The 119,941-nt window shown below is 42.6% G+C and overlaps 1 protein-coding gene across 5 annotated transcripts; it reads left to right on the top strand.

The window, feature by feature from the left end:
- The first annotated feature begins 11,562 nt into the window (after positions 1-11,562).
- Positions 11,563-90,818, top strand: PAX3 (paired box 3). Of its 5 annotated transcripts, none has more exons than XM_054074443.1 (9): positions 11,563-11,703; positions 12,885-13,120; positions 14,328-14,454; positions 15,075-15,209; positions 63,986-64,185; positions 75,175-75,340; positions 76,453-76,667; positions 88,612-88,858; positions 89,383-90,818. In XM_054074443.1, the coding sequence occupies exons 1-9, from the start codon at positions 11,619-11,621 to the stop codon at positions 89,415-89,417; spliced, it is 1,446 nt and encodes a 481-aa protein (XP_053930418.1). In that variant the 5' UTR covers positions 11,563-11,618; the 3' UTR covers positions 89,418-90,818. The 5 variants fall into 5 exon arrangements, with proteins under 5 accessions (XP_053930418.1, XP_009558653.2, XP_009558655.2 ...); XM_009560358.2 differs by having other exon boundaries at positions 63,980-64,185; XM_009560360.2 differs by having other exon boundaries at positions 14,325-14,454.
- The last annotated feature ends 29,123 nt before the right edge of the window (positions 90,819-119,941 follow it).

Below are 119,941 nucleotides of genomic sequence, written 5' to 3'. Positions count from 1 at the left end.
TCTATAACTACTGTAGAATCGCAGTATGATGTTTGTGTTTTGGGTTCCTTTGAGTGTACAGATTGCTTGTCCAAAGCCAAACTTTGCTCAAGTTTCAGTAAAAAAAGCTAAGTAAAAAAAAAAAAAACCAAACAGAGAAAATCCGTGTGGCTGGTGGTGTTTTATTATTGCAACTATTTCAGTGAGACCACTTGTGTTTTCTGGTGGTTTAAAAGCGCACAGGACTGTGCAGCTGAAGTGGGGTCCATTAGTTACATTATCCATGCGTCTTACAGAAAAAAAAGTGCACTCTGGGGCACTCTGTGGGAAAGCAGAGAAGATATACACCACATAACCATGGAGAAAAACATGGGAAATACAAGCTGCTGCCTTTTTATTGTTTTGGGGTTTTTTCCTCCCTTGCACTTGTCTCTTTTTCTCCTCTGTGTTACACAGTCTGGGGCACAAGCAGCTACAGCCAAGAAATGGAAGCATCAGAAAAGTAAGCAAAGGCCTGAAGCTTTCTCAGGAATTTTTTAACCTCTGCGAGATGATTGGCTACATGAACTCTGAAAGATTTGTAGTTTCCAGTCATGCCAAAAGATTTTAAATCTTAAGTGGTAATCCTCTGTTCCTCTATGTGGGCAGAGCACGCTGGACTCCAGACTGGAAGATCAGATGGAATGTTAAATCCATGGTTTGGAACAGGCTGCCAAGTGCTACTCCAAGAAGGGGAGAAGGCGTCAGGTAGGGCAGAGCCCAGCTTGCTCTCGCAGAACCCAGATGGGCAGTCACGTATTGCAAACTCTTCTTTTCCACCTTACCTGGCACAGGTGACAGCCACCTCTGCCAGAGGAAAGTTCCCACTGGAGCGAACAGCAGCCCCCTGATAAAGCTCCTGCCGTTTAGGATGTACAGGAGTGCTTTAGATCAATCGCTACAACGTTACAACTTTTCTTCTTTAGTGTTGCGCATCTTAATAACATGTGCTCAACCATTCAGTTTTGTGAAGCATGGTGATGTTTATCACAGGTATCACCTACCTTCATGCCACAGGGTAGAAAACTTTGTTTCTGCTCTCCCCTTTGGAACTAACTCTGGTAAACAATGTGGCTTCAGGGAAGAAACTATGTTCATTTTTGCATCACTAGCCCACGAGCAGTAAATAATCATGCAGTATTAGTTTACATGATGGCAGGTATTTATCTATTGAAAAGCAAGTTTAACAGGAAAACACTTGAGTTAATAAATGTATAGAAGGGATAAAAAAATTCTATTTTCTGCTTGGGTTGGTCAAAAGGCCTGCATACTTTTGTATTTTGTGTACTTATACAAAATTATTTGTATTTATGTATTCTTATACCTGGCAAAAAAACAATGTAGCAGTTACTGTCATGGTCACAATCATTAGGAATGTATCACAAAGCCAAGTAATGAAGAGGTAACAGCAGTGGGGACAGAGTCCTACATCCCTCCAAGTTAGGTCAATGACCTGAATTTCTGGCAGTTCAGGTCCAATCTATTTCTGTCTGGGCGGAGACAGGGTTTTGGAAGAACATTTTGAAAATCTGGCTTGATAATAGTATTGAAGGCTGAGAACCCAAAACATTGTCTTATCCCAAAAAGTGAGTTTCTGTCTACATTTATACTGTAGAGAAAAGAAAAGAATAAACTTCCATTGTTTTTTCCTTGCACTGTAAGAACACATTATTAAAATGTGGTGGGTTACAGATGCATATGGAAATACTGTTGCTTCTTACCTTAATGCTCTTCAGTTGTAGCTCAAGTTGTCATTTACAGGGACTCAGTTTCACTGTGGAGGCTTATGTCCCGAAGTACCTTGTTGTGTGTAATGCTTTGTATAAAATGTCTTTTGCAAATGATGGAGGAGTGATTTGCTTTCGTGCAGGCTGTTACCACGGACTGAAGAATACAGGTGCAATTATAAGGTTAATGTGGATTTTCAGTGGAAATCCTACTACGCTGAGCAGTTTCACTGGTGTGGGTGAAGGGTTTCAACTGGCCAAGACTACTGGTTGTGCAAACAAACAAAATACTGCTGAATGGGAATTTGAGGTGCCTGTGAACTATAAGTTTCTCTGGAAAATGGTGTGCAATGGTGTCTTCAGGTCTGATGCTGAAAACCTTTACTTTGGGAAAGAGTTGTGAATCTGCAGAACTGCTGTGGCAGCCCCCTTGCTGGTGTTTGTGACTGGCACAGCCCAGGCTCTCTGCTGTACTGGAGCGTTCTGTGTGCGAGTGAGAGTTTACCAGCTGCCGAAGAAGCCAGTATTGAAATACGAATGTGTACATCATTCGGAGGAATGGTTGTTAATCGTCTCTGACCTGCAGGCTTGGGCATAAACTGTGCATTTCATATTAATCCAGTGTAAGATATGTTTATGGATGTGATATTGAGTGCCTAATATTCATTGGAAATAGAAGTGTAGGAGAATTGCTTGACATGAACTTGAGAATTGTTTGACTCGGAGCTCTTGGTGTGTAATCCAGTCCTCCTGAGCTCAATGGTCCTTTTCCTGTTAGGGATATTTCATGGATACGGTGTCCCTGTCTGTTCTGCTGGTCTAGAGAATCTGCTTTATCTCAATGGATGTCAGTTCATTTTGTTAGCATATTACACTGCCAAAGGAAACTTCAATTTGTGTTTGTTTTAATTCTGCTTGTGTAAACCACATCAGAAGCAGCTCCCTTGGTGCAAGATCTTCACACAGGTATTGAAAACGTTCCCTTTGTGCTACAAATGGGCAGTGGTCTTCCACAGCTGCAATTTCAAATGTGTTTCAAGTGTAAAGGGTATTTAAATTTGGTGGCTCGATTCTATTAAAGCTAGAAAACCCTGCAACTTATCTCACTTCTATGTTTTATCTGAGTGCACATAGAAGCAGATACTGGGAAGAAATGCCACAACAGCCTTAACAAGATGCAGTTTATGTCACGGAGGGATACATATATTCATATAAGACATATTCAACTACGCAGACCATTACCACAGACTGAAGAATACAGGTGCGATTATAAGGCTAATGTGGATTATCAGTGGAAAGCCTACTTCAGTGAGCAGTTTCACTGGCCAAGACTGCTAGTTGTAAAAACTACATTGATCTTTGGTCAGGGCAGCGTAGAATACTTTTGCTTGTGCTCTGGGGAAGGAACAGTACCAGCCCTCCCTTTGACAGTAGCTCCTCTTACTGAGAGCACTGAGGTCTAAAAGCTCTGATTCAGAGACAATCTCAGGGATCCTTTACATGTGTCCTGCAAATAGTGAGGGTTTGTGTCAAGGTGATTGTAATGTCTTACAGATAGCTTCAATTTAGAATTATCTCAGCTATTTTAAGGGTATTTTTACAATAAACAGACATTGCGAGATTAATTTGTCTCATTGGATTATGAAATTTGGGAGGAATAGCTTTAAAGATTTTTACTTTTTCTTCTTATTGTTTATCTTCCAAACCTACTCCTGAGTTGACAAAGAATCTAAATCTTAACACTTTAGCTCGTTACAGGTCCCCATCCTATCCCTAGGTTGTTTAACCTTTTGGCAAAATCTAACAAATCCATTTTAGTTGTTATTTTATTTTGATTAATAGTTAATAACAATAACAGCATTTGGGTATGAGAGGAGTTTAATGTCTGAAATTTGAGACTTACTTATGATTAAGGTATAAATCAAAATTTGCTTTCCTTTAAAATTGGAAGAATGAGACTTTATGGCTCAGCAAATGTGGTGAGGGACAATAGTTCCAGTTTGATTTCCACATTTTAAACAAGGACTTGTTAGTTGGATGGTTAACATTAGGGGGATGAAAAATAGTCTTCTATGAAAGAAAAAAAAATCTGTAACTACTGCAAGCTTCAAAGTAAATTAAATGGAAATTTGAAAAATAAAATAGAACCCACAGTTCTACGCACGTAGGAAACATTTCTCTCTGAGAGCAATTTAGATCTCCCTGCATTATTTAGGTATCAAAATCCCATAGGACAGAAGTAACAGTCAGGTGGTTCTGGAAGTTCTAGTTTCTTTCTGACGGAGGGGGGAAAGTCTCTGGTTGGTTGTGATCACTGAAAGTATTTTTCCGGATATTAACCGGGTCCCGTTTCCCCTGAAGCCCCTCCCCAATTCCTTTTTGCCCTGCAGGCAGTTGGTTTGCCCTTTCCCAAGGCAGCCCCTGCCCCGGGACAGGAGCTGGGCTCCCTCGTGGAGCCCCCCCAGCCCACCACTGCCCGTGGGGAGGAACCCCAACCTCCCAGTCCTGCGGGGTCATTGTTCCCTTTCGGGTTTGCTTAACCCAGCGCGGGGAATGAGGGCCTGGCACCTAGGGGGACCCTGGGGCGGTGGCGGAGAGTGACACCGAAAATGCCGGAGAAGAAACTCTCTCAGAGTCATTTTGGAGTTTGAGAGAGCGAGCACCCTGTATCAGGGCTGGGCAACACCGGGTGCGATCGCCATCAGTGGTGTGCAACCAGGCGAGAGCTGGGCACAAGATATTTCCCACTTGCATGCACATGCGTAATTTTTCCCAGAAATCTTATACACATTCTATTACTTTCCAAGGACTAATTTTAATGTTGTTATGACCTTCACAATTTGGATCTGGCTCCAGCTCTGCCTGACCTTGCACTTGAGATAGGGAAAGACTGCAGACAGAGGAGCTCGTAGAACACACTCGTGTTCAGCACAGATCACACCGAACACAAGACGTTATCGTTTCCAAAGGAATGAAGAGTGTAACAGTGTGTGGAAAAACACTGTCTGAAAAAAAACATGCCATAAACAAACGCTCTATAAAAAAACCCCATGCTATAAAGTAAACATGTCATAAAGAAACACGCTGTCAGAGGGAACGTCCTGTCTGACTTTCAAAAAATACAGTTACCTGGGTGAAAACTTAACTTTGCTTTAGCTTAAATCGAAGTATTCCACATCTTGTAACAGTAGCTACTTTTTCAAGAGGGAAGCGACAGGAGAGCGGCGGCACCGGCCCGGGATGGAGCCGGAGCATCCCGCCCCGGCCGCGGCCCCGCCGGGAGCGGCCACCGACCCACCCCCCGGCCTGCCTTCACCTCGGATTGCTTCCTTCCCCTCCCGCGTTTGTTTTCTTGCTTGATTTCTTTTGCTTTCTTGCTGTTCTCCCTTCCTTCTTGCTCTTTCTTTCTTCTTCTTCCTTTTCCTTCCTTCCTTCCTTCCTTCCTTCCTTCCTTCCTTCCTTCCTTCCTTCCTTCCTTCCTTCCTTCCTTCCTTCCTCTTTCTCTTTCCTTCTCTTTTTTCTTTCTTTCTTTCTTTCTTTCTTTCTTTCTTTCTTTCTTTCTTTCTTTCTTTCTTTCCTTCTTTCCTTCTTTCCTTCTTTCCTTCTTTCCTTCTTTCCTTCTCTCTCTTTCTCTCTCTTTCTTTCTCTCCTTTCCTTCTCTTTTCTTCCTTCCTTCTTTCTCTCTTTCTCCCTTCCTTTCACTCTTCCTCTTGCTCTTCCTTTCTCTCGTTATTTTGCTCTTTCTTTCTCTCTTCTTCTCCTCTCATTCTTTCTTTCTTTTGATTTCTCTCTTCCCAGATTTTAATCCAGTTCATCCCTAAAAGAAGAAGTGGTGAAATCATGTCGCTGCGGGCGAAATACCGAGAGAAATTAATTCAATGTCTGCTTGTAAGGCCGCGCTTTCCCCTTAATATCGTTAATTCCTGACTCCATCATAACGGATGGAGGGTGAGAGGGAGAAATGACGCCTGGAGACGGAGGGCTGGGTGCGCTCCGGTGCTGGCAGACCCGGGGGGGGGGGGGGAGGGGGGCACGCAGGGCCACGAGTGTCCCTCGTTCCCCTCCCGCTGCCCTGAAAACCCCCAGTTCCGAAGGAAAACGTGTTGGATCAGCCCGGGCCGTAAAGTCCTCGCTGTCTCTTTACTGCAAGAAAACTCCCGGTGGAAATCTATTGTGATACTGCTGGAATTAATCATCCCTAATGTTTTTACAAGTAATTAACGAGGATTAGACCCTTCGTTTTGAGATGTGGAGGTGGAGAAGGGAGATGCGGCTTTCCCCTCCCACGAGTGAGCCTTACAGGTGGGCTCTCCTTTCGGGAGCGCACCGGGCAGGGAATAACCTCCCCTCTCCCAGCCGAGTCCCAAATTCGATTGCAAGCTTTGAAATCCTATCGAAATGAGCATCACACGCTTTTCCCTCCCAAGAGCAGCTCGGCTCGTTGGAAGAAGCCTCCGGGATCCCTGCGGTGGGACTGGGGGGTGGGAACGGTGGGGCTGGGGGGTGGGAGCGGTGGGGTTGGGGGTTCGACATCGGGGCCAGGGATGCCCGGAGCCCCGCGGCCGCTGCCCTCAGCCCCGGCGGCTCAGCTGCATCTCTGTCCTCATCCCAGCAGGAGAGCGCTGGTGCGGAGCGGCAGCTGCAGGATCGCTTACTGGAGGATCTGGTAGCAATCAGAAAGGTGAGGAGTTAGTGAAATACGTGTTGTATTTATTGCCGTTTTACAGGGAGAGAGAGAGGGCGGCCGGTGCCGCAAAGGGAGCCGCTTGCCGGGTTAAGTGTTCCAGCCGTGTCCCACGGGCAGCCTCGCCGGGAGTTGGATTTCGCGCTTCCCGGGGACCACCCCCCATCCCTAGCCGAGGGAGCGAACTGCCCAGGGAGCCCCTCGGATCTACCCACCTAGAGAAGCCCTTTGCCTCTGGATTTGCCCGTCCTCTGTGCTCACGGCAAACAAAACTCGGTGCGCTGGGCAGCGGCAGAGCCGCCTCCTTCCCCCTGGAGCCGGAGCGCGGGACTCCGGAGCGGTCCCTGGGCTCACCTCGGGGGTCCCCGGGGTGGTTAGGGGGATCTGGGGTGTCCTGTCCCCTGTCCCTGCCCTTCCAAAGAGTTTCCTCCTATACCGAGACCCCTCCCCCCCTTCCCGGGCTGCCAAACGCTCTGCGGCTGCGAATTAACGAAAATGTAAGAACTCCAAAGGGGGAAGAAAATAAAGTCGGTGCCGAGACGTGCGGATGGGACATAAAAGAGATGGAAAAAGGTTCAAAGCTATCCACGATGACTTTTCAACCTTTATTTATTTGCCTATTAATGCAATATCCATCATGGAGATATGCATCTTTATCCTTTCAACTGATATGCTGGGAATCAATTGGATATGCAGATTACATTTCATAAGTTTCCAAATGTTAATCTCCCTGGCCCTTTGCTGGCAATTTCTTTTTTATGCGCCAAATAGTATTATATTTCTGCCATAAAAGAAAAAGAAAAAGGAAAAGAAAAAAGCGCACCCTTAAACCAATTAATCTTAAGGCTACTTGTAGTGATATAATTGCTAAGGCTCGGGCCCAGGGGCCTGGACACTGCTGGGACCATAAACGGGGAGGGAACGAGGTACCAAAAAATACAGCAGTAGGGCCCGGGGAGGCTTTCCCTGGGAGGGCTGCCCTGGCGGACCTTGTTTCCGAAAGGGCTGTGCAGGGCTGTCGCTGTCACCGGGCGCTTCCCGGGATGCCGCAGGGTGCCCTCACCTCCTGCCTCCCTGCCCCTCTCCGTCCCCTCCCCCACATCGCGGCCCCCGCTGAAAGCAGAGGATATTTTAACTGTTCCCATTACTCTAACCCCTAAATCGCGGCAGCGCTATTGAACTTTTCTCCGCGGGGCGTTTTCCGAGCCCCGCCGCAGGCAGGTCGCTCCGACAAAGGCGATATCGGTTTGATTTCGCCACCCCCCCCGCTCAGCTCACAGTTCCCTCACCCTCTACCCCCCTTAACGGGGCTCCTGAAGAACTCACGGATGGGCCACGGGCGGCGGGGACCCCCCAGCGCCGCTCCGCACCCCGCCGGGATCCCCCAAAGGCAGGAACCCCCTCGCCCTGCGGAGGAGGGGGGCGGTGTAAAGAGAGAGGCGGCAGCGGGGGGAGCAGTCCAGAGACTCCAGACCCAGGGGATTCTCGGGAGGGGGTTGCGGAGAGGGCAGCGTGAAGCATGAACCAGAATCTCAGGCACCCCTACACAATTTGCTTTCTTTTAATCCTTTCCTTTCCTTTCCTTTCCTTTCCTTTCCTTTCCTTTCCTTTCCTTTCCTTTCCTTTCCTTTCCTTTCCTTTCCTTTCCTTTCCTTTCCTTTCCTTTCCTTTCCTTTCCTTTCCTTTCCTTTCCTTTCCTTTCCTTTCCTTTCCTTTCCTTTCCTTTCCTTTCCTTTCCTTTCCTTTCCTTTCCTTTCCTTTCCTTTCCTTTCCTTTCCTTTCCTTTCCTTTCCTTTCCTTTCCTTTCCTTTCCTTTCCTTTCCTTTCCTTTCCCTCTCTCAGACACACATTTCTATTTACAGATCTCTACTCTCTTTTCCCCTTCACCTCCCCCGGAAATAGTTCGGAGGAGAATTCCCTTCAAAACCCTTATGAGAAATTAATGTAGGAGCGCAAACCCGGCAAAAGTATAATTGATTTATTTCTAATAGAGAAGAAACCAGTAATGTTCAGAAATGATTGCCTGTGTTCTTAATAGCTCTAATTTTGGCTGTCCATTTGATGTGCTGCAGGTTTAATACAGAGCACTTACTAATCCAATTAAAAGTGCACCTGGCCTGGAAGAGCTCTGTAATTAGCAGAAGCGTTTTTAGCTATTTCCACTGGCAAACCGTGAAATCATCTCTGCTGGCCTGGAGGACTGTAACACGGGGGGGGGGAGCAGGGGGGGCGCGGAGGGGAGAGAGGGAGGAGCGGGGCCACGCACTCGTGCCAAAGCTTTTTCCCTGGAATTCTGAGCGGTCCCCGGGCGGGAGGATGCGGCCGCTCCCCTCCGATGAGCTGGGGGTTCGGTAGAGCGGGGGGAGACGAGGTGAGTGTCACATCGCTTCGCTTTCACACCCGGACTCCCGTCCAGGGGGAGCGGAGCGGCGGATTTTGGAATCGAGTGGAAGGGGGAGTGTGTGTGGATCCGGGAGCTCCCCGAGGAGCGAAGCGGCTCCTGGCGCCGGGCGGGATGGGATCAGGCTGGGCTGGGGATGGGATAGGGATTGGCTGTGGCTGGGGTTGGGTTGAGACCGAAATGGGATGAGGATGGAATGGGGATGAAATCGGGATGGGATAGGGATGAAATTGGGATGGGATGGGGATGGGCTGTGGCTGGGATAGGGATGAGGCTGAGATAGGGATGGGACGGGGCTGGGATAGGGCTGCAAACACGCACGGGCACCCCGCACACAGACGTGCGTGGCTGGAAAGGCACTCTCTGTCCCTGCGAGGGGCTGCGCGCCTCCTCCCCGCCCTGAGGGGTCCAGGCAGCCCCCGTTCTGTCCTCTCGTGGACGTGGGTGACGGCCCGAGGCCGGGAAGGCTTTGCCCTCCTTCCCTCTGGGATGTCGTCCCCCGGGTGTGCGCCCCTGTTCCTCGCTACGCGCTTCCCCTGCGCCAATTAACTCTGAAATAACCTCGTCCGCTTTAAAAATAACTCTTCTCTGCCTTCCTTCCTCGGGTGAAACACGCGTGGCGAGCGGCGCGGAGGAAAAGCGCCTCTGGAGGGTCCCGGGGCTGCGGTGGCACCGGGGTCACCGCGCACCGGGACGCTTTGTCCAGCGCAGCCGCTGCGTGAAACACGCGGATTCGAATCGCCGAGAGGAAAATCCCTCGCTAACCCTTTCCCTGAGTTTCTGAGCTCTCAGGCGTCGGTGGTTTGGTTTTTAGGCGTTTTAAAAGTGGTAGGAAACGGCTTGGTCCGTGGGGATGGGGAGAACGGGGCCCTTTGCGGGCTCCTCCCGGTGCGTTTTTCCGAACGCCGCCTTGCTGCTTTCCCTCGGCGGGAGGATTCTCCGATTAACCGGATTTCTGCCTAAAAAACCGCGAACCCCCGCCCTCCCCGGGGCCGGTACCGAAACGATGGCCAAGCCTGTAAAGGAGAAGCAGACTAGGAGCCCAGAAAACATTGTTTCCCTCGTTTCAAAGGAGAAAACCTGAACGATTCTCATCCTTTTGATTGATTAAGGTCTTGAATAACTTGAAGCTCGGGAGTGACAGTTACTGAATAGACTATTGCAAATAAAGAGCACTGTGGAAAGCTGGGCTGGCACTTCAGAGTGTAAAGGAGGCGAGTTTGCTGGCACTTACCAAGTTATAAATAAAAGGCCATGCACAATAGTACCTTCTTTAAGGACAGACAGTCTTTACAACACTCCTGGCGTCATATCCTGCTGTGGTCACTTCGGCTCCTAAGCAGACTTTACCTCTTTTATTTTTCCAGCAGTTTAGTTTGAATACTACAATAAATTCCTGGGAACAAACGCTTGTTGGTAAGACTTTACCGTGCGCCCGTCCGCACCCGAGGACCCACACTCGGGCACACGCGTGGGATGCGGGGACAGCCTCGTTCCGTCGGTGTTTTTTAAAGCAGAAATCCCCGCGGAGACCTCAGTGCCGGCTCTCGCTTCCAAACCCGTTAGCACCGTTTGGTCTAGAGATGTTTCTTCTGGCCGGCGAGAGTTTTCGGTGCAAAATAAATAAATAGAAAGGAGAAGCAACTTTTTGGATTTTTTTTTTTCTTTAAAAGAAGGAGAAAAAAAGAAAAAAAAAAAAGAAAGGAAAGTTGTTTGCTCCCTCCGGCACTCAGGGGAGCAGAGCCCCGTGCGGGCAGCGAGGCGCGGGCTGCGGCCCCGTGGAGCCCCGCAGAGACACCGGCTCCTTATAGAAGGGGGGGCCGAGGCGGTCGTCGGGACACCGGGAATCTCCCCGCTGGCGGCCCGAGGGCTGGGACCGGTACCGCATATGCCATGCCGGGCCGTGGCATCCCGAGCCATCCCGTGGCATCCTGTGCTGTGGCATCCAGTGCCATGCCGTGCCGTGGCATTCCGGTCCATCCCGGTCCATCTCGTGGCATTCCGTACCATGCCGTGGCATCCCGTGCCATGGCATCCCACACCACTCCGGGCCGTGGCATCCTGGGCCATCTCGTGGCATCCCGAGCCATCCCGGGCCATGCCGGGTGGTGGCATCCCGGGCCATCCCGTGGCTATCCCGTGCCGTGGCAACCCTGGCCATCCCGGTCCATCCCGTGGCCATCCCGTGCCGTGGTATCCCGGGCCATCCCGTGGCATCCCAGGCCATCCCGGGCCATCCCGTGCCATCCCATGCAGTGGCAACCCTGGCCATCCCGGTCCATCCCGTGGCCATCCCGTGCCGTGGTATCCCGGGCCATGCCGGGCTGTGGCATCCCGGGCCATCCCGTCCCATCCCGTGCCGTGGCAACCCTGGCCATCCCGGGCCATCCCGTGCCGTCCGGCCCGGTGCGGGGGAGCCTCCCCGCTCGCCCAATCAGCGCTGGCGGCGCGGCCGGGCCGGGCGGCGGTGGCCAATCGCGGAGCCTCGCCGGGGCCGGAGCCGATAAATGCTCCCGGCCCCGCGGCTGCCGCTCCCCGCAGCCCCGGGGACAGCGCTGCCACCGCCCCCCCCCCCCCCCAACAAGCATCCCCCCACCGCCCCACGGGGCCCCGGCCCCTGCCCGCCCGGTCACTGACAAAGGGGCAGCGGCGGGGCTGCCTCCTCCCCGCCCCCCGGCAGCATCGCCCACCCCCTCCCGGGCCGCTCCTGATTCGGTGGGACCGGCTGACAGCGCGGGTCTCTCCTAGATCAGCCTTCACCTGGATATAACGCTGCCGGGCTGCTGCGATGACAACTCTGGCTGGCGCTGTCCCCAGGATGATGCGACCCGGGGCCGGGCAGAACTACCCCCGCAGCGGGTTCCCGCTGGAAGGTAAGGGCTGCTCCCGCTCGGGAAAGTGAGGATCGCTCCGTGCCAGGAGCCCGGGACAAAGCAGCCTCCCCGAGAGCCCGCGCGGGGACGGTTCCCTCGGGCATCCTCTTGGCCTCCGGGCATCCCGCACGGCTCTCGATCCACGGGCATCCCTCAAGGCTCTCTCTCCGGTCATCCCGCACGGCTCTTAGTCCCCAGCATCTCGCACGGCTCTCGGTCCCCCCCGGCATCCCGCTTGGCCCCCAGGCATCCCGCACGGCTCTATCTCGGTCCCCGGCATCCCGCACGGCTCTATCTCTCCCCGGCATCCCGCACGGCTCTATCTCGGTCCCCGGCATCCCGCGCGGCTCTATCTCTCCCCGGGCATCCCGCACGGCTCTATCTCTCCCCGGCATCCCGCGCGGCTCTATCTCTCCCCGGGCATCCCGCGCGGCTCTATCTCTCCCCGGGCATCCCGCACGGCTCTATCTCGGTCCCCCGCATCCCGCACCGCTCTCTCTCTCCCCGGGCTGTCCGAGCCGCGGGGCCGGAGCAGGGCCCTGTCCCGCGACGGGCACAGGCGGGGGTGGGTGCGGTGTCCTTCCCTGCGGCCGGCGAGAGCGCGGGGACCCGACCGGGATGTGGGCAGCGCAGCGGGCTCTGACTCCGCTCTTTGGCAGAGATTTGGGGAACCCGAAGTTGGGAAAAAGTGGAGGAAAGTTTAAAAAATAATAATAATAAACCAAAAGAAATCGAACGGGACTTTAGAAACGAGGGCTTGTCCGGGGCTGCTGCGAGCGGGGGCTCTGCCTTCCCGCAGCGGCCGAGGCAGCTCCCCGCGCCCGTTCCTCCCTTTCCCGCTGGAGCCGAACGACTCCACAACGCGGCTGCGGGGTGGGGGCAACAGGTGAAGCCGCCCCGCCGCCCTCCCGAGCCTGCGGGGCGGCTGCGCGGGGCTCGGGGCTCCAGGGCTCCTCGGAGCTCCGAGGGCTCCGGGATCTGCGGGCTCCGAGGGCTCCGGGCAGTGCGGGGCGGGCGGGGGCGGGCAGCGGCCGTTTGCCTTACAGAAAGGCAACGAGAAAACAAAATAAAAAGAAAGAAAACCAATAACAACAACAACAACAAAAAAAAAGACCCAGCGGGATCCGAAGGAGACGTTAACGCCGTTTCCCCCTCCTGCCTCCCCTCCCCTCCTTTTCTAGTCTCTACCCCTCTCGGCCAGGGCAGAGTCAATCAGCTCGGAGGAGTGTTTATCAATGGCAGGCCTTTACCCAACCATATCCGACACAAGATAGTGGAGATGGCCCACCATGGCATAAGGCCCTGTGTCATCTCTCGCCAGCTGCGAGTGTCCCACGGCTGCGTCTCCAAAATTCTCTGCAGGTACCAGGAGACGGGCTCCATCCGGCCGGGGGCCATCGGCGGCAGCAAGCCCAAGGTGAGCCCCTCAGCATCCTCCCGCAAACAGGGACCGGACCGGGGAGGGGGCGAGGGGAGCGCTGAGGGCACCGTGCGGGGCTGGGGGTGGGCGCAGACACGCACCCGTACCCGCACCGCTCGCCTCTCCTGTCCAGGCTTTAACAAATTCTCTTGTAGTTCGTGGGAATTGATATATTTTTTTAAATTATTACTATTTTCAAGTATTTAAAAAAACAGCTTTTCAAACGAATTTTGGGAGGAGGGGGCGGCTTTGTAAATGCAGCGTTGCCCAAAGTCCCGCGTACCCCATCCTCGGCGCAGCGGGATCGGGCCCTTGCTTCTCAGACCGCAAAGTGCATAAAAAACTCTCTTTATTTCTCTCTGTCTGCCTCTCACTGCACCTTCGCCCGCTCTACTTATTTTTCTGTCCACTCCAAAGCCGCACGTTTGTAGCTACACAGCTAAAAAGTTTGTGCCGCAATAACGCAGACAAACACAGATCCTTGTCTCAAGGTCAGCCTCCTCCTACAGTATCTTTTCTTTTCCACAAAATGAAGTAAAAGCTGGAATTTCTGTTGAAAGTCGCCTGCTATAATTTTTTTCCCCTTCTTGCTTCTAAAGCAGCGATGCCCAAACTTTCTGTTTTGGTGTTAAGGCTAAAGACATTTTTTTCATAAGTGTGTTACCCAAATGAGAAGCCGTTCCCAGCCGGGAGCTTTGTTTTGTTTGAATTCAGCTTGATTTTAAAATCAGGAGGCCATCGAAAAAACCTTCTCGGCACTCGGAACTCTCTGAGTTTTCATTACATGACTTTTTATTTGGTGCTGTGAACTTTATTCAACCAAAACTTCCCTGAGATGCAGCTTTGCTCACCACAGCCCTCTTCTACCCGCGGCCCTGGGATCTTTTCTCTGCCTCCGGGCTGCTGCTTAATTCGGGATTTTCCCTGTGGAGGGCTCGATCCCTACTTCCCACACCACCCCAGAGAATTTCCTGGGAAGTTTCGTTTAACTGGGCAGATGCTTGCTTTACGTGGGCCCGTTGGTACCTATTTTGTCCCCTCGGATTTTAAGCCCGAGGTGTTCTATAAGGGGGTTTGGAAGCAAGGCTGGCTCTCGCTGGCGGCGATGCAATCGGAGCAGCTGCACCGGGGGTCCCGGTGGCGGCACCCCAGGCTCTCCCGGTGCCGCAGACTGTGCCCGCTCGCCTTGTCTTTACTAAAGCAGGTGACGACGCCGGATGTTGAGAAGAAAATTGAGGAATACAAGAGGGAAAACGCGGGCATGTTCAGCTGGGAAATCCGGGACAAGCTGCTGAAGGATGGGGTGTGTGACCGCAACACTGTGCCGTCAGGTACGAGGCGCCTGGTGGGCACTGGGGGCTCAGACACATCCCGGGGGGCAGGATGATACCGGGGTGAGCTGGTTGGAGCAGAGCCCCGAGCCAAGATGCTGCCCAAAAAGTGGCTGGAGATAGCCATGTCCCGGGAGGATTCCTGTGCTCCGCTGGGGTGTTTTCAATTAAATCCCAACGGCGTCCCGCTCTCCTCCTCCTCCCCTCCGTTTCCCGCTGGGCTTCTGCCGTGGGAGGGCTTGTGCTTGCCGGAGACCCAGAGCGGGGAACTGGGAGACAGGGAGCAGCTCCCGGTGCCCACGGGGTTGTTTGCGGAGAGGAGGTCAGGGAGCCAGGGTTTGTGTGGGTGCCCATGGGCTTTTCTCCTCTCCCACCGCTCAGACTTGGGAAAAAAAAAACACGTAGGGGCAACTGTGCTGTTGTTGGAGAGGGGTATGGGACTGTGTCCTGTGCAAACCTCTGTGGGGAGGGAGGTGGGTGGTGGACCCGCGGAAGCCGTGGCCGGTGGGGTGTGCGGGGCAGCGGCACCGATGCAGGGCTCGGCTCGGCAGCGTGGCTCGGCTGGGGCAGGGGGGCTGCTGGGGACCAGTCCGGTCACAGCTCTGTGCTCCCCCCTGCAGTGAGCTCCATCAGCCGCATCCTTCGGAGCAAGTTTGGGAAAGGCGAGGAAGAGGAGGCTGAGCTGGAAAGGAAGGAGGTGGAGGAAGGTGACAAGAAGGCCAAGCACAGCATTGACGGCATCCTCAGCGAAAGAGGTAAAGTCCCATTTCCCCCTGCTCTCTGTGGAGCCCCGGGACCAGCCCAGGGTACCGCTGGGTATCGCTCTGCCCGGTTCCCTCCCCTTCTCCTGGAGGTCGTCCTGGGGCCAGTGCACTGGGAGCTGTAGGGAGAGAAGCGGCTGCCATGTCCCATCCTGTCCCGTTCCCCCGTGCCACCCTGCAGCTTGGTATGGAAGTGGGGGCAGCCATGGGGGTCGCCACCGATTTGGCTTCCAGGAGCAGGGCTGGGGCCGAGGAGCAGGGAGGGCAGGAGCTGGCTGAGGAGCCCCTGGCGGGGGCTGCGTTCTCAGCCCAAGGTGAGCAAAAAGCACCGAAGGGGAGGCTGTAGCCAAAGGCAGGGCAGGGAGCAGCATCTTTCATTTCTTCTCCTCTTGAAACTGCTGGGAAAAGCTTTTGGTGGTTGTGAGGAGGCTGCCATCCGCACAAGGCGGAGGCGAAGGGCTGCTCTGGGGCTGCCATCGCCGCGGTTGTGCCCAGTTCTCCGGCTGGACCGGAGCAGAGGGCCTGGCGGGGCGTCCTGTGCATGGACGTGGCTGCCCAGCACATGAGTACCAAATGAGCTGGTCAAACATTTGTACAACTTTTCCAGCTTTTACAAAGAAGGCCTTCTATACACAATCTACACTTGGAGATGAACTTGGAAAACAAAGAGGGGGGAGTCCATTGAAACTCACACTTTGGCTTTGCACAGACAAAGCTTCAGCTAGCAGCAGCTTGATGTGAACAAAAGAAGGCAACCTTTTTATAATTCAAGGAGAAAAGAAGAGAAAACAGCCCCACAAAAGGCCGAGAAAAGACATTATGGGCTTGCAATGAGGGATGAATTATTCAATGAGCCCCTAATAGCTGATGGTCCACGCAGTTTTATGGACTCTCCACCATGGAAAAAGTAGCTGGTTTTACCTAGAAAATGTTTCTAGCATTTCTAGCAATCTAGAGATCCTGAGTGCCATTTAAGTAGGACAACAGAAACTCATTCTTTAAAAGTAGGGTATCTGCTTTTTGTGTAGGAACAAATTTGAAAACAGTTCCAAAAGTTATTTTTCAGTGTGGTTATAGAAGTTTTGAGGGAATCCTCATCTTCTGTGTGTCTGTGTGGATGCGTGTAACACAAACTCAGAAGATGCTAATGAAGTAAGAGGTTTGGAGGCAAGAAGGCACAGTTTGACTGCCCAGTCTAGGTGTCCCGGTATGATGGGTCCAGAGTTCCCCCTTTACTTGCTGCAACAGAGAATTGTTCCAAGAGGAGTGTGTGCCAAGGGAAAATAAACCTAAACTCAGTACTCTGGTTGTTAAAACATCTAGCTTTTCTGCCCTCCTGAATTTCTCAACAGAGATTAAAAACAGAAGATAGAAAGCCTTGATAAGATCCTAATAACCCTGCTTTACGGAATACATTAATTAACAGAGACAGCAAGAGAAAAAATATTATCAGTATAACCCATCCCTCTCCTTCTCTTTGCAACAGTCTTCCTGTTCTTTGACTCTCAGCTCTTTAGAGCGGGGCTGCTGATTTACCGTATATCAGTGTCTGGGTGTGTGGTTGCCGCACTCCAGCCCAGCGGAGCCCCGTGAATCTTCCAGAAGCCTCGGGGTTGGCAGTACCTCGCTGCGAATGGGGGCTCACTTGTGCCCCCCAACACGGTCGTAGGAGGAGGCTGTGCTCTGCCCTCAGTGGCAAAATTGCCCTTGACTACGGGGGGTAGCGCAGCCCTCTCTTGTCCCTGTGCACACAGGTTTTTGCTGGATGAACGTGGCCAGGCTGTGCAAACGGCAGTTTAATAATCACATCCATCCTGTGACTGTGCCTGGGAAAGTTTGGCAGTTGGAGGGAGGGTGTGCTTTTCTCCGCAGCGACTCCTGCTCCCCGTCTCTGACTAGCATAGCTGTTGCTTTCTTATTCCTGAAGTGGCTGGGATGCTGCAGAGTGAGAGCTGCTGCGCAAGCAAGGATGTGTTACCACACACACGCTTTACGTATAGTGGGATACTATAGGGACAGCACACGGGTGAGCTCATGATGAGGAAAAACCAACCATAAACTAAATCTGCCACGGCTTTCTGTACCCAGCCAGTAAGAAAAGTTCTGCATCAACTACTGATGCTGGCACAGGAGCTTCAGTTTTACCGTGTCTATAAAAATCGTCAGGTCAGATCCTGCTCTTTTACTGAAATAGCTGGCAGTGCTCCTGAAGATTTTGGTGCTGCAAGATCATATTTGCCAGCACCCAGCAGCCCACCAGAGGCTGCCCGCTCACAGGGTGTTGCGGATGTCCTCTCTGATGCTTGAGTTTCTTGCAGCATGTCCAAAGGTTATCCCGGTGGTGTGCAGCAAAACCCTCATTCAGTAGCTCAACACCGGGTGCTCTCCATATTACAGAGTGAAAAAAACGCCCTATTTTGGAGTCTTATAGTTTAAGTAATTTTTATAGCTGTGGTATCAGGGACTTGAGGTATCAGCAGGTGCTGGGCGGTGCGGGGGAAGGCTGTGGCACAGGTCAGAAAGCAAATCCTGGGGCTGAGTGTGGAGCAGGGAATCTTTCCTGCTCGGGAGCATGCATCTAGTGCTGGGCATTTGCTGATATTTCCTGAAATCCCCCCCTCAATGTGAGCTTTTGAGTGGCTGCGGGTGAGGTTTGGTTTTTCTTTTTTTTTTTTCTGAGGGAAAGGATAGTAATTGTTGTAATTTTAATAGCAGCTAATTCAATATTTGGGACTTGGGCAGCACTTATAGCAGAGCAGTATTAGAGGAGAGAAACATGATATTTTTGAGAAATGTGCAATGGAAACTGTATATCATGTGGCCTGGGATTTCTCCCATCACATCTATAAGTGTAGGTAAACATTCATATACCCTGCTGTGTTTCTGTTTCAGCCTCTGTTTACTGACACTGAAATCTTATTCTCTTGCCGGCATTTGCAGCTGCCACACGTACAGCCCGCTTTGCTGCATTTCGGCATTTCTGTCAGTGCCACCCTCTCCCCTGTTTTGGATATATATTTAAAGAAAACCTGGATTGTCTCAGCGCGTATCAGGCAGCAGTTTATAATTCTATAATAGCGCATCTGTCTTTCTGCGCGTGTGATGTATTTTTCTCAAAGGCATAAGCCATAACTAAAGAAGACGAAAGAGAAACTTTTGTGCCTCTATATGGCACATCGGGGCATATTTTTAGCATAGCTGCTACAGAAGAGGGAGTCGCTTGTACCTTTAGCGGGAGCTCTGCGCGGCACGGTTTGCTGACTAATCGGATAACCCCCGGCTTCATAAGATAGCTGTTGTTTTCTGGCAGGAACGGGTGGCTTTCGGCGCTCCGGCGATGGGGCGTAGGGCTGGTCCCCAGGCCTGCTGTGAGGCGGGTTGGGGTTGGGGCTGGGGCTGGGATCCCCCCAGCTGGCCTCAAAGGGAGCCTCTGTTCCCGGCTGGCGGAATTGGCCCCCGGGCTCTGTCCTGGCGGATCCTCCCCCAGTCATGCGCACCCGTCCAAAAAGGGCTCTACTCATCCCAAGCCTCTACCCTTGGCTCTACTGAGAGCAATTCAGGCTACAGCAGACTAAATTGCCTCCTTTATTTCCTTCTTACTTTCATCTCGGAGCAAACCCTTCCCCCCTCTCCCTCCCCTTCCTCTTTTCTTTTTTGCTGTGCGCCTGAGGCTCACATTAATACAATTTCGGCACCACCCCTATTTTTGTGTGTGTATGTGGGGAGTTTGAAGGAAGGGGGGGGGAAAAAAAAAGGACCTTAGCACAAAAGCCCTGCTCAGCAGCTAGAAAGTTCAAGCTGCTGCTGCTGCTTTCCCGACCGTGTGATGCTTTTCCTGTTTGCGAGTTTTGGGAAACATTTTTGCTTTGTACTGTAATGGAAGTAGAGGACAGATGGTGACTGTAAATGGGACACGCGACTATCAGCCCCTAGCTTAAATATTTAGATGCAATGTTACAATTACTGACTTGATGCACAGGCTTTGAAGTGGTGGCACATGATCTAAAGGGGAGCTCTGGCTAGATGGGCTTGCAGATGTTTTGATTAGGGCTGGCCAGTATCACGCAGACAGTTATTTTAAGGTTTTCAAACTAATAAAGGCAGTTTATTAAGGGACAGGATTAACATGCAGGCACCAGATATCAGTTTGAGTCATTCCATTCATTTCTGCATCCTAGGCTTGGTGGCCGGAGCATGGGACGAGGCAGATGCTGAATTAGATTTTTGATTGTGATTTTTCTGATGCAGGGCTTGTTGGAATTTTGCTCCAGCATCCTGTCCTGGGATGCAGTCTCATGAAATACCACTGTGTCTTAGCGGGTGCGGCACATTGTGTTCCCGTGCTCAATGTTCCCAGTAAATATTCACTTACTGAATGAAACGTGAGGAGTGTGGCTGCAGGCAATTATCATCTGGAGTCTGGAATTTCATGCAATACTGTACATTTTTCGTCACTAGCAGGTCTTAAAAATTAGCTCATGTAATTTGAATGGAATTTAGTTTCTGAGGCTCTCGGAGCTGACAAGAAAATAGTGCCTAATGAAGAAAAACTTCCAAGTGGCTACAGGACTTGGCTCAAGGCACACAGAAGTAATAGCATTTTCTGTCTGTATTTTTCCCTTCCTTTCCTCATTTCTCAATAGTGTGCGAGTCCAGTCCTGGATGGAAAAGCCTGCAAATTGAAACAGGTGATGAATCCTCTTTTATCTGAACTGTAGCTCCAAGCTTTGTTTCTTCTTCCTGACCTGTTGTTGTTGTGGGGCTCTGGGACAAACTCTTGCTTCCAAATCATTATTCTGAGTTAAAAATAATAACTGATGACCTCAGTGATCGATAACTCACCAACAGGTGAGAGCACGGTGTCCCAGCCTGCTGAGTATTTTCAGGACGGTGCTAAATGTGAGTGACTTCAGAGCACAGTTTGCTGCTCTGAAAGTCTTACCGGACTTTGAGGAGAGTGCTAATTGTCAGCCTAACTGCAAGCTAATTGCCTTACGCAAGCACTAGTAATACTTCCAGCTGTGGGAAGAAAGGGTCTCTCTCAGTCTAGCAGTGGCTCTCTGAAGCAATATATAGATACATCTCATCCCTTTCTCGAAATCATGATTTCATTAATGGGTTTGCATGTTTTACCATCCTGGGAAGACTTTTCTTACCCTAAAAAGAGTGGGCACCTATTCCAATGGAACCGCCTTGGCCACCCTTTGCTGCGCGTGCATCTAGAGCAAAGGCAAATTGTTATTTTAGCAAATATAAAGACTGCTTCTCACACAGCATCTGATTTAATTTGTGTCCGAGTTTGCATCTGATTTGGTTGCTCTGAATTTCTTAATAATTGATTAGACTCACACAGTGTCATTCTGGAAAGGCTGAGGCGAGAAACATGGTCAGCCGATATCGGAACGACTAGGACTTACTCCCAAAATGTGATTTTTATCTTTGGCTTTCTGGGTTCTCCTATGATTGCAAAATCCTTGACGTCAGTAGGAATTTACCACGGTGGGGACCAGGCTCTTCTTGAAACCAGCTCCATAACGCTCTGAGCAACCGCAGCTCTGGGGGAAATCCTCAGGTTTAGGATTACGGGATCTGATATCAGACCTCCAGTTCTGCAAACACTATCAGATGCAGGGAACGGCGAGGAGTCCCGCTCAAAGGGCCTATTCATCTGGGCAAAGTTCCTCACGTGGGTCGGGGCGGGCAGGAATGGGCCCCAGATTTGTTCTATTCTGTTAATAGAAAATACCCACTAAGAAAGAGTGTGACTCTAATCCCGAGTGAAAGTCTCTGGCCAAACTCTCACTGAGGGCAAGGATCTCTCTATCTGTGTTTACACAGAGGTAGTGATGCTATCAGCAAACACACAGAGATTTTTTTATTAGATAAAAAAAAAAATTAGAAATTAATGCTGAAACTAAAAGTTTATAGTAGTGAAATACTTAAACCAGATTATTTTCCAGGTCTGATTTTGAAGAGTAATTCTCTGTTGTATCAGTCAAAGGTGACTCTTTTATCCAACGCTTACTCAGGGAAGGTTTAGTTTGCTATTAGGTTTACTTATTGATAAGGGTTGGAACAGGGTTTAGAAGAGGGAAGCCAATAAAGTTGATAGTGATAAATTATCACGAGTCCCCAGGGCTGTGTAATAAAACTGCATTGGGAAATGAAGCAGAACTACAAAGTACTCTCTGGTTAATTTAAGAAGAAATTGAGTGAAACGCAAAGCAATAAATCAGACCAAGCCAGTCAATGTGACTTTCTCTGTGTAAATGTCACTTCAAATCGTACCTAACAAACACTTGTGGCTGGAGAAAGAATAAAATATATAAATAAAAATGCAGGATACTTCCAAATGTTCCCCAAACGCTGAGCTCTCTGGCTAATAAAAATGATGTACAGTAACATAATTCACCGCCAGCCCTTGTTTAGCCTAGTGTGAGTGCTGCATTTTACTTTACTTGCCCTGGAGTACTCCTGCCCCATGCTGTTAAACTAATTCAGTTTAAATCACTCTGCCGGAAAAAAAAAAAGAAAAAAGTGAAGCGTCCTGAAATTAAAACTCACTGAGGACACATTAGAGTTAAAGTGTGTCATGCGCCGAGATTATTTAGTTAGTGCAGTTTGATGTAATTGTCGACAGGTTATTTATTCATCCTAGTAAATAAAGATTCACGAACTATTAAGAATGTGCATATATAACTAGCAAGACAGTAAAAGGCAATTAAGCAGTCAGTTTAATGTCTTATCTTGCTGGTTGCCCTACAGTTGTTTTACAACTAGGAATTAAAATTTGAAAAGGAAGTTTTCAGTGTCCCTGGCCAAATATTGATTGAGTAGTTGTTTGCTGATGCCATTGTGGCACATAAAAAGGCCAGTAGTTCTGCCCCTTGTTGTTCATCTTCCATTGTCGCTGCTTCTTAACCTCGGAGATCAAAGGGGGATCATTTCTGTTTATCTGTCTTGGAAAATCCGTCTTTGCCCCTAAACCCGTATGGATTAATGGCCAAATTGTCATTAATGGGATGTGAAATTTGAATGGAATCTCTATTTTGCGTGGTCTGTTGGATGTCCACACTGTACGTTCTTACGGTTTCTGGGTGGGATTTTTGTTTAGAATTATTTGCTTTGGTTCTGCTTGAATTGTTTTATTTTTAGTATGCAATGCACCGAAATTTTGCCATTACAAAAGGTTAAATATGTGGTATTTCACTGAATTTTAATGAAACTAATTTTATTGCAGGTAATCTTGATGAGTGCAGTTTAAAGGAAAAAAAAAATTTTTTTTATTATACCGAATCATATAGGAGAGAAATGATCCAGAGCTGCCGTTTAAAGAAATGGAGTTGTACTGGCTCTCCTCAAAAAAGTGGGGAAAGTCGGATTGGCCAGGCTAGGCTGAAAAGCAAGGGAGAGCCCTTGAGAATAATTGTTTCCTTCTTGCACTGCAGAAAGCTATACTTATTTCAGAGATAGTAAAATATATCCCACCACATCCTCAGTGGAAGAGACTGTGCAATCTGGATATGTTATGTTGGCTTGTAATTATGAGATGGAGTTTCAGCTGAGTTATGGGGCAGGGGAGCATTAGATCCAGGTGCTGCTGGGTGCAGAAATTTAGCTTCTCAGAGAATAGGAAGCAGCCTGGTAAAGATGGAAAGCTTCTCCTGGTGTCGCGTTGATTTTACGTGGGGGAGCCTTGGCTGCTGGAGTGACAAATGGCAGAATAAAGAGCTACAGCAGAGTTTTTTTAATCAGCATTTTCTCAGTCCCTTTCTAAAATACACTCATTTTATTTGGCTATCTCTGAATAAAATATCAGTCTGTGTATACTCTGCAAGTTCCCAGCTACTTTAAAAGACATTTTTCCCCAGCTAAAATTCTTTGAAAGCGTTTTAGGCACAGATTTCCTTGAAGTCCATGAACTTAATTAATTCATTTCCGTGAAGAGCTGTGGTGAGGACAGTGGTGTACATTCTACCTTTTGATTTTTTGCCTGGATGTGGACTTTCGGCCAAACATGACCAATGTTTATACCGCGCACGAGTCCATATATGGACCTGTCTTCAGGATTTTTGTATCTATGATATGCCACATGTTGGATGCCTCATCCAAAAGCGACTATGTAGTAATTCCTTTATCAGATATAAAGTCACATAGATCACTGTGGTTTGATTTGTATGAGGAATAAAGTGCAGCTGACATGTCTGCAAGCAGACAGCTTATTCAGCCCCCGTCAAACCTTATTCACCTAATTTAAATGAATAGGACTGTTCGTGCCAATATAATCGGGATCTGTTCCATATACTAACCCAGAAAAGCAATAACAACTACAGTTCTGCTGGCAAAATTACTCTCTCTCTTTGTTAAAAATGTAACCAACGTATAATCCATATCCCCCCCCGCGAGGGAGCAGCACCGACATACTCATTGTAACCTAATTGGACTTAAAGCTGCTTTCTGTTTTTACATCTTTTACTGGCTCAGAGAGAAAGGTGGAGATTAATATCGACAGGTTTTATAGAAGCCAGGCTAAGAGGGGAGCAGGGAGCGCTTCCACGGAAAATCGCTTTTTGCTGAAGGTGGTGTGGCAGGTCTTCCTTTTCATTTTGAACTAAGGGCTGGTTGTTTGAACTGGTGTGACGTACTATAGGGTTGGAGTGTGAGCTGAGGGATCAGGGGCCCTGGGAGGACCCTGATCCACTCCCTCCGGTGAGACTGAGCGGCGAGAAAATACCTGCACAGAAGTAGCTGGCAGTCACGTTTCCACAGGTTTCATGAACAGCAAAGTAAGCTGTTTTCAAATAAAAGAGAGATGTTTGAGAAGGTAAAATTCACTATTTTGAGGCTTTCACAATGAAATCCTGTGAGGTATGTTTTATTCAAATCAAAAAAGAATTCTATTTTCTCTGGAATTCTATTCACCAATGCATAAATCCCGTTTAACTCCGCTGCAGCTGGTGAACTGCTGCCGATATGTGAGCAAACGCTGAAGTAGACCATCAGTATTGAGATGTAAGACGGGATCATTTCAAGTAAGATCACCCTGCAGATGGAACTCACTCAAGTGCTGCCCCTTCCCATAGTTTCATCAAAGCCAGGAAAGTTATCTGACCAAGGACTGTTTACACAAGGACTGACTTTTTAAGTGAAGGGTCGTCCTTGTGGTGCTGTGGTTTGGAGGGAGGTCTACAAATGTTTCTGTACATTTTTCTTTACACTTTTAATACATGAGGTGCAGAGTTTGGCATTGTGTGCTCTACCCTCTACGGTAGCTGTTACATTAATGGTACATAACTTAACTGTGTTCGTTACTGCAGTCTGTGGAACCGGAAAATAATAGAAGAAAACGTTTAGGAATCCATTTAGAAGACTGTACAATCTATATTTCAGCTAGGAAAAAGCCCTATGGGTTCATTCCTGGTTTAGCACAGCTGACAACCTGCTCGCTTTTAAATCAACACCATCAAGCAAAGTGCTCAAATATTTGGCAGCTCTACAGACAATCACACAAACGCCTGTTGCTTTAGCCCCCACAATTTGTTTGCCAACAAATGCAGTGTTACCTTTTGAAAAGCCCTTTAAAACTGATTGCTCATCCACTTCTTCTGAACAGCATTGAGACCGGCATAACCTGCGTGTTGCCTGCACCGGGGTGGGCGGTTTGGGCCAGACTGTGCGGATCTGGGGGCGCATAGGGACTCAAGTAGTGAAAATTATTGCAGGCTCTCGGGATGCTCACTTCTCCTGGCGAAAATGCAAAATGGCTGCATGCAACAAGATTTTGTTTATCTTCTTGTTATATCCTCCTCCTATGTTTAAAAAGTTTCTTGGGACTGAATTGTACCATCATTTACATCTGAACAATCCCCTGCTCTCATCAAGGGCTGAGAAGGTTACTTAGGGTTGAATTTGGCCCTGGTATGAAAGTTTAATTACATTTCAGATTTGAGGGAACTCGCTCGCTTTCTCAGGTGTAGCAATGCTTTAGAGCACTAAACATCTATTTTTGCTAATAAGCAAGAGATCTGACGTAGCGCTTAAGCGCAGTTAAAACAAAAAGCTACAGGCAGAGCAAATAAAAATGCGATGTTCTAGAGAATTGCACTTGAAGATTTTCTAACACATGATGTAGTGATAAAAGAACAAAACCGCTGGCCCACTGCTCTGTAGTGCTCTGTGTAGGTCTGCTCCATCAGTCGCTCCCGGCAGGACAGAAGGCAGAGTGCTGCTGGCTCAGTTTGATTTCTGGCTCCTCTCTGGCTGAAGGGTATTGGGAGAGGAAGAACTCTGTGTTCTCCTGAACCTCATTCCTCCGCCTGACATTTCATCCTAATCAACGCAACCAGTAAGCGTTTGGGAAAGGAATCAGGAGCTCAAATGGGAATGACTGTCAAACTTTACGCAGTGATAGGCATAAAGAGGATTTTTCTCCAAACTCTTAGAGGTCATTTGGCCAAGGAAGGACTGAAAACAAGACGGGATTAAAACATACTGTACTTCTCTTGCCTTGGCAGTCAAAAGAGATAGAGTGATGATTGATGACATAAATATTTCTATTAATCTGACATCAGGAACAGACTTGTCAGCCCTGGAAGAGTAAATCAGAGACGAAAGTTTAGAGTGGATATTAAAAAAATCTGAAATACATCTAATATAAGAATTCCACTAATGGTAGTTATAAGAGAAAAACGAAGCACCCCATGAAAGCCTTATAAGGATGGGTGGCAAAGACCCTTCAGGTCATAACAGCGTGGAGTAGGGACTCATCTGTTTCCAATATTGGATCTTATCATGCAGAAAAGTCACTCTATTAAAAAAAATAGGCTACCCGGTGCTTCACTTTGAATAGCATTGGGAGGGCATGCAGAGTGATGGATTCCCCAGGACAGCAAAGAGAGAACTCCTGTGGAGGCACTTTGTTTTCTTGTTTTCAGTCCCAAGGGTTTTGAGGAGTGGCAATGCCCTTGGGGTGCCTTGGACCAGTTTTGCAAGGCTGGATCCTTTGGTTCAAAGGCCCATTGTGCTTCTCTGAGGGCGAGTTCCCCTCATCGAGGGGAAGCCCTGCAGGGATTCAGGACTGGGTGCAGAACCTCTAAGTTCAGGGGTGGCTCCCAGCCTGAGTGGGAGCTGGTGATACCCTGTTTCAAACCCCAGGGAGCTCCTTACTCTGCCTCTGCCCTCTCTTCTGTGAGACTTGTAAGTGCTTTGCAGTGGGGTTTGGTTTTTTTTTTACTGTGGAGTTTAGAATCATAGAATCACCAGGTTGGAAAAGACCTCTTGGATCATCAAGTCCAACCATCTCTGTCTGTCACTAAACCACATTTAAAGCTTACACGGGACTCTTGCATTCTGTGTGTGGAAAAAACGCTGCAGTCACAATTATACCTTGGTGGTGTTTTCCACTTGATGACGTTAAGTGCTTTGAGTCTATTCCTTGAGTCCCGATGGTTTGGGTTCCTCCCACTTGCACAGCTGGGGCTGGTTTGCTCCTGCAGGTCCCACAGCTGCAGGAAAGGGGCTGCTAAAGGCATGTTTCCGTAGGCATTACCAGTCTTCTGACTGGGCTGTGGTGAGTGTGGTTCTGTATCTCTGGGGTGGGACAAGGGAGCTTTTCTAAATACCCTTTTTGTGTAGGAAGGAGTGATCTTAGTGACTAAAGTGTTTGTAAGTAAGTGATGCCCCCAAATACAAACAAACAAGAGAAAACTGGTCACGGCAAAATGAGTCCTAGAAGAGTTGGGTTTGGTTTGGAAAAGAAGTGATTTTGGTGGGTATGATTTGCTCTGTGTTTCTCAGAGTGACTCTGTGTGGTGCCTGTGACCGGAGCCAGATGAGATGGGACTGCTGAGATGGGACTGCTAGCTCTCCCTCCCTGGTTGCTGGCCTCTGCCTCTGCTTGGTCATGATCCTCCAGAGCAGGAAGAAACAGGAGTTTCTTGCTTTCCAAGCTCTCCTTAATTTTTACTTTTTCCTTCCTGTTGCTGTGCGCCCTGTGGAGAAGGGGCTGGAGTGCAGGAGATCTGCCTCTGTCAGCTGCTTTTCTCTTTGTACCTTGGTGGGGAGCTTTTTTTTTGTGTTAGAGATGGGACCAATGATATTATCCTCTGTCAATGGTGTTTCCAAATGTCTGGGATCCAGAAATCAAGAATGTTATATATGTTCAGCTGCCATAACTTACCTGTTGAAACTGTGAATTTGAGTGAAATAGCAGTTTGGAATGAATGCTTTGTGGCTAGAAAGGATTGTAACTTGTCTTTGTAAGAGGAGTTGGGCTACCAGGCTTTGAGTCTGTGAAGCTGGGAACACTGGTGTGGTCGTAGAGGGGCCAAGTACGGCCCGTGGTGTCGAGCACTTCTTAACTGATTCTACAGCCCTGGCTCAGAGCAGCAGGTGAGTGCGTTTAGATGAAGTAGATCAGGATTCAGTGTTTGTATTTCAAATATTTTTATTACTATCGTTTACAGCCAAAGCAGACCAATAACTAGTATGATCTGGGGTTAAGCTCGTGAATCGAGAGGTGTTGCCTCAATTTATGTTGAGGCTCTGAGCCACAATGTGTTTACTGGAGTCCAACAATTAATGATGCAGACTTTTTTGATGGGTTTCTCATGAATAGATTGCAATTTTCCCAAATATGCGGTGTGGAAAATCTATTCAATAATATATGCAAATAACTTTTGTTTCTAAGCAAACATTCAGTGCTTGAAATTTATGTGGTTATGACTGAGCACGCAGGTCTCTGTTTCCTCTTCTGGAACTGGGTGTTGCTGTTGCACTAAGAACATATCATAGCTTCTGGAGAGCTGCTTAAAACATTTTATTTCTTTTTTAATTGGATTTGTTTTACTCGTATACCTGTTAAATTAGAAATGCGAAGTGAGTAGTAAAAGGAGACAAAAATAATGCTTTAAACATTCTTTTGTTGTATACCGCTAGAATTTATACTTTAAAACTATAGCTTTCAAACTCTAATCAACAGAATGTGTTTCTCAGTGTGACTTTGTTACACAGACTGAGTAGAGATTAACCATTTTGGTTTGTTTTAAAACATTTTTTACAATAAAACCTGTACTTTTTTTTTTCTATAAACATCTTTCCTGAGAAATAGTCAAGTGACTTGGGCATAAAGCTACAAGCCAAAAAACTGCAGAGTCAGTTCCAGTTGCTAGAGTGGCTTGAACTTGTCAGCGGGTCTTAAAAAAGAAGTTATTAGATGTACAACTGCAGTACAGCTTGAAGTGAAATAAGATTTGATTTCCAGGGTTGCTGATACAAATAGATTTACTGAATTCTAGAGTTTCAAGGAAGATGGCATTGGTACAGTCAATTTTTTAAGCAGTAAAATTTTTGGGTTCGTAGTGGTTTTTTTTGGTTTTGTGGTTTTTTTTTTTTTTTTGAAACACCATGAATTCCTCTAATTAATAGTGTCAAGCATGTGAGATTTCTCATAAACCTCAAAAACTCTATTGAATGTGATGGCAAGACTTGCATTGTCTTTAATGAAATTTAGTCAGACCCTAAACTAAGAAGATTTTTTCCTTCCCCACCCCCGCCTGTTCTCCTTGAGGGGGGAGAAGTTTTTTTGGTTTTTTTTTTTTTTTGAGGAAACTGGAGAATTCTAGCATTCCTGGGCATGAGAGGAGAATACTGATTAGAATCGGGCAGAGACCAAGCAGGTGCTGAGCATGTTCATTGCTTAACCCCCTGCCCTGCTCCTGCATCCCTGCCCTGACCCAGCACACAGACCCCGCGAATAACAGCGACTCGCCAGATGTTGGAGATGTTTTCAGGGAGAGCGATTATTCACCAGGTCTCATCTAAAACCGAGGAGCTCCTACAATGGTTGTATTTCATGTTTAAAGCTGGGTAAGACTGGGGAGATGCTGCTGGGGAAAAATACTGTATGTCTGAGGACCAGAACTGGCCGTTGTGTTGCTAACTGCTCTGTGGCTGTGCTGTCTCCTTGCAAAAAGTAATACAAGAAAACTAACAAGCAGAGCAGATTGCCCGAGGGGGGAAAAGCCGTCTATTTTTTTTTTTATATATGAACAAAAAAGATTTTATGGCTTAGAAACAGTACACCCTAAAAAGAGGTGCGTTTAAAAGTTAGACTCGAAAGCTTTTGTCCTGAGAATAATATGCCTGATGTAAAGAGCAGCACAATGGAAGTCTTTTCTTCTAGTTATGTATGGGCGAGCATCAGTCAGCCAAGGAAGAACTTCAAAGGGCAAAGTAAAATCTTGCTAGGCTCTTTCTTTCCTGACAGGTTTTTCTTGAGGTAAGATAGGGAGAAGAGTTTAAGCGGGGAACTGGCACTTTCCTCCTGCAGCAGAGGAAGCAATAAATCACGTGCAAACCTGGGTACCAGCCTGAACTCTCTCTGTCTCCACTTGATGTGCCTGGTTGGAAGCTACTAAACTATCCGATCTCATGAGTCTTTCATTGCTTATTCATAAAGTGGTCTCAGAAATTCCACTTTTGCCTTGCTGGGAAGGCACTGTCCCAGACAGAAAGGGTGGCTGTTTTCTAAATGTCTTCCTAGGGAAGGTGATCTATTTCTCTGCCTTCAGAAAATACTCATGATTCATACACTGTAAATTGCCTTTAAGGTGGGAAAATGGCCTAAATGTTTTTTAATAGAAGTAGTCCAATATTAAATCAGCCACAGAACATCACGTCTTTCATTATTAGTAACATCCAGAGAAAGTTCTTAAGTGTTCTTCTGTCATAATTTCTTTTTGTGAATTTTGAAAGCCTTGTTTTTACCTGCTGCATTTAACATAATTTAAATACATTCCCAGTCATTTACCTGGGTTAAAATTGGATTTAAGCAGCAGTTTACTGTTACCTGCAAAGCTGTGTTCTGGAGGCATGGAAAAAAAGAATGTACTGCTATGTTAGTGGACTCTCTGTGTCACATCAGTCTTTGCTAAAGGCACAGGCACAGCAGAGAAACCAGAGGATGTCTAACGGAGCAAGCAGCTATTCTGATTTCCCAAGACCACAAAGCAGTGTGGTCTGTACCACAATCCTAAAATACAGTTGAACTATACTGACTCTCCTGCTGATGGATGCAAGGCTATTTATTTGCTTTCTGGGGAACAGGGTAGGAGAAGACAACCAACTTTTGGTACAGAAGAAGTGTTTCATCATCTTAGCTGTACTACTCAGCAAAGCTTCTGCGGGCAAGAGAGTAACCCTTCTGCCAGCCCACACTCACGGTGTGGGACGTGAGCATCTGCGAGTGTGGTTTGTGCCACCACAGAGCCGATCATCAGCAGAGCTACGGGAGCAGAGTGCTGGGTCACCTTTTTCGTGAAGTGTGTGGCAATTTATCTGAGCACCAGAGAAGGCTCAGGTAGGCTGTTCCTATAAGGTGTGGTTGGTGCAAGCCGCTGTTTGGGTGTTAGTGCTGTGAGAGGAGGCTGCTGTTGACTGTCGGGTATGTTGGTTCCCATCCCTGATCATCCAGCTGTGCCAGATTTACGATTTGGGTCCCTTTCCATTCAGTCAGCTATGCACTTGGTGGGGAAGAGGAACCAGTAATTATGTAATTACGAACGAGCAGGCAATAGCGTGTTTCAGTAACTGTTTCATATTGTGTTTGAGTTCATGGCTTCAAGAATGGAAAACAAGACTTTGGGATGACGTGGAAGATCTCTGCTTGCATGCTCTGTCTTTTGGCTCAGGCACCCTTGGCTTCAGTCACGCTGTCTGAAGCAGTTTCTGTGATGTTTAGGTTGAAAATAAATTATTTGCCCATAACAGTAGCCGTTGCAGGGATATTTTCTAGGAGCGCGTGTTGTGCTTTATCTGGATGGAGTCTACAGGCTGCTTTGAAGCCCTCAAGAGGACGGTGACCGAGAAATGCCAGGTTAGCGTTGACTTGCTCTGCAAGGGTTCACATGCCTCTTGAAGAAAGCTTCTGAGAAAGATTTCTGTAGGTGCAAAGGAGATAGGTGACAACTGCAGTGATGATTTCAGGTGAGCTCAGCTTCACTGCTGAGAGTTTCGGTTAGCAAAGCAAAGGGATGATTATATTCATCAGGGAGCAAGGAACAAAGATACACACGATGTGGGGAAGAGTCATCTGAACAGATCCTGTTTTATAATACACTTCAAACGCGCAATACCACAACCTATTTCTGTTTCTTCTGTTGGCACAACGCAATGCCATCTGACTCTCTGAGAATCAACTCTGTGAACAATCGGTTAGAATTAGCTTTATATTTAGGAAAAGGTTAAAAGAATAAAGAGGAGTTAGAGTTAAAAATGGGACAGGACAGCAGGCTTGGATTTGGTAGACCGCTTTCAGTGGGATTATAGCTTTTCAAAAGTAAAGAGGAGCATGTTGGATTCTGGTTCTGTTGTGGGCTGGGAGCCTTAGACTGTTAGTGGGAATTGGATGACAGTCCTTGTTTGGCATCAGCTGTACAGAGCTTAAAACATATTTGGGAAACGAGAAAATTTGGTTCTCACTTGCATGGAATGATTTTAGATTCTTGTAATTCGAGAGTAATATTTTTGCCTATGATCATGTCTCTATCCTCATCTCCAAAGTGCTTATTTAATTATACAAAATAATAAATAAAATGTCCTTTGAATTCCCTTGTGGAAAAGCACTCGATAAATTCAGGGTAGTATTTTTGCCATATCCTTTCTCCTAATTTAAATCACCAGCAATTTGCCACAGATTGAGATAGGGGAAAGCTGAAGACCAGGAAGGAGTCTTATTTTGCTACTGCTTCTCATTGGATCTTCGTAACTCAGCGTAAGTGCTGTAGGCACTTGCAGAATGTCTCTTTAGAGTTCTTTAAATTTATTCTATTTTGATAAACAGAATAAAAACCTGAAAAGTTGCCTGAGAAGTTTGTTACACAAATATTTGGGAAGTATTTGGTTATTTCTCTGTCTCTGACCTTGACTGCATGGGGAAGAGTGCTGTGGAAAGAGCTCAGCATCAGGTTCAGCACGCTTGGATTTAGTCACCATCGTCTCCTTTTTCCTGTATGTTTCTTTAGTTACCACATATTACTGGTTCAAATTTTAGTAAAAGAACAATTTTTAATCTCCTTTTAAGTGTTTTGATAGATTACAAAGAGGAAACCAGCATAATCTGAGGTACTGACTTAATCTAATTACTCTTGTGGAACAATAAATAATGGACTGAGGCATTATGAATTTGCACTGCCATGTAGATGTTCAATAAACTGGCAGGAATTAGTGTCATAATAATGTTTTAAGACCAGATTCTGCTCCTGACATCAAATTTAATGCCTGCTGGCATCAAATCAGAATGGTTCCTTTGTTAAAGTCCCCTGATTTCCAGCAGTCTAACAGAGTTCTAAATCTGGCTTTATGGATAATTCTGTACAGTTTCAACCAAGGACTTTTTCCTGAGCAAGGGCACAGGTGATGGACTGCCAGGTAGAGAGTTATCCATGTTGTAATGTTTAGTTCTTTTTCTATTTATCCTTTATCAATATTAGTTGATATTTATAGAGGGTCTTTATTCCGTTAAATTATATAAAACAAATTACATCATAAATAATGCCATGTTTTTGGGTGAATCTGAATTATTTCTGGTCATTTTAATACAGCTTCTGGAACAAGGTAGTAGAGCACGCTTTAGACTGATGTGAATGTTTATCTGATATTAATCTCCTGAACATACTAATAAGAAAACTTGCAGATCTTAAGGAATGATGCTTTGTGAGTCCTTGGGGGGTGTGTGTCATTTCGCATGCACAAGAGTACAGACTTGAGCAGCAGATACGTGTAAACTATGGAGTTGTTGGGGCAGAGCTGAGTCTGACCAGGGGTGTTGCTTGTGCTGGCCAGAAAAAAAAAATCATATGCTTGTTGCAATGGATGCATCTGTCACAACTTAAGTGAAGCTGTACCTGCTTTTATTTGTAAAAATAAGCAAACAGAGGATTTTACCCATATTTTAAGAAAAGTTTCTTGTGCTGCTCAGAGGGCTTGCCTTTCGCACCCAGTAAAGTCTTCAAATTAAAAAAAACCCCAAGCCCTAACAACCACCAATCCACTCCAAGTTTCAAACAAATCCTGATCCTATGAATATGCTCTGTGTGAAGGATAATTTAGGAAACTAGCCTATATCCTGCACAAGGCTTCTCTGGCACTGCTTCATGTGAGCACTGTTAATATCCTCTGAAATACTTTGTATTATTGTCTTTCTTAACACTATTTGGAGACTGTGCTGCTCAGCAGATCTTGGAAGATATGAGTCCATAGAGCATGAAACTACATGAAATCACAGCAATTATGGCAACATTTGGTTTTGAAGAAAACAAAAGGAAGAACTTGGGCTATACAAAATCACTCATTTCAACATTTAAAAGGACTAAATATTTTTATTTGTTAATTTTTAAATATTGTTTCTAATTTTTACACTCTTTCCCTTAGAAAAAAAAATTAAAGGACTGATAATTTTGTTGTTGTTACTTTTGAGACAAAGTGAATGCATTAAAAAGAGTTTTTGCCTACAGTTTTCTACGGTTGAGGCATGTTCAGATTTCTGTTCTTAACTGAAAGAAAAACAAATGCTGAGATACCCAGCTTCTCTGGGGACCAGAATTACTCCCTCCAAAAGGCATCCTTTAGAGGATCGACTGTGAAGAAAATGTCAACAGCAATATTTTCACTTTTCCCTGTTTTCAGGCTCTGGTTTACTCAGCCCATGGGATGCGGACAAGCCGGCAGTCTCTTGTGGGATGAAGTAAAACAGCCTTTTTCGTGGTGGTGGTTTCTTGCCCTGTTCATGTGCACAGCATTATACAATGATGGCAAGCAGAAAAGCTGGGAGGGAAGACTTGCAGTATTAGCTCTGACTTCACTGGCTGGATCAGTCCCTAAACGTAAAAGAAGTTGTTACAGTAAACTGTAAAAGTACTATTTTTTTTACTGCAGCAACATATATTTTCCACCTGTGAAGCGTTAGTAATGAGCGAATTTATTCTGTCACTTTGCTTAAAAAAGACAAGTGATTTCTGCAGTATCTTTAAGGCTTTTTCAGTTTGTTTTGCAGACTTTTTCCTACTCTAAAATCACAGGAGCTGCTCAGGGAACCGGCAGGCAACACAGCAGCAAAGCAGTTAATTATATCTGAGCCGTGGTTTGAAATAAAGACATGAATATTAATTCTTTTGGAGCTGCCTGACATATAAGCTGAGTTTGATCAGGGGCTGCTTCTTTCTCTTTCTCTTTTTAGCATTCCTTCATTTTTGCATTCTTTTGTCTGCTTGACACACAGCTTCTCTCAAGTGGCTTTGCAGAAGCCGTTGGCGCAGTCCCTGCACGGTTTCTCTGCGGAGGAAGTTTCTCCCCCACTGTACAGTCAGAATTTTACTTAAATTTTTTTTTCCAAGCTGTTTCAAACAGATGAAGAAATAGTACTTAACGTAAAAGTACAGGAGGAAAGATGCTTTGGTGCTGACAGCACCAAGCGCTGGTTTTGGATGTTGGAGATACAGAGGGTTTTGGGGAGAAGGATGGTGAATTTTCTGCTTTAGGAATACTTTTTTAAACTCTCAAAGTTTTCAGTGAGGTTATATTTGGTGTCATTAAAATATAAATACAGGTCGAGAGAAGGGTTTTGTTTGTGAACTCAAGTTATGGGTGCTGTCAGTCTTCTGCAGGGGGGGAAAAAAAAAAAGGAAAGAAAGGTGTAACTTTAAGCACACACTGATTTGTTCATATTACATAACAAAAGTCTATTTCTTTATCATGTTATCATTCAGTTAATAAAAATTAGCTACAATAACAGCATCAACTTTGAAACCCCACAAAGTCCAGGGGATTTTCTTTCACAATGAACATGAATACTGTTCAGAAATACAAACAGTCAAAGGATAACTTTAGGTCTGAAAGAGAAACCTGGCAAGGGTAATTGAATAAGCCTGGATCTCCTGAATATGTCATGGTGAGTGCAGTCAACATGTCATAATTAGGTTTATTGAGGGCCATTCCAACAATCTGCTTCTATTCTTCCTGCCTTATTGTCCACAGCTAGGCAAATAGCCAGAGGACAAAAGGAATCAAGTGCTGACAAAACATGAAAGAGGAAAAAGATTTAGCTGCTTTTATCAAAGAAACTGAGAAGGACTTTGTGTAAATAAAGTAAGTAACTGGCCATCCTGCATTTAGGCAATGCCGTTTTCATTAGAATTAATTCTTGACATATTGGAAGGGTTCCAAGGGAAGGATTTCTACTTCTGACAAGTTTAATTTGTAAATTAAAAACAGTTGGTTAAACATGAGCTGCCATCAACAAAACTTAACTAAAGCCATACATGGTCAAGTCCTAAGCAGGTGAAAGAGAGAATTACTTTGAAAACAAAGTATCCCCCAAAATTATGCAAATTCTTATTACTTCATAACAAATGTTTTCTATTGAGGCCTTCATCAGGATAGCTGTTTGGAAGTTTTCCTTGGATCCTGTTTAATTTCCTCTTTAAATCTTGTTAGCTTGCACAGCAGTCATTGCTTGTTCTTTACAGTGGATCAGCAGAAGTGGCCTCAGGGTTTTGGGATCTACTGGGGAGGAGGTGAGCGGGGCTCCTGTAAAAGCCTGTGCTTTGGGGAGCTGCGGGGTAGCAAGTGCAGAACAGCGATTCCGACCTGTCCCTCCTGCCTCTCCTCTAGCTCATGGAATGATGTTTTGTTTGATCACAACGACAAACAAAATACTTTCAGTGATTCAGAATCGGTGGTTTGATCAAGACCAAATAAACTCTACCACCTTTGGCTGGGAGCCGCTGGTGGAACAGCCTGCTTCTGTTGAGGTCAACACGAGCTTCTCGCTGGCTTAATGGGAGTAGAATTGGGCCCTGTGGGCTGAGCGCATAGAGTAGATGACATCATAGCATGTGCTTTGGGGTCACAGCAGTGGTCTTTTAAGATTATAGAATTAACATATGGTCACATTTTCATTCTCTCGCCTGGCTTCTAATTTTCCTTGAAGATAGTTTTATTGTATGTGTGAAAACTAGAAGCCCCGATTCTGTAACAGTCTGAAGTGTTTGGTTCTTGATAAATTTGTCACTGAACACTTCCAGACCAAAACTTTGAAACCCTTTTGTTAATTTGGACGCAAGGTTAAGCAGACGTAGCAAGAAACTTGGACAGGGGGGAAAAAAGATTTTTTTTTTCTATGAAACGCACACAAACCCCCTTCTTGACAACTTTGGAATGGCTGGAAAATAAATAGGAAGGCTGAACTTTTTCAAAATTTTCTGTATTGAATTTTTATTTTATAAGGATGTTTAAAATCTTTTGGCCCTTCCTGGGACTCCACTCTGGTTAGACTGAGAGACCTTGGGAGAGCGTCCGTCCTGCTCCAAAGGAGTTTGAATGCTGACAGCACAGTAACATTTGGGTGCTCTCCGAGAGATTTTAAGTTTGTTAGAAATTCAGCCTTGGCTTTGAATTCTTGTGTTTTCTAAGATCTGATGCACTTCGCAGCCTCGATGCTCTTTTAAGTTTTTTTTTAAATACTCAGATGCTGATTTGTCTATTCATCATAACTCCAGTTTCTCTGGACTTCTGTCTCAGAAACTTCCTAGACTTTTAAAGAAGACCTAAAGATTTTAATAAAATATCCCAGCAACGGGTAAGGGTTGGGCAGGAGATGGATGAGAATGTTCCCACCTGCATTAACCCCATGAACAGTGGTCTCGTGGACGTGATGTCCCCATGAACTTTAAGTTAGTTGAAAGACATCATTTTTATTGGGAGCTCTGTGTGAAGTCGAGTACGGTGTAGGGAACATGTTGATACAGGTTCAACACCAGGGTTCCAGTGAGTTACTGATACTGCCAGGAGATCATTCTGGGCAGTAAAGAACAGGTTAAATTGGGTTTGGGATTGTATTTCTGCATGTAGTACCTAGATGGTAGGGGAGTGTAATTCTTCCAAGTTTCAGTCGGGAGCTGTCACTCAGTTTCCTGAATGTAAGATTAGTAGGTGACTCTTAAGCACTAAAGTATTTTGAGTCATTCTTTTCATTATATGCATTTTATTTATCTTTGTTTTGTTTAGTAATAATAATAATAATAATAATGTGAAACTACTGAAAGTATTGAATGACTGACATATAGCATTTACTACTGAAGTTGCAGATAGAAAAAGCTGGATAATCAGAGTCTGAAGCCTAATGGTTAAGCCGTTTAGATGACAACCAAACCCAGAAATATTATTGTAAAGATGACAAAAAGTAGAGAGTAGTTGAATCCACTTATGACAAAATGGTTTTGTGTTATTTGTCATGAAACTTAAAGGAAGATATTGTCCTGAAGCACACTTGCCCCGGGCAGTACTGGATGGGTGGCTAACTAATTACAGGGGAGTCGTGGTGGTTATGTTCAGGCCCCCATCAGGTGTGAAGAGGCTCTTGTCTATGAATGGCTCAGTTTTGCTTTATGTCAGTAAAGAGTTTATGTAATAAAAACCATAACCCCCTCCATTTGCTTATGTTTTAAATTTTATGGTGGTTCTTGATAACTCAATAATGATAATCACAATCATAAAGAGTTCCTATGATTCATGAAATATAGTGATTTAACCATTTTTATGGTAGTAAATACATAAGATGGATTGACTAATATTTTTCTGGTTTGCTGGTCAATTAAGCTATTCTAGAACAGTTATTACTGGAACACTAAATATATTTTATGCATTGATAGAAGCTGGAGCGACAGACTAGACAAAACAAGGAGTTAAATTAATAGGGAAACCAATTTTTTCCTGTTTTAGTGCTTTGGATGTTTTTAATGAATAATGGTGAAGCAAAGTTTTCTGCACAAAGAAGACAGAAATCCTAAGATGTTTGTGTTATTTTAATATGCTTATTCTTATCACGCTTCAAATGGGAAGTCTAGCTCTCCTTATTGGAGTTCTGTGCTGTAACTCTGGATTTAGCTTTGCAAATGCCGTTTATACAATATAGGCAGAGATTAAAAATGTGACACTTTGCTGTATTTCTAGACTGTGTACTAATGAATAAGAGGAATTTGAAGCAAAGAAGATCGAAACAAACTCTGAACACCATTGGTACTGCTAGGCAAGAGAGGATAGTGTGCGTTTGGTGATTATACCAGTAATGTAATAGTTGTGGCAATCAGAGTGTGCGTACTATGTTGGCTTTATGGTAATTTTGACCCAACGCAGAGCAAAATGTAGAGTTCCAGCTACTGTAATGATACCGTAGAGTCTGTTCAATGGCTGTGACTGGTGATAATGTCCCTCCTGATGGTGGAGTTGGGGCTGTGCTAGCTTTGGTATCTGATATCTGTACTTCGTCTTTTGGTTGTGAAGCTAACAAATCTAGTGGCACCTGGCTTGACCTGCCCCACAGTTTTCTATGAGGTCGTGGCATGTTTCAGTGCATAGTTTGGTGCTGTGGGTTGCGCAAGCCACCAGTCCCTCCTCCTTGAAACAAGCCCTGAAGTACGATTTTGCCATCTCAAGCCCTGAGTTTATGCTATGTGTCCATCTGCTGCTTGACTCGTGGTCACTGCAGCCTTGTTTTTAGCGCACTGCATGTGTGCATGTGGAAAACATTCTCGTTACAGGAGTGGAGGTGGTGTGTAAGTCACCATTTCTAAATTTAGTGTGACGCAGTTTCATTTCAGATACTCTACCAAGGCTGGTGTTGCAGAGAAGTCAGCTGCTCTGTGGTTCTGTTGGGACAGCCTGTCTTTCATTGCTAGCTAATAGTTCTGTATGTTGAGCTAGATGATACTATCTGCAAATATTTGAAAGAGGGTGAAATGAATCATCTCAAATATGGAAAATATAAGGAAAATAAATTAGCTAATATTTTTGGAAAAATGTGTTAGAAAACATGACACTTCCCAAACAGAAGAGCATCGTGTGTTAGATGAACAGTACAGCCTTGGTGACGTTGGACACTTACTGAAATCAGTCTCAGAATTAATCCAGAGTTCTTGACGGGGTTGAAGTAGGATTGCAAATCAGGCTATCTCAAAAATGTACGAAAATGAAAGTTTCAGTAGTACTGTTAATCTAAGGCAGTACAATTGAGCAGTTTCCTAGCAAGCTGCTTGACATATATCTTAGCCTGAAAGAGGTGAAATCTAGCTCTGCTGGTATTGGCACCAGCACTTCCATCCCACTCCTGTCTCCCTTCTGCCAGCTAATGCCTTTCCACTCTTCTCTTGCATATTTTTCATTACTATACTTCTTGCCTCTGCTTTCCAAATGCAAGATGCTTTTCCAGTGTTTGTCAGTTCTGAGTTTGCAGCTGGATGTTTAAGGTCAAAGTTCTTCACGTTCTGGTGAGTAATAAAGATTCAGAGCAAGGAATAGGGCGATGAGCGCTCTTGCTGAGCAAGACAGGAGTGGGGCAGCGGCAGAGGGCTGAAAAACAAAATCACAGGAAGCGTCAGTAAGAGAAAGTCTTGTGACAGGTTGCACACAGGGTTAGGCTTAAGGATATGTAATATTAATGAGAAATCCTTTTTGAAGAAGTGGGGCTAAAAATGTGGTCTGGCTTTCTCCAGGCTGTGTGTACTCCTACAACCTTCTTAGTTATGGGAGATAGTAGCATAATTCCTCATGTGAATGCACTTATAAGGCACTTTTACACCGTTATGAGTATAGCTAATCCTCTTTCATGGGGGGATAAATCTACTGCAATAAAACAACCTTGTATTTGTTAAGTAAGTTATTATTTCTGTGCAAGGAGAAGCCTGGGTCTATAAATAACAAGTTAGAATTTATGAAGAGGGTGCCTGTGAACTTGTTTCTGTACGTTTCCGTTGAGGCTGTAATTGCATTACAATATATGTTAAATCTTCTAATTTTTATTTTATCTTCTTAGTATTTTAAAGAGAAAATAGAAGACTCCATAGATAGGAGTAATAAGCTTGAGTAAGTTTTCTCAGTGCAGCTTCGTAGGTTTCAAATAAGCAAAACCAGCCGGTCAACCAAACAAAATCCCAAAGTATTGAAATTTAAAGCAAAATATTGGAGTCCTTGAGGCAATTAAGAAAGCTGAAAAGTCAGACATTTTAACACAGTACTGATTGCATTAGCAAAGTGTAAATAGATAAATAATGCAAGTATGGAGTTTGTTATTCCACAGGCACCAAAGTACAAGGCACCGAACGTGCCCAGTCTCAGAAAAAAATAGGCAAATTAAACATGCTGATTTGTTTTCTTTATTCTTTGTTACAAAGTCAGGTTATTATTGTGTTGGTTTTTTTTTTTTCCCAAAACCACTGGAAACGACTATATTGGAACAATTTGTGTCTTTGGGCTAGGACTGAGGATGAAAAGCTTTTTTTTTTTGTGGAAGGTAAGGGAAACAAGGAGGCAGGAGCAGAGGCTGAGCTGCAGCCCTGCAAAGCAGCACCCCAGCATTTTGCAAAGGGTTAATGGCCTTCCCAACACAATAGGATGCTGGGTGCTTTTTTTAACACACTCAGCCATATTAACTTATTTTCTGTTATCGGGATGTTTGTGTTGTTTTTTATTTGTTTACTCTTGTTTGTTTGAACTAATCACCACTTAAGTAAAAGTCTCTTTGCCTGCCCTGCCTCCTCTTCATGAAGCATTTAGCCATGGTGACCAGTCAGGCATAAAAACGTGCTTATCTGCAAATGAATGGCAGCTCTTTGCTTCATTAAAGCCTCTTTCTCTTTTGGCACTCGCATTGTGACCCTTTGATATTAATTCAAAGGGCAATTAAAGAATGCGGCCCATCTTTGAAGTAAAGCATTCAGGGCAAGGAATGGGATGAACCTGGGACTCTGATGGACTGTGCGCATTCAACAGGCCTTTTCAAGGCAGTTTGAAGTGACTCAAAGAAAATGGGCAGGAGAAGGTCAAAGAGAAAAAAGGGGCTAAAGAAACAGTCTGTATTTGTTCGAAGTATTAGCCAAGCAAACTGCAAATAGCAACAAAATGAAACAGTTAATAGAGCAGCCAGACAGAGGCATGTCAATCACTTAACTTGAACAGCATTGGACTAACCAAGGCTTCAGTCCACTGTGTTATCTAATTATCTTGGGAAAGCCAGTAGCTGGAAGTAATAGTATTGTATTTCTTTCTGCTTACTGCTCAGAAAAGGTGATAAATACTCACTGCTTCGTAATTATTCAACGTATATACATAAAGAGCGGTGGGTTGGTGGATTGTAGGCAAGCTGCTAGTAGAAAACCAACAAAAAAACCCTTCACGATTAACCTGGGATGCAGAATGTGGGCATTAGCGTGTTTAAAAATCCCGTAAGGGTTTGCATGTGGAGCGAGCTAAGGCACGCATGGTTTCCTCTGGAACAAACCTTAAAGACAAACACATTTGAAAAACCTAGGAGAGTCGGTTTCGCTCTCTTTCCTCCAAATATAGTTTTAAACCACATATAATGATAAAGGTCAGACTTAAAACCACAATAAACAGTAAGATTAAGAGCCAAGGCTGCAACTCTCCTTACTTAACATATGCTGTTGTACCTAAGCATTGTAGCACAGATGGTATGAGATTCCTGCCTTATTTTGCCTTAACGGAGTAAATTAAGGACAAAGTTTCAGATTTTCCTCACAATTTTCTTTGTATTGTTGGTTAAATTATCCCCGTGGGGGCTTAATTTTCCACCGGGCTGGACTTGCACATACAAAACAAATACATAATTTTATTTGTGCTAATGGACGTGCCTGTAAACAGGCATATTTTAAGGTCCTGGCGTAAGAAGATTCCTAAATTCATCTTCATAGTTGCACTAAATTGTTGTTGTAGTTGAAACAAGGAGATAATGATGAATTTTCAATGTGAGAGAAGTGCTCTCGTCTTGATCCGGCTGATGCAGAGAATTGTTTAATAACAGACACATGGACAGAAGTGTGTCGAGAAACATCTTGAAATACGTGAAGTTTTATACATGAAGTTTTACAATGTTACTTAGCTTCTTGTGTTTGTTTTTTTTTAATTAATAAGAGATTTTAGATGGAAAGAGTTGCTGTTGCTTTGTACGGGCAAAACCTGAAAGGCTTTGCATTTGTTTAAGTGTGATGCTGCAATCACCTTTGCATATAAGTAATTTCAGTCTCCAGCGTGATCCTGCTTGGTGGAATCCCACTTGCATTAATAAGCCCTAAGCTGTCCAACAAAATTGGGTGGTACTCTTGGATTTATTGGTATAACGTGGTAAAGAATTTGTAGCAAGAAATGTTCTGCACACACGAAATGGACAATATAAAATATGACTTAATGCATGTTAAAAAAGTACTCCATCAACAGCTGGTAATGGTTTACTGTGGAGGAGAAGGAAGAAATAAGTTTTTGTTGCTGTTGTTGAGAAAACAAAAGCATTGGCACAGTTAAAAAATCACTTTTGTTGAGATCTTGTGTGCTCAATTTTAACCAGAGGGCCTTCTTTTTTCTTGACTGCTTTGCACCCTCCTTTGAACTTCAGTCTAACAAATAATCTAGGAGGGTATTCTCTGTGGTTGTTCTCGTAAGAAGGATTCTGCTGTTGCACAAGAAATATCAACTTTTCTTTTATAGTGGAAAGACTTTTGGGGTTTTGTTTTTTGAAGTAGAAGAGGTGTTCCTGTACGCATGAGGCACAGCACAGTTTCAAAGCTATGTATTAATAGTAAAAATGGTAATATGTGAAGACTTTGCTTTCCAAGAATTCCAGCTGGAATAACTGCAGAATGAGTGACCTCTTTCTTATTTGGTATGAGTCCCTCCTGATATCGAGAGGACTTTTATCTGTAGTACTTTGGTGGTAAATCCATTCATTAATTTTATTTGATTTAAACAGTTCGGACCAGAGTCTTTACAGCTATTTCCAAATATTGTCTAAACTTCTTTTTCCTCCTGCAAATGGATAATGAACTGTTCCAACATCCTGGGAGTAGCTGTATTTCCTCAGGGCAAGGAAGGTTAGTGCATATCCTAGAGGGATTTTTGGCTGTGCTAGAGGTAAGCACACCAGTTCAATAGGCTCTGCTGATTTTGTTTGACGTGTAGGACTGAAAGAGAGAAGCAATAGTCTTCATGTTGTGAAGGGAGCAAAGAAAGGATGGCTGGATACAGTCAGCTGAGCCAGGAAAATGAAACGGAAAGCGTTACTGTAAAGTTCTGTGATGTGCGTTATCTATTATTTGAGTATAGTAAAACCAACCTGATGTTTGAATACTCAGTTCTGGGGAGACCCGGGGTGTCTGCTCAGCGGTCCGGTCTCAGTTCCATGAGCTTCAAGGAGCTTTGTTTTGTCCCCAGGCTTTGACTTCAAATAAAGTGAGCCGTGGCCGCAAAGCACATCAGCAGGGTGGATGCTGCCCACGAGGGCCTTGCTAGGAGCAGGTTGTCTTTTTTTGCTTCAGTTACCTTTACTCATGATTTACCCCCACAGAAATCTGTCAGATCACCTGACCCAGGGGAGCAATTGGGCCCACAACCCTGAAAAGTCTCATTCAAAACCTGCATTGTTTGGGGTACATTCTGTTCTGGAAGCAGGAAAGAACATTTTGAGTCTTTTCAGGCTTGCGTCATGATTGAAAAAGAACACCAACCCATGACTGCTGCTGTTTGTCTGATAAGGTTTTCTAGAGGCTGTGTGTGAGGCTGAGGCCCCGTGTCTGCAGGGCAAGTCCGTTCCAAGGCTAAAGGCTACCCTGGGCTGTCTCCTGGGGTTGGGGCAGACAACAGGGAAGGAAATGCTCTAACTTGTCAATCTGGGGACCTGAGGTGTGGGACAAGCACTTGTGATTCTCTCCTCGCGACAGCGGTGGGATGCTTGGAAACAGAAAATTTCTCCTCTGGCTTTTCCAACACCTCAAACTGGAGTCACGTCCATTTGCTTCAGCAAGAAGTGGAACCTGAGCATATTGTCTTGTGCACTGGTTTCTACCTCCCCTTGTTGGTGCAACTGCCTGATGTGTCTTTGCCTTTAGATTGCTCCAGTGATATATATATATTTTTAATACAAAACTTGATTTTTAACTCCACTTTGTTGCAGCTGTTGGGAAATATTTTTGCTTAGCAAGAAAACAGAGAAACTCCAAGAATATAAGATAATTGCTAAGGCTGCACTGCATTTTATGAACAAAAATAAAGGCTAGTTGCTTCGTTTTGCTAAAAACCCCTCATTTGTTGTGTCTCAGTGCTCCGTCTTAAGACTGGAGACCTTTATTTGATGGTGTTCCTTACCAGATGCTGATTGCTATAATGCTATGTGTGCGACGTACACTTGATACATCATCTAAGCGCTGGAAAGCGTCCGTTCTCTTTGTGCAATCTCTCAGTCCTGATGTAAAACAGACAGAAGTGCAGCAATTCCTGCCATAATGTAACATGATTCCAGGAATTAGACATTTCCATCTTGGAATGTACCAGGAAGCAGCAGTGTGCCTTGGCCAGCGGGGATGGGCTGGTGGTGGGCTTTAGGACAAAGTTTGTGTGTATGGCTGCTAAAACAGAGAGTACAGAGTGTAGGATTATATATATATATATAAATAAGTGTAAGTATTTATATATACACTTTTTTTTGTGTAGACACACAAATTTCTTCTTTCAAGAAGCTTAGAAATGGCAGTGAGTGCCTCAGCCGAGGGGCCAGATCCTGCTGCCATGAGAATTGATGAAAGTTTTGCCATTGGCTTCTATGGCTGCAGCTCAGAATTGCATGTGAAGCATGCCGCAAAGTTATTGGAAAAAAGTTGTGAAGATGTGGAAATACAGAGATAAACCTGAAAAGCAGAGCACAAAAGGAGGCTTTTTAGAATACATTAATATCCATGGGATGCTTTTTTTGACGTGTCAAGGCACTTGAGTATTTCTGAGACTTTTACAAAGCTTGAAAACAAAGGATTAAGCTCCAAAGGGAAGCATCTTTAGGTATTTTTTTTGTAATCTGGAAAACCACTAAATTGAATAAGCATCTGTTATGTCCAAATTCAATTGAGAACAAGTTAAAAAGAGAGAAATGCTTAATAAAACAGGGCCCAAATTAATTATTACTAGAAAATAAGTTTTTTCCACTTGCAAACAATTGACAGGGTTTAGGAATCAAGTCTGGGGTCAAAGGGTCTTGATGGCCAAGTCAAAGGGCACTCAGAGATGTATATTAATGCATGTCAGCTTCTAGATCCTAGAGTCAAGCGGTAGTTCATAAAAGAAACAAGGCATCTTAAGAAGAAGTGTTATTAGCAAACATCAGGTCAAAGTTTATCTTTGGGTCAGTGTGTACTGGAGGGTCACCCATTCATGCTCCTACCACAGGCGTTATCCTTAAAGATGCCTCGGTGCAAGGTGTCAAGGGAACATAGAAATATGAAGATTTAACTAGGGAAACTTGATGATTTATCAGAACACTTTGCAAGGCTGAGACTTAAATTGAGGTATCCTTGATGGAGCAAGGAAAAAGGGGGATTGTATTTTAAGTATTTTTGTATTATTTGTTTGTTTTCCCTTTTCTAAAGGGAAATAAAGCTGAAAAGTGCTTTTGTGTGGACATGCAGGATTCTCAGCGATGTCTTTGCACCCCTTCCTGAGTCAGTAGAGCTGATGCTATAGGGGACAGACGTGGCTTTCTTTTGAAAGAACCAGTATAGCAAATGTCAAACCCTTTGATGTGGAGGTATTGTAAATCTTTCCACGTGATTCTTCCTGGAAGCCATGCATTTCCTAAGAAGCGTGTTGACCAGTTCATCCTATTTACAACGCTACTTCTGCAGCTCTGCTTTCTCCTCTTCCCACCGCCTTGGGTGTGGGAACCCCAGCGCCCAGGGCAGCCGCGGCCCGGGGCGCTCCGCCACTCAGACCTGGAGGAATGCTCCCGCTGTGCCGGAGCACACAAAGGCTGCCTACTTGCTTTGACAAGCCCACGCTGCAGAAAATCCTTGCAATCTTTTGTGCTTAGTGGTGTTGACTTATTTTAGTTGCTCACTAAGATGCTACCCATTGAAACGACGAAAAAAATATGGTGGAATACGATTCTTTTAAATATTGGGTTTTTTTTTAGTGCTTTTAGGATGCACTTTGTCTGACTTTCTAAAGAGATTGTCTTGAACAGTGCAGCTTTGGTTCTGCTTTGGAAAGGAAGAGAACAAAATATTTGTAGGAATAGTAAATATGACTGTTCACTAAAGCCAAATATGTTTACATTGAATGGCAATTAAATATAATGTGCAATGATAACTAATATTTCTAAGAAAGATGTGACAAGAAGTGGCAGAAAAGAGATTATGTGTTAGATTTTTAGTTGCATAGTAAGAATATTTTAGCCCTGAATTGTGCATTTAGTACTTAACATTGTGTGCTGGAAATTCCTGAACTCCAGAGATATCAATTAAATGGAAAACCCTGGTATGCTCTTGAAAACAGTAGTACGTTTGCTGCTTCTGAGTGCAGTTATACCACAATAGTTCCACCCTCTTTATTAAATATTTTCATAAATCTTTCTGCATTTTGTGTTGGTAAAACCTATGATGAAAGCCTTCAGAAAAAAAATTCAGCCATAACAGACAAATGTCAAAGTCTTTTAGACAAAAGACATTTCCTGTCAGGCCCTGACAGTTGTACAATACCTAAGACTTTTCTTAGGAGCCCATCGTATTTGCTAGGACAAGTTTGCTGACTCCAGATGGAATTCCTGGTTGGAAGTAAGGGAAGGAAGTGTTTGTTGCTTCTGTCATGAGCCGGGAAGCTCCCTGTGCAGCGGACTGTTGTTTTTTTTTTTTTGTGTTTTTTGATATGTTCACTTTTAAGAATTCATTGGACCTTTTGAAGAGTGGAGATGGAAAAGGTGTTTCTGGTCTCTGAGACTGTCCAGTGCACAGTTGGTCTCTACTCTAAAGCATCCTGAATGAGTGCCTTTCCCTCTAGAGACGGATGAGTCCCTCTCTTTCCTTTTTTCACAAAAGTCTTTAACAAGATCTTTAGTTTTCTGCTAGCACAGAATGGGGGAGAGAGGGGAGAAAGTTTGGAAGGAGAAATGTGAAGCAAGGAGAAGGGCAAATATTCCCTTCCCCACTGAGTTGCAGCCATGGTCTGAAAGCATGAAATGACATCAATTAGAAACATACCCAAACGACAGAGCAGCTGAATCTTTGCTGGTATAATCTGTCATGGCTCCACTGAAGTTAATTTGAAAGTCTGTCTGTTCCTAAATAGGTGCAAAGGCCTTCCAGTGACTTGTGTGTTACCCTAGGAAATCATATTAAAGAGAATAGCATTTTTGGAGTCTGTAAACCATCACTTTAAATGGTAGCTCCATTGAGTTTTATATCAACACTCAAAAGACTTCGCAGGATTGACTTTAACTTTGTTTGTGAGAATATGTGAACTGGTGTACTATGAGTTTAAGCCCTGTAAAATACTTTGTGCTGGAGCCTGGTCCTGACAGAGCTCTGCTAATTAACGTGAGCTGAGTGCTCCCCCTGTGTTCTGGGAGCAGACCCCTGAAACCATGATGTGTGTGCGGAGCTGACTTCAGAAAGACAAAAGTTTGTTCAGTGCATTGGTGGACTCAAAGGCTGAGGAGGAGGGTGGGAATCTCTGTTCCTTTAGCAGCTCAGCAAGATCAATGTTACTTCTAATTCTTTGTCACTGATTCTTCTTGCAAAAATTAAGCAAATATGCCATTGAATTTATCAGAAAATAATTATGAGCTTATCTTGGTCCTAATGAAGCTGATGGCAACATTAGTTTGCTGCAAGATGATGTCCACTAATGTAATAAACAATCACTTTAAAAGAGGAAAACAACTGAATGTTAATGAAGACAAGCATCCAAATGACAATGTTCCATTTTCCACTGTGCAGAGAATCGTTTATGGCCAAAGGATTACTTTTGAAATTGTTTTGAATTCTGCCCTCTAATTTATTAAACGAATCCTTCTTAGGAACTTGATTGCTAATTCACTTTAATTTAAAAAACCCTCACAGTCATCTTTGGATGTAGGCAGAGCCTTGAGAGGTCTAAAAAACTATCAATATGGCTGTGAGAATTGGGGTTTTCTTTTCCTCGTGACTTAAAGCTTAATTGTGAATGCTGGAAAGATGCCACGGTTTTGGTTTACAGGGACACACAGTGTCTTATGGGTTTCAGATCCCATCAGAAGTCCTAGGAGCACTCCTGCTGCTGCTGACTTATCCAGTTGGAATTGCTGCAAAAATTTGGGAAGGAGTGGGGTGTTTGCTGAAAGTGAGTCCCACCTAGTTTTCGTGCTGGAATTGGAGATGGACAAGAACCAAGTGCCTTAATCTAAACGTCCTTCAGCTTTGGGTGGGTCTGGATCCAGATCAGGATCTGAACTTTTTGTGCCTCAAGCTTGTCTCTAATTGAATCCATGCAAAACCACACATTTCACATGACTTTGATGCAAAACCATAAATAGACCCTTTTTTTATTCAAAACAAAGTCCAGGCTTGCTTAGAAAGATCACAAACCTTCTGCTGAACCTTGATGGTCCAACGTTGTAATGAAAATTTAAGTCTTCACTTCACTAATGTTCCTGGAGAGAATGATACTTGGTTTTGTCATTCTAGTTAAATGTGTGATCTGAGACAGGCAACGATGTCCCACTCACTGTGAGCTTCTCAGATGATGGTCTAGACTCTTCCCCTCACAGACCCTGTTTTTAATTATTTTTCTTAGGTTAAATCCTGATCAAAAAAATCTCAGTGGCCTTTACACTGCTTTTGTGTTTTGTATGGAACAATATAGGAAGGATTCTGAGTGATGTGGGATTGAAAAAGCAAGACAAAGATGACTATGGAAGATGTCACAGCAATGAAGCCTCCGTTTATTCCTATCTAACTTCATATCCATTGCGACAACAAATGTCCTAGGCTTCTGCTCTGAGCCCAAAGGCACAACTTAGTGCTCTCAGGGACAGAGAAACACTGATTACTTGGCCAGTGGTAGAAGGCAAAAAGTGCAGAAACAAGATCCTCGCAGGTTAGCTCTCTCGCACTTGTTTCTGTGCTTTGGGATCCCCTTGGCCAGCATTAAAGCTGGGGTCCCGGGTCTCCTTACTTTTTTCTAATAATAAAAAGGAAGACACTTGGAAAAGCTAGAAAGAGCTTGTTTCTCAGTTGTTCTCTGTTTTCCTCTGCAGATGCAGGAGCCTGGCTGGGAGCATGCAGCTTTTATTCTTTTCTGTCTCTCTGCTACTGTGCAGAGTTCATTCTGGCAGGATCCCCCGTACGCATCTGGGGCATCTGTCAGGCTCTCGCCTGGGTTCTGTCCGCCTGGCTTGCAGGCCAAGTTTTTACTTCCTAATCTGTATTAAACACTTTGTGGCTCTCGACAGGATTTGACCCGAGAGAGATGGAGAGCTGCATCTCACAACCCATAGGGCATGAATTGAGGAAAAATTAATGTTTTAAAAGTTTGCTGTCAAATCGAAAATAAGTGCATATTTTTTTTACTGAGATCGAGGGCTGTTGAATACTTCTCTTTCCTAAGCGCACCAAATACATACCACTCGTCTGCATAGGCAAGGGATGGCGGGATGTGCATTCGCGGTTACTCTCCTTCCAGTACGCTTCATGGGGGAATTTTTGTTTCATACTGGGCTTACAGGACAAGATATGGCTCTTGTGCAGCTAAACCCAAGCTTCTATTTTTGGACCAGTTATGGTTTCATGTGCTGGTAGCACCCTTGTGCTGTGAAAAGCCTGCTTTCAAGAAAAACCTCTTGCTTTTGAATGTGGTACAGTATTAGGAGAATTTTGATGTTTTCAGGAGAAATTAGAAACAAGGAAGAATACTTCTATTTCCCCCTAAGAAAGTGCTCTCACTACTTGTTTTACAGTGGAGGTATTAAAGCTCTCAACGTTACTGGGCATCCAGCATCACGTGTAGGAGCCTGTGGTGCTCACAGTTGTGTACAAGTGGAACAAAGAGGAACTCTGCTCAGTGGTGCCATAGCACTGGAAGGCAAGATGAAGCAGAAGCTGGGTTTTTACAGTGTTTCAGTTGACACAAAGCTTTTCCTAATCCCCCCCCTTTCTCCCATCATGTTGAGGACCTCTGGGGAAAAAATGAGAACCTTTAGATAGATGCTATCAATTAACCCTACAGTCTAACAATTTAAGATAGTTGATTTCACAAGATCAAAGATTGTAGCTAAGAAACTAGGCATTTTACCAGCTTTTCTGAATTTATATGTTTGCGTTTTGGTAAATTTTTGTTTGGCTTTAAATGTTGCAAATCTGTTTGGGACCACTTTGGAGAATTTGCCCTATTTCTGGAGGATGAAACCATCAGCTTTAATGAAATAATTGATTTTCAATGTGTGGGAGATCATCTAATAATGAACTCCTCTTCATGCTCAGGAAAAGGCATGTGGGAAAAATGAACTAAATTAAAGGCCATGTGCCTTGGGTCTTCTATGCATGGAAATGCCTGATACCTGTGGCTGATTGAGGGATAACATCTAAGTCTAGGTTTGTGACCCGAAAGCCACTGAAATGATGTGATTTGCATTTAATACTTGGGCTGAAGAACTACATTCTTCAGTGTCTTTTCCACTGGGAAGAGCAAAGAGTAAGTAACTGTTAGTATGTGTGGGTTTGTACTTTATATATGACTTAAATACTCTCTGTGTAGACAATCATGTCGCTTTAAGTTGTTGGAACTCCAGGCGTTTGTTTTCTGGATGCTGCACAAAATGCTACTGCCTTGATATGGGTGTTCAGGTTATCAAAGATCCTACAACACACTTACACCTTTAAAATTAATCCTGTTTTCTTTCCTCTCCTTGATTTCGTACCAGATGATTGTTGCCGTTAGCCTTAACGGAAGGTGTGTTTTGTATTTTTATGCATGTACGCTCTGTTTGCAGATTATGTGCTATCTTGTACATGTTTATATATCTATGCTGCGTGCAAGATGTGCCCATTATATGTTTTGGCTGTGGCAAGGAGCTGCGTGTTGAGGATAGCGTGTAAAGAATATTCTGTACTGCTTAAGTCTCTGGAAGCTGACAGAGCAAAAAATACAACTTCTCCAATACACGATAGGAAACATTCAGTTAGGGAGTGCCTAATAATTCATCAAATGTTTTTCTGTCAGGTGTGTCACAGTGCTGTGCTGCAGAGTTCTGAGGCATTCTGCAAGAGTGAAGAACTGCAAGCTTGATTTGGAAACAGCAAGGCAGGGCGAGATGGTGTGAAAATGAAAGATCAGGGAAACTAATTGGGAGACGTTAGAACAGGGATGTGGCACCTTGAGTTGCACATCTTGGAGACTGGGCGTGGGACGCAAAAGTTATCCCTTATATGTTAATAAATACAGGGTAGATTAGCTAAAGTGCTCACGATAGCCTCAAACCCATAAGACTCTTTGAACAAATATCTAAGTCTTAGTCTAAAATTCTATCCTTCTGCTCAGGAGCTTTCAATATTTTTGTTTATTTAAAGGCATACCTAAAAAATTGAGGAAAATCTCCAGATTTAACATTTCACTAATTTGCGATGTGGCAGACAAAGCTGGGAAATAGACAACATACTTAGTAGCATCAAAACCACTGCAATTTTAATTATAATTTAAAAAACCCGAAACAGCCACTGAACAAAATTGCCACCACTCGACCTACTCCCCCCTCAAAAACAGTGGGGAGAGGGGAGAAACCCATTCAAACTCTTGAAAACTCTCACCACAATTCTGTGCCAAAAGCTATGCAGGAGCTGATGCGACCCCTGACCCTTCAAGCCCTGGTGGTGCCAGGAGGAGCTGGGAGCCAGCAGGCATTCTCTGACCTGCCCCCTTGGGCACTGCTGTGGCCCATGGGCTAAGGAAAGGTCAGGTAACACTGGTGTAGAACAGTTCTTTAAATGTCTGTGGGATTATATTTTAAAGTAGAGTGAAGGGACATCCCTATTCTGCAAAAATGAAAGCAGCCTTATTTGTTGTTTAATTTGCCCAGTTTATTTGATTTAATTTGTAGCTTTCTGGGAAATGTTCGCAGTCAAAATTTCTTGGGAAGTGCTTAAAATCTTAGTTCCTTTTTAACACCTACAAAAATGCAAAGTGCAATGGTGAAGCCTGCTAAAATTAATACAGCAAAGGCAATAGTCGAGCTCACATTTTATGTTGGCATAATAAAGTAAGTGTGATGTAAGTTGTGCTCTGTGCATGCTGTGAATTGCATACCCATCAGCACATGTTTCATTTCTCATTGTTTTACATCGCTGTTAATGCTGGAGTTAGTTATATAAAGATGCTTGATATTAATTAAAACTTTATTTCATTCTCGTTCCTGAACAAATGTTCCTTCAAATTAAATAATATCGAGGTGGGGAGAGGAAACAAGTTAAAGTATGTTTTGTAATGTTAGTGTCCAAGCAAAGGCTATGGGGCTCAGCCTGGAGAAGAGGACGCTGATGGGTGACTTTATCTCTCTCTACAACCACCTGAAAGGAGGTTGAATGCTGGTCACTTCTCCCAATTAACAAGGGGAAAAGAGGAAATGGCCTCAAGTTGCATCAGGGGAGGTTCGGATTAGAGATTAGAAAAAACTTCTTTATTCAAAGAGTAGCGAAGCACTGGAATAGGTTGCCCAGGGCAGTGGTGGAGTCTCCTTCCCTGGAGGGGTTTGAAAATCACGTAGATGTGGTGCTTCAGGACATGGTTTAGTAGGCGTAGTAGTGTTGGGCTGATAGTTGGACTGGATGATCTTAGAAGGCTTTTCCAGCCTTAACAGTTTTAGGATTCTAGGTTATAGGAACAGGCATCCTGCTGCTTCTGTCTGATGTGTGTGTAGGAACAGTGAAGAAAAGCCAGTGTGTTTATCTCACAAAATCTGGCATAGAGTTACTTTTTCAGTTTTTAGGGCTGCTAATAGTTCAGAGAAACAATTATAAATTTGTTGTAGAGGTTTCAAAGCAGATTATTTGTGTGTATATTCAGTGAAATTATTTGACATCTCTACCACTAAGCATTCACCAGAAACCATCATTCTTGGAGGCTTTTGAGAGCATTTATCGGCATCTGTCAACGAGCAGTTGTTTGTAAAAGTGCTGTGGGGCTGGTTGCAGCCCAGCCTGGCACATCAGTTCTTGCTGTTGACTGCTCTGAGGTCAACTGATGTTGGGCTTTGTTCTGATTTTCCTGGTGGACCGAAAAATGATGTTTGTTTTCTTCAGAAATTAAACTCCTCATGTTTCTTTTGAATAGACAGCAAGCTGTCTATCTTGCTTCATTATTGGCAAATAACAGTGTGAGTCTCTTTAAAAAAGTGCACACGGAACTCCATTTTTTAATCACCCAAATTCCAGTTGTTTCCATGTCTTGCTTTAATTTCTCATGTCCATGTAGTACCTGTAACATAGTCAGGTGGCATCTATGAGCTTTAACAGCTTTTGCAAGGTTTGTAGGCTGATGTTTTGCCTAACTGGAGCAGTCTGGGTTATGTGGAGGTGTTGCACCACTAGGTCTTAGGTGACATCACTGGGTAGAGTAATTAAAGGGTGATTCCAGGAGCCCACTGGCACACAAATTCTGTAGAGCGAGAGGACAATCTGCAGGGGACTGACTCTAAGATGGACCCAACTTAATTGTAGTAATGGCATCACAGGCAGAATAGCAAAGGAAACAGCGTTGTATACTCTAGGGAGTCTCGTGTACCAAGGGGTTCTGCAGCCCCATGCTGGCACCAGAGGCAGGAGGAGATAGGAATGTTACTTCCTCATGGAAAGCAACACAAAGAGGTTCTGAGCACCCTACTGCTATCTCATCATCACAGGGCAAAGGGTCCTTTCATCCCAAATACTGGAACAACCATAAGGGCCCAAAGTGAATTTGGCCAGTGGGAGTGGAGGGTTTGGTACTCAGTGGGACCAAGTCACAACAGAAGATGATGGAATTTGAGTTCATCAGCACCCCAATTCTTACATGTTTGTGATGGGAGCGACCTTGAGTTACTAACAGATTTGGCAGAAGCAGATAGCACATTGGGAAATTAAGCACAAGAGAAATATCTAGTCAAGATTTTAATCTTTTTATTGACTGAAGTCTGGAAAAGAATAAAAAGTCAGTGATTTTAGTTTTCTTTCACAAAAAAAGTGAAACCCCCATTTATCTTCAAAATAAAATGATTTCTTGAGGAAGCAGAGTACTCAATGACAAATCCAATATCCTGTTTATGAAAAAAAAAAAAAAATCTGGAAATATTTTGGTCATCCTAAGTCCTGAGAGTACTAAATAGGGACAATCGTATAACTCAGTTTAGCTCTATAGTAGGTAAAAGTGGCTTGAGGGGTGGTCTGGCCACAGCTGTGGTTTTAAGAAGAGGTGATAGCCTTTCCCATAAATACTTTGGGGACTGTAATGTTGACATTGAGATGGATCTACCTACAACAGCTTGCTCTGTCAGTATTTCTCTGTTTTGAATCAAGACCTATTAGGTGCTTGAACTTGTTGGGAAAGCTAGGAAATATATTGAATCATTTTTTCAATTTATTTCATGTATCTGTACTACAGCCTTTTTCTCTTCCAAAACGTTTTAGCCCTACTCTGAGTTGATCAAAACCCCTTAAAGCAATGCAGAGCCATTTCTGAAAAATGCTTGTAAGCTTCTTCTGTCTTAGTGCACCTAGGAAGTTTGATCAGATTGCCTGACTCCAGGAGTTCTGTTTGCATGCTGTTATTACAAAGGATTGAGCCAAATACAATGTATACATTTTTTTTTTTTTAAATTTCCTTTCCTTCTGAAGTACCCTGTTGCTGACAGCTCAATTATTTGTAGGGCTTTAACCTGGTACTTCAGTCTCATTATTTATCTAGAGACTCCTTCACTTGCTTTATTTAATTTCTCAGCCAACAATTCCATCTCCCCTGGCACTCAGCATTTTCAGTTTTAATTAGTTACTGATCAGCTCTTCCATCAGCAGATACTGACTTGAAGACACGATGCAAATAATTTCTTTGTGTGTCCCGGGATTTGTACAAGACAGATTTAGCTTTCCTCTTAAACTCTCTCCGTCTTTTATATTAAGACATTGCCTAAAATACCAGCTTCCTAAAGACTTTTGAGAGAGAGCCTCATTCGGATTTGAGTATTTACTTTCCTGGACATTTTTCTAAGTTTAGGTGACAAAGTTGTTCTTCTGATTAGTCTTGAGGTTTTGCCTTGAGATCTCCTCATGGTTTTTTTAATTGAGAAGATGTTGCAATGCTTAAATACTGTACTCGTGTTTGCAGCATTATCACGGATGCTCCCTGCGGGAAGGGCTGGAACCCCCCCCCCAGCTGTGGGCACTCGTGAGCTCCTGGGGAAAATCAATGGGATGTGCATGTGACTCCTCTTAGAGCTTTTTGAGAAGCCCTCCTCCCCACGTCAATAGTCTGCATTCAAAGGGGCTCTCGGTCCAGGGTGACTCAGAGTCCAGTGACGGCATGACTTGTACGGGGTTCCTCCTGGAGCGCTTTGTTGTGCCCAGGGTTATCACTGTGCTGGCTTCCTCTCATTGAACTGCTTCCCCTGGATCTGTTGGGAATGATGGGAGAGATTAAGCAAGGACCGAAGCTTACCTGGATCAAGCTTTGCTTTTATGCCAGTGGAAAGAACAGAGGAGTCCTTTGAGCCCAGTGAATAGAAACCATACCAAGTCAGCAAGTCAGTTTGGTCTCTGTGGGGAAAACTGTAGCGATTTAACTTGTATTTAGTCATCAAGTCTGACCTAACCCTTATGTGGGCGCTATCCTCCGAAACCTTGGGAAAAGGTCCCTCAGCCTCCATGGGCTTTACCAAAGAGCATTTAGTTATTTTGTTCCAGGAGTGCAGTTGTTCAGGTAAACCTGGTTGAGGGTCTGGCTTGTCCCAGTCTGTGTGACCCAGTCGGGAGGAGAGGGATCTGTTTTTCTGCCCTCGCTTGGGCAGGTTTCCTGGGCTGTATGTGCCTATGTGTGTGCCCTGCCTGTACAATAGGACCTGAGCATGCACTGCAGTTCCTTTATGCTTGGTTCACAACGTAAAATAATAACAATGATCGTAATTCCCGGTGCAAATTTACCGCAGTGAAACTTGAGAGTGAGATCAGGCCCACATGCAAAGCTGTTAAGTACTTAAATGTTGCTTGTATCAACAAAACAAATCTCTTTTTGGAAAAGGAGGTGGGGGGCAATAAGAAGAGATTTTTGTAGTTGTATTTGCAGTTTCCTCTTCCCTTCCTTTCATTCTAGAAATTCTTTATCCTTTCCTGCACAGTTGAGAATTAGCCATTTATTCTTAGTGCTGGCGATGCAGTCTTTGATATTTAAAATGGAATGTGTTCCTTTTTGATGCTCTGTGGTTTTGAATGAAGTACATGCTAGCAGATTAATGGTGCGGAACACTTAGACCCCAGCCATTTTTTCCCCCTTTCCATATTATTTCATCATTCAAAAAAAAAAAAAATTAAATATTTTTAAAAAGAAGAGCCTGCGAATTGTCTATTGTTTGTGCAGTGAAATTGTTTTCACAGCGTTGTCATTCTCTTCGAAGTCAAAATCATTGAATAGCGATGAGCTGTCACATTTTTTGTAAGTTATAACTGCATCAAGCTGTGCTGACAAAATGTCCCTGCATAACTGTTAATATGCATTGTCATTTTAAGCATGAAACAGTTTAGCTAATGATTTATCTCTTACAATGCAGCACTTGGGGCAGCTGTATGATTTGTCTCTTTAGCAAGTCAAGTAATTTCTTTAACAAAATGTTAAGCACAGATGGGCCATAGGCTGTCAGTTAACCATTATTGTGCATGCATCTGCTTGCCTTCAATGCACTGTTTTATGTATTCAGCCACTTACTTAGGCACAGCTCTCTGAAAAGCGGAACCTACTCTGATTGGCAAATAAAATGTTCATTTGTCTCTTCTTCCTATTGTTTTGTTTTGGTAACACATGTCAGCAGCTCAATTACCCAGTTCATTAACAGCTCCCAATGGACACGATGGCCAACCCATGATAAGGAGGGCGATTGTGGCACATATGGTCAATAATAGCCTGTCTCTTGGCAATTGTAAATAAAAGTCACTGTTGGCCATTTCCTTTTACCGCAGCTACTGTTTTCCTTTTCACTTTGCTGTACAAAGCACATATCTCTATGTGAATCAGCCCAAACAAAATAAAAATACCATCCACTTCTCTCAAGAAGATCGCTTTTATCACTGCAGTGGTTGCTCCCTTTCTCCGCTGACTTTCCAGCTTAGAGCTGGCAGGAGAGGGGGGTTGCTTTTTTTCTAATTCCAGTAACCAATTAATTACTATTATTAATCAGTTTACTTAAGCAGCGACGTATTTTCTCCTCATTTCCCTCATTCTCTCACTGCAGACTTTTGTGAAGTGCCTGTGGATGTTCTAAAAAACCATTTACGGTCTTTTTGTAAGTATGCCTTTCGCAAAGAGCAGTGGTTGTCAATGCAGGAATTGAAGTGTGACTTAATCCTTCTTAGATGAGCAATACTCATGTCTGGAACAGAGGCTTGCTTTTTTTGTTACATTTCTTGTCTTTTTAATATAGTCAAAATACTCGCATAAAGGGTTAAAAAGAAATTTTAAAACTTGTGACTGCCTCACATTTTCCTAGGAATTCTGTTGCTTTCAAGCAAGATTGAGAATTTTCTCATATTTGCTGACCCTAAATTTTTACTTTTAACAGGCAAAAAGGAGAATGTAGCAGCATTAGCATGTTTTATCTTAACCCCACTGAGAAATTTGGTTTTGTTCTTTGTTTCTCAAAATTTGCCCTTTCTTTCCCTCTCAAAGAGGAGTCGTCCAACTGTTAACAAATTTTGGGCTATCTCCTAAGGAGGTGAAACTCAAGGTGCCCAAATCTGCCCGCGTTGATGACGAAGCCCAAAAAGTGAACAGAAAATTGGATAAAATTGCAGCTCTGATTCCTGGTAAACCTGCTAAAACTTTTCCGGTAGGAGTGCCGCCACCTGAAATTTAGGGGTGCTCTTCTAACCTCTGGAAGACGCTTTGTCTTAGATAAACACGGCGTTTAGCTGGGTGTCTTAACCAGCTCACAGGTGGCTGAGGGGGGACTCCAGCCCCCCGCGCATTCCCCGCTGCCTGCCATAGTCATGACTAATCCGTAGTCTCCACCCAGGGCTGCCGGCACTCGGGGAGTTGTTGAGTGTCAGAGATTATTTGTCCTGTTTTGATTAGCACAGACCTGGCAGGGCATATTTTCTTTTTAATGGCTCCTTGCTGTGTCAGTGAGGTTCTGGGAGGAGGAGAGGGGAGCTTGGCGTCACGTTTCCCGGGGCAGATACAGCAAAATGAAGGGCTGATGTGCTGCAAGGGAGGTAGTTGGTCAGCTCCAGAGTCTTCGTGATGTGTTTTATGCAACTATGAGCCTGCTCCTGAACCAGACTGCCCAGGGGCAAGGGGATGGGGGCTGCTAGTAGGAAATAAAGGTGTAATTTTATTTTCCTATGGATGTTAAAGGAGAGGAAGGACTCTTGACGTGTTTCTGGTCTGCCGACTGTTAAAACGCCAGCTGCTGAAAGCTGACCCCAAGACAAACAAGGATCCAGGGAGGAATGCGCTGCTGGCCACCTTCCGCTGCTCCCAGCTCTCGCAGAGAGGTTTATTTAGCGGGTGCCCGGGGTGACTGACGGCTCGCATCCTGGGACGGTTTCCTCATTAATTCAACCATGAGATGATGGAGGATCCCTTTCCTCTGGCAGGGAGAGGCAGCCCAGGTGCTGAGCTTTGGGGTGGGGGCAGCTTGGATTAACCCCTGCTGTGCCTCTGCTTCCCCCTGCAGCCCCCCTGGCCGCAGTCCGCAGCAGCCTCCTTTGTGCCTCCGCATCCTGCCAGGCAGGTGTCAGAGCCCTGAATGCGGGCAAAGGCCCTGCTGATGGATACCACAGATGGAGCGTGGAAATTGGCCGAATAGGCTTCAGCCACAGGCCATTTCTTAGGACCTAACAAAAGCCTCCAAATAAGTCAACAAAAATCCCAAAGATCACAAAGCGAGAGTGTCATTTGTCATTTACTGTGGGCTTGTGTGGGGGTGGTGGCCCCGCTGCACTCCTCCTTGCCTGCACCCGAGGAAACATGAGGGAGGTCACCAGCATCCCTTTGGGCGTGAAAGGCTGCGGGGATCAGAGAGCCCTCGGCAGCCCTGCGGTACCCACTGCCTCCTGGAGCACAGCTCCCCGTCAGCCCCAGCGCTGGGGATGCCCTGGCCACAGCCTTGAGTGACGGAGATGTGACACAAGGGGAGAGCTTCGAAATCATCTTCTCATTTCTTAATTCATGCAAGATCTTGGAGAGGTAGCTAGCAAATAAAACTGCCAGCAGAACCCTCCCTGTCCTTTGGTATATTGTTTTATATTTTGGTCATAATTTAGCAAGATCCATGGCTAAAGAGACTTTATTTAGGGCAAAGCCCAGGCTGTTACGCTTTGAGGAAGAAGTTGTGTAATATTTTATCACAAAAATGTCACAGGCTGCAGAAGGATAGCCTCTCTGCCTGCGTTTGTCAGGTGTGCAGTGCTGCAGCTGTAATGTATGGATTCTCCATGGTTGTCAATTTTTTGTTATTTAATTATTCAAATGAAATGTCTTGCTGGGAGGAAGAACAACCCACAGAATGACCTCTTGTGTATTATTTTGTTGTTAGTTTTTTTGCCCCGGTGTGTCTTTTTATGGTGTTTGGAAAAGGAATGGTTGCAGAGGTCCTGGTGACCTAACGCCTATGACGCTGGGCAGAGGTTTTTTGCTTATTGTGGTGAAAACTAGTGTGCAGCAGACAGGCCACCAGACAGGTCACGAGGGGTTAAGGGACAAATAATTGCTCTTTAATTCTGTAATTCTTTCTTCAATTAAACTTCATGGCTCAGCTACTGGTAGTGCTTTTGCCTCTCCCACTGTCAGCCGCGCAGTGAGAGGTGTAGTGGTGGTCCCAAAAGGTCTGGTTGGGGATCTCCCAGGAGACTGGTGAGTCTTCTTTCTCCTTTTTATAGCTCAGGGGCTGGAGCATTAAGATCATTAAGACAACTGTAGAGGTTAACAATATGCACGTTGTGTGTCTGTGGAATTGGCGTTGATAAAAACAACTCTGGTGAAATCTGACTACCTTTACCTGTGCTGAATAGTAACTTTTTATGTCATGGAAGTCAGTGGATTTATTAGTGAGATACTGCTTAGCAAAAGCGCGGTGTGCTAAACCTATCGAGCATACAAAATAAACACTGCTTTCTTTAAGGCTGAGGTGCGGCCAATTATATGCTTAGACAATACACTGATTGGCTTCTCACCCTATATAAACTGGTATTTTAATTTGAAAAATAAGAACAGAAACTCCCTTGAAACTAATAATATTTAAGAAGACTTTCTAAGAAATAAAAATATTGCAGTTTGTAGAACAGACGTGTAACAATCATTTGAGATAACATTTGTCTGGTTTTAGTATTGCAGATCAGGCAAGATGAAGGAACTCGGTGATTTCAGCAAAGCTGCACATAGCAGCAGTGTTACTGGAGAAGTGTAACACCAGTGAAATCAGATTGATGTGAAAGCCATTTCCTTTGGTAGATGTTTTCTCCCAACTTTAGTTTTCTTTTTTTCTCTCTAAATGTTTGCACTTGGTTAGACACATTGACATAGACTCTTAGATACTTGGTTCAGTTTTTTTCTGGCTGGTTTACCTTTGTGACTTTCATATACTGCTTAATGAAATGTAAAGCTAGCATGAAAATCATGTCAGTGTTTCAGTTCTGCATCCTCATTGCTGCATGAATAAGGGAAGGGAGAACATCACAAGACTTTGCAAAGTCTTTAGAAAACATTTTTAGAAAGATCATTTTAAGCTTCCTGATGCTTCCCCCCCAGCTGGTGAGAGTTCGCTTTAGAAACATAGCGGTGAAGATCTGTCGGAGTGGGAGGCGGACCTGGAGTAACGATAGAGTCTCAATATGAGTATGATCGTTCTCATTTATTCATACACCTTACACTTCTTATATACTTATCCTAATAATGCACGTGCTAACAAAACAAATCCTAATTGGTTATGTCCCACTGTTCACGCGCCTTGTGCTGTCACGCAACTGGCCAGATGCTCTTGAGCACGCGAAAGGGGCAGATACAAAGTTCTCATCACGAATCTTCGGGACTTTCCCGCGCTGGATTCCACATTCTTGTATTCTGCTCCCTTTTATCTTATCTCAAGGTCAGGCCTAGCTACAGACAGCAAACCCTGGATTGTTCACTGCTATTAAATCATGAGCCATTCTTCCACAAAGATCCACTTCACACTACACGTGTAAAGCTGGCTTTCCACAGGCATATGTGTGGATGTTTGAAGAAGTTCATAGCATCATAGTCAGAGTTGGAAGGGACCTTAATGCCCATTCACTCCCTCCCCCCTACCAGAGGTAGGGACACCTTCCATTGGATCGGTTTGCCCCATGTAGCCTGGCCTTGAACACCTCCAGGGATGAGGCATCTACGACTTCTCTGGACAACCTCACTACCCTCACAGGAAAACATTTAAATACCACAAATGTCATTGTACACAATCTAAGGCGGCTTTGGTAGGAGAAGTTGTCTCCAAAAGGGACTTTGCCGAACTCTGTTTCAGACATTATCACATCAGGTATGGTCAGAGGGTGGTGCTAGCCAGTATGATCCTGTTAGCACGGCTGGCGTGCTGCCCTCCAATAGCCTATCTTGTCAGCAATTGCTGTTCTGCTTAAGGGGAGTGATTTGTATCTGAGGCTGCCATAGCAAAACTGTATTTTAAATGTCCTGTGTTTCTTTTTATTCTTGAACAGCAGCGTGAAGCCATCCTAGAGGGTTGTATCTTGGCAGTTGCTGAGGAAAGCAGGTGCCACTGATTCACTTGGGACCCCAACTGAGAAGATTTGGGATTTGTCAATTTGTCACTGGTTCAGACAATGTGTCATGTTCATTTTGAGATACCCTTGACTGCCTGTTAAATAAGGAATTATTTTGAACTCTTTAGGATAGGAAGTTTGTGCTGGTTCTCTTTGGTTCTTGGAGGCAATATTATCAAGAACAGTTTAATCCAGTCTTACCTGGGGCAAAGCTTCTGTGCACATAAGAGACTCTGAGAGCTGGATGTTTTCATGGTGCATCGATACTGAGCTTCTCCTGATGTTGTTTGTATGTTGGATCCAAAATATTGATGATGTCTGGACAACGAAGATAGCTTTCACATAAGTAATTTTTCCTTTTTTAGTATGCAGAAATTCATAAACTCTTCAGCTGAGTTGTCCAAAAAAACACTTTGTCTTTCTCCTTCTGTAAGACCAAGTAAACAGATTAGGTGCACTTATTAGTTCAAAGAACTTGAGTGAAATTGGAAGTGTGAGATAGCTAAAAATGAATGGAGGGGAGGGGGGTTTAGCTGGAGTTTGAGAAACAGTGATTTCTTTCTGGCTTTGTGTTCTTGGCTACTTCCAAATAAATAATGTTAAGAAGCTCATTTTAAATCATTATCTATGTCAATAATTTATTTGAAATTATTGAAGTAGTAGAAGCAATGCTTGTATTTCCACGGAACAAGCAGTTTCAGCATCACTGGGGAGTGTCTGCCCTCTTTAGGTGGCTTCCCTTGAAGGCTCAGGCAAGAAGGAATGCTTGTCCCTGGGACAGCAGCTGATGCAAGTGAAGTTGGCTTTGGAATTCTACTCTCTTGGTTCTTTACTCTTTATTGGAGAAAGAAAACTTGTTTGGGTACAGCAAGAGCTTTGCTGCCTTCACAGCTACAGCTGTGGCTGGGCTGTAGCTGGAGTTCACTTGGTTGTCAGGGAGCACAGGGGAACATTGCCAGGAGTTGTCTGTCTGTCTGTGTGTAATCTCGCTCTCTCTGAGTCCCTGACACCCCATAAGAGTTTTGGTTATGACTTCTCTGTAGGCTGTTAACGGTAAGAGTTAGTTCCCCCTTCCTGGGTCAGGAACATGCTGTACGTGGTCTGTTTCTTGCCGATGTTCCTAGAGTACTGACTTAAGGCATGGTGAGAGAGGCCTTTGGTCCAAAGCAGCTTGGCCATTGTCCTAGACACTCACGTCCTAGACAGTTGCCCGGAGGCTGAGCATCAGCACATCTGTGTGTAGCCATGTTCTGTGCTGGAAAATGTCCCAACGTTGGAGGGAATAACGATGAAACCTTGAGTGAAGGAAGCGTGCCGTCAGTGTTTTTCAGCTCTGGTTGTCACGTATGCTGGAGTCGCCTTGCTTTAGTAACTGGATAAGTCAAGTCAAACTGTGCTCTGAGTTATTCTGAGCTTACCATGGATCTGTAGGGAAGGGTCTCATGGACATGTGTCGGAATGTTTAAGCTACAACATACACGCTGGTGCGACAAATACTTGTATCTCTTCACTAGTTCAGGGAAAGGAAAAAGGCTGTATTGCTTGTTTGAATGCTTGTGACCAAGCAGTACTGCTCAAGGCTTATAAAACACTTGCAAACTGCTGGAGGAGTTAAAAGAAAGAAATGGAATAATTCATTTAGTCAAAGATATCTAGAGGGTCTTAAATATTCTTGGGCCAAGAAGAGGGGCTAAATTCATAATTGAATTTTTGACAATTCTTTATTTGTTTGAGTACATTTACACAATGTAACATTTAACTCTGATTTGTTTCTCACTTTTTTGTGCTTTTGAAGTTTGCCAACTCAGTCGTGAGTCATGGAGAAAAAGCAGCTTTTCCATGAAAGAGGATATCATTGATTGAACCTATGTTTTGCCTTTTTTCTTCAACTAAAGCTAATTTTTGTCTTTCATTTTTTTCTTTTTTGAGCATCAGCACCCCAGTCTGATGAAGGCTCTGATATAGATTCTGAACCAGATTTACCTTTAAAAAGAAAGCAGCGTCGCAGCAGGACAACCTTCACGGCTGAGCAGCTGGAAGAGCTGGAAAGAGCTTTCGAGAGGACACACTATCCTGATATTTATACTCGGGAGGAACTTGCGCAAAGAGCCAAACTCACAGAGGCTCGTGTCCAGGTATGTATTTAAAAGCTGCCTAACAAAAAGAACTTCCTTATCTATTAGCAACTCTGGTTTTATGTTCTCAAGTGATCCTACCCTTAAGGAAAAAGTGAAGCTACATTGCTTAAAGCCTTAGGGGGTTTGCATCTGTACATGGACATTGGTTTTCCAACTGTTTAAGGCAACAATTGCTTGAAAAAAGGGTTCATGTTTTCCCCAGTGATTGTTCCATACCTACCATGAATATAACACTGAGCCCTTGGAGAAGAAGGGCTATTATCCCAGATTGTTTGTTCTATGCATTTGGTGGCACCCTGCATAAAGTCAAGTCAGATGTTGTGCCACTTTATAGTTATTTAACTGATCTTCTCTTTTGTTGTTTGGCTCTTCCAGGCACTAACAGAGGACAGAAAAACATTTTAAAAAGGAAAATGTGTCTCTAGAGCCGTGCAAGCAGGCAGGGGTACCGGTGCTGTAACTTGTGTCTACAGTTCACTTTTAGGTTAGCTTTGGAAGTTGACTCGATCTAAACCTTGTAATATCTCTCTTATCCCCTCTGTCATTTTATTTCATAAGAAAATAAACCCTCAAATAACTGGTTAGTCTTCACAGCTTCATGGAGATTTGGATTGTCTAAGCAAGGCTAAAAGGCTGAAGGAGTAAACCATGGAGTTGATATAAATTAAAAAAAAAAAAAAGCATGAACTTAGACTTTCGTGTGGCCAAAACCAGGCAAATAGCCACCAAAAAATTCTGGAATAAACTGCACCCCAGAGTTCAGGTTCAGGCTAGGGCTTAATCTATTTCACGGCACAGAAGCATATTCTGTGAAATGTTAAATACCACAGGCAGAATCCACTGCTACTCTTTCACTGTTTGACATCTAAAAGACATTTGGAAAAGAATGTCCAGTTTAAGTCAGTCCGAGCTGCAAGCGTTCATAAGCAAACGTGCAGTTGGGTGACAAGCAAAATATTGTAACTTGTGATCTAACCAAGGAAGAGAAGTGAATGATAACTTGTTATTTAACCAAAGATAGAGGTGAAATTGACTGCTTTCGTGAAACTCTGTTTTTATGTTTTGACCTTTGAAGCTCGGCCTCAGGCATTTGGACTCTGCAAACTGAAACAAGCAACACAAAATATCCCTTTGACTTTTTAAGACAAGCGTACCTATTGCAACATGACTGTCTTATTGAGTATCTGTCTTGGAAGGTCCAGACTTTTTCAGTTTTGCCTTCACACCACATTTCTTGTAAGTGTTCATTAAGACCGTGAGAGAAAATCAGATGTATAGATGTATTTGTCTGGAAGGCCAACTCAGTGGTGGCATGACTCTCTTTCTTGACATGTTTACTAAGTGTAATGGTTGCAAAAACAGCTTCATATGTAGACTTGGGCCAAATCAAGCCCTGGGAATCATCCACACATAAACATAATAACAATAACTTCCTACACAAGTCCTGTTAGCAAGACAAGTGGGATCTAGGATATGATGTTTGGGGCTATGTTAGCTTCAGTGGAAAAATACGATACATGAAAAAGACCTTGTTCGTGTTTTTCTAAATCAATGACCCTCGGCTAGAAGAAAAGCAGAACTCTCATTAACATAACAGCTGTCTTAATGTGGCTTTAACCCTGTGACTTTTTACATTCCTTATGGCTTCCTTGGTTCCCTTGAGACACATCCTGTCTCACACCACTCCCATGATCTACAGCCTCACGAATTCCCCAGTACCTCTGACATATGGATATTTTACCTAACCCAGCATGGCAGAAAGTTCTTAGTCAATCAATGATAAAAATACCAGAACAAAACCTTTCTGGATTAAAGATGAGCCAGGGTTGAAGTAGGCAGCCTGTGGGCAGTTTCCTAGCACACTCCATCTGTCTGGTACCCTTGAAGCCTGGCAGAGTGATTTAGCAGTGGATTAAGGGATACAGGATTTGCCTTATCAGCATTCAGCACTTCTCTATAGCCCCTTAAAATAGCTACTTATGATGGCCATGAAATAAAAGATGACCTGTGAAAAGAAAATAACCCTAGGAGACTTGAGACCGAGAGGGCTGGATAGCCACATTGATGTAGCATTCAGGCTTTCTTAGTCACACTTCTTTTTTGGTAACAGTATGACAGAGATCAGAGATACCAAATTTTATATGGATATATACACAAAGATCTCTTTGACTGCTTCCCAATAAAGTATCATCTAAAAAAACCTGTCTCTTCACAGCATAGGTCCAGCTGAGCTCAGAAAATTGTCTTCTTTGCTGGAGTTGCAAAGTCCAATTTAGTAAAGTTGTTTTACATTGTTGGGGAAGTTATTTAATTGATTACAACTGGACCAGCCTTGCTATTCCCTTAGTCCCACCATGTAATGCTCGCATCTCGTATTTTGTTTTTTTTCACTCGCCCCCTTCCCCCTCCCCTCCCCCGCCCCTGTGCTTTCCCTTTCCTTGTGTTCCCCAAGGCAATCCCTGAAAACTCGTGAAAGGAAGAGCCTTAAACCACCAAACTATCTATTTTCTCACTTTCCCACTGTTGAAGGGTAACCAAATGCCTGTTTCTAAGCTGGCTGGTTTGGGACTGGGGGGGAGGTTGTCTCTGACATCAGATTTAGAACACTTCAACCCCTAGGGGGAATTTTTTGAAAGCTACAAGCAACTGAAAACAGACTTTATGCTCTGAATGTTTTTTGTGTATTTAATCGAGGGGACAGGAAGAGCTTTTGGGAAAAGAAGTGTTGCAACAAACTCTACGTCGCAAGAGGCATGAAGCGTATCATTGCAAATACTTCAATACTGGGTATAGTAAGGAGAGTTAAAATGCTCCTGCAATCCTCCTACAGCATCTTTCCACTCAAGGACTCTTAAGTGTTTCTCCCCCAAGTCTGAGCCTAGATGTCATGTGGAGCCAGGACGATCTCTTCTGCTGCCTCTTCCAAAGGCACCTGGCTCTTCTCTGCATGTTGGGTGCTGCAGGAAGGGGAAAGTTCTGGCTTGTGCATTCATCAGATACAATTCGGAAATGTAAGTAGGGTCCCAAAGGTCTGGGTTGAGCCTTTATTAAAGGAAAAAAGGTAGCAATAGCCTGGGAATGTGGAGTTAAACCTTCATGTGCTGTACATGAACATTGCAGATGTGCGGTGCTTTACTGGTCCAGTTTAAAAACTCATTAAAACCATCACTGTGTTGCAGTGTAGGCCCTGAAGGTCCGTGGCCTATTTTTACTCACTCAATCTGAAGGCAAATTCTAAAAGCGAAATTTTCCTTAGTATAGATAAAGATCAAAGTCTCTTTCTGAGCTCCGAGCAGTGCGGTTATGGTTTCTGTAACAAACAGCGCATAAGGAATGAAGCGAGTAGCATCTTTTCTGGCTACCTTTTGATTCCCACATCAGGCTTATTTTTAGATCTGGATGAACTGGGTGAATTCTGGCAGCAGCTTGGAGCTGGCTTAAGCAAGAAAGGCTCCCAAATTATCAGCAATGTAAGGCGTGAGACCTGTGTGTTGGAGCACGTTCAGGATGTGCCCCCAGCTGTATGGAATTGTGTGTTTTTGGAGGTCCTGCCCTGAGAAGCACCTAGCACACGACCTTCCTGCTTAGCCCCAAAAGGCAATGGGAGAAATCTGGACTCTCTTAGTCCGTGAATAATGGTGGAAAATGCAAGAGAAGTCAGGATGAATTCTGATACATGAGTACACTCTATCCTGAAAAAGGTTCTTCGAAGCCAAATCCCAGGTTTAAATTGATTTTATTGAAAGCTTCCAAAAAGAAAAATATTGTTTAACAAAAGAGCATATCTGAAAGTTCAAGCAGATCTCTCCAGGCTATTAGGATGGGGTAGAATGCTCCCATGTCAAACTTGTAATCAGCTTGTAACTTCTCACAAAACTTATTACAGCCTCAGCAAATAAAATAAGTCCCCAGAGCTCAACAGTCTTGAGTAAAATAATAAAAATATGTATTTATATAAGTGTAGTGCTTACATATCATTTTCTTTGTTTCACTGGTACAGGGAGAGGCAGAGATGATTTGGTGAAAAAGTTAGTAGGGGGAAAGATGAGAGAAGAAATGATGACTCTTAAGCCAGTAATAAAGTTTGAAAGCTCTGAAGTCCAGCCTTTCAGCTTTAGTAGTCTTTTCTTACTTGCAAATAGCAAAAAGCATTCACAGGGAAATCATGGGGGAGGGAAGACCTGTGCCAAAAAAGTCTTTATTTGCTCTCAGCTCCTCTGAAGTGGTTTAGAGCTTGTATGCTGAACTGCACAGTCTTATGAGGAGATGGGGTAAAGAAATGTGGGACAGATTCAGGAACAGTTAAGGTCTTTCCACAGATTTTCACAGTTATTCCTGATGTGTTTTGTGAAGACTTTCTAGTGTCTTTTCTTGAGGCTGTCCCTCTTGCATCATATGTAGGTTAAAGAAAGAAAATGCTATGTACATTATTGCAGCAGATAACTCTGTAATTGCAGATTTTCCCCCCTCTCCCTGCCCCAGGGGTAAAGGAGAAATTCTTATGGGTAAATTAGCCAACTGCAAACACATGCAAGCCCAAGAAGACATTTCTAAACATAAAGGAAAGAATGGATGTGATTTTGGTTTTGTTTTTTTTTTTTCTTCCTGGACCATGCTGCCTAAAGGCTCAAATTAGTGGCACTTTAATTTATAAATACATAATTCAATTTGCTTATTGCTCAATATTTTGCAGAACTGTTCAGCTGCAATGTTTTAGAGGTATTTGTGTAGGACTGAGGCAAAGCCTTTTCAAACAAACCTGTGGGAGTTGAGTACGTTGAACTGCACAGGGAGGTAGTTGGAAGTCCTTGTTCCCTTTGGTATAGCCTGATGGTTTTTTGGTGTGGTGGTTGCTGTTGTCATTGTTGCTTTTCTTCTTTTTATTTTATATGTGCTTTTTTGTTTGTTTGTTTTAAAAGAACTTTGATTTCTATTGTGTCTATAATTCCATGTGCCCCAATCAGCATAACTTCCTATGGCTGTAAATAACCTCTCCTGGCAGATCCCAGGTGGAGAACCTGCAGCTTTGTGGTGTGCACACTGATGGTCCTGGCAGGTTGTTCTCTATAGGCTGGCAGAAGTGCTTTGGGATGCTGTGAAGAAGCAGGTCTACCTGTTGTGCTTCCCTGTGCAGATGCAGTACACCTTATTCCTTGTGAGGCTGAGGGTGTTCAGACCATAGAATCATAGAATTGTTTGGTTGGAAAAGACCTTTGCATCATTGAGTCCAGCGAATGTTGCAGTGAAGATGATTTAGCAATGGGTTGTTGCTAAAAACCAATTCTGTTTCTACTCTTCCTTCTTCCTGTGGTTGGTCCCTGGTAGTGCTCTTCCTGGAGTTCATCTAACACCACAGTGAGCCAGGATGGACGTTCACCCAACTGCAAAAAGAGAAAACGGAAGAAAAGAATTTTATTCCTTTTTTTTCCTCAGCTGTTTTATGTTCTTTGAATGAACTCCCAGTTGGGTCAGACAGGCACTGGTGTCAGCCATGGGTCTGGTGAGAGGGTGAAAGTGCCTGCACAGACTGCTCTGAAAGCGGCTGAAGTGTAGGTCTGGCATTGGTAGAGGCTGCGGGAGCAGACACTGTGGCTGTCTTTAGGAGTCACACTGCCGTGTTTTGCAAAGGTAATGGAATCAGTTCTGTCCGAGCTGGTGCAGCCCAGCTTCATTAGCAGAGGTTCCTCGTCCAGCCTCCCATCTTCATAAGGCAGCCCCACTCCTTCTGGCACACCACAAGTTCATTCCTTGATGGTGCACGCACCGAGAAGCCAAGTGGTCCATCATGGTCAGACTCCATGTTAGTCATGTGGACTTTGGGGAAGGGAGGGATGGGGGAGACACTTACCGTGGAAAAATATCATAAGGCAAAAGGAGGGAAAAAAACCCCACCCCCCCTCCATCTAAAATTAGAAGTGCCGTTAACAATATATCAGTCTTCTGACTTTGTATGCTTTTGGCAGTAATGCTTGTGATGGTCAAGGCTGTTTTTAACAAAACATCCACGGGTTTCCTGCAAATTTCACATCTCGGCTATTTTGCCCTGCTGGATCAGAGATCTTTTTGCCTTAAAAGCACATAGAGCGCTCTGTGTTTATGACAGGGCTGTTGAAATGTCAAGGCTAATTACACTAGTGGTTTCCCAAGTGAAAAAATGCATCTTTTAAAGAATATCCTGTTGAGATCAACAAAATAAGATGTTGGCATGAGCACTTGCAAACTACTTAAAGGAAAAATGATAATAAAAACCAGGATCTAAATATTAGAAAACAGAGATGGGAGAAACCTATTACTTCACCTCATCCATTCTACACCATTGTTATATTCTATTGCAGAGTGATTTCTTTTTTGGTCAGTCCAGTTCCAGATTCTTGAAAAGTTGAAACCTCCAATACTTATATCCCTCAAAGGACTATTTTTCTCCCCTTTCGCTCTAAATTTCTTCCTCTTCAGTTCTGCTTTTGAGATGTACATTTTGGACAGACACGAGGGTTCAGTTTTGTTTCCAAATAATCTAAGTAATTTATATTCCATCTCTGAAAGTAGAATACAAATTGGGAAGCCAAAGCCTCACCGCAATGTATATGATTTGGCTTTTGGTCAGCCTTCATTTTTGGATGCTTGTGTCCTTCAGGCCAACCATGTTTCCTCTGTCTGTGCCTGAGTTTGCACGGCACCAAGCACAATGCTGACCTAATTTAGAGCTCCTGCATGTTACAGCAACAAAAGCGGATCATTTTCCTACTTTTGGCACAGTACTATTTGTGTGAGAACCCTATATTTTGAATTTCTGAAATGCGGTAGCTTGCTTACCCATTGCTTTTGCTTCCATGGTGGAATTTGATGTGGTAGTGATGATCTGCCTTCTGTGGTAGTTGGTCTGCCTTCCACTGAGTTTCATGCTGTTGCCGGTGGAGGCAACACAGAAGATACATTAATTCATCAGATTAAGTAGACTTAGACAGTGTAGAATTGGTTTTCTGTCACTTCTGCTGCAGGCTGGCAGTTTGTCATAGTAGAACACTTGTGATCTTCACCATGGGCTCTGTTACAGTTGGAGAACCTCTGCAGGCAAGTGGGGATCACTCATCTCTTAAAGAGAGGGTGTGGGAGAACAGAAGCATCCTATGGGGACCTGCTAGGTTTGAAAACACCACTCATAAGATGAAGATTTTGCCATGCTGATGGGGGTTGGAATTGACTGAACGGAAGAGGACATTATGTTTAAATCACATTTGAAACGTACAGGCAAAAGAAAATATTACCCTGGGTGTTTACAATATGTTTCTAAGCAGACACATTGGCTTGTGTTGACCAGATTTATTTTTAAGTCTTGGCTTGATATTGGCAATTTGTTTTCAAGATTTCTTTAATTAGTGGTAATAGTGCACATGAATACTTCACAATATGTGCTGATTTAAAAAAAGAAAAGTCTTGAACTCTCAAGAAAAAGTCAAGACAGCCAAATGTAGCCTAAGTGAAATACTAGGATTAAAGGGAAAAATGAAATTTATCATTTCAGTTAACAGAGAGCATATTACTGCTATTGAATAAAGTCTGGGATCTGACTAATTATCATAAACAATATATAAAATGTGAATAAAATATTTGTTATTTAGCTAGGGTCGTTTTTTTTTCTTAACTTTCCAAAGCTGATTTTCAGTGTTTTAACTCTGCCATTTAATTTTATTTGTATTTTTTCTCCTGTCTTACTACTATATTATTTCTTCTTTTGTTCTGTCATACACGTGTCTGAAACCTGCACTTACCTGGTATAAAATGGGAGTTACGTGTGGTTGCAAAACAGATCTCAAGCCATATGAAAAGGATGAGGCCATGATAGTAAATAGTAGCAATAGGAAAATTTATTGCGTTAAAACATGCAACACTACAGACTCAGAGCTTCGGTGTGTCCATTTGTAAAAATGTGTGATGGTAAGATCTAGGGCCACACTTCTAGTCATTTTAAAGATAAATTGATTTTAGTGTCTTTACCAAGGCTGATCCAAATCCCGTTAAAACTAAAGGGAAACACATACCAATGCGGATGGACCCCTGGTGCTAACTGCAAAGATGTGAGGACTTTCATGGTTGGTTGGTTGGTTTGGTTCTTTTTAATGTGCCTCTACTGTTCTCTAGTGATGAGTGTGTGTGGTTTTAGTGGCAATGCAACTTCCTTTGCCGTTTTGAGTTTGTTCAGGGGGCTTTGCAAGTTATTTCTGGACTAACTCCAGTGCTTGCCCCGTGCCATCTGCCTTCCTGCTGCTCGGAGCAAGAAAGAAGCCAGGGCAAACAGCAGAGGGTGCGCACTGCAGCCGGTGGGCTGCTGGTAGCCAGACCCAATAAGCCTGGCACTACAGCTGCCCCAGCACCAGGGGACATGGGTGCCAGTCAAGTAGCACCCATTCAGCATGGTTTCTGCACAGTCCAGGCAGGTTCCTGCACCCCTTCAGAGTCCCAGTTCATTTAATGGGGTCCGGGTGTCAAAAGAGCTCTGCACGAGTATGTTTATCACTAGGCTGCTATGTACTCTTTGGTATCATTAAATGTGTCCCTTTCAGGGATGTTTAACAAGTATCCGCAGTTCCAGAAAAATGCTTAGGTATAAAATGAGCCCAAATCTACCTGTAAATAAAAGAATAAAATTTGGCATTCATGCAAATCACTCACTACTGAATTAAAGCTTGGGATCTGACTCATTTTAGTAAAGTTCTAGGGCTTGGAGATAAATGCTTATCTGTAGAGGAAACAAAATCACATTATCTCATACTCCTCAATGAAATCTGCTCACATATTGTAGTGCACGCACTGTTCCCAAAGCATTTAAAGATTATGGGATAACCCTCTTGACCTGAAGAAGGGAGGGTGTCATGGAGAAAGCAGTAGTTAATGACCTGGGTAGGCTAATTACAACATGCGTTTTCTGTTCTCTGCTCTCTCTCTGACCTCCATTATCCTTCCTAAATGCTCTTTGTCTCTTTAACAAAGCCTCCTCCTTCCTCTTCAGCATGTCTCACTCCTTTTTCCTTCCCTGGTCATCTTCAAATGATGCTGCTGCAGGCGTGTGAGGCTGATGGGCTTTGGGAGACATAAGCAGGTGGAAAGAACCTGTGAGCAGTACATAAGAAATTTAGACTTAAATGTTAGTGAAGGAAGCAAAGGTTAAGGAGAGTGGTGAAAATGAAGATAGATGTCTACAGGATGAGAAAGTAAAAAGTATTGCTGAATCTAGACTCATCTTCAGCTATTGCTCTGCAATAAGTCTCACATCCCCACCCTGGTGCCTGGTCCTTGCTTTCAGAAATGGCTCATGTGGAGGCAGAGGGAGGGTTACCACGTACAGTAAAAAGACACGAAGGGGGTTCCTGAGAAAGAACAGAGTGCCATCTGTACCTAAATCTTAAACTAGAGTGGGAGTGTGTAATTGAGGAATAAATGTGGTGGCCAAAGGAGGAGGCAGCTGTGTGCACTGAGCATCTCATTCCGAAAAGAGGATGAAGCCAGATCAAACTACGTGGTGACAGATGGGCTACATCAGAAACCAGATGGCCCAGTGAGTCCTGCCACTCCTGCTATGAAATAACAAGCAGAGAAGAAGCCTGGACTATAATCCAAAATGTTGTTGCACTCTTATGGAAGGGCCACTCATGGTTTGTAGAGACGTTACACCTAGAAATCCAGTCTTTAGTGGCCGATTCATGTGCCAGTGTGGGCTGCTTGGAGGAAGGATAACGGATCTAATACTCGACTTATTTTTACAAGTATGTCTACATGTGACTTATCAGCTAACGGACCTCAGAAGCTTTCAGGCCATGTTTTCTTCCAGGCTGTGCAGATGTACCTTGTAAGATGCTGGCACGCAGTTAAGGTCCTATCTAATTGATAGTACCCACAGATGATCGTTGCAGCTACTTCAGGGTGTACAATTATGTATAACTCTGCTTCTCTGCGAAATGTCTGTACCTCCCCTTATCTTAAACAGCCTTTCTTTTCTGCAGTGGTCTACCTCATGGACCTGAGCTCTGTAACTTAGATGTTGCTCCAAACCTGCGGCAGGGCAGTGAGGATGCCCCTTGGGTCCAGGCACCTGTGCTGCGGCTGCAGATTTGCAGCATGTGTAATCGCTATAATCTCACTATTAACCTACTTGTTTTGCAACTCATTATGTCTGTGTTTGTGAAGTCCTGCTTCTTCCTTTCTTGAAGGCAATAAGAGACATCCAAGACTTGGAAAACTTAAAACATCAACTGAGAATGACGTGAAGGAAAGTAGATTTATAGCCTAAATGTCCTGCTAATCCAAACACCATCTGTTTGGTACCCTGTCTTGGGGACAGATTTCAAAGTGGTTCTGCAATGCTAATCCAGTACTGAAATTCTGATGTACTGTTAATGTCAAGTATATTAAGAGATGTTTTGTACACATGTGAGTACATGAAAACTTGCTGGGAGGGATTTGTGTTTTTTTGTACACAAGGTTTGCATTTTTCAAATTAAAAGCTTAAGGTTCTGTTGATCATTAGGGCAATATAGTATCCCGATATATAAGTACAAGTGCCTTCCAACAGTGCATTCAGCAATGCCACTAAGTTGTCAGCAAGTTAAATATAAGGATAATACAATCCAGACCAAATAGCTTTGGCTGGCACTTAGATTGAATGGAGCGATGTTTTCCTTTTCCCATTAAATGTGGCACAATAAGGACAGTGATTGATAGCTATTAAAAGCTTGAAAGCATTAGTCAGCTTGTTTCTCAGAAGAAGCTGCATTTGAGAGGCAGCTAGAGTTTGGGACTCCTCTATTCTGTCCTTCGAACCGTGGAGGTGTGTGCCGAGGGCTCCTTCTTGTCTAAGAGCTCTGAGCCCAGTGTACCGCTTCTGTGTCTCTGTTCTCAAACACTGAATGCGTTTGAAATACGATGCCGTTATTTCTGGTGCTCTCATGTTAATGTGCAAAACTCAAATGTTCCTAATTAAAACATTTGTAGGTCTGGTTTAGTAATCGTCGTGCTAGATGGAGGAAGCAGGCAGGAGCCAATCAACTGATGGCTTTCAACCATCTGATCCCAGGAGGGTTTCCACCCAGTGCCATGCCAACTTTGCCAACGTACCAGCTCTCCGAGCCCTCCTACCAACCCACCTCCATACCGCAAGGTACAGTAGCCAACAGGTACTTGGTTAAAATAGAGTTATTGAGGGTTTTCTGTGTTGATGCACTGTGGAAATATTTTCATCTGTAATGTAGAAAACAGAATGTTGGCTAATTCAGGGTCTGAGTCAATGAGGACCTGGCAAGCCTGCTTATTTTAACCATGTAAGAACTTGGGTTTGTTTTGCTGTGAGAAAGGGCTGGTCACTCGTGAAAGGTGCTAGATAGAGAAATAATAGTCTCTGACATGTCAAGGGTGCTGCTTTAGTGAAATGATGTCTATGATTCCTATTGCATTGACCTCCTTTGTTGACAGTCCCTGGCATGGCAGGGAAGGAGGCAGCAGTTGCATTTTGTCGTCTTTGTTGGTTTTGGTGATGGTACACAGGAAACTTCTGTAACTACCCTGAATATTTGTCTGACTGTGGAAACACCCAGCTATTCAGACCACCTTTTTTTACATCAGATAGTAGCAAGTCTCAGCCTGTAAAAATTTGTCTTAATGTTGTCAGAGATTCTGTGAACTTCAATGGATTGGTGGGGGGGCAGAGAAGAAAACACAGGCTCAAATCTTGGCTACACTTGCTTTTACTGTTCAAGAAAAACCTTACAGGTGACACCTTTTAAAATGAGTTACTGTACTCTTCTTGTTCCCTCCCTGAGATCTGGATCCTCGCTGTTAGTGGATATTCTATTTGAGGGGATTTTTCAAAGCCCAGGGTTTCTCCCATCCATTGCAAAGTTCACTACGAATCACAGCAGAATTTCTGTGCTGTGGTCAGGAGGGCAAAGCGTGTTACCAGTCTTCTAAGTAAATTAAGCTTTTCCTTTATTCTTTATATATGTTTGTCTATACATCAAACATATTACTGCCCACCAAGGACTACCTGAAAACTGCGTGTGTTTGTTGCTATGATTTTTACAATCCACTCAAGAATTCTTCTGCAATCTTACTAGCTAGTTAAATATCTAGCAATATTAAAGGTTTACCTTTCTGTGTAACCAGCACTTAGATGCAGGTTCTAATGCAATTCTGTCAAGTTGAGCTTCGCATAATGAACTTATTATGCCAAAAAAAAGGGAGGAAAACATATCAACATGTTTCTTTTGCTTCTAGCCGTGTCTGATCCGAGCAGTACCGTCCACAGACCTCAGCCTCTCCCTCCAAGCACTGTGCACCAAAGCAGCCTCCCTTCGAATCCAGAGAGCAGCTCTGCTTATTGCCTTCCCAGCACCAGGCATGGATTTTCCAGCTATACAGACAGCTTTGTGCCTCCGTCCGGGCCCTCAAATCCCATGAACCCTGCCATTGGCAATGGCCTTTCACCTCAGGTCAGTCCTGTGTTTTCAGACAGAGGATTTGCTGTATACCAGAACCAAAGAGTCTATTCCCTTAGGCCACAGTATAATGAATTGCCAAATTTAAACCATAATGTATTCTTTATATAAGCCACATGATTTCAGTTTGCTAGTTTCCTTCTTTTTTTTTTTTTTTTGTTAGTTTTTTTTTCCTCCTAGTGGCCGAATCAAGAGTCATAGCTTATATTTAATTTCAAATGATTTATAATGCAATCACGCAGGCTTCATGTTTACATTTAGTTGTCAGGAGTTCATAATGTGCTGCTGTTTTCCTGAAGATCTGTGGCTAGGTACAGAAAGTAGATTGCGTCATTTTTCTATGAATAAAGTATCTCTTTAAGATAACCTCGCCAAGGTTTTACTGAATGGTCCGGGAAAATTACAGACGAGTTCTATGAGGAGAATTCCAAGGGCTGAGCGCTGTGCATTGAGATGAGCTATAATCGAGTTATAAATACATAAATTAGGCGTATTACTGGTCTTTGGCAATATATAAATGCATGAATACTATAATTGTTTTTCTAATTTGCATGAGCTCTTTTTCAGAAATCATGTTAATAAATTGCCTCTATAATTGAGTGTCAAAAGGTTGGTTAAATTTTCCTACATGTGGCATCTGTCTGAAGCTGACATTATTAGTTAGAGCTTGATGGTAGTTTATTTTATTAGTGAGAGCTTTGTCCAGGTGCTTGGAGAGAGATGTCCACTAAATTCTGAGAAGTCACAAAGAGGATGCAATCTATAATTACAATCAGGAATCTCTTCAGGGCTGAAAGTGAGAGTTTTAACAGCTTTATCTTCCTTCTACCCTTTTTTCCTCTCAGTGGTTAGAAAAACAGAGAGAAGCTCAGAATGACACAAATGAAAAGTGAAAAGACAATTATACTCAATTACACACTAATCACTGACTATCACCACTGCCTGAGCAGGGAGAGGGCATTCTAATAGGCAGAAAATGAGATTTTAATGGCACAAAGGGTGGCCAAAATAACGGCTCGTATATCTTTGCCTCCTTCGTCTTCTTCAACTTGTGGTTTGCATCTCAGGAGTACAGTTCCTGGGTCCTGTGCAACGGTGATAACTCTGTGCAGCTGAAAAGTTCAAAGGCACTGGAGTTGAAAAGAATGAATAACAAAGGCAATGAAATAAACATTTTTGCCCAAAGGCAAAAGTTCATAAACCCTTTTTTGTAACAGTAAATGTAATTAAGTTTCACAGATTCCTATAGCATAGAGTACAAAACTTTATGGATTGAAACCCCAGAAAAAAATACCAACAGAAAAACAATCGGATGTGCTTCCAACAAGACTTGAATGGATGTTGTTTTGAAAAATTCTGATTTCTAAATGCAGCCTCCAACAAAAGCCATGACATTGTATTAGTTGCTTCATTTTTTTTTTTAAATGGTTATTTTTGTAGTGTGCAAAGCTTCCACAATTTTGACATAAATTTCTCTGGGATTCAGCGTCAATCCATCAAAAGTAGTTCTTAGTATCAGTTTAAACGTATGTTAGTTCTGGCTGTGGAAAATGTGACTTTTTTTCTCTTTCACAAAGCTTTTGTTGTCTGAAATGGAGTGCAAGAGTAAAGAAATCCTGTGATGTCTGGGGAAGGGGGGGGAAAAATATTGAGGCCAGGTTCCCTCCCCACAAAGTCTTGCTGATTTGGGGCTTGATATAATCTAAAGGAGATCCTGTAGCAGCTTAGACTACTTTAATCAGCTACTGTGCTTCTTGACACCCAGCCCTGTCTTTAGACTGTGAAACTTCTGGTTTTTGTTGGTTTTCCTTAGCCTTTCAAAACCTTTTCCCTATCCCAGCGCTTGGAGCTCCTGGCCCTGTCCTGCATCTCTGCCAATAGGTTTAGGAGAAAGCTGTTGTTGTGCTCATCACTAAATGCGTACAGGAAATTACTTATATCCATTCAGATGGCAGCTGTATTATTACCTTCACTGGCTGATAAAGATCTTTCCATCAAACAAACAAATAAAAATCCCAGCCCTAAATCCACGCAGTGTTACCAACAGCTCCTCTAAAACAGTTTGGGAGCCTACGTGATGACTGAGACATCTAAAATGACATCCTCGGAGCTCTGCCCGCAGGTGCTGCCCGAGCGGCTGAGGTGGCGGCAGCCGGAAAGTCAAAAGCCACTTCTGTGTTGGGGATCTCGTGAAGAAAGACAAACAGGAGTTTTTCCGGCAGAGTGGGCATGTTGCAGTGCCCTGCCTGTGTGCCTGGAATTTAGATGAGAAGGAAAGAGGGTCTTTTTACTAGCTGGTGGATTTTTTTACCACAATAAATCTGGGTGCGTGAGCAATTAACATATTGTAACCACCCATCACTGTCTCTCTCCCAGGCAAGCGCTCTGGACGTGCTGTGTGTAAAGCTGAATTTATGGTGACTTTAGTGGGAGCAACGGCTTTGTCTGAAGCCTGAATAATCTTCCGTGATTTAAAAAAAAAAAAAAATCAAACCCTCAAAACGTGCAGAACAAAATCTAATATGAAGATTCACAGTTTCATGTTCTTACCAGATTTAAACCTCCTTTTTCCCTTTGGCTTCCATTTATTCCAAATGAGGGTGTCACACAGAGAGCCCGTGGAAGCTTTATTTTTCATGCAGGATGTTTCCTTTCTAACTTTGTTCTGGAGTATAATAGACAAATATGTTGTTTAAGGCAAGCAGTGGGTAAAGGCAGAGGATCAGTGGAGATGACTGGGGTGATGATATTTTATTTTAACATGTTACCTGTGAACTTGGAAGTTGGAGAAGACTGTATGTTTTGGTCAGTTTTAGGAAGCAGAATGCTCCGTTAACACATCTGTCTTTCAGGCTGGGAAATAAAATGTTGTTGCTCCTGTTTTAAATGAACAGGAGAATAGAAAGAGGCCCACTTTGTTACTATGCAGCATGTTGCAACATCAAGAAAAGATCTGCACATCTCCTCTACATGGCTGATTTTTCTCCTTATTCATCTGGTTTTCTCATTGCTACCCAGCTGTGGTGAGACAACCTCTGTCTTACAGTCCTGCAAAGAGTTGGCTCTTGCGGGAATAAGACAGGGATTAACGTGTCTTGGGGAACTGGTAGTGTCCTTGTTTGTATTTAATGAAAAAGCAAGCAAACTGCAAGCATGATATCTCAGCCAGAGCTCTCTAAACATAATATCAGAATGGAGATTATTACTGTGTAATATATGCAAATTGCTTATTTTTATGTTTTTTTTATGCCTGTTACATAGCTTCTTGGCTTTCATGCATAGATTTATGGGAATAGTGTATTTCTTTTTCAAATTAGGTTTCACCAGCTCAGTGCATTTTCTTTTAACAAATATTTGTTAACTCAAAATTGTTAGGGAGTAGCATATTTGCATGTTAATATGTGTCTACGGGACTTAAGCGTGCCTCTGAATTGGCATGTCCTGTTCTGATCCTGGCATTTACAGTCGCCACTGGTTTCTCCCTGGAACCATGCAGGAGAGCGACTGCAAAAACACAGGTCTTGCAACTGCAGGTGTACGGTCTTGCTAGAGAGCAGATTGTTTTTAAGACAGGATATCAATATTTTAAAGTGCTTCACTTAAGATAAGGGAAAAGGCTTTTCCGGTGTACATGGGCATCCCTTGACCTCGTCATGTGCTTTTTATTAGTGTCAAAGCAGCAGCGTTTGCCCTACACCAGGCGGTTCAGGCAGTTCGCTGGGTTTGAAGCGTGCTGTCTCAATCTGCTCATGGATTCAGATGGAACGGCAACACTCTGCTTGCAGTGCTGCCCATGAGGCCACTTGTTTCCTGTATTTAACCTCTAGGATACTCAGACTTAACTGGTACTGCTGTGTTAAGTTTTTACTGGAAAAAGGAACAAATGTGCATAACCTGTCTCCTGCTGGACATAATTTTTTTTCTCCTTGCCCTCTAGAATCTTGTTTTTCTTCTTTCTTGTCGTCTTCCAGCATAATTGGGTCAAACCAGCAGCTTTAAAGGCTGCATTTTCAAAATGAGAAGTGGATGGAATGTTGAGTGTTTTCATAGAAGATCTTAATAAAGTTTGCAGTTCTCATGCCATTACCTGGAGCTCAGGAATAATCTTGATAAGAAAATGCCAAGCTTTTCTGTGAACAGTAGTAAAGATGCAAGCTGTTTCAAGTTTGCTTTCTTCTACTGTCAAAACATTTCAGTGCCTGAGTTTAAGAATTATCCTGTAACTCTTTTTGGCGAGATAGATCTCAGGCAGTTGGCTTCTCTTAAGTCTTTGAGAGCACTTGGTTTTTATTAACCTGAAAGTATGGATCTGATGGCAGCTGTAGAATCGGTTAGATACGTTTGTATTGCCTTGTTAACTCTGTTCTTAAGGGAAACACAGGAACCAGTGGCTAAAAACTTGCATTCCTTCATTAAGAGGGAAAAGAGGAGGGGGGGGGAAAGAAAGCAACTGTTAATTTATTATACTTTCCCCTGTAGCTTTTGTTGAATTACTGTCCAACTGGTTGCCCACAGAAACATTTCATTTGGATCCAAGTCCCACACCAATGAGAAGCTCATGATCTTTGTCACAGTGAACTTGGCTTTGAGAGCTCTTCGCTTAATGACCCGAGAACATGAGACAGAGGTCAGGGATTTCTTTGTGAGGAAGAAAGTTACTTCACATGATATCATTTTCACGAACACGAGTTTCTCTTTAGGAGTTTTTATCTGAAAAAATAAAAGAGTTCAACCAACGGGTTTGATTATTTTTGTTTCTGGAGTAGGTACAAATAGATGAGATCTGATAGTCTCATAATTGTTATTGAGCAAGTATAATAAATTTTATTATTTGTTTTGTAAGTATTGTAATAGTTTAAATAACATAAATATATATTTATAGATCATACAGAATATATATTAATATAACAACAATAAACATGTGACCTTACATTTTGACTGCCCACCTTAATTTCCTTCTCTGGGCCTATTTCAGCCTCCATCCCCACCATACCAGGAAGGCTGGAGGGTGGTTCAACCTTCAAAAAACAGAGCTCCTCTTACAGCTCAGAAATATTACACAGAGATACGAAAATGCCTTGGACTTTTCTGGGAACTTCGTTCAATCGTACTGTAACTTCATGAGAATAAATATTTAGAAATGCAATTAAAAATATAGGTATCTTATATAAAAAAATGTAAGAGTAACGTAACGTTCTATAAAAATCATATCAGCTTCTTTGATTTCTTAACACTTTTATTAATGATAAACTGACTTATCTTCCTCTGTAGTAACTGTACCATTTAGAATATATGCAGGCTGAGTATTCAGCATAGCTGCAGCCCTTAAAATATTCTTTTTTTCCTTTGTTACTTGTAAAGGTTGAATTTAAACCACTTGTTAAGTGAAAGTATGAGTCAGCCTTTCATAGATTACAAGACTGGCGTGCATCGGTGAACTGCTATTTCTTTAATGAATTTACAAAATGGTAATATCAACAGGAATCTGAATGCTTGCATATTTATTCAATTAAGAACTGGTACATGAATGAGGGCTTTGTCATGAGTAATCACAGACGGCTCAACTGAGTCCTTAATTACGCTTTATATTTTAGATTAAAAAAAGGTACTAAAAATTCTACAACACGATTCAGTGAAAAATATATTGCAGCAGGATCAGAAAGAGCAGATTTTCATCCTTAACAATCCTCAGAAAGTGATAGATCTGTCTCTAAATCTCTAGATTTGTATTAGGCTCAAATTCCTTCAAAATACCCTACTTCCCTAGAGAACTGTTCTATTTTTACTTTAATTTTTGCCAGGTTGTGAGTAATAATTTTCTTTTAAAAGAAAGACTGAGTGCTGAGTCAGAATACAAAGAGGCTTCCCCTGGTCAAAATAGCAAAATATGCTTTTATTTGTCCCCGGTGCTGATTAGCCTAATATAAGAGACCTTGGCATATAGGCATTAATGAGCTTCGTGAAGAAACCTTTTCTCACTGCTTGGACTCCTCCAGTTAGGCTTGTCCATAATCTTTTCTTTCCCTCACACTTATGGATAACTCATTGCTTTTACCTAAATGGCTAGGATTTTGTGGAAATTTAATGCAAGTAAATCCAGTTGTATAGGTGGTAGATCATGCAATAGCTGCTGTTGAGGAGCCACACACTGAGTCTGGTGCGAGTCTTCCTGTGAAAGCTTTACAGCTCCCATCCCCTGGCCATCCGCCAGTAAAAAAACTAGAGTACTGTTTGAATTAAAAAAAAAAAAAAAGAAAGAAAAATTGTATTTTTAGTTTGTTTTGCTTCCAGAGGGAGCAAACCTGTGTGTCTCATTTACGGAGGGAAGATTGGGTGAGTGCCCAGGTAGAAACAGCTGGGCTGGTTTTGATGGTAGCCAGAGTCTGCCTTTTCTGTTTTGAGTAGAAGGTGGAAGGAGAAGAGTTTGCAGGCAGAGGGCAAAGTAGTCTCAAAGGGCGCTCAAACTTCTTTCAAATCTGAGGGAATGGCAGGAAGATGTGCCAGGGGTGGGTTAGGTTGGAAATTAGGAAAAGGTTCTTCACCCAGAGGGTGGTGGAGCACAAGGGAAACGGTTCCAGTGCCAAGCCTGACAATGTTCGAGAATCATTCGGACAATGCCCTCAGACAGGTGGTGTGAATGTTGGGGTTGTCCTATGCTGGAACAGGAGTTGGACCGGATCCTTGTGGATCCTTTCCAGCTCATGATAGGTTATGATTCTATGTTTCTATGAAACTTAAGCTTATTATGAACAGTTGTATGTAATATCACCATATTTATGCATTTAAACTCATGTATCTACATTCTCTGAGTCTGCCTGGAAGGTTTTGAGATTTTTAATTATATATATGTACATTTATTTATTTGTACATATATAAAAATTTTTGAGTATATGCTCCTCTTTGGGCTTTCTGTTTTACTTTTCCAGTTGTCTTGACATTTTAGAAGTTTCTCCACATAAGCAGAAGGTAGATAATTAGCTTCTCTTCGAGTTATTTTGATAAGGTTACCTAGCCCTGTTGACTCCGTTATCTAGCACCTGAGAGAAGACACGAGTTCAGTGACAGACCATGATAACGTTGTGAACGTTAGTAATCTCCTGTAGATAAAAATATAATTCACAAAGGATCAAGTTATCCTCTTAATTACCCTAAATGTACACCAGTGCACCTTCTCTAATTTCAGTGGAGCTACCACTGATGTCTGGTGGTGTGAAATCAGTATGAGGTCTCATTTGAGAGGAGAATGCCGAAGGTCAGATCATCAGATGTTCAAAGTCAGTGTATTTACTCCTGTGTTCTTTAACCAAGTATGTGGTTCCTAGTGCTTGCCATTCGGCACAAAAATACTTTAAGTTAGGTTTCTTCATGGATTTGGCAGAAATAGTCATATATAACCAGCAATATGGTTCTAGGATCCTGTAGGTATAGATCCATGTCGATAATTTTAATTCATCTTCTACAATCCCTCATTCAGTGCATTAGGACCATCCTTTTTGTGTTCTTCTGCAATATTTTGGTTTTGAGAGGTTTTTCTACAGTGAAAGCAGTTAACAGCAGGTAATGCCATTCATCTCGGAAGGAGTTTGAAATTTTCAATGTTAGTGATGAATGAGGGTATCTGACCCACATCTGTTTTACATTAGAATGGAACATTGCCCTGACATCGTTAGGAGCATTTGTCAAGATTCCCTGGACAGAGCTTCTGTAAATTACATGCTGCAAATGTGTCAGGGTCAGATAAGAGGATATCATTAACTCTGCTAAAGTTTACTCATGATTCTGTCAGTTCAACTTAATACGTTAACTGCCAACAATTTTCCTTGAGCTGTTTCATTAAATCTTTCGTTCACAGGAGGAGGAAAAAAAAAAATGTATCACTGTACCCAAAAATATTGCACATGTTCTTTTCTCATAAATCATATTAATTGCAGACATGGTCACAAAGCATATTAAACGCAGGCATGCGTAAATGAGTTAAAACATATGAGAATTTTATTGTGCCTATGGTAGGTCCTACATCCTAAAATATCAACCACATTAACAGGCATAATGTTTCATTTACATAGGATAAGCTTTTTCTCAGTTTAATGGCCTTTATTTTGTTGATAATAAAAGTATTTTCTAATAGTTGATAATGGACCAGATGTTGTGTACATGATCTTTAAGGCTTTTGTCACTCAATCTCTCTTCCTGGGTGATATCCTCAGCTAGTGATGCTGTGCTGACCCCACCAGCAAGGGATTTGTCCTAATTGTTATTTTGGGTTGCTTGGGATGTGCTCTCTGAAAGCTTTTCTCTAGAGTTGGGCTGTTGCAGTTCGCTGTGTTCTCTGTGCCTATTCCTAACTGCCCCTTTGTTTTCAAACAGAAAACTATTTAGTAAATTATAGATACTCTTTTTCATAACTCAAAGGCTGCACATCAATATTTCTTTGTTTTTTTTAAAAAAATGAGAACAAAATATCTGTAGCCAACAAACTTACAGGCTGATTTTTTTTTTTTTTTTTGCATTTATAGGACCTCTTTCCTAATATAAATTGAATAGTTACAGCAGCATCTGGTTCTAGGTGTTAAATCAGCTCTTGAATTTTCTTATATCTTCTTTGGGACCCAGACCAGTGAGGCTGACAATCACTATTTTGGCTTTCCCAAAGTAGTTCATGAGGAAAGTAGGTATTTTCTCATAGTTTTTGATGGTTATATGAATTGAATGCTTTTATTTTCTTCCTTAATTATTGTAAAACAACCAGATTGGTTTACCTAGTAAAAACTATACTGTTTCATACCACCAGAAGATTTGAGTTGCACAATCCAGCTCTTCGTGTGTCTCTTGTACACCCCTAAGCTAAGGGTGCTCAGCAACTTGCAGACAGGGCCCATTAATGGTTTTCTAACTGATTAGGTGAAAGTCAGCCATGCCCTTCCTGTAGCTCCTTGTATGGGTGATAAGGTCATGGCACATACCATATGAAAGGCTTTTGCCCTGGGGCTACTTCCCTTATAGCTTTCAAAACAGACACAACCAAAAATCTAATCATTTAGATACTAATCAGCTGCAGGATGATTCTAGAGGCCTCTGAAGAAGATATTTCTGAGAAGATGGTTACTGTTAAGACTTCAGTTTTCTGCACCTCAAAGATGAAGAGCTGTATCAGTTCTGCTCCAGAGCACCTATTAGGTTGGTGTGCACTTAATAATAACAGTCTTTAGGCATCTTTTTATCTGATTAATTTTAAATTTAAGTACATCCCATCAAATGCTAGTCTTAGATTGTAGTAATTATATTATAAATAAATCTCTATCCGAAAATAGATGCTACCAACATTTGAGTCACTTTTGAGACCATGTCTGGGTCCAGGTTTAAATTTCAAGGCTAATCTCTAGCTCTAAAATAACCTCCAATAATGACGTTCCTGAGCTCATGGTTTTTGCTGGCAAAGTCCAAATAATGTTGTCCTGGACTCTATTCTATTGAAAATATTAAACAGAAAAAGGTTTATAGTTAAATTATGTTGTTGGCAAAAGAGCCATTTGACCAACTCAACAGTTGATGCTAAAAGTCCAGGTAGAGACCGTGTGTGATGTGAGAGCCCTCATGCAGAGAAGTCAGGACTCCAACGGGGCTGCAAGAGTGATGTAAAGCCAGACTGCTCTTCCTGCTCTTGAACTTGGAACAGAATGTGGCAAAGCCCCATAAATCTTGGTATCACAGGAATGAAAGGGCTGTGTAATTACGTCAGATTTCTGATAAACCATGTGTGGTTTAAACTGTAGTCAAAACCATGACACTTGTGCCAACATAAATATTTTCCAAACTAGTAATTTTCAATGTAAATGTTTAAGTTAAACTATGAGGGTTTTTTGTGGATTTTTCTCTTCTGTTAAGTCTATTAGTGCTGTTTTTAAAGGACAAGGACTAATAACATAAATGAACATAGGACTAATAACATAAATGAACATAGGTTCTAATATTGAATTCTGCAGATGTAATATCAGATCATTAAGCATTCTAGATTTTCAGGACCATATTGTCTTCCAAAGGTAAAAAAAAAAATAGATTTGTAATTCCTAAAACAGAGAAACTTACTAAAGTAACCTAAAAAAATCCTTAGAAATTGTAATACTTTTCAGGAACCAATTTTTAGAAGAAAAAGTTGAGAGCTCAGTTACTTCAGCTTTTAGGAGTTTGGGGAAAGCAATACAGGTTGCGATCTAAATAACGTGATTTTGTTTTCAATCTGTGGTGATTCCAGAGTTGGTTTAAAATTTTTTTTTTATTACCCTCAAATTCATTTAATAGGTTTTATGTATTGAAAAGATTGTTTGAATTAAATACAAAATATCTTATAGCCTGAATGCAAATTCTTCTTTTGTGTTTTAAACTTAAAAGCTATAAGATTTCAGTATCTAAATGAAGACTTAGGATATATTTTGAAACTTCTTTTTACATGAATATTTCAGTTTGTGAAACAATCAGAAAATACTATCAGTTAAGCTCATGTTTTTCTGCTTATTGAAATAGGAATGAACATTCTAGTGCTGTGAGCAGTAATGGAACTTCTTTCTTAACACATTTTTCCCAATAAGCTGTCTTAGGTTCATCTGATGCAGAGATGTTTTGTGTTTTTGATGCAGGTATTAGAGTGTTTCTTTTGAAGTACTCTGCTTGTGCCTCTCGGTCTTTTCCTTATCAGACATGTAAGACCTGGATAGATCTTCCTTCCTACTTAAATCATGATCCCTGAGGCTTGCTTCATTTATTTTTTAAACAAACAAACAAAAATCAGAGCTGGGATCACAAGCTCCCTAGAGTAAGAATCCTTTTTCTTTCACGATGGAAAATAAATACAAGTCAAGAAGCAACATCGGAGCCTTAGGAAAGAGATATGTTCTTACAAGGATTAACTTATTCTTTACAGAATAGCCTTCAAGTTTAATAATTTGTTTTTTTGTTTATGGTAAGAAACACAATAATGCAAAATTATTATCAGATAGCATATTTCAGACATTTGTCATGACTTCTTGGAGGAAGATCAACCTGCAAGTTATCGGAATAGGCTGTTTTGGCCGAAGCTGTATGTCATCCATCCGTTATAAGCTGTAGACTATTTCTCAGGCTTTGAAGTTCAACTTATTCCAGCAGAACTCAGAAACTCTCTGTTGTACTTATTTTCAAAATGTGTTCTAGCAACGTGCCAGGAAAGGAAATGCACACCGGCCTACAGCGGATGTTGTTCAACAAGAGCTTATCACTGTAGCTTCCATCACTGTAGTTGCCTTCACTCCTGCTTGAAAGCATAGGTGCTTTGGGAATTATTTTGTTACTCTTCTACTGGAAATGATTGCTTAGAGGGCTGACATTTTATAGGGACAAGCATGTATTTTTCAGTAATCTTTTTTCAGTTAGTCTTGACTGCTGGTTTCATAAGTGTTTGTGTACAAGCAGCTTTTAAAGGGAGTTGCAGTCGACTTGAAGCTGGTCTGGAACACCATACTATTTATGTTTTATCCTTTAACTCAGAGAATGAGGTTGAACACTGGTGTTATGACTAGCACTTTACACTTTCATCTTCATTTCTTCACAGGCCAGCACACAGGACAAGGAGCAGCAGGAGTCATGGCTCCTCTGGCCCTTCCCTATGTATTCATGTTGTTCTGAGTGCTGGGACTCTTTGTTAGTTCCATAGATGAAGTTGCTATGATCCGCTCCAAATTAATTCCATTTTAATTACTGTAGATTTCTGGGGAGGGAGGGGAATGTGTGAGTTTTTCACAGCTTTTCTTTGTTTCTAGATCATGCAGGACAGCGTGGCTGAAGAGCCACTACTTGCTTTATATTCTCATATTTTTGAGTCCTCAAGGAATAAACACCTCCTGCAGCGCTGTAAGCAATACAATTCTTCACATATTTTAACTCTTGATATTATTCTACTTTTTAGGTAATGGGACTCTTGACTAACCATGGTGGCGTGCCTCACCAACCCCAAACTGATTATGCCCTGTCCCCTTTAACTGGGGGCCTGGAGCCCACCACCACTGTCTCAGCCAGCTGCAGCCAGCGGCTAGATCACATGAAGAGTTTGGACAGCCTGCCTACATCCCAGTCCTACTGCCCACCGACCTACAGCACCACGGGTTACAGCATGGACCCCGTCACAGGCTACCAGTATGGACAGTATGGACAAAGTGAGTATTGGGACATCTGCCCTGTGGAGAGCAATACTGTACTCATTTACCAACAGTCTGTGCTTTCTGTCTGTAACAAAGAAAATTATGAGCAGAGATCCTGATGACTACTTCTCTCCGAAGCCAAGCGAAGTGCGCTGGTGAGATAGCAGATTGTTTGAGCAAGGTTTCTGCTGCATAATTATTTTCTTAAGTGATGTCAACAACATCTTGATGTTATTAATTGCTGAGACATGAAACCTGATTGCCATTAGGTAAAACATAAGGGTTGTCCAAAATGAAATAACCACTGGCATTCCACTATTGGAAACACATGTTCTTAATGAGGTCAGCTCAAGAATCATTACAGTATATAATCCCAGATACATAGAGTTTTGTCAAACTTGTCCCAGGAATAAAAATATTAGTCCTTTTCCTTTGATATATCAGTATTAAATATGACAATGTCAACCTGTAGTTGGCATGGCCCCATGCTGTGAGGTTGTCACAGCAGGACTTAAAAAGCTTCTTTTGCTTTTTTGCAGGTGCCTTTCATTATCTGAAGCCAGATATTGCATAAATGAACTGTCCACTTCCAGTTAAAGTTCGTCTTGTTTTCCGGTCTCACTCCAAGGCTTGGATACGAGGGATCTTCTCAACACACTGCAGTCTAAATCGAGGCAATCGCATGGAGAGAAGCAGGCTTGTTATGTTCTCTCAGTCATAGCTTTTACTAGACTCTTGAAGGCTGGACAAAACGACACAGAAGATGAAGGCCAAAAGCAATACTGAATAAATAAATGCGACGTGCTTCATTATGAGTGGGTATACAAAACAGGGCAGTATTTAATAGCACTGCCTGGCTAAACATTCCGTTTTTTTTTGTTGTTGCAATTAATGTGCATTGATTGGGACAAATGGAACACTTTGAAACTTAGAGCAGTTGAGCTCTACGTACTCCGACTCATCTGCCATCCAGTGCTGACTTTAGTCTAACTTTAAAACTGCTCTGTTTCTAAAGCGAGGGCAGGAGAATCTCTTTCATATTACACACTGGAAATTGTCATCAAGAGGAAATGTCGCAGTCCATAGGAAGCTAGGATAAGTGCGAAAGACTTCCCGAGTAACTTACTGGTTACCTTACCGTGCTTTTGTAATCATATCGCCAATAAATGTCACTTACAAGTTCTGCTTTACCAAGAAACGAGATCTTGTGTAACATGAAAACAGGTTTTAACCTTTTTGTATGTGGAGTTTTCCTAGTCTCTTGTACCTTTTCGAACAAATATGGGAGAAAAAATCAACAACAACGTGACTGATATTTCACAACTGCCTAGCAATGTGCAATACTGTGTACCTCACACAAACTTTGGGATCATCCAAAGTCATATAGATAGAATCAGAACTATATTTTTGCAGGTACTTTTATTTTTGCAGTGCATAATTCCTGATGATAAAAGACAGAAATGTTGCAGTCTGCTGGAAAACTAAAATCCGGCTCGCTAATCATGATTTAAATGTAATTTTCAGGAAACAATACGAAGAAATGATTACGTTTACATTTTTTTAGTGATGTACAGCACATAGACAGAAATGGACCTGTATTTGCCACATTTGTTTAAATTATACTGCGATATCCCATATAGAAAATATAATTATAGGAACCAAGGTTTACAGAAGTTTGCATTGTGACATTTTAGAATGTCAATAAATTTGTGTTTTGTGATGTTGAGAGGAAGAGGAAGATGGAAGGCGATGTTATTTATTTCTCTCTATTCTCGGAACAAAGAGGGAGGCAGAACACAAATACATTCCCTTTAGCATTAAGGACTATGAAGTAGTGAGTTAGACTAGGTTCAGTACAGAGTATTAGTTCACACATTGGTCTTAAGGGTGATGGAAAAATGATATATGCTCTTTGTGTTGCAGCCTCTACAACATCAGGTGTTGTAAAAAATAAAAAAATAAAAAAAAAACAACAAAAAAACCAACAAAAAAAGAAACCTGAAAACAAACGTCTTTCATGTAAAAAGTTCAGTAAATATTTACTATTTATAATGAATAAACATTATGAAGACTTGCAAAGCACTGATGATTTTTGTCCTAAAATATAGTATTGTGCTAAATGCATTGACACATTTTAATCTGAATATCATGAAGAAATAAACCATGTTATCTTCAGCACAAACTGTATGTTATGTAAGTGTGTTCTGCACCCATCCTGGGGCAGCAGGGGCCTCCGGCAGCCTCTGTGCCCAGGTACTGCTGATGTGACACCTGGATCTCTACGTTTGGTAATGAAATATGCATTTTTGGGGTGCTGTTGGTACCGGTAGTACGTATTCCTGACAAGAGAAAAGCATTGTGCCTTTGATGTGCTTTTGAAAGAAAATAAAATACAGTTAAACCCAGCACAAGCAGGGCATAAGGGATGGCTTCATACTGTGCGGGAACTTGGTAATCAATTATGGGAAGTATCTGTCCTGAATTATTATTTTATCCTGAGGATCCTCAACAATTTTTTAATATCCTTACACACAAGCTGATTGAAACATGAGGAAGACCCTTTTTTAATGTGTTTTGGTAGCACATCGGTGTGGGAGGAAGTTTTACTTCATACTAGGCTGAGTTTCTTCACCATTTTGCGGAAAGAGTAACCGCTTTAAATTATCTTTCAACTTCTATTTCTGAGACCGTATTGTTTTTATTTTATTTTTACTTTGTTGTTTTTTTAGCTCTAGCCCTCTCCTGTTGAAAAAGGAAGGAATATCGTAGAATGTTTTGGGTAGAAGGGACCTCAAAGCCCATCCAGTTCCATCCCCCTGCCACGGGCAGGGACACCTCCCACTGGATCTGGTTGCTCCTCCACCCAACCTGGCCTTGAACGCCTCAAGGTGTTCAATGGGGGACTTCTCTGGGAAACCTGTGCCAGTGCCTCTCAATCTCCTTTCTTTCAGCTTAAAGCCATTCTCCTTCATCCTGTCTCTGCACTCCCTGAGAAAGAGCCCCTCCCCAGCTTTCCTGGAGCCCCTTTCAGTACTGGAAGCTGCTCTAAGGCGTCCCTGGAGCCTTCTCTTCTCCAGGCTGAACAATCCCAACTCTCTCAGCCCGTCCTCATAGCAGAGGTTCTCCAGCCCTTGGGTCACCTTTATGGCCTCCTCTGTACTTGTTTTTTGAAATGTACTTTTTGAGTATGTGTTTTTATTATATATTTTGAAAACAGGACATTAGAAGAGTGCTGAGAAATGGGGAAAGGGGTTTCTTTTTTCCTTCCAGTTTATGTTTCTTTGATACGCTTTTAATTTCTCTGACAAAATTTAGAAGCATCTGTTTAATATCTATTCCCTGCTCTAAACGGCTGGTTTTTTCTGATTTCTGTAGTTGCTTCCCCTCCCCAGGAAACAGGCCCTTGATATTTCCCTTGTGTCCTAGGTTTGCTGCAAAGGCCAAGTAAAACTCTTTTTCCTCACTTGCATTTCCTCGCTTGTACAGGATAGAAGCCTGCTTGCTCACACAATTTGGAAGTAGCTGGTGTCTGTATGATTGCTCCTTCACAGAAAGTGTGTACCTTTGTTGCAGGATGATTGCAAAATGCCACCTTTGCTGTCTGTCCTTTTCTATTCCAGCAGCGGTGGGAGGTGGGACAGTGCTGTGACTTCTCTTTCCATCCCTGTGGATACTGGTGAGGTGCTTTCCTAACCTAAGCTTAGACAGAGGGCATTTTTGCTGCTCTTTCCTCTTTTTAAGAGTCTCCAAGCACTTCCTTGCACGAGAGGCTAACACAGAGCAGGAGAGCCTGGAAACAAGACAGATAAGGAGAAAATCATCCAATCTTCTCTAAAGCAAGCTATGCAAGTGGAGAAACAGGATGAGCTCTTGCCAGAGGAAGCGAGGAGCCCAGAGCAAAGGGACTAAAGAGTTTCCTGGTTTATGATGTGCCATAGGAATCTTTGACTGAACTATAAGGATTTTCTGGGCTACTGTTGAGCCCTTTGTGTTATCACTGTCAAAGCTGAAGAGATTCTTGGGGCCACGTGTGTTTCCCGGTTAGGAATCCCAAACACTTGGAAAGTCAAAGGGGCACAAGTCTGCAATGGCTACAGAATTTGACAGAAATGTCTTGGAATAGCTTGAAGGAATGTGCTTGTAGCACTGGAGTCCAGAACCTACTCATTGATGAGTGCAGAATGGATGGATCTCGGGGTCCTTTCACTTTTTCTGGGAGGAGTGCACGTGTCATATTTTACAAGATGGAAATAACAACAGCTGCTTAGCCAGTTGTTTGTCTTCTCATAGACATAGGAAAGGAAACACTTGAGAGATGGGCTTTGATGAAAAAACATTTTTTCCTTATGGGACAGCCATGATTTTTCATTTATTATTTGCTTTTTAATCTTCCTTTACCTACAAATAATCACTACTTCCTTCAAAATACCCAACGTATGCATATTGGGATGCATTGTTATTCCTTCATTTGAACATGCATAATATTTAACGAAGGAATTAGGAAGGTAATTATTTTGAAGGACACCTATTTTCCTTCTATTTTCCCTGGGTGATTCTATGTATCCCATTGAAACAAAACCTATAAATAAATATTTTTCTCCAATAATCCTGCAGGGTCTTCTACTCCGTATTGCTGGAAAGATTCACGTCTGTCCATGTGATAAATGCTGTTGAACAGTATTTTTCTATAGCTATTTTGAAACGCATAAGTTCCTACCTGAACCTGCAAATCTCCACTGAGAAGAGCTGATTGTTAAACAGGATCTACATCCTTAGAAATCTGTTTCTGCCTCTATGTGATATTAGAGCTATTTTCTTAATCCCTAGGTTAAGGTCTGAGCAAATTCAAACTTAAAAATCATTTCTCTCCAGGTCTGTAACCTGGATCTCCAAACTTAGTGAAAAAGTATGACGTTATTCAACTTTTGAAACCCAAACCCCACTCAAACTGTCAAATGCTGCTAATAATTCACGTAACGAGGATGTATTTGCATTTTCTCAGAAGTATGACAGAATATAGCATGCAAATTATTTGCTACACCTGAATTCTGGGATATCTTTTCATGTATGTAAGAAATATATTCTGTCTTGTCAGAATGCTGTTTAGTGTTAAGATATAAGGGACACATTTTTGCTATGCTACTAACTATGAAAGTTCTCAATGTTTTCTATCCTTAAAGGCTTCTGATCTTAAAGTCTATAAAATGAGTTACTAAAAGGTGTATCTGTATAAAGTAACAAGGAATTAATTTAAGACAACATCAACGAGATCATCAGCAACTTGTAACAAATTGAGTTCATAAACCTCATTGTATTGTTCACTTCAATGTTCCATTGCTTGTTTAATAATTGTAAGGAAGCCTGCATCCTGATTGGATGCTCTAATTTGTATTTTATTTTGGCTTTTCCAATGACATCTAGATATTACTAGATTCAGACAAAAATAATCTGGAAAAATATGAATAGCTGCACTAAATTAAATTGCTAAATTTCTGTTCAGTTAACACTAGATGGATATTTTGTTAAAATAGATAACTTTGCAGAGCTCATTTGCCACTCCCTGAAAAAGTGTTATGTGTCTTTCAGTTTATTCTGTAGCTAGTGTTATCCTAAATTAGTGCATGTATTTATACGGAGACATAGGATTATTTTAAAGAATAACACAAATCGATCTGAATCTGTTCAAGATATTTGCCTATTATAAAACAACCAAAATTAAAGTCTGCTTCTGCAGTCGTTGTAGGTAACAGACCCTCTGGTCTGTCAGATTTTCCTGATCTGTTCTCTCCCAGCACTTCAGGGCAGCTCATCCCAGGCTGGGAAATTCTCCTCTGTCACAGGGACCAAAGTGCTTTAGCTAAGTGGTGGGTCAGGTTCAAAAACTTGCAAAGTATTTATTGTACAAGCAGGCTTCAAAATCAGTACGTGAACACACTGCTGGAGTGCACTTCTGGTACCATCGTGGTTCCATAAACGACAGCTTGCAGTGCTCACACATAGTTTAAATCTTTGCTTAATGCATTTATGTTGCCTCGGAACTGGTGACTGAGGGGGCTTGTAATGCAGAGCGCCTGTGGATAGCTCGGGCACTGCAGCGTTTTGACATGCGCTGTTTATTATTCAACTACTCAGGCAATGTCATGAAAAATCATAATAAAGCTAGGAAGACACATCACATTTGACCTTTGCTGAATAATTTAATAAAGCTAGCTTGATACACAAATCTGAAAGTGCAGTTGCTGATAAGAGCAGAACTATGGCTTCCTTGTCTGAGAACTGGAAACAGTTCAGGAGTTTTATTAACTGTTCAGTGTTTTCCTCTTCAGCTAAGTTTGTCCCTTAGGCCATGACCAAATGTTGAGCTACTTGCTTCTTCCTGCACTCTCCTTCTCTCAGTGCTCATGTGGACGTCTTTTCTTGTGCTGTACACAATTAATCCATGTTTTTTTTTCCTCACAGACTCTCAATTACACAAATATCTTTCTCTCTATACATACGCATTTACTCACAACGATCTCTCATGGAGTGCAAGAGTTCTGTAAGGATGATGGTTACAGGTACTTTGCACACTTAACCCATAAGAGTTTATAATCAAGCAATTCAGAGACGGATGACATTTCTTTGGAGCCTGTCCTTATGTGAGTGTCCCTGTGATCACTATTGGAATAATTGACAAAGTGTAAAAATCTCCAAAAGCTTTTGAAATGCTATTTTAGCTTAGCTGTGTTTCTCCTGGTGGGGGTTCCCATGGGGCTGGGAGTGGTGGGGCTAGCAGGGACCATCCATTTTCTACCCATCACCAGGCAAGAGCCTTCCCGGGGTCTTGCCCTTCTGCTAAATCCATCACCCAGCGTTTGAGTGAACCATGTCTTCATCATCTCCATCTGAAGTCTCCATGTGGTGGAAGATACCCCCTTTCCCTCAGTGCCATGCATGTTTCCATCACACCCCTTTACCCTGTAGGTCTCTGGTTACCTCAAGCCCTTCTGGTCCCTGGGTGCACCCACAACTTCTCTGGGCAAACTGTGCCAGTGCCTCACTATCCTTGTCATAAAGAATTTCTTCCCAATATGTGATCTGAATCTCCCCTCTTTCAACTTAAAACTGTTCCACCTCATCCTGTCCCTGCACTCCCTTACCAAGAGCCCCCGCGCAGCTTTCCTGTAGCTTCTTTCAGTACTGGAAGCTGCTCTTTGGATACCGTGGCGCCTTCTCTTCTCCAGACTGAATAACCCCAATTCTCTCATCCTGTCTTCATGGGGGAGGATCATCTTCGTGGTCATTCTTCGGGACACGGTTCCTGCCAGCTGTGGAGACAGGCATTTCTCAGCAGGGCAAACAGCCACTGCTGCAGAAGACTGAGGGTGCGAGCAGGGAGGGGGACAGTGCTTGGCCAGGAGAGGTGGTGGGACTGGGATCTGTGGTGTGTGAAGACTGAGGGGTCAACCACCTTGCCACTCTGAGGCCAGGGTGCTCAGCTGCCACCTGTAATGGAAGCGGCATGGCTTTCCCTGGAGGCGGGTAGGTGAGGCAGCAGGAACTGTGCTGGGAATCCTCTGAGGAACATGAAGGGTGGTTTCTCCTGAAGGAGAAGACCAGATAGAGTTTTCCACATGGGTGCTGCTGTCCCAGGGAACATAGATGGTGGGTGGGAGATGGTGCTTGTGGCCCCTCGGTACTACTAAAAGCACATTGTCCTCCGCTTTTTGGGGTCACTGTAGGGTGGCTGAGGGGAGCTGCCCGAGCAGCAGGTGTTCCTGCCCGCAGCAGCGGTGGGTGGGTGCCTCTGGGCAGAGCTCTCTCTACCCCTTGGGAACAGCACGGGCCATTTCTGCTCTCAAGTCCTGGTGCATCGAACACTGTGCAAAGTGAAACCCCGCTGCCTTTACAGGAGGTGCTGTGGGACCGGGCAGAGCTGTCAGCGCTGCCGCAGCCTGAGGTGACCTACGTGTGAGCAGCAACGAGATGTGGCTCTTATCAGGGGCGCAAGTGAATGGCTTCTGGGGATTTGCTTGATAACTGCACGTGGGATCCAAACCAGACCACTCCCGTGGGCCTTTGCTTTAGGCTGGCTCTGGTTTCAGAGCATTTTCTGGGATCCGGTCTTGATTCAGACTGCGTGTGCCAGGCTTGAGACTGTGATGGAGTCTTGGGGAGGAGGTTTCCGCCAGCCTTGCGTGTGGCCAGGTTCTCCCAGGCCAGGCGGCTGTCCCCAGCGGCAGGGCTCAAGGGTGGCCTGCCTTGCCTTGCTGAGGACCAAGCGCAGCAAAACCATCTGGTGAGGCTCAGTTAGAATAGTTGGTTTGGGTAAAATCACCCTATATATCTCCGTAAATTGTATCTGGTGATTAGACGCTCAGCAAGCTTCTGTCAGAAATCCCTGCCCGCCTCCTTTTGCCATCCTTATCTGAAAGGGCTACACCAGTGCCATATATTTAAAAGACCTGGAAGGAAGCTGTTTCTGCATCCTCCCCATGAGGCTATTTTTTTACTGTGTCTTAAAAATCTAAAGGAAAACAAAAGCTGTGCTAGTGTGGATAGCATCACAAGCTCTCTCTCCAAAAAGAGACTCGGAGTAGTTAATTCTTTTATCCCAAAAGCTTTAAAAAAACCTCCTAAAATGAATATACACTGTAGATAAGGAGCTTGATCTTAAATCCATGTGCATCCAGGCATTTTCCTTTGATTTTCAATGGAAATTTCAGGTGTATGAGTACCCAGAGATGGCAAAGATGAATGAATGAAGCAATTTTGATCTGTGAAACTACACTTATGTTGCTTCTATTCTGATTCTGCTCAAGTTCATCAGGATAGATTAACTCTGGCAGCTTATTCAGTGACTAAATCTTGATATTTTTTGTGGCTTAATTCATAACATAACTGTAAGCTATTGCCCTGTGTTTATATTTCCCATCCATTTCTCACATTTCCAAAGCATACTGATATGTGATCCTGGCAATTTAGCTACCATAATTGGCATTTTTCTAGGGCCAAAAGGAAACAAATTCCTTATCCTCCATACTTCTTTAATTTCTGAAAAACAACAAGTAACATGGTTAATCCTCTTTTTGATCTTTCCCCCCCCTTTGAGTTTTTCTTATGGTCTTTTCCTTTTAATCTTTTACTTTCTTTTTAATCTTCTCTCATTGTCCCTGCGCATTTGAAGAATTTCATGTACTTACATCTCTAAAAAGAATTGGACCACTTTATAGAAATAGCTCTTTAGGATCTTGTTCAAAGCATCATTATGTACTTTTAGCTGTTTGGGGGAGGGTGAAATAAAAAAAAAAAAGGAGAGAAAAAGCAACTTTAAAGCAGTGTATGTTTGTTTAGTCTAACAGAACATTGATCTGTTCAACTAGAGGCAGAAACTGCACAGAGGCTCTCTAAGTTACAATAAAAGCAGTTTGCGTTAGAGGAACAGAGGTCTGAATGCTCATTTCCCTTTAATTGGGGTTGGGTCATCTCATCTAACTCCTGATGCAGGTGTGTTTGGCCAGGAGCATCTAAGGAAGGGCAAAGGGGGCAGTCCAGGTGATTTCTATGAGTTGTTAGTAAAGCAACTCCCCTTTCCCAGCCTTTCTGCAGCAGGAGGGAATAAGTTATGTTGTGGCTAGGAAGCATAAAGCTTTGTGAGGTTGGTCAGAGTGTGGTTGAGGTCCCACTGCTTCTCCAGAAGCATGCCTGGAGGCCCACTCTAACCATTTCAGTTTGGAGGTAGAAGAGTTTTTTTGCTCTGGTATGTGTATTCTTTGGTTTGCAGTTCTCTTGTTTGTGTATATGCAAAGCCTTGAAATCTTTCCTGCAGTGGACGGTATTAAGGCTGCAAGTGTTCCTCTGTGGATCATCCTTTCTTAGGTGATGTGGAGATTGCTCCAGGAGTAGTGACATCGGAAATGGGTGAAATGTAGTATCAACTCAGTTAAAGTGCTTTACCCTGGCCTAGGGTAACTCCAGCCGTGGGTAGACCTTGATAACATACGGTATGCCTGGGAAGGAAGGTGTAAGTTTGAGTTCATTGTGCCTGGATTCTGAGTTTGTGAGCTACCTGTGGGTTGAAGCTTGTGTGTTGACAGGCATGGCTTAGTGTTAATTCAGTAATTTAGCATTGAGGCTTAGGCTGATGTGCGTCTGATTATCTGGAAGGTAGGGAAGGAAAGTGCAAATCCTCGTGTTCCTTTCATTAAGAAGCATTAAAAAGCTGCTCAGATATGTGGGGTTGTCAGCTCACTACAGAACATAATTGGAGTAAAACCACTTCAGGAAATAGCTGTGCACCTCAAGCAGTGGGGTTCTGCTGTTCTGTGTCAAGAGCTGTGGCAAAGTGTATGCATAGTGCTACTCATTCGTGGTGTGCCCAAAACTGTTGCTATGAACTCACTGGTGAGATTTTTGTTACATTTTTCTCTGCTTAATTGTGGTGTCCTACTCGTCTCTCCTCCTCCCCCCTTTTCTTTTTAACTTATTTTGTCAATACCAAAAAGCTCCAGAAACTTGATGAACTGATCATGTGTTTTTCAAGCAGGCAAGAAATTCATAGGGATTAGCATGTGTCCAATTTAATTTATGTAGAATCGCACGCTTCTTTACTGAAGCAAATTCTTTAAAAAACAAACAAAGAGGAAAAGTTTACAGAGTTCTGGAAAATTTGCAAAACCTAAATGAAAATCCTTTTCCAGATACATGAATATAAATTGGGCGTAGTTCCCCTGAAAATTTCATACTAGTTTAAAGAATGTATTTTGTTTTGTAGTTAAACCGATGACAAAACTTTTCTTTCTGTAGTTGAAACAACAGTAGGTCCCCTGAATCTGTTCTCCTTTACCCACAAGAATAGGTGAATAAGATCTCTCCCACAACTTGGCCCTAACCAAGAACAGGACTTGGCATTGCTCTTTATGGGGATTTTTCATCTTTTTTTCTTTTTTAAAGGCTGATTTTAAAACAAGTAGTTAAAACGTGGAGCTGAATGTTTCTTCTAGAAGTCGCATATTCTAAATGTACTTATACCATAGTCGTCTGTTCATATAAAATTACAGACTTCACTTTCATCTTTCTTTTTACAAGAAACCCTTAATGACAAATGCAGGCTGTTTAGTGATACCGATATACTGCAATCTTAGCATGTGAATTAGTCATCATACAATCAGTTCAGGGGGTCAGGCCTAAAGAAACAGTTCAGAGTTGGCAAACTGCTAGTCGGGTGATGTGCTCTCCACTTCAAAGTCATGGTGCTTACTCCCCAGAATTCAGATCACAGAAAGAAGCAGCTGGCATTGTCGTTTGTGGCAGTTAAGAACCCCCTCCCCTTTTTTTTTTTGGCAGGGAGATAAGGTTTCACTACTTTGTAAAACAACAATTTACTTTAGAGTGACCTAGCCTGTAAAACACAATAGGAAGCAGGAATCCACAGAGCACTGCTCTGCTATTATCATGCAAGTAGACATGACCTGTGACAAACCGCACTGGCGAAGACTTAACCCCCTTGCTCCTTGTCTGAAAATATTCCATGAAGTCCACTTGTCAGTGGCAGTCAAGGGTTTAATTTTCCAGAATGACTTTCCAGGCAGTTCTTTTCAGTCTGCATATTACTCTCTTGCTCAGTTCCAGTATGTACCTATGGCTCCAGTACGTATTTGTGGTGGTACACCACTGAAGACAAATAGTCCTAATACTTACACAGACGTTATAAAACATTCACCTTCTCCTTTATGACTTGAGGCTGTCGTATTTGAGTTGAAATTTAAGTTTTCATGTTTAAATTTACGGTCAGTAGCTATTTATATCAGTATTCAACAATCCTTTCCTATCCTCAATGCTGGTTTGCTCCACAGGCAGTGTATTTTGATGGCCTTTCTCTAGAGACTGTGGGGAAAGGCATCAGACTCTGGGCTATCCTCTTGCACTGCCTGCCAGCTGTGATGCTGACAGAAAGCACCCGAGAACTGACTCGTTAGAAAATGTGTGAGATTGTTTACATGCTTAAACTCCGAGATGGACTTACACACCTTCCTCCACTGAAGGTGTGGAGTTTTTTCCCCCCTTATTTTTCTTCTCCTGCTCCTGTATCCCTATTGCATCGCACTGGTGGTTTTAAAATCCTTCCACTTACAGACCTGAGCAGGTTTGTTCCTCAAATATGGATGAGGAGGGAATTACACATTTAAAACTGCCTGGCAGACGTGTGTCTTCGAGATCTGTTATTGTTCCATTATTGCTATTATTAATAGACTTTACTTCACAGGCAAGGCAGTCTTATCAGCCAAATGCCTCATTATCAAATGACTGAAACCCAATAAGTGCTTAACAGCATTCCTTACCAAAAGAGGAAATTATTACAGGCCAGATCCAACTCTTGTTCGGGCTAGTGGATAGATTCCCATTTCAACGAAGCATCACTCGGGGCCCCTAGATGCTCACTCCCCTCTGTGTTTTTCTGACATGCTTTTTAATTCCTCAACATGAACCAAACAGCTTTAGCTTCCCTCATCTCACAATGTGTTCTGCAACTTCTGGAAAGGAACCTGGACACCAGGAAAAATGCTACAGAACAAAAAGAGCCACAATACAAACCATATGACAACGCCTATTTCTTCATCCTCTTTGTCATGTTGTTTTACTCTTTCCTGGCGTTAACTGTCTTTTTTGGTTACGTACGCTCGAAGAAAGCTATTTCAAAGAAAGATCCTTACCAGGAGTTCATCGAAGATAGGAATCGAAATAAGAAGTGGAACATGACCCGACCGGTGGTGGTGAAATTTGACTTTGAAGAAGAAAGTATTCTTTGAACCCTTTTAAAACAAAATACTCTTCAAAATACACTGGACTGTCTCTGCTGCCTCCATTTCAATTGAAGATCTACACATTAATCTTGTTCGTCTGTCCCTCCTCACAATAAATCAATGCATTGCTTAAAATAGGTAATGGAAAAAGAAGTTTCTTTCTTTCTTTTTCTTGTAATCCATTTGTTACTGGAATGTAGCTTTTCTAAATACTGGAGAAATCTTGTAAACTTTAAAATGGCAATGAAAAGTGGTTGCTTTTTTTTTTTTTTTTGGGCTCTTGCTTCCGGTTTGGTGGAATATGAATGGGAATCCATCCTCTATTAAGACTCTCAATTTAAGACAGAGAACTAGTTTCTATATGCACAAACTCCCTTCAGGAGAATACTATTGCTTCAAAGTTGTTCTGACCTGGAAACTCGTGTGTAGGATCCCTGGAAAGTGCCTGCCTTGAATAGCAGAACTTATTTTACCATGCCTAGACCAGCAAATACTCTTTAACATGTAACTATAGAAAAGCTCCTCTTGCATTCCTTCCCCTCAAAAATTGATTTCATATGCTATCACAAAAGATTAAAAAGAAAAAAATCTGTAAAATGTAATTGAAATGCATCTTGGAGAAAAATGGGTTGTGTATTCAGCAAATTTGGAGTCCTTGCCTTTTCCATTCTTTGTATGTATTAATCGTTTGCCACTTTCTCGCTGAAATGTATGTTTAAGTCCTAGTGAATGGTAACTACAGCTGATCACAAACATAGCGGAGGAGTGGCTTCTCTGTATCTGCAGTAAATACTTGCTAAAGTGTTGCACAAACTTCATTCGGTGTTCTACGGAATACATGAGATTGCCATCTGATTTATGAATTTTTCTCCTGCTTAACAAAATAAGTATTAAAGAACAGAGTCGTGATGGAGAACGTATTGCTGTGCTGAAGAACGGTGCTTATTGCTTTGTGATATTGTGCATGTGATGTGACACTGTGTATTTACACACATGTAGACTCTGCTGAGCCTATCATTCGTTTGCTGCATTGTTGTGGGTCTCTCTATTTATGGTGTTTACTTCTTATAGAACTGCTTAGATACATTACATGTATTTGCTTTACAGATCAGTTGCTGCTCAGAGGGCTATCTGAGCACAGTAATCACTTTCAGGTGGTAGGTAGGCTTTGATTTTTTTTTCCTTAGTATGCATACAAATCCAAAGTAGAACAAATAAATTTTCATAAATGGATTAATTTTTCGTTTTCTGCTAGTAGCCTTAAAACATAGTGAATTCTATTTTTTCTGAGTGTGTAATGTTCATGATTGCATGCTGGCTGTTTTAGGGATGTGTAGATTTTTTTTTTGTTCTTTCAATATTTAGAAAATATTTAGAAAATATATGTTCTTTCCATATTTGTATATGGATCCTGAGTGATCAGATGTTGTTCCTGTTTCCTGGTGGGATGTGTTAAGTGTTTCTGCTGCGTGCGCAAGGCGGGGAGCTTGATGCTATGTATAATCCTCTTCTTATAAAATTAAAACTAGTGTTTGCAGAAATAGCCATGTTGGCTCCGACCATGGTGCTCTGTCTCCTTTAGCTGTGCCAAAGGAAGATAAGAACAAGGTGATACTTTCTCAGTTGTACTCGCGCAGCCTCCAAGGATTTGTTGGTTGAGGACTATCCGAGCCAAAGGCCACTCATATTGTCTAAATGTTGTGGGGGTGGGATATGCACAGAATACTGATGTGGAAGTATATGAACATAAGCATTTTAACAGACCAGAAAATGTTCACAGATGTATTTTTGCTGGATTCATGCAACTCTAATTTAAATGGTTTTGGCTATCGAAACAAGATCAGAGTTGCAGTTCCTATACAAATCAGTGTTTTGTCTATGTTATACGTGTTCTGGCTGCTTCATCTAGAAAGTTTGGGGTGAAAAAAAAGAAAGTTCAAGTAATCTGTGTTCATATCATGCTCCTGACTTAGGAGTGTATGAAGTGAAAATCGCTCTCTGTTCGATGTCTTCTAACAGCTCAGAGCAAGTGGGAAGACTTATTCTTTTAAATGCGGATGTCTGGGTGTCTGTCCTCTGAAAGGGTGTGGAAATGTGGATTTGCTTACAGAAGATCCTTCCTATCTTTATCTTGTAGTCAATGTTTTTTGATTCTTTGCAGTGTATCCTATGTCATAAAAATCAAAGATGAAGGATTTTTTTTGAAACTTCATTCAGACCCCTGTCCTTTAATTCTGTAAGCTGTTCCTGCTTTCCTCTTACCAAGCAATTATCAGATCAGCCTAAATCCCTTAAATATTCTTTAGCAATGTGCTGCCATTGTCTAGTGTTTAGGCTTTTTGGAAACATTCACAACTCATTTAACAACAAGACCACAATCTCTTCAAACAATTTTGCACAGTGTGCGCCTGTGTATGCGTGCACATATGTGTGTGCCAACAAGAGGAGGCTTTTTCCTATCCCATCTCCATGCACGCACTGAAAATGTCTCTTTGTAAATGTTAGCCCCAGGGCATGCTGGTGACATTATTAGCTTTTCTTCTTCTGTCTGTCAAAGCCCGTTTGGTACTGCCCAGGAGATCTTACTTCTGGGTAACATGTAAGAAGGGACACTTGGATGCTCCAGCACCATAGGTGTGTCCTCAGCCATGATAACATCTCCGTGACTGCTGTGCAGTTGGGTTCATCTGCCCCTCCTGATGTCTAGAACGGTGAGCTAGCTAGAGTTAGAAAAGTTTTAGGTTTAGAGGTGTAGCACAAGCCCTATGTGCAGCCTTGGGAGTTGATTGCCTGCACTGGAAATTAAGCAAGACCTCTATCTGACGCATTGGTGTGTAGAGAGAATGAGGGGCAAAAGATGCTTTTTTTTTTTTCTTGGCAGAAGAATACATGGCAAAGCACTGTAATTTTTGGTCTATCCATAGTGTGATGTGTTGGCTGCCTGCCCTGGAAACAGAAGGGGGTCAGGGTGGAGAGGAAAGGGCTAAACAGCCTGCCTATTGCGATGTGAAATTGCTGAGGCAGTCGACAAGTTTTTATAAGATGAGAATTGTCCAGATTAGTTTCTTTCTTCTATATGTGAAAGTAATATTTGTACAGTGCCAAGCCCAGAAGCCTGTGATCTGTGACCTTGTCAGTCTCCTTTATAGCCACTTCTGCCTTTCCGCATATGGGGTGTGAAACTGGAATAGGAGAGCCAAAATAACCCCATTCATGGTGAGCCATGGGCTGTGAAGTATGATTTACACCTCTGAGATGCCCAGTCTGCCCCAGACTAAGCGCTGGGGAAAGCGGGAGCATTGTACAAAGTACCATAACATAGACTTGACTTAAGCAAGGGGCTGTGATGCTGTAGGAACTGGAGAAGATGTTTGCATCCATGAGACTTAGTTCCACATGCTAAGTGTTTTAATTTTAAAATATTCAGCATCACAAGAAGAAAGGGATTGAGTTGTGAGTTTTTTATTTTTCTTTTCCTCTCTCTTTACAAGGTCTCTGAATCAATATTATCCTTCTGGTGATCTTGTTGAGAAGCTTCTTCTTTCTTTGTCCTTCTTAGTAAGGAACATGCTGAACCAAAGTAGACTGTGGATCCTGCTTTAGTTCTCCTACCTTCTGCTATTTGTTGTGGCCCTCTTTAATGCACTGCAGCTGTTGTGTAGATGTTGTTTTTTGGGAGTGATCCACTTTGAATTTAATTTGAGGATTTTGAGATACGGCATTAAAGGCTTCACTGAAATACAGGCACGTTGCAGTTACTACTTACCCTTTGTGGATTAATACTATGGCTTTCTCAGGATGATCTGTGAGAAAGTCTACTTCTGATTGATCCCATGCTGATAGATATTAGGTTGTTGTCTAGTTTTATATGGTTATGTTTATATACATATGTGCATGTGTGTTTCAGTGTATTAGTCTGTCACTCTTTGGATGCCGAAAGTATGACAGATAAGCAGAACCAGCTAAAATAGTAGGTATTTTTGGATTTTAGACTTCCATAGGATGTCGAAAATACATGTTATAGATGACTAAGTTTTCCTGGAGCCTATAGACAGCTGTAGACATGAAGAAAATTATTCTGCTCTAGCTATTCATGCATAGAAAATGTCACGGCAGTGACCACTGTTGCATTCCAGAAAAATTAAGTGTGCCTGAATTAAAGCAGGCCTGACGCTATACATGGCTCTGCCTTCTTTTCTCTCTAATTTGCACGTTGGATGCTGCAAAAGTTGGTCACTTCATCTGTGGTGTACTTGCATGCATAGACGGAGCTGGATGTTTTGAAAGAAAGTCTCTTTCTCATCAAAGGAACCTCTAAAATGCCATTCTGGAGTTGTTCATGTAACCTCTGGCCTGGATTCAGAGGAGCACACAGCTCTATTCTGAAGTCTTTTGTTGGTCATGTGTGAGTGCAGAGGGACGTGGGAAGCACATGCTTAAAATTAAACATATGCTGCCGTGTTTTCTTGAGCAAGAGTGCTTCCCAAACTTGGAACCTCAGGAAGCACAGCAATATGTAGTACAAACTTAAGCAGCTGAAATAGGCTGACTTTTTTTTTAGTTTCTGGAGTGGGATGCGCAACAGCAAATCCTCGGTCATGTAAGTGAGCTCAGTGAATTAACAGGGCTCTTACTACCGGGAAAAAGTGAATCCTGTCAGCTTGTTTCTAGTGAAATAAATGCAAATTCTCCAAAGCCTCATTACTTCCACAGTAGAACAGTGCAGCTAGAGGAAACCTTCCAACTTCTCTAGTTATTCTGAAAAAATTAGAAGGCACAGTAAGAACCGCTTGACAACTGCTTGTAGTGTGACTGTACACTACCTTCAACTTGTTTTTTAAAGTCCCAGCAACAGAGCCTTCTTTTCAGCCTGGGAATGTTATGTGACCCAGCACATGAAACTGCATCAAATATAGATGACCTTTGGCAGTGACCCCTCCCCTCCATAGATTTGCTTTCATCCCACAAGCAGGAGGAGAACCAAAGGGGTCATAAATTAACACAAAGATAAAAGATTCTGACAACTGAGGTTGCATAGTGAGGTATCCTCATGTGTATAAGAAGATACTCAATGTATGTTTAATAATCCAAAAGAAAATTGTAACTTTTCTGGCTCGTTTAGTAGCTTGTGGCCAGGCCCAGCATGCTGTGCGGTGGTAGGTGTCCTTGTTTTCTGACCTAGCAAAGCACTCCTTGGGTAATACAGTTGGACACTGATGGTGTAATTTCTCTCTTGTGTCCTGAGAAGGACTAACATTGGCTGCAGTTTTGTTGGCACAGCTGTAAAAAGCTTATCATTACCACTTTGTCCCTTGCTTTTGAGACCCTGAGGTGTCTCAGCGTGGTAACACTTTTAAACCCGTATGTAATACGTGGTGTGACTCCCCAGGGTCATCAGAAGGGGATCAGGCACACAGGATTTTACAGACGGATATGCCTGTCATTTGGAAAGGGCATGATGATAGGGGTAATGAACTATTGAAATGGAACCCGGTCTCCTAATGTACTGAGTGTGGTGTTGGCTTCAGCAAAACTTGCACACGTTGTCTGTGGTGACCTTGACCGACCACTGAACTCTCAACTTTTAGGTGGAAGAAGGGGAAGGAAAAAAAAAAAATCTGTTTGGCACAATGCTAAGACTTCAGGCTTTTTCTCCTTCCTTAATAAACTGTCCTTAAGAAAAGAGATGTATTAATTTTAATTTCCAGCAGATCATTTTTAAGAGGTCTATGAAACCTTTTGATGCGCAGAATCATTAAGTAATCATGTAAGCTATTTGGTCACACTGTGTCACATGGCTTTATTTAGAGTATCTAGTCAGAAGTTTTGGCGAAACGTTTTCAGTCCTTTCTTCCACCTCCCTGGTATTTGCCGATTCATCTAAACTGCTGTGTTCTGAGGGAAGGAGTTAATTGCAGTGGAGTGGGACTGTCAAAGCCTCTCTTGGGTTCTCTCTCTGTTTGCTTATCAACGCTAATCCTGATGGGCTCTGGGGAGAGGGGTTGTAATCTGCCCTCCGCAGTGAGGCTATTAGCCTGGCAGGGTTCCTGCCTTTTGCAGGAGCTCTCTAGAAAATGGCAATTCCCATTTTGTGGTAATTTAAAGAAGACTCTCTTGCTGAATTGTGAAGTTTGGCTCTGGTCTTGGAACCGTGAGCAAAGCGGAAGGTGTTTTGACCCTAATTGCCCTCTCAAGTCACTTCTATGTTGGGTTTTATTTATTTATTTATTTTTTTTAAAGAAAGGGGGAGGGAAAAGATTGTTTTTCTACCTTTCATCTGTACGCTTTGATCCTGCGTCCTTGTGTGTGTACAGGACATAAAATAACTTTTTCTCTAGCCTCACAGTGACATCAGCGTGGGCGCACAGCTCATCTGAGGAGGATGCAAGCTGCTTAAACGTAGCACAGGGGGGCTACTCATAGCAACCAGCTTCAGGCACCAAGGGCAGTGGGTTGGCGAGAGGCAAGGCTTCCTGTGGGCCTGGGCAGGCTGCAGCTCTCGCCTGCTGGAGAAGAGGTTCTCTCCCAGTGGCCCTATAGGATAAGCACAGAAAACATTCTAATTTACATCTCTAGGTGGTGCCTGAACTTAAATATTTCCCTCCTGGTATACAGATAAAGTCTTTTTCCATTAAACCTTTATAGCAATGCTTTGTTTTCATGATTTGCATTTAAAATGATACTTTAATAATTATCTGTATCGTGTCTCATGATGTATTTTAGCTGCTTTGTTATACATAGTTATTAGATATTTACATATTGAGATATAAATGATGGGGTTTCATAAAAATGGCAAGCAAGCAACTCTGCATCAAATGAACCTCAGGAAATACAAGTTCTCTGGCTTGTCATTTTTGGAAGTGCTTGGCTGCAGTAAACTGCGCAACATTAAATGTTTTAAAAGGCTGTACCATCTGAATCACCTTCGTGTTATTTGGAATGTGTTTGGTGTTTTAAGCTTATGAACGAAAACTATTGTGAGAATGTTGTGCCAGATCTGAATTCCACCACTGTGTAACACAGAAATAAATTTCCTTTTGCTCAAGAGAATTAGCAGTGTAGGGGGAATGGGAGGCATCACACAGGTATTAATTGTGATTTGTGCCTGACGGCACAGTCAAACCGGGAGAAAACAGAAATCCCATCACTTCTAATCATTCTCATTCACTTTAAACATTTCTTAAACAAGAGAGTTCTCTTTCACTTTTGGGTTTATGTCCTGGTATCGCTCCAGGTTAAAATTGTGTAAACCTACACACTATAAGGAAGAGATGTTTTGACTGAATGGGACCTTGGCCTCTTGTGCATGTGTGACAAGCCATGGGATTTCACAGTCCTGTGTAGCTACTATTCCGCTGGTTAGTTACCTTTTTTCAGATTTGAGCTGCTTTGCATCCTCTCCTATGTTTGGAATCTTAGAAAACATGGGTTATTTATGTTGGAGCCAATAGCAGTGCTGTTATGGCTTCCCTGTGCATTTGTCAGGATTCCGGGCGAGTCTGCCGTTGAGGTCACTTCCAGACTTGAGCTTTCTCTACCTGCTTCTCCCTCCATCAGTAACACACAAGCTGGAATGAAAACTTATTCCACCAATTGTGCCCCCTCTCTCCAGACTGGTTATTGCAGCTCGCATTCTAGAAGTGTAAAGGCTTCTCCTTGTTTTTTTTCATCTTTATGCATTGGAGCTGGGTTGGTGACAGCATGTTTAAGAAAAAAAGCTCAGGAGACTGCTGTTACTGCGTGACTTGCTTGGGAACTTAGTGCTTAGTGACTGTCCTTTGAATGAATGTCTTTTGTGTGCAATGGCAGCATCTATTTAAGCTCTACGACATACCGTACCCATGGACACCAACCATGGATTTCAACATCTGTCTTGCATATACTTTAGCACTGAGCAGCTCCCAGGCGGGAGAGCCCTGCTGTGCTGTACTGCGGCGGTGTTTACTCTCATTGCCACCTCTTCACTGTCTCAAGTTTGAGGAAACTTGACACATCAACCTGATCAACCAGTTAATCTACTGGATTTGGTTGACCTGATTTCTTATTATCACCTGATGACTTCCAAACTTTGCTGCAGCCAACAGAGCACTGTGAGAATTGAGAGGTGACTGCGCCCGTTTCATTCGCTCTGTTTTGACTGATAAAGAGCTTTCAGATTTTTTTTTTCCACTTCTTATTTAAACTTCCAAGTATTCTATTTACCACAGGAGAGGTCATCTCTGTCTGATTCTTTCATGTTGGAATTAATTCAAATCCTGATTTTTTTGTACTTTTTTTAAAAAAAATATTTGCTACTTTTCCGAGGGCTGAGAGTTGGAGGACTGGATGAGCCAGACAGCACGAGAATTTCAAATCCAAACTATTTGTCACTTCAGCTGATGGAGTGGGACTAAGGGAGGAATTTCACCCATGAGTTTTTTGTCTACCAGATCTGATGGTGACCATTAGATTTGCACAAGCATAGATTGAAATGCCATCGTTTTTAACTACTGACTTAGGAATTGATCTAAAGTAAGTTTCCCTGCTCATGGCAGAGGGGTTGGAACCGGATGATCCTTACGGTCCTTTCCAACCCAACCTATTTTATGATTCTATATGCCTATTATTACTTTGGATGGGGTCTCTCTCTTATACAGACCCACATCTACTGCAAACCAATCTCATTTTCTGGAAGCCAACATAGCTTCATCAATTTACACTAGCTAAGGATCTGTCCAGTGTTTCTTATATGCACTTGTAAGAGATTTCCTTCACTTCCGTTGAATCTAATTACTTTGTATGTGGCCAAGGACTCTAAATTGTATGTGGCCTTTGAGGCAAAACAATGAAAACTTGAGATAATGTTCTGTGATTCGTTTTTATTTTCCATAAATCCCTGCAAAAGAAAAGGCAATCCTTTATTCTTCATATGAATAAATTTTCCCCATTGCTAGAAGATAATTGTTGCTGTTTTTTTATTGAAAAAAGACCTTCATCCTTTATTTTCCTCTTCCTTTGTTTATTTATTTTTTTTATTTTAAACCTTCCATCTGAAAATCCTTTCTGAGTTAGTAAACAGGACACCTGTCAGCCAACTGTGAGCTGAATTTCTATAATTTACAGAAAGAGTGGTCATAAAGTGCTTAAAGCTCTGGGGCCTTGGGTACCACCCAGTGCAGAACAGATTAATTTCACGGTGTTTTTCTGCATTTGCACAAATTAAAAATATGAGAGTCTGTGCTTTGTTTGGTTGAACTTCTTGAATTAAATTTCTTCAATTAGTTTCATGCTCAGGTTTGGACATTCAGCATTTTCCAAAAGTCTCCAAATTCTTCCAAGTTTAACACCAGTTGGATACGCAAACCCCTCTCTCTGCCTGTGTCCTATTAGTCTGTGATACAAAAGGACATGGTTTTGTAACCTCTGTTCATCAGCAGTTTCTCCCTCCTTGGACGTTGCCCTTGTTTGCATGTTTCAGATTTAATGTTCCTACATTACATGTTAGTGCTGGATGAAAAGCCGATCTTGGGGACTTGAAATTTGTGTTCACTCCTGTTTCAGCTAGTTGTGGTGCTTCCTCTTTGAATCGGTGTTTAAAGACAGCACTGTGGCTTCAGGAATTTCTCATGGTTGTTTTGGGGACGGTAATTTGGTTAACAATTCTCAACAATTTATTGATGTAATACAGTTCAACTGTGTTTAAATGTAGCCAGACTTCTTCAGATCTTTTGGGAATGTCTTCTTTCTTTTTCTCTCCTTCCTTCTAGTGAAAGCCGGAAAAAGAGTATTTCCATCCTGACCCAGGCAGAAAGTGCCCATGAAAACAATACCTTTCAAACCTGCTGAAAAATGGAACACCCACAAATGGAAAAATGTTGGGACAGAAAAAAATAGTTTTAACAATAGTTTCATGACTCAGATCTTTTTGAATCACATCTCCCTCTAGGGTTTAGATGTCCCTGGATGGGGTTATGCTGCAAATTGATGACTTTGCCTGTAGCAAGTTTAGCCATTTTTAAAATATCTCCTTGTGGTTCCATGCAAGTTCCCGGTTTTACTTGCAGTGTCACAGAAACTGTTCAGATTTAAACCATCTCTGCATTGCCTGTTGATTTTCTTGATGATTGAGCTACAGCTGCTGAGCCTCCCAAGAAATTTTGCGACTAAGTCAGTGTGCGTGTGTTTGTGTGTGTAGACATTTGTGGTAGGAATTCTATATATGAAAAACTAAGCAATAGCAGGTAACTCTTAAAGCAGATTATTTTTGTCTAAGATTGCTTTCATAGTCATAATATATTCCTTCATATACTAAACTGAATCAACATTGCAATTACTTGGGGAATTAAGGTGTATGGTCAATTTGCATATGATTAGTTCTTGAGAGCTGACAATGCATATTTAATACAGGAGGCTAGTTTGCTAAATATCTAGAACCTTTTGGCCACTTCCATGCTTTTTTTATTCCACGATACTTTGGCAAACTGCAGAATATCTTGAACTCATGACTAGTATTTCTCAAACAGCACTGAGTGCATAGGGTGATCAAGGCCAAAGTAGAAGAGTGTGAATTGGCTGCTACCTGCTGACATAAATCACTTCAACAGATCAGCCATGTGGTGCTTAGGCCAAGTAAAGACAAGTTGGAATGACAAACATTTCATAAACACTTCATAGAATACCAGGTTGGAAGGGACATCAACATTTCTTGGCAAAGTTACAATCTAGAGAAAATGGCTAAGCACCCTGTGCAGCTGAATCTTGGGTGTGGAATATTTGGGGATCCAGCATTTCCCTAGGCAGATTATTCCAATGGCTGATTGTTCTCATTGTGAAAAAAATTCCTTCAGAGTCCAGCTAGAATTTCCCTAGGAGTATCTTGTACCAATTACCCCTCATCTTTCCTATGTGACTCCTTGTAAAAAGGGAGTCTCCATCTTCTTTGTAGCCATTTTTCAGATTCTGGAATTTGGTGATAAGGTATCCCCTAAGCCACCTTTTCTCAAGTCTGCACAAACAGGGTTCTCTCAGCCTTGCCTCACATGGAAGGCTTCCCGGTCCTTTCATCATCTTTGTGGCCCTTTTCTGGATCTTCTCCAACCTGTCCTCTTCTTTTTTTTTTGTATAGCTGGAATCAAAACTGAACACAGTATTCCAGGTGTGGTCTGACAAGTGCTGAGTAGAGTGGGATAATGACTTTATCTCTGTTGGTGATATCCCTCTTGATGCAACCTGGTATCTTGTTGGTGTTCTTTGCCGCTGCAGCAGCACACTGTTAGCTCACGTTGAGCCATTTGACCACCAGGATCCCCGAGCCCCTTTCCACAGAAAAGTTTCTCAGCTGGGTAGATCCCAGCCTGTGCTGAACTTTCTTAATCCTTTAACCTGGATGCTTTCCCAAATGCAAGACTTTACACTTGTCCTTCTCGAACTTCATGAGGTGGCTCTTAGCCCACTCTTCTAGTCTATCCAGGCCTTTCTGGAGGCTGGTTCTCCCTTCTGAGGCTTTCAAAGACTGTTCTGAATTTGGGAAGTGATTATTTTTGTTTTGCTTCCTGCATGTTTAAAAATAATTGTGATTACACCGCCCTCCTTGTATTGATAGAGAGTACAAAGGTACACAGGTGCAGTAGTACCTGGATGGATTTTGTAGATTGTCTTTCCTGCACTTATCTTGTGAAGAAAGGCTGATCTACAGCAGTGTTTTTCCAGAGACTGTGCCTAACTCGCATATGCAACTTTTCCATTCTCAAACCAATTAGTTTTGGTTGAGTAACTCATCAACATTAAGTAACAATAAGAATCATATTTCCAGGAACACTTTCCTTGCTGCAGAAAATTGGAATCCACTGTGGAAGTGTGGTTAATGAATCTTTTGGTTACTTTTAACATAGTGTTTTTTGAAGACTGAAGAAAGAGCTTTGTCTTACGATGCAAAGAGTTTTAAATACAGCTGACTGGGTGGCTGGATTATAGGCATAGGATTTTAGACTTGTCTGAATGTGGTGTTTCGTTGCACTTTGATTTTAATAGAGAGACAGCTATTCTGAGAAATATCTGAATATAAGGGATATTTCAGCTAACAGAGGAACGTTTAAGATTTCAAGATTCTCTGGAGTCTTTTAAGAATAGGTTAGATAAATGCTGGCTCTGGGCAGACCAGCATTGGGGTTGGACCTGTGAAAATCCTTCCAGTTTCACACTTGTGAGCCATGTAATCTGATTAGTTCATTTATGTTACACAAGCTTGCAGTTGGTTTCATTTACAAAGGTGTTGTTTACACTGACTGGGCTTCGATCTTCAATTTAGGAGCAAATTCTGCCACTGAAGACACATATGCAGTGCCACTATTGCTGAAAATCAGCCTGGAGTCTTTTTCATCATCTGAGAGTCTGGCTAGTTTCTACCACCTGCTACTCCCTCTACAACAGAGAAATTTCAGCCCTTCTTTCCTACCTGTTTACTTTTCATTCTCAACCCTAGAGATGCACACCTGCTACTTTTCCCCTGCCTGAAGACTGCTTGTCTTGGTCTCCTTTTCACAGTTATTGCTGACCTGCTTCCCAGGAGGATGCAAGGGTCTTTCTCAAGCTATGAATTTTTGAATGTTTGATCTCTCTTGGACAAATGATTTCTGCGTATTCTGCCTTTTTGATTCTCTGGAGAGTCTCCTGTTGCAGTTCTGCTTTGATTTCACACTTTGTCCATTTACAGTCAAGCAGGACTGCAGGAAAATGAATTGATTCCCCTGACTCATTGTGGGACATGTTTCTTTTGAATGGTGCCATGTTCTTTGTCTTGGTTTTTTTCATTGCTCAGAAAAGAAGGGAGAAAGGTGAAGACCTTTAAGTTTTTATATTTCTCGGTTGTCTCCTTGCTTTTCATTTTAACTCTTACTTCTTGTCTTTCATCGTTATATCACCCTAATGTGCTTAGGTCAAAACTAGATGCTGTGCCTTGCAGTGTTTTATGCTTGGGCTTTGCTGCAGAATCCACAGCTCATCCCATCCACCTCATGACCAGGGAAAGCAGATATTGAGGAACCAATGAGCCTCACTATCCATTTTTTTTTTCCTTTGTTGCTTTGACTTTTTAATGTTGTTAGTTTACAAGATGAGGAGAAGCTCATTGACCCATTGAGGGCTGCCCTTACTGACCCTGAAAAAAGTCTAATCAACCAGTCCATCACCACTGTGAACTAGCAAGTTCAATTAATGGCTGCACCTTCTGGTTTCTTCCACAAACATGGATCTAAGTCTTCTTCGAACTGTGCATCACTATTCACTTCCATTGTTGGTGTGTTTTCTTGCTGCTCATTTCAGCTACCTGATGAGTAGATAAATTTTGTGTGATCTGTGTGCTACAGCCTCATCTTTAACTATTCATTGTGCCTTCTCATTTATAGCATGGACTTACTTAAAGCAGCTTAGCAACATAAATTTGTCAACTTCCTTTAGCATGAGTATACTGTGGTGTTGGGTTGGTCAGAGAAGCTGTGCCCTGTTCTTCAGATGACTTTGGTATGTGTGGGTATAGATCTTCACTGCAGAGTTAGCCTCCGTTGACCATACTCATGTCAATGTCCTTTCAGACTGGGAAGTGAGAGCAGCTACATCGGTGGGCAGCATGTGAGATGAGCACAATGACTTTACTAGCAGCTATTGTCTCGGGCTTTTAGTGCCAATCCAGTCAAATCAAGTCTGAACATTCCCATTAGTGTTTGAGGTGGTCATCTGCTGAGCACATCAGCCACAGCTCTGGGAAAGCTGCAGCTGAAGAAAGAACAATAGTTTCTCCCAGTTTCCTCCCATTCACTCCACATTGCTTGGCACGTTCTTTAAATTACAGAGCCTACGGGAACTGTGTTTACTGGTCAAGATTTGCCCTGACACGCTAAGCTAGTGAGTGCCAGATCCCAAGGAAAAGTAGAGAGAGAAGAGTTATATAGCTTTAACTTTATCTTTCTTGAAGATCTGCAAAACTTTACTGCCTTAAATCAAGGATAGCAATAAGTCTTGTTGTTCTGACTGACTGTATGGATGCACCGCGGATCACAGTCTGTGTTTCAGTTGGAATTGAGGGAATTTTGTTCAGGGGAGAGAGCAGAAAGCATAATTAAAGGAAAATAAAAAAGGTCAAAAAGAAGCTGCGAATGTAGACCAACAGTTTTTCTGGGCATCACAGGTTTCCAGTACTGTCTAACAATAATGACACCTTATCTGTACTCACATCTAGGTCAAACCTTTATTTCATGTAAAAAAGGGCATAGGTGCTTTAGCTGGGCTTTTAAGATCCAAGTAGGGATCTGACTGCCTGATTTTTACTTTTGCTGGTTACTGTGCATTGCATTTCATGTATTTCAGGCAATATGTTTCCTATTTGCATAACTGTTTATACTTTAAACAATCCTATCTCAGAGTAACAATGCGTACTTGCTTTTAAAAATATTTGTCTTGATATGTTTCCCAATTTCTGGTCCTGGCACATCAAACTCAATAGAACATATTCTAGATTTGGGAAGATGAAATCAGCCAGTGATGTAATCTATGTAACTGATGTCTCTCCTTCATGGCTCCACTGGATTTTTTTATTTTTTTTATTTTGTTTTTTAAGCTCAATAATAAATGGCAGACAATAAAACTAAGTTTTGGATTTTAGACCCTCGCTGTGTTTTACATTTGTAAGAAAATCACATAAGTGACTTAGCTAGTATATAAGTCAATAATAGACGGAGATAAGAGGAACAATCATTAGACTCAACGTTTGTCTGTCAGTCAGCAGAGATGTATGTATCTTTAATGAGAAAAGAATCATTACTCTAAAGAGCTATTTTGAGAACACCCTCTTTTAAATTCATTGCAAATATTGGCTGTGCTCCATTAGCAGGAATATCACTTATCCTGGCATAAGGGTGCTCCAGATGCTGAAAAACTTGCCTGATCTCAAGGATATAGTAAGTTGAGCAAGATAGTTGTCATTAGGGGATGACTTTTTTTTCAGTTTGATGTGTCACAAACATAAACGTGCACCTCGCCACACAGTGGGGCTGAAGTTTTGGTGGTGGCAGGTCAAGTCCTGTGGGCAGTTATTCTGTATCACTGCCATTGACTTTGCAGCTGATACCTGCAAACACTTTGGCAAGGCCTGGCAGAAAAACTAAAGGAGTAAAAAGCCCTGTCCAAAGCAATACCTTCAGGAAACTTTAAGCCTGTACTATTGTTGTCGATGCTAATTTACGTTCATTTAAACAAGATACGTTTGGTCTCCTCAGTTTTCCTCTTGCCACTCAAAGCGCAAACCCAAGACGCTGGTGAATTTGGAATGACCAGCCCTCTTGGTGGTAAACACTGCAGATACAGGAAACTGCAGATTGACTGTGGTGAAAGACTGTGCCAATGCATCCATAAAATAATATATTTCCTTTTTGATGGAGCAAAAGGAGAACTTTTTTAATCAAACCTATTGTTAAATTGCCTGTTTTAAATAAGCATATTTAAGAAACTCAGTTTCAGTCATTATCAATTTCCTTTCCACTACTGGCATGCTGGAACATAGTGCTGCTAATATTGGGAAGAATTGGTCCTATGACAGCAAGGCGGTATTGCTGACTGTTGAACCATTTTAGTTATGTAAGATTATTCTTAGGAACGTGGACTTAAGTTCTTGCTGATGGCCCTGATCAGGTGAGTCAAGGAAATAAAACATATTTTTCTACTATAAATATGCAATTATCTTGTTAAATTTTGTCATTTTTAATTGTCATACCTACAAACATGCATCAAAAGCAGAGCAGTTTCTTTTTCATGCAAGCAGTGAATGCTATCTTCTTCGCAACAGGTAAGTTCTGTGATGCTTTAAGTAATATTTTAGCTTAGGATTTTATGGGAAATAATGGAAAACATCTAAGAAAAACAACAGCAAACATAGTTCAGCAATACAGCTTTTCTAATTAGCTGGAAGTCAAAAGAACAGATGTCAAAGAGAATTCTTTTCTTTTCCTTTTTTTTTTTCCTTTGAAAAGAATTCATGTACTGTCTTCAAAAACTTACATGAAACAAAAATAGTGTTCAGGCCACAAGTCAAGAAGGCCTCTTTGTTTAAATGTCTGAAGCTACTTAAGGAAAATATAAGATGCTGTGAAAGGAAACCTGAATTGTAGGAGGTTATATTAAGAATGGAAGAGTAGTAACCAAGTGCAATGACGGTAGAGGGATTGGTTAGTGATGTCTGATGAAGCACTGTTCAAGTAGATATTGTTGTCATACGCTTGCTTTACACTTTTTGTTGCTAGAAGCTGATCTATGACAAATGCAAGCCAGTTATGTTGTTTTGACCCCAATAATGACCAAGATAAACACTTTCAAAGTTGTAAGTGAATGGCCACGTGGCTTCTATTGACTTCAGTGCATAAACTTCTGGGTTCAGTATCTGGTTTGTCTTGTTCATGGGAGTATGGAATCTTGCCTGTTCTGTCTCATAGTGGTCTGGAGACCACAAAAAATACACTTTTAACCAGTGGCCTGAGAAAAAGCCACAGAAATGTGTATTCCAGAGATACAGTAATATTGAAGGTCACGTACAGAGATGATATGACAGATGAAAATGAATGCAGGAAAAGGAATGTAGTCTGGAGACCAAATATGTTATACAAATTTAGCCCACAACAGAAATGTTAAGTTCAAGCAATCGCAGCAAACCCATCATCTATAAAGCTTAGTTGTAACGTTTGATATAATTCCAGTGGAATTTGTAACAAAAGATTGAATTTAGTCCTAGCAGCATTTTTCCATAACGCAACAGGGACAATATAAGAAAATAAGAATCAGCTTTATAGTTATGTTTAGACATTGTCAAAAGACCAATGCAGATCCACTGATCCTCACCGTGGAAATCTGTAGATCCTGTGTTAAACGGGACCTACAAATCTCACATTCTGTGCCCCCCTGCCTCCCTTTTGTTGTTGCCGTTGTTGCAGGCTTTGAAAACAAATGCCTCTGCTAGAAGGTCAAAACTCTATCGAGTAGACCATATACTATAGGTGTAACTCAAGAATGACTTTAGTATGCGTCCTAACCCTTCTCCATCTGCTCCTGGCACCTGATTTATTGCAGCTCACAGGTCAAGCTTGTCTCTGGTGCTTGACTGGTCATAAACTCCTTTTTGTACCAGGAGGAAAGGGAAGTATTAGCACTCAATAAATTATAAAATGAAAGAACGCCAAGAGTAACAATATCAGTGATTTTAGTCTGGCTTCAAAACTCCATGTGAGGCAGAAAAATTGCAGGCTTTTTGTCTAGAGAAACTTGAAGCCACCTTGGGTCTTGAGGCTTCCTGGACCTTGGCTAACTCCATTTGGGTGTGGGATCACGCTCTACTGGCTGTTTGCAGAAAGGAACAGAGGAAAGAGTGGAGGAATAGGGAGTTACGTTTCCTCTTTTGACAAGACCAACTGCTGTTGCAGTGTGTTTAGCTACTGAGGCTGGCTTTTTTTCCAAATGGCCTTCAAACTTCCAGTGACCCAAGCTGTCAACGCTTCTTTTGGCGCTTAAAATGGGATTTTCTAAAGAATCCTGTGTAGGCCCAACTCTGATCCCCTGAAGGTTGGTGATGATTCTTTTAATGATTTTTTTTTTTTATGGGAGCTACTTCTGCTGAGCTAGAAAATCTCAGTGTCTTTGTGGTTTTAAGAAGATAACATAGAAGTGTAAAGCACTGGCGTTTAACCTCATCTTTTTGCTTCGAAGCTCTGGTGAGCTGTTTATTTTCACCTTATTCCCCCACTGGAGGAGTAACTGGGATTTTTTCTCAAGCTGTCATGACCCAAGCTGAATAAATAGAGCTGCAGAGAGCTTTATCTTGAGCCTGTCTTTTCACAGTGCACAAGAAAACTGTGGAATTGAGATCGAATTCAAAGTGGAGTGAAGTTAATGTGAGCATTTCTGTTGTTTTTCACTGAAATTCAGATTGGGAGGGCTCTTGCAAAAATTGAGACCCCCCCAAAGTTCCTGTACAAAAATTCCATCAAAATTATGTTTTGTTTAATTTAGCGTTGCATATTCCCATAGTGTGGTAAACCCAGAAAATCATAGTGATCTTGAATGATAGGAAATAGGTTAAATCCAGCAGTTTAATTTTTCACTATACCTTCATTCTTGTTGAAGTCTGGGAGACTTGCACTGCAACTTAATGTGAAGTTTGAAGACCAAAGCGGTGGATAAGAGAACAAAGATGATATTTACTGATACTGAGACAGGAGTGGATGCTATTAATTCTGCTTATTGAGCTGGATGGTTACATTGTGCTCAAATAGCTGAACTGGCTGGCCACATTGTTTTAAAA

The sequence above is a fragment of the Cuculus canorus genome, chromosome 9 (genome assembly GCF_017976375.1).
Source record: "Cuculus canorus isolate bCucCan1 chromosome 9, bCucCan1.pri, whole genome shotgun sequence".
Classification (NCBI taxonomy): Eukaryota; Metazoa; Chordata; class Aves; order Cuculiformes; family Cuculidae; genus Cuculus; species Cuculus canorus.
This window is presented reverse-complemented; position numbering and strand designations above follow the sequence as displayed.

Excerpts from the sequence above, each read along its gene's own strand:
- PAX3 (XM_054074442.1), top strand. The coding sequence starts at position 11,619 with ATGACAACTCTGGCTGGCGCTGTCCCCAGGATGATGCGACCCGGGGCC. Across the intron at positions 75,341-76,452 it reads ACCCACCTCCATACCGCAAG|CCGTGTCTGATCCGAGCAGT; the intron begins GTACAGTAGCCA and ends TTTTGCTTCTAG. Across the intron at positions 76,668-88,611 it reads GCAATGGCCTTTCACCTCAG|GTAATGGGACTCTTGACTAA; the intron begins GTCAGTCCTGTG and ends TCTACTTTTTAG.